General features: G+C 37.4%; 2 long non-coding RNA genes and 1 pseudogene across 2 annotated transcripts; all 3 read left to right on the plus strand.

Moving 5' to 3' along the window:
- The first annotated feature begins 16,552 nt into the window (after positions 1-16,552).
- LOC125184321 (U5 spliceosomal RNA) lies at positions 16,553-16,614 on the plus strand (annotated as a pseudogene).
- Positions 16,615-28,578: 11,964 nt separating this feature from the next.
- On the plus strand, positions 28,579-63,549 carry LOC106032382 (uncharacterized). Its single transcript, XR_007168140.2, has 3 exons — positions 28,579-28,739; positions 39,724-39,809; positions 63,285-63,549. It is a non-coding gene; the product is annotated as an uncharacterized lncRNA (long non-coding RNA).
- Positions 63,550-64,356: 807 nt separating this feature from the next.
- Positions 64,357-102,723, plus strand: LOC106032381 (uncharacterized). Its single transcript, XR_001204828.3, has 7 exons — positions 64,357-64,662; positions 66,710-66,800; positions 71,488-71,554; positions 73,184-73,335; positions 94,825-94,944; positions 99,203-99,294; positions 102,116-102,723. It is a non-coding gene; the product is annotated as an uncharacterized lncRNA (long non-coding RNA).
- The last annotated feature ends 41,456 nt before the right edge of the window (positions 102,724-144,179 follow it).

A 144,179-nucleotide genomic window follows, 5' to 3' on the forward strand; every position in this document is an offset into this window, starting at 1 on the left:
TAGAAACTTATGGATTTGCTTCAGTAATAACGGGTTGCCTTCTGTGAAGCGTGCTATTTAGAAGCGTGTTTCAAGCTGCTTTATTATCATATCAGAACTGGAAAGCCAAAATCTGGGCACTGGAACTTTTTGGAAAAAACACGCACCAAATGCTGTGAGCCTTGTTTAGAAAAACAAAATGATGAAAGCTGACAGCAGGTGGCTGTTTTCAATGTGATTCCGCAACAAGTGTGGCGCTGAATGTTTCTTGGCGGTCAGCAGGCCATCTTGGATGAGAGCTGGTATGCAGACTTTTGGCAAACAGGCCAATGTTCCCACTAGCTTTGCTCCCAAGCTGGTGTTCCACTTGAGTACTCAGTCACTGCCTTTAGAAGAAAAAAACTTAATTTGCAAATACTTTCCAATGGTGGAAGACGCACATTAACATCAACCTGGTAAGTGTTGCCAATAGCAAGGCAAAAAATACATTGCTCTGGAAGGGACCAGCAGCTATGGCTAAACAGGAAACTTCAAAATCTGACCAAAAAAAAAAAAAAAAAGTAGCTGTAAAGATCTCAAGTGTAAATGCTGCTCAGCCAAATGGCTTATGCAATACCTAGAGAATTCAGCTAATGAAGGATTTAAAGAAAAACTTGCCTCACCAGATAATTAGAACTGCTTGCATTTACACTCAGTCGAACATAGATCTGCCTCCAAGTTTCTTCTTGACATTTGGAGTGTTGTTTCATAGCTATGCTTGCCAATTCCTTCTGAATGATGTTTAGCCTTGCCTGTGAGCATGTTTCTGTCTCCTAAAAGTATGCAGTACTTGCAAAGCATAGTTTGTCTAAGTGTACACAGAGTCACAGAATGGCTGGGGTTGGCTCAGACCTCTGGAGGCCACCTGGTCCAACCCCAGCTCACACAGGACCACCCAGAGCAGGGTGCCCAGGACCACATCCAAGTGGCTTTTGAAGATCTCCGAGGAGGAGACTCCACCACCTCTCTGGGCAGCCTCTGCCAGTGCTCCATCACCCACACAGTACAGACGTGCTGCCTGGTGTTCAGAGGGAACCTCTTCCATTCCAGTTTGTGCCCAGTGCCTCTCGTTCTGGTGCTGGGCACCACTGAAAAGGGCCTGGCTCTGTCCTCTTTACAGCCACCTTTCAAGTATTTGTACACATGGATGAGATTCCCCTTGAGCTTTCTTTTCTCCAGGATGAAGAGTTCCAGATCAGCTTCAGCCTTTCCTGATAGGAGCTGCTCCAGTCCCAACACTATCTTTGTGGCCCATCTCTCCTGTACTTGTGAGCTTGGAACTGGACACAGCACTCCAGGTATGGCCTCACCAGTGCTGAGCAGAGGGGAAGCATATCTTCCCTTGACTTGCTGGCAGCACTCCTCCTTGTGTAGTCCAGGACACCATTAGCTTTTTTTGCTGGATCATGCTGAAACTGATGTTCACCAGGACCCTCAGGTCCTTTTCTGCCAAGCTGCTTTCCAGCTGGGTACAGCATATACTGGTGCACGGGGTTGTTCCTCCCTAGGGGAAGGACTTTGCACTTCTCCTTTTTGATCTTCATGAGGTTCCTGTCAGCCAGTTTTGCAACCTGTTGAGGTCCCTCTGGATGGCACCATGACTCTCTCTCTGTCATTTCAGCCACTTCTTCGAGTTTTGTGTCATCAGCAAACCTGCTGAGGGTGCCCTCTGCCCATCATCTGGAACATTAATGAAGATGTTAAGCAGGATTGGAGCCAGTATTGACCCCTTGGGTACACCATTAATTACTGGTCTTCCACTGGACTTTTAACCACTGATTTCCGCCCCCTGATCCTGGCTGCTCAGCCAGTTTTCAGTGCACTCACATCCAGCTCATGCTCCAACAGTTTCTCTGTGAGGATCTTAAGGGAGACAATGTCAAAGGCCTTACTGAAGTCCAGGTGGACAGCATCCACTGCTCTCCCGTCATCTAGAAGTTCATCAAGAAGTTTGTCATAGAAGTTTATCAAGTTGATCAAGCTTGACTTCCCCTTGGTGAAGCCATGCTGACTACTCCTGATGACTTTTGTGTCCTTCACATGCCTGGAAATGGTTTCCAGGATTAACTGCTCCATCACCTTTCTTCCCAAGGATGGAGGGTGAGGCTGACTGGCCTGTGGTCACCTGGATCATCCTTCTTCCTGTTATTGAAAATAGGATTGACACGTGCTTTCCTCCAATCTTCAGGCACTTCTCCCAAATGGCATGATTGGTCAAAGATCATCAAAAGTGGCCTTGGAATGACATCTGCCAGCTTCCTCGGCACTTATGTCTGCATCCCATCAGGGCACATGCACTTATAAATGTCCAGTGTGCACAAGTATTCCCTAACCTGATCCTTTTCCACCAAGAATGTCTCCTTGTTCCAGATCTTTCACTTGTTTTTTTGAGACCTGGGGCTCCTGCAGACTGTTCTTGCTGGTAAACACCGAGGCAAAGCAGCCATTCAGTACGTCAGCCTTCCCTATCCTGTGTCCCCAGGGCCACCGCTTTATTCAGCCGTTCACGGCCCACATTTTCACATATTTGCATGTGTAATTAAACTCCTAAAAATGTTCACAGGCAATATTTTCAGAGGTTTTACCTTTGAAATAATTTACTGTATTAACATAAGGGCCTTGCCACAAGCGCTGTGTACAAGCAAAACTCTCTCTTCTGTTCGTGTATTAGCATAAGGGCCTTATTACAAGTGAACCCATCTCTTCTGTTTCACAATCTGTTACGTTATAATCATGCTCTACATGCTGTTATTGCTGTTGGGGATAGATCCAGCTGGTACTTATTATCTCAACAGATTCAGTGTATAATAGGAAACTTCATGTACTTGTATCAGTTGTCTATAACCTACTTTAAGAGTAGAAAAACAGCCTATTTAGTGGGATAGCCAACCTCTAAAAGAAAAGAATAAAAAATGTTCTGAGAAAATGAGGTTTATCTGGGTTTTTCTCCTCATTGGTATTCCTAGGATTTATTCAAGAATATTGTTTTTATACAAATTCTTTGTGTTGTGAACTGGTAATTATTCAAATATCCAAGGAATAGATTTGTGGAATAACATCAGCCAAGTTCAAGTGCCTTCAGTGCATGTTGTATGTCTCCATGTGCACAGCTTGTGATGTATGTGTGGAAGCTGAATGTGTGCAGCTGCAAATCTATGGATAGGTTTAAAAAAAGCTGCACTCTGTTTCAAAGTAGCATGCATCAGCAGGTTCACTTGCAAGCCTGAGAAAATTTCTGCCTTCAAGCAATATTTCTCATATTGTCATCATGTAAATGCTGGATAACGTAATAATACATTTTCAACCCTCAAATATGGTGTTAAATAAAAAAGAAACAGCTCTATTTTAAGAAAGTGTTTGTTTTTTTTTTTTGAAGGCAAGTTTCACACATCAAAAATAGTGCTTAAAGCAGTGTGTTCTTTCTGCACAGAGGTATTAGATGTTTTAAATGGAAAATATTATTGAGTTTTTCTTTCATTAGCAGTATCATCTTTCTCTGACTCTGTTTCTCTCTGCTTCTTCCCCCTCCTTCCCTCCCACCTGCAATGTGCAGCTTCACAGTGGTTCTTAGGCCAATCCAAGCACCAGCTGCCTTGGAAATGGGCAGACCCATATCTGGCAAGATGTTCCCACTCCGTGTTAGCACAGACACGTGATATGCCAGACACAGAAACTGATACGGCTGGAAGCAACTTCAGGGAAAAAAATATCTGGATCTCTTTCCTATAATGAGTGGTGCTGCAGAAGAAGAGAAGGCAACACATGGCTAGGAAGGGGAATGGAGCAGAGCAGTGACCCCATTTTGGCAACCGAGGAGCTGGTCTTCACTTGCCCTTTAATTCCTTATCGTCGCAACTTTTGTTAGCTTTGTGTGATGCTGGCTGACTCCTTGGTTGCATGGAAATGTGCTTAACTTCACTGGTCCTGCCATCCTGTGCAGTTTTCTTCCTTGTCCCCATGTCCCCAGGCAGTCAGTGCAGCTAGCAGTCAGGTTTACAGGAGAGCACAGGATTCCCATCCGTACTACAGTCTGCTTGCTCCCGAGTCCTGTAAAATGCTGCTTTACGTGATGCCACACTCATGCTGCAGCTAAGCCACTTACTACAATAGTCTTTTTTATAGATGATGTGACACTGCAAGTGGATCTTCAAAGAAGAGGGAGAGGAAAATTTAGTGCTGGAGGCTTCAGAAGATTAAAATGTGATGTTGACTTTCTCCATTTAGACATTTAATGCAAATTTGGTGAGATATGCTAAGAGTCAACCTCTTTTCCTTATGTTTTACTTGTGCTTTTTCCTTGTATTTTAGTTGTCCCTGTATGCACATGTGGCAGAAGATATTTGTGCTCTGTGTATGTGCTCAACAAAATTTGTGCTCCGCTCATCTGTGGTTCCAATGGTGGTGTTTGTTCTAGGAGTAAACTGGAGCAGCGTTGTTGATAGAAGGACAAGTGGCTCAGCTTCCTTTCAGCGGAGGGGAATTCCTGATGCCACTTACGTAAGTATCTGAAGGGGGTTAGCAAATGGCTAATAAGTGACTCTCAGCTCATTAAAATATGTTTCAGCACCAATGCAGATAGAGGGGGATGAACACACACTTCCATTTTTTCTTCTCTCACTTTAGTTTCATCTTCACTTCTTATACTATTTTTCCTCATATTCCTCATACACAGAGGCCAAAGTTAATTACACCCCCCCCTCCCAAACAAACAAAAACCCAAAGCCAAACCACAGTGATTCCTGAGTCTATCACACACAGTTTTTGTCTAAATAAGGTTTTGTTTAAATTATGTGATCTGTGTATTAAAATGATCGGTTTTATCTTTAAACACAGGAAATGCATTGTAAAATACTTCTGTTTCTCCCTTGATTTACAGATACTGAGGTGTGCTGATCAGAAAGTGTAAGGACTGCTTTCAACTCTGAACCACTTACAGCATAGTTCAGCTCTTAGTTTTGGGTAGCTAGTTTCACGATGGTTAACTTCACTTAAGCTCTCAACTTCTAGGAGTTACTCCCTGGGTTTCAAGAAGGTAAAGAATGTAGGCAAACACATCTCATATCATGTCAAACCCCCAAGTTTTATTCCTCAAAATATTTTGAGGTAATGCAAAGAATTGAGGCACAATCTAAGGAAATGGGGATTTGCAAAGAACATGCAGGTTACCTTTAGTGAATGCTTCAAGTGGATGTGAGAATGTTGGTGTTCAAGCTTGTTCATTGCTCTCCATCTCCATCAGACCTTCTAATCTTCTTGACGTTGCAGCCTCCTGAAATGACAATTTTCACCCAAATGGGCACATTAACCAAATATACCAGTACAAATGAGTACTACTTATCTTTACTGAACAGTTTGTAGAGAGGGTCTGCCTAGGGCCTGCAATGCCCGGTAGGGTACAACAGCCATACCACCTACTTTTTGCCCCTAGTTTAGAAGATGTGCATTCGGGCAGACTCAGCAGGTACTGCTCTGTAGGTACCTGGTGATGGGGTCTTTACAATGCCTGTCTGGAAGTGAGTGTTTATTAGGCTAGTTGCAAAGGCAACTTCATACCCCCTGAGGTCGTGGGGCCTGCGTGTTACAGATGGCACTAAAAACATTTCTGCAAAGAGGTTGGATATAAATGCAGCAGTTCTTAGTGCCTGTCTAACCCTGTGCAGAAAGTTGTGGCAGCAACAGCCAGCTATGTGCCTTTAAGTCGCAGGTGGAGGATCTGTGTTTTCCTCTGTTGGACCAAAGGAGACTGCCCTGGAGGATGGTGTTACAGTTAGCTGTGCTAGAGAGAGGCAGATGACTGGTTTTAGCACCTCACAGAAGTGCTGCTGTGAGAACAGACTACACGTGACATAGTGGTTGCCTGAACGTGGAAGGGTGAAATAGAATTTAACACTTTTGGGCTGGGTTTGTGTACAGATGAAATTTATTCTTCTTCACTAGGGCCTGGAGTTTTCAAAAGGTGAAGAAACAATTGCTTATTTATGTCTCTACAGGCACATGTAGCACCATGCATACTTATGAGTTCCAAATTTGATCTTACCACGCTTTCCCTAACATTACAGATAACTCTCTTCAGCCCTAAGATGCTTGTCTTTTATCTTTAAATATCTATATTTTCAGGCAGAATGAGACTTTGTTTTACTGCAACACAAATGAGCCACAGCACACAAGCTAACTGTTAAGACAAGTTAATAGAGTGTTAACCATTCTTCTTAGAACATGGAGCTTAGTAATGCTGGTAGTGTAAACACAGAGCTAGAATTCAAGTCTGAATTTTTGGGGTAAATTTTATTTGGTAACCGTTCTGGCTCATTCTTTTCTGTTGTATTTGATAATTCCAAGGTTACGGGGATTACTTTTACTTTGAAACAATATTTGAAACATAATGGTGTGTCATAGGGATGTGATGAAAATTTTGAGAGCTTGTTTTTTTTTTTTTTTTTTTCTTCTTTTAGGCTTTATTTTTTACATATATGTGTATTTTCTCTCTAGTTGGTCTGCTGTTAACAGCTGCTTTGTCTTCAGCTTGTCGGTGGTTAACAGTCTCCCCAGAGTGGTGACTTGCAGTAACTGCAGACTAGCTACTTGCATAAACTCTTCCTCTGGTACACATGAGAAATTCAAATGTAAAGTATACAGCTATAGTGATCCAGCTATATTTTAAGGATGCATGGTCAGGAACACGCTGTTTTATCGATTACCACTTATGCAGTCTAAACTTTACCTTTTCTGTGAGACTTCAAGTGCATAATTAGTCATGGATAAGTCACGTATTAAAAAGCTTACACCTGTAAACTACTTTAGATAACATGGAACATATGGTATGACAGCTACTACCATCTCTAGCTACTTCTGCATTTAGGTCAAAACTAATCTCATACCTTTGGATTATCTGTGATCTATATTCTCTAACGAGGTGATAGTATTACAGGTCCACATCCCACACATGGGTGAGCTCTATGTATTATGCTGTTTTACTACAAAATAATGATAGAGCAGTACTCAGAATACTTTCCTGGTGAGATTAGGTTATTTGATACTAACATTATTGTTTAGTGAATAATTGCATGGAGCTGCTCCCCATTCAGACAGCTGGATCAAGCCACTGCTTTCTGTGATGTAAGCTAAGACAAGTAACTTTCAGATACCTACGTTTAGGATCTCTGTCTGGAAGCGATCTTGCTCCTGAAGCCCAGTTCTGCTGTTCTCACAAGGGCGTTTACTGGAGGTGCCATAGGGTATCATCCCATCTGGTCTCCTAATGAGATTCCAAAAGAGCACGGATCTGTTACTGGTACCTGGCTCTGTGGTGAGCATGTGTGGGCCATCCTTGGACACAAGGTAGGGGCAACTAACTGAGTCCTAAGCATATTCCATCCAAAATAAATATCTTGATTACTGCCTGTTCTGTGACATAATCATCTTTCTTCCTTTTTCTAGTCTTGCCTGAAATTCTTCCTAGCAGTTGAGAAAACTTTTCTGACTGAATTTGTTATATTTGATCTAATATTCTAAATCAAATTTTGATTTCAGCTACTGAATTCTAATTTTCTGTTCAAACATATCTTCAGCTATTGCTGAAATGTCACATATCAGTTACATACTTTAAGTTTAGTAAAAAATTTAAAAAAAGGCTAAAGTTTCAAAGGTCATTTTATTCTTTAAAATAGAACATTCAAAATATCTGGGACATAGGTTTTTTTTTTGTGTGTGTGTGTATTATACTTTTAGTACCTTGGAAGTCTGAAAGAGAAATGTGAAGACTGATAAGAGTAAAATCTGAAAAGAAACAGGTGAGTGTGGGAGTATCAGAAGGAATGATTGAAGGAGAAATGAGAGTGGCAGGCCTTGATGGCATTCAGTCAGAAGCTTATCAGTGTCACAGCTCATGTTGAACACAATTTCTCAGGACAACCAGACTGTAGGGGTTTAAAAAAAAAAGTCTGAAATGGACTATACTTAGGCTAATATGAGGGGTTGTCTGAAGCTATTGATCGCAAGGCTGGAGCCATACAAAACCCAGAGAGAGATATGAAAATTAGTGGTCAAACCAGCTCTGTCTATTATTGACTCTAAAAAGTAGGACAGAGAATGGAGAGACAAAAGGTCAAAATCCCTGCAGCTCCTAATGCACACACCCAAGACCTGCATGCTGTTACCAACCCAAAGCCCAGGAGACTTGAGGAAGACTGTGTACCTGGTGCCCCTTGTCCTTTGTGTCACTATAAGCTGTCAGGGTCAGACCACTAGGACACACATATCTTGGGGCTTGTACACGTGTGGATAGGAGAGAATGAAAATTTCCCTACAAAAGATAAAATGGGCATTGCTACCTTAGCTGAGCTTTGTTGCTGTGATATTGCAGCATTTCAAGTTCCTTGTTTCCACAGGCTTTACTGCTCAAATGTGCCCAAGGTGACCTATAAGCCTCTGATAACTGAGCACGCTGATCTGAAGAGCTCAGGACTTGCTGTGTTGGAAGAAATGACTGACTGCAGGGATCTAGCATTTCTGTAGACAGAGACTGGGTTGACTGCATATGCAGGCATAATATAGTGACACGTTTTTCTGAGTTATCCAAGCATAACATTCCACTGGAAAATGCATTTGCAATATAGAATGGTATATGTACCCTTATGCTGTCATGAATCAGCATTGAATGTCGATAATTTAACTTACATTTTTCTTTTGAAAAAGGATCTCTGGCATGGAACTGTCAAATGATTATTATCTAGTATTTATTGTGTGACAGCATCCAAAAGATCTGATTCAGAATGGATTACTTTGCAGCTTATGTTGTTATTAAAAACACGTATATAAAATGGCAATGCCTGCCTGAAAGGGGGTCTAATGCTAAGTTCTTGATTTAAACAAAAGTTCAGCAGAAGTATAAATGCATTTGAGTGGGGAAGAGTTCAGTGTTCAAGTGCTAAGCTGACATTAGTGTATTAGAGAGTACGGGGGTGAGCTTTTAAAATTGACCTGCTGACTGTTCCCCCATACCATGCTTCAGTTTTTGTTCCTGGAGCAGCCTCAGAGTGAAAGAACTGGATTCTCACTGGGAGAAATGCGCCAGGAGCCACCTGATGGTCACCAGCCACAGATGGGTGTTCAGTTCACAGGGGGAGATGAGAGCTAGTCCAAAGTAAATAAGCAGACGGACTCTAGCCATGTCTAGTGTGAATGGCAGGTCCTCAGGACCAAGAGGTTTTCCTTATAAATGTTCCCCTATCTGTCCACAGTACCTCCTGGTGGTCTACAATGCCACGCTGCCACATGCTGCCATGCTCCATAGGTGGTGTGCCACTCCATAAAATGTTTTCATGGCTGATAAGAGAACGGCTGCAGTGCTTGGAAAGACATGAAATTTCTTTCTGGTAAGTAGCCTGAAGCTTGAAGTTGGAGCTGAAGTTAGGGAGGTATAGTGCATGGGAGAGTGGAACCTTTTCAAATACTCTTTTCTAATTTAGTAGTACCTCCCATTTCCAAATGAATGCAGTGTCATGGGTTCAAAGCAGTGTATACACAAAGTTGGACAGACCCTTTCCCTCAGGAGCTTATGACTGCTAATATGAGCTTATAAATAACTGAAGGAGTGCCTTCAAGAAAAAAAATCTTCCTCCTGAGCTAGAGAAATGTACTTTCAAGAAAGAAGGGTCTGTAGTTAGTAGCCTCTGCTGTTTCCACAAGAAAATTAGACATTGACTTTTTTGAGAGAGACCTTATATATACATTTAACATCAAATTAGTGACATTCTAACTGTAAATATACTTTTACTGGACTCAAGCAAATTGATCTGTGCATGAATGTAATTGTGTCACAGAACATCAATATATTAATAGTATCTTCTGTGTTACTTGCAAGAATGTCATTATTGTAATAGGAAATTGTAGATAGGACTGAATCATATGTCTATTATGGGTTTAGTTATACTAAAAATGAATGTCTGAGAGATGTTTTTATTAAAGTTTAATCTAGTATCAAAAATAGCAATAATATCACAAGAGACCTCACGGCCCTGCAGTGTAAATTTTCTGCTCACAAAACAATTTTTAAAAGGCATATGACTATTCTTTTCTGTTTCTTCTTGGCTAGTAGATGTTGTTCACATAAAACAACAACGTTAAGGATACATGCCCCTGCAGTATGATAAAGTTTTCTGCAGTGTTTCTATACCTCATATAACACTTATTTCCACAGATGCGTAAAATAAATGTCCAACATGCTGCAATTCTAGAAAAATAAGGATGAAAGTGTGTACAGTAGTGACTGCTGTCAAATTCTGTTAAAATGATGACAACGAGATCAAATGTGTCTGTATTTGCTGTGAAATTTGGCTGTCAGACCTCAAGGTATGTGACAGGGAGTAGCAATACTATGTTGGCATGTGGGTAGGCAAGTCAATGGTTAATTGCTGTACCTAAATGCTGCTGCTAGTCTCTGGTCCCAGGGCCTACCTGAAACACACCTGGAGTCATTATCAACCTTTCAGTGCTTGGAAAATCAGTAGAGAGTGGGCATATGCATTTTGGTTCTCCCACATAATGTGAAAATAGTCATGGTAGTGACTGTTCCCTGTATGTGCCACCAACGAGGCTGGTGGTGTGGAATAGGCTGTACTTTTACAGATGTGTAAAAAAATTTGTACAGATTTTTCTGTTTATTTCCTTCCTCTGCACAGAGAGATCATTTCTCTAAAATTACTAAAGGAAGGTGATCTCCACTAACCAGGCTCTCAATGATGCTGGAACATGAAGAAAAACTAGGAAAGCCCTAGGATGGGAAAATGAGGCAGCTAAAACTTCTGCTGTCACTGAGATGCTCTAGAATTTGGTGGACAAGGGGAGAAAGAGTTAGAAAGCACTTGATTCTAATTGTAGGCAGTTGTGGCTACAAAAAAAAAAAAGCTTAATTTTTACAACAGTTGATTTTAGGCCTTTCCAACAATAGATAACAATCAAACTTCATCAGAAGAAGCTGTGAATAACAGAGGCTACAAAGTCCTGTTTGTTACTTAAAATGAAGGAAATAAGAAAGGTTTAAGGTGTGAGTAACATTTACCTCCTCCAAGGTAGAGAAGTTATTCTTTTTCCAGGGCAGGCATGTGATTCCTAAGGGGGAACTCGAGCCTTAGAGAAAACAGATAGTTGAAAGGAATTAATGAAAGGTCACAAGCTTCAGAGCTAGATTATGTACCCAATAATGTGACAAATAAAAAACATATGTCTTTAGGCACAATGCATCCTGTGGTTGTTAACACAATAGCTGAGAAATTACACAAAGTGATTAAGAAAACATAAGAAGGTGTGTATTTATAACTGTATTTTCGTACCAAGCAATGCTGAAAGTACATGTTCCTTCTTGCATGTTTGGCGTGAGGCAGCCGTGCATCTGTACAGACTGCCCGCCCCTGCCAAGGACAGTGTATTTCCCTTCTCTGTGGTGACTGCCACAGAAAGGTTATTTTGAGACAACTCTTAATTGAAAGGTGGGAATTTTCTTATATTAAACTCCAGCTAATAATGACATTGCAAAAATTCTTAAGGCTTTGAGACTAAATGAAGTACTAAAATCAAACAAAATGTCGTGATATTCTATAGCATATTTGGTGCTGTGAGAAAAAATGTTACCAGCAAGATGGTAGATTTTTTTTTTTATGGCAGAAAAAAAAGACCACAAATAACTTACACACTTACTTGTGATACTGTTCTAATATCGTTGAGATAAACTCACTAGGGATTGTTACAGCTAAATAAGTGTTCATGCTTAGTAAATATATATATTGCCATGTATTACATAGTTTTTCAGCAGTAGCAATCTATGACAATGGGACAGAGCATGCAGAATTTGAACATAGTAAGTTTGTGGAAGAGGGGAGGTTTAGACATGACATTGCTAGAGCCAATTATTCCCAATGTAACAGCATATTGGGAAGTGGTATCAATTAAGCACATGCTAGAAAAGACAACAGAATCCCTGTGATTCACATTTAACATTATTAAACTGCAGAGTGATGTTAATGAAGCATAAGTTGTTAATTGCTAAGAATTTTGTTGCTACTTAGAAGGACGTCTATTTTGTTTGAAAGTCAAGTTGGCATTGGCAGGTGTATGAAGACCTGTAAAAGGAAAAAAAAAAAAAACCCTGTAAATCTAACAAAGTTTGGCGTGATTTAGGGTGCAGAGAGTTCTCCACATTTCATGAAAATGATGGTGTGAATTTATCTGGATTGTGAATTGAAGCACTGTACAATTGTCAGGTCAGTTGTATAGAGGCAACCTCCTATGATCATGAAAGCTTGCATCTCCAGTTTAGCTATCTACCATGGACAAAGAAACAGTGTTTTTACTCACACTCCCAGAAAGGTGTAAGAATAAAGGTTATTAGTCTTCCGTTTTGCCTGAGAAAGGAGCAGTTACCGTAGCAGCTATGTCTGCAGCCAGACTGGATTTGGGAAGAGTTAAAGTAGATCTGAGTAAACTGGTATCTGAATACACAAAAACACACCTGTGTTTTAGTGGCTGTCTCTGTGCTACTTCGCTATCACTGCAAAGCTATTGGTCTGGGAGCATACTTGATAGATGTTGCTGTATCGCTTCTGATGCTGGGGCTGGTTCAGGGACGCAGGCACTGCTTTGTTTTGTGCAGTGTGGATGTGCCTTGTGTATAACTGCTGGGAAAGAAATGCCAGTGCTGTCAAAAGAAATAACCTTCAAAGCCTCATGACTTTGGTATCCCAAATAGCTACATATCTTGGAGAAATAAGCAACATTTATCGAACTTGAGATTGACTTGAGATAAGTAGGTCAAACTTGGGCATTTGCCTGAAAGAGCATCACCTTTGTCAGGTCAGTGCTGACAGGGATGGATTAAAGCCAGTTCAGTTACTGAGCCAGGGAATGCTGCAGCCAAGGTGTGGGGGAGCTGCCCCTGCTGTGACAGCCAAGACTGCTGTATGTTTGGGTTTATATGTGGTATGTTAATAGCACTTGGCTCTCTCAGATAATTTGAAAACTGCTGTGGAAGGACTGCTAAATGAAGCGTCACATTCACCAAGAATTAATTTAACCTCAAGCAATGATATGGCTATGATGTAGGTTTGTACCACTGAGGTTTGTCTATCAGCACTGCTACCTTTTAAACTGGTAGATGTGTTTAACCTCACAGTTATTTATCTTATATTGCTCTCTTTGGAACAGTTACACATTTCCATCTGCATATGAACATGCAATAATCTTAAACATATTAATATATTTTACTCTGGCTTTCTGGGCCATTTAATGAACTATGAAGTGGTACCGAAATGTAAGACAGTATTATAAAGAGAAAAGCCCAAAGTACAACCTGTAATGGATTTGTGTGTAGTATGAAATAGCTGTCTCTATGTTTGTAAGAGATGACTTTATCTTCAGTTTTGGGGTAAAAACACAGCTGTAATTTGAAGGTATTGTATTTTTAGCTCAGTGTCATACTTTCTAGAAATATATTAGAGAGGGCAATGAAGCTGCAGTGCAATTCCAAATAGAACCATTTTTTCCAATTCATTTCTGAGACATTGAAATAAATATTTGCAGTCTGGAATTTTCAGTTGTATAAGGTCTCCGTAAGAGTGCATATTATTGTAAGGTGGTATATAGAGCAAACAATATCTAGTGTCAATGTGCAGTACTGTGCACTAAATCAATGAGAGGTGCTTTTGCCTTCAGGTTTGCTCAGGTTCACAGATGAATTTGTTAACTTCAGTCTCAGAAGTTGGCTGTGAGATGTGCTAGCCTCCTCATGAATGTATTCACATTCCTTTGTTCTAGGACATGCAGGTGCCTTGCTAACAGAGGATGCAATTGATTAAAATAACTGCATTTTTTTTGTTTGTTTTCTTTCTTTTTAAGTACTGTAGAGTAACTTACTGGGTTGGTGTCCCCATGGAAAACATCCAAACAATTTCAGTGGGCTTTATGAAGAAATACAATTGATTCAATGAGTTACACTTCATTCCCTTATCTCGTGTTGTAATAAGAGGCCACCATTACTGATGACATCCATATTTTGGTGCTGAAAACTTGTAGCAGTTTTAGCATTTAAACCCAAGTTACCCTGGGCAGTATCATATTTGGTACTGTCTACCCCAAAGTCTCATTTCCTGTTAAAAATAAGTGTGAAATGTGGGGTGGAAAAAAACTCACAGGATACAAGATAAAAAAAAATAACCTGGATAGGAAACTTTAAAACTTTTTGCTCTGGAAGTCTACAAACAACATAAGTATTCCTACTCCCATGTCAAAGACATCTTTTAAGATCCTGAATCACTCTTGCCTCTTTTAACCTGCTGTGTTCCTGCTGCTTCTTTCATCCCATTTCCCAGACAAGTCTGTGGCTTTGCACCATCCCGGCTTTAAGTACTGCAGACAGACGGGGTGCAAACACCCCAGTGCCCTCCCTTCAGCGCAAGGTGGATGTCACCCTGAAGCCACCCCTGGCGCCACCTTGCTGCAGGGAGTTGACTGGAGGGCATCGCGCAGCGAGCAGCGCAGGGAGGAAATCAAGAAAGGAACTGGACGACTTTTGTGTCAGTGTGTTTGTTTTGTGTAAAGCATCTTCTCGAGCCTTAGCTGGTGGCCTGTGAGCTGCAGATTACATTTTGCCGTTGCTAGGTGGCAATGTGTCTTCAGGAAAGGAGGGCCGGGGAAGGGGGCTTTGCTGTGGCGCCTCAGAGGCCTCTGAGGTAGCAGGGCGAGGGGGAGAAGCTGCAGACTTCCCCTCTGTTTTATGGGGCAGGGGGGCATCTGGCTCATGTATATATGCTCACAACCTTTTATTATTGAATTGATGCGTGTTAGGCTGGGGGAGGGAACTAATCTGTGTTTTCCTTTAAACTATTTTAACACACAGGGCACAAGAGAGGGATATCAATGCCAGGTGCAGGCTGGGACTGGGGAGCAGTGGGTGCCTCTGGGCCAGGGTGCTGCAGGGCCACCCCGCTGCCGCCCCAGCCTGGGTGGTGGGCCTAGCTGTGCTGCTCCAGGGGGTGGCTGGGAGCTAACAGGGAAGGGGCTTGTTGACTACCTTAAAGGCTGATTAGTATTCTTGTTTTTTTATTATTACTATTATTGTTATTTTTCTCAGCTAGCAGCATGCTGCAAGATGTGAGCCAGAGATGTCTTGAAATCTGCCTGTTTGAGAGTCCATTACCTTCAGAGTACCTTTCCTTCTGGCTCTCCTCCTCTCTGTAAGAAGACCTCGTGTTACTTGACTAAACATAGATTAAATTACCCAGTGCTAATTTATTTGCTGGAGATAGCTTTTACTGGGAGCAAGACAGTCCCGTGTTCTGAAAGCTTTGATCTGTATAAACAAATGCCGTTTGTTATAGATGGTGTAATACGTTCCAGCTTTATTTGTTCTGAGCAAGATGTGCCAAGGATACATCCAATTTTTTTTTAATTATTTTTTTAATACTGGCAGTTGGGGGTGGAAGGGAGAATTCTTTTCATCCATCTGATCCTGGTTGCTATTTACTCAGAAATGACAATTATTTTAAAGAGAATTAATTATGAGCCACTCAGAGAACTCTAGTTCAGTGCAGCTGGTTGTCAATGATCTACTCAAAAGCTGTAATTATTACAGGTTTGGAAAGAGAGCTGAAATGACCCAGATGGTTAGTCTGATTAAACTGATCAAAAAGTCACCAGAAGTAGTACTAATACTCTGTTTCTACTGGGTACAACAGTGCATATAGACCTGCTATAGCAGGGGACAGGTGCTAGTGGACCAGGCTGAGGTGGCTGAGAGCTCTATCATAAAGACATCAAGCTGGACAGGCTTCTGAAGCAGAGTCCCTAGTGTTAAAAAACAAACACTGAATGAACTAGAATCCCTCTGCCAGCCTCTGAGTGGTTATTGACCCATACAGAGTAAAGGGATAAAACAAACTACGAAAATAATCTGAGAAGGAAAATGAAGGCAAGAAGAGCCCCATTCAGAGTAGAAGCTCTGGAAAATAATCAGGACAAAGTTTAAGCAGTGTTCTGTTTTCTATCATATCTGCAAGCACTATAATCCAACAAAAAATAAGTCTGTCAATAGTCTTACATGTGACTAGTTTTGGAGCACTTGATGTACTCTGGCAGTAATAGCTGTACAAATGTGCTAGTGGAAGCTGCTTCCCTATGATAAAAAGAAACACGTGACAGAAATGTTTAAAAGAAGCGAGGAAAAAGCAAAAAATGCATTGATGTGAAAATGTATTCATGACTGCTAAATCTGGTAATAGTAGGCGAAACGAGATGCTGGAAGGACCCTTGAGATTGAAAAATATAAGGGAAGGATCATAGATGCTATATGCTTTCCTCAGCTAAATGAACTTCAGTTCAGCTTGAGGAAGCTTTTAAAGCTTGGCAGGTTGTTTCCAAAAAATAGGGCCCTTCATGGGAAATAGCTGTAGTAATATCAGAGCATGCACCAGTCAGGTGGCTGTGGGGTTCCAGTGAAGCACTGGTGTAGCATATGTAATCTATGAGTTCATATGGAATGACTCTAGTTTCTTTTCAGATCATATAAATCTTTCGCCTTTTACTAAAGATTTCCGTGGAGAGGAACAAGCCTTTTTTTCCAGCATCGAGGCCACTTGAGGCAGCCCAGAGAGCCGCCTGGGCCCGGCAGCCCCTCCTGAGAGAGGCTGACGAGCCGTAGGCGGAGCCACCAGCGCCTCTTTCCCTGCCCTTCAAAGGCAGCCCCTAGGGAGCAGGCGGGCGACCAGGACGGGCAAACAGAGAATGGTGCGGCAGTTTGCGTGGGCACTGCGCGCTCAGAGAGGGCAGAGCATCCCTTCCTGCTCAGGAGAACAGCTCATCTATCGGCTGTCTACCTATAGCTAAACCGCTGTGGCCTGCACTAGGCAGAAAGCTCTTTCTAGAAAGTCTGTGGCGACCCAGACTGACTGCCCGCTCAAAAATGCGGCAGTTCAGGTCTCTGGATGCACGGAGTGCCTGAGCCTGTTGCTGCCACCCGAGGGCGGCAGAGACACTGTGTGTGAGGTGTGTGAGCAGGTGGATGACCTGGTCAGCCTGGTGGCAGAGCTCAAGGAGGTGGAGAGGTTGAGGTCCATGAGGGAGTGTGAGCAGAATATAGACTGGTGGAGCAACTCCCTGCAAGTCCTGAAGGAAAGGCACCGGGGTGAGACACCCCAAACAGTGGTGGACCCTTTGTCATGTTGCTGTCGGGCAGAGGAAGGGGACCTAGGAGATGAGGAGGAATGGAAACAGGTCCCTGCTCGGTGTCGCAGGGAGCCCTCCTCCCTACCAGCGTCACCTTTCCAGGTGCCCTTACACAACAGGTTTGAGGCCTTGGAGCTTGAGAGACTGGTGGGTGAGGATGAGGTGGAAAGGCTACCCAGGAGAATGCCTAGGGCAAGGAAGTCAACTCCACGCCTCAAGACTGCCTCCACTAAGAAAGAAAGACGGGTGACCATTGTAGGCAACTCCCTTCTCAGGGGAACAGAGGGCCCTATGTGTCAGCCTGACCCTACCCGTAGGGAAGTCTGCTGCCTCCCTGGGGCCTGGGTCAGGGACATTGCCAGAAACCTTCCCAACCAGGTTTGCCCCTCTGATTACGTTCCTCTATTGATAGTCCAGGCTGGCAGCGATGAAATTGCTGAGAGAAGCCTGAAGGCTATCAAATGGGACTTTAGGGGACTGGGACGATTAGTAGATGGAGCGGGAGTACAGGTGGTGTTTTCCTCCATCCCTACAGTGGCAGGGAGGGGTACAGAGAGTACCCGGAAAGCCCACCTGATAAACACATGGCTCAGAGGCTGGTGCCAACACAGAATTTTTTATTTTTATTTTTTGACCATGGGGTGCTTTACACGGCACCCAGCCTGATAGCTGCAGACAGGTCCCACCTGTCTCGAAGGGGAAAACGAATCCAAGCCCAGGAGCTGGCAGGGCTCATTGAGAGGGCTTTAAATTAGGTAAGAAGGGGGACGAGGTTGAAATAAGGCTCCTTAGAGGTGAGCCGGGGGGAACAATGTCAGGGCCGGGGGAAAAGGCAGTGGCCCAACTGAAGTGCATCTGCACTAGTACACGCATCATGGGCAACAAACAGGAGAAGATGGAAGCCATCGTGCAGTAGGCAAGCTATGACTTGGTTGCCATCACTGAAACCTGGTGGGACCACTCCCATGACTGGAGTGCTGCAATGATTGGCTATAGGCTCTTCAGAAGGGACAAGCAGCACAGAAGGGGTGTTGGTGTGGTTCCCTATATTAGTGTTTTGATGTTGTGGAACTCGAGGCTGGGAATGATAAGGTTGAGTCCCTATGGGTTACGATCAGCGGGAAGGCCAACAAGGCAGGCGTCCTGGTGGGGGTCTGATATAGACTGCCAAACCAGGATGAGGAGACGGATGAGGTGTTGTACAAGCAGCTGGCAGAAGTTGCACAATTGCCAGCACTGGTTCTCATGGGGAACTTCAACTTTCCAGACATATCCTGGAAATAAAATGCAGCTCAGAGGAAGCAGTCTAGGAGGTTTCTGGAGAGCGTGGAAGACAGCTTCCTGATGCAGTTGGTTAGTGAGCCTACTAGGGGAGGTGCCCTGCTTGACCTTGTTCACAAACAGAGAAGGACTGGTGGGAGATGTGGTGGTTGGGAGCTGTCTTGGGCAGAGTGACCATGAAATGGTGAAGTTCTTCATTCTTGGTGAAGTCAGGAGAGAGGGATCAGTAAAACTGCTATCTTGGACTTCCAGAGGGCAAACTTTGAGCTGTTCAGGACACTTGTTGGCAGAGTCCCTTGGGAGGCAGTCCTGAAGGGCAGAGGAGTCCAGGAAGGCTGGGCACTCTTCAAGAAGGAAATCTTAAAGGCTCAGGAGTGGTCTGTTGCCCATGTGCCCAAAGACAAGCCAGTGTGGAAGAAGACCAGTTTGGCTGAACAGAGAGCTGTGGCTAGAGCTTAGGAAAAAAAAAAAAAGAGGGTTTATGATCTTTGGAAAAGAAGGCGGGCCACTCAGGAGGACTATAAGGATGTTGTAAGGCTGTGCAGGGACAAAATTAGAAAGGCCAAAGATCGTCTGGAGCTCAATCTAGCTACCGCTGTTAAAGATAAGAAAAAATGTTTTTATAAATACATAAACACAGAAAGGAGGACTAAGAAGAATCTCCATCCTTTACTGGTTGCGGGGGGACAAGAGATGAGGAAAAGGCTGAGGTGCTCAATGCCTTTTTTGCCTCAGTCTTTAGTGGCAAGACCAGTTGTTCTCTGGATACCCAGTACCCTGAGCTGGTGGGAGGGGATGGGGAGTAGATTGTGGCCCTCACAATCCACAAGGAAATGGTTGGTGACCTGCTACAGCACTTAGATGTGTGCAAGTCGATGGGGTCGGATGGGATCCACCCGAGGGTACTGAGAGAACTGGCGGAAGAGCTAACCAAGGTGCTTTCCATCATTTATCAGCAGTCCTGGCTATCAGGGGAGGTCCCAGTCAACTGGCGGCTAGCAAATGTGATGCCCATCTACAAGAAGGGAAACTATAGGTCTGTTAGTTTGACCTTAGTGCCAGGGAAGCTCATGGAGCAGATTATCTTGAGTGTCATCACGCAGCACTTGCAGGGCAACCAGGCGATGAGGCCCAGTCAGCATGGGTTTATGAAAGGCAGGTCCTGCTTGATGAACCTGATCTCCTTCTATGACAAAGTAACACACTTAGTGGATGAGGGAAGGGCTGTGGATGTGGTCTACCTTGACTTCAGTAAGGCTTTTGACACCGTTTCCCACAACATTCTCCTCAAGAAACTGGCTGCTCATGGCTCGTACTGGTGTACACTTTGTTGGGTTAAAAATTGCCTGGGTAGCTGGGCCCAAGAGTTGTGGTAAATGGAGTTAAATCCAGTTGGAGGCCGGTCACTAGTGGAGTCCCCCAGGGCTCAGTACTGGGTCCAGTTCTCTTTAATATCTCTATCAATGATCTGGATGAGGGCATTGAGTGCACCCTCAGTAAGTTTGCAGATGACACCAAGTTAGGTGCATGTGTTGATCTGCTCGAGGGTAGGAAGGCTCTGCAGGAGGATCTGGATAGGCTGGACCGATGGGCTGAGGTCAGCTGTATGAAGTTCAACAAGGCCAAGTGCCGGGTCCTGAACCTGGGGCGCAACAACCCCAAGCAGAGCTACAGGCTGGGAGATGAGTGGCTGGAAAGCTGCCTGGCAGAGAAGGACCTGGGAGTATTGGTTGATAGTCAGCTGAATATGAGCCAGCAGTGTGCTCAGGTGGCCAAGAAGGCCAACAGTGTCCTGGCTTGTATAAGAAACAGCATGGCCAGCAGGTCTAGGGAAGTGATTGTCCCCCTGTACTCGGCTCTGGTGAGGTCGCACCTCAAGTATGGTGTTCAGTTTTGAGCCCCTCGCTACAAGAAGGACATAAAGGTGCTCAAGTGAGTCCAGAGAAGGGCAACGAAGCTGGTGAGGGGTCTGGAGAACAAGTCTTACGAGGAGAGGCTGAGGGAGCTGGGATTGTGTTCAGCGTGGAGAAGAGGAGGCTCAGGGGAGACCTTATCGCTCTCTATAGGTACCTTAAAGGAGGCTGTAGCAAGGTGGGAATTGGTCTATTCTCCCACGTACCTGGTGATAGGACAAGAGGGTTAAAGGCTAAAGTTGTGCCAGGGGAGGTTTAGGTTGGATATTAGGAAGAACTTCTTTACTGAAAGGGTTGTTAGGCATTGGAATGGGCTGCCCAGGGAGGTGGTTGAGTCGCCATCCCTGGAGGTCTTTAAAAGAAGTTTAGATGTAGAGCTTAGTGATATGGTTTAGTGGAGGACTTGTTAGTGTTAGGTCAGAGGTTGGACTAGATGATCTTGGAGGTCTCTTCCAACCTAGACGATTCTGTGATTCTATGACTTGGTGGAAGAGGAAAGGCAAAACAGCAGAGTGCCTACTGGAATATTTTGTAGGTTCAGAATGTGCTCTCTTTGTTTGACTAAATTACATAAATGAGACAGTGAACTCTGGTTTGTTACCATTGACGTTTTGTTCAAATGGGAATTGAAAACAACTAAAAAAAAAACTCTCCATAATTAAAAAGCACAAAAATAAAGCAACCAACCAACAAAGAAAAAAATCAAACCAAAACAGCAACAAACCCACATTTTCTCAGTCACATACAGTTGTGAATGCATATGGAGGCAATTAAGGCAAATCTAACCAAAACAGTATGCTTTGAGATCCTTGGAGCTATGCTCAATAACAATAAGACTGGAAGTACTGGCAATAGAAAACAAAAGCTGTAAACAGCAAGAGAGTCTTGAGAGGTGGCTGTGGGATTGGATGAGGTTGTCACGTATTCTAGAGTTACAGTTTCTACAGACTCCAGAAGGAAGCAAGACACGGTATCCAAATTAGCTGGCTTGACCAAGGGATAGGCAACATGCAGAGCAGTTTGTAAGATAAATTGTCACCTGATAACTATGATGCTCATGTGATGGAGAGGTCACAAGAAAATGACAGGATTCACAGAGATACCTTAAACATTGCTATTAAGTTTATGTGTGTGTGTGTGTATATACATATATATATATATATGTATAGATATACATATTTGTGTTGTTGAATTGCATATTAGCTGGCAATGAATTACTATATTTGCATGGAAAGTTAAGACATGATGAACTGTCCCCTTAAAAGTTTCTGGAATTAGCTGCTGACTGTTGTGTGACTACTTGCATTGAATAATGTTGATGTGTTAGAAGTCTGACACCAAATGCAGCTGATCTCTGCTTCCCTTGGATTTCTAAAATCTACTGTGTGCATAACACAGATGCGTATGCAACTAATAGATATATTATGCCAGTTAGTCCTCTTTAGGGAAGACGAAATTCCAACATAATAATGATTCTATATAAAGGCTTAATGTGATTTAGATGAGGCTGTCCAATAACTTGCAATATACTTACTATATTTTAAACAATGCAATTGGACAGTCTTCTTTCAAATAAACTAATCTCATTGTTCTGTATACTTATTGGTATAGACCTAGAGAAAATCAGTATCTGCACTGTGCTGTTAATTCCATTTATTTCTCTATATATTTTACATTATAGTTATTCAAGTTGGGTAATTACCTGAAGAGTCAAAGCTAACTGATCTTTGTTGACAGGCTGTAATGACTTAAACCAGCATCTTCTTTGCAGCGCTCCTGTTAAAATGAAAGCAGTTATAAGAGCATATTCATAAGTTTGCCTAGCCACTGTACAAATATTTTAGAAAATAAGCTTCCAGAAATATCAGTAAACAGATACTGAGCCAGCAAAGACACCAAATCAAACAGAAGAGATAGGGAAGGCCATTAAGAGAAAGGATTAAGTTATTCATCTCTGAATGGCGTTTCCATTACTGTGAAACTACTTGGAATGAAATGGGCAAATAACTTTGAAGAAAAAATAGTGACATTGTGGTGGTATCATTTGCGTAGGTTATTATGTGATGACTTTGATTTGGAGGAAGAGTGAAGAACTGGAAGGGGATTTTAATCAGAGTTGTTAGCAGCAAAAAAAGGAAGGGCAAAATGTGATTCATGCAGTGGAGCATACTCTGGGCAGTAGGCACTTGCACAGGTGGAAAGACTGTAATTTCATTTTAGTGGGTGATGCTCTCTTCCTCTTTCTAATTAGGCTGTAAATATAACAGTCAATGTTTGCACGGTGCCACATGCAGCCTTCTTAGACCTCCCTCTCTTCTGGCTAGTGAGAACAGCAGCACACTGTGCTGTTCTGAATTGAGCATGGCAGAAAGAGGAGTTTCTGGAAATTCAAAGTAGGGCAGTCAGAGGCAGGCAAGACCACCACAAGACTGCTGCATTTTGTCTCATGGATTGCATTATCACTGGTGACCGAAGCAACGATTTGCACATGTTGGTTCAGAGATTGTAGTGAATGTTACTGGTAGTGGAAGAACCAGACACCAGTAAGTGAACTTGACTAGAGTTGTGTGGGGAGATAGCAAAGCACCAATTTTGCTATTCTTTTCTCTTCCCTGAGCCATCAGTAAAAGAAGGTAGCCTGGCTTCAATTTCCATAATGAGGTTTTCATAAAAATGAATCACAAAATGGTTTTGGAAAGACCTGGAAGCTTCCCAGTCTGATAAAGGTGTACCATGTTGTCTTCTGCTGTTGCGTTGAAAGAACTATACTCTGTAGGGACAGAGGGAGGGCTTACTTGTGAATTACTTCAGAAACCTCAGCATTCTTGGAATTGGGAAAGATGACCCGATTGCTATTTTCAGTGCTTTGGAAAAGTGGGAGAGCTTGTTTGTTTGTTTACTTATTTAGAGTGGTAGGGATTTAGTTAAAACAGAGGATGGAAATGTACTTGATTTCCCTAGTAGTTCATGTTTCCTGACTTTTTAATCTCTCCAGGGCCTTTATTCTATATAAGTGTGCATACCTGTCAAACGTGTTGAGAGAGAAATACATCAATTTCTTACTGAGAAACGGGTATCCTGGAACCAAATTGTCACAGTAGTCTCAGGACACCATGGAAGCAGCTTAGAAACAGAGATGCAATTTCATCCCCTTCCACCTTCCCCCACAATATTAACAGTGTCTGAGGAAACTCAGAAAATTGCTCAGTGTGGTTTATTGCTCCTCTATAGTATTTCCAGATTGGTTTATTCCTCCTCTAGAGTATTTCAGAACACTCCAGTTCTGTGAAGTTCTGATACCTTCAGAGACATTGCTGTCTTGAGCCAAAGCTAATTAATTTTTCTTATTATTTTAAGAATGGATGGCGTACACTGAGTCTCACTGCTGTCAAGTAAAATGTTCTGCAGATCTGGCTGGCTCTGTAAGCAAGGTGGGAGAGGCAGGTCACCACACGTATGGCAAAGGTGGAGGAGAAGGGTGGGAAATGGTTTGCTGTATGACTTTGAGAGGACAGAGAGGGACTGAATTTCAGAAATATTTGAAAGAATATTTGTTATGCTCTACAAAAAAAAAAAAAGGAAAAAATTATCTTTATCATAGTCCAAATATGCACAATTGCAATCAGAGCCTCTTATTATCCTACTATTCAATTTATAGAGAATGTGTGGTAAGCTCTGGTTGCTTCCTTAGCACTTGGACCCAGAGTGCTCTGGTGGCTTGCCATTATGCTCACCATTATACTAGCAGTTGTTCAACTTTGATTCTAAACTTTCACTCTTTTTTTTTTTCATCTAGCTGTTATCTTTCCTGAACAGCCTGATGTACTAAGTTCAAAATAGTTTTGTAACACCTTGTGACTTTATACAACCCTACTAAACAGAAACAATACTGAAAGAAGCACACAGTAAAATTAGTAACACACATCATTACTTACAAATTTCTGTGAGCTTCCATTTGGCACTGATTTCACCCAATATGTGTCTCTAAAAATAAATATACACATACAGTTGTTCAGTTTGCCTCCCAACCAGCCAAGCAGGACTACAAAGTGGCTTTCCTTCCCACAATTGTGCTGTACTAGTTAGATAGTCCCTTGAAGTTTGTTTCAGCCTACAAGTCAGTGTAATTTCTTACATTTTCAGATTCTAGCTACTGTTTTTGTGCAGCAAACAGCCTGCTCTATGATACTATCTTTACTAAAGTTAATCTAAAACTTAAATCCAGACGTTGCAGCAGACTTTTATACCTCAGACATCCAAGACTGTGTTTCAGTACTGTTTGCAGCATTTGCTCCGGGTGTTATTTATGTACTTCAACCAGGTAGCCACATGTCCGATTTTGCAGCCTAGAGAAAGAGAGAATTAATAATCCCAAACATAACAGACAGAAATGTCAAATTGATATTTATACTGTTGGGAGGGAACAGAATGCCTCTTTATTTACTTATTAGTAGGCCAACTTTATGAAACTTACACATATGTATTCAAAACAGGTGTCCCAAGGTAGTGTGCGAAACTTGAAAGATGTCTTTCTAGTTTATACAGCCTCATTCACCTTCAGAAGGGACAGGTAATAGTTGTGTATGTTGTGTTGGTCGATGTAGTTTAAGAAATTTAGTTAAAGTAAGTTATTTCAAAGGCAGCGTCTATCTCACCATCTGCAGAAGCCCTAAATTTCAGCCATCACGGTGCTAAAAGGTGACTTGTCAAAAACAGAAGTATCTGTATTGCAGGCGAAACTGTGACTAGAAGATGAGAATGTCAAGCATGTGCTTGGTGTTGTGTTCTTTTTTTAAATATTGCTTTTTTCAGATCTTTATTGTTCTCCAGTGTTCAAAAATGTGCACATACTGTGCTTGATAAACTTGGATAGCAGCATTTAGTCTCCAAGCATCAGGTCACTGTGACTTTCATTTCTGTTACTGCTCAAAGAATGATTCACTTCAAATTTCCTATTAAAAATATTTCCCTTTAGCTCCATCTTGCTGCTCTGTCCAGTTTAACTATCTGCTACTAAAGACCCATTAATACTAAACTGAAAATCTCTCCTTTTCCTTGCTTGCCTTCTTTGGAAGTTCTATACCTATACAATGGACTGAGACATCTACATAATGTTTATTCCTGTTTTCAAGCAAATTCTAGGACTCCATTTTCAATTTTCAATATGTGTTACTTATGTATGTATGCTGCAAAGTCTTTTCGTTTCCTGTGTTCCTGCTGATCTGTTACCAGGTTGCTTTGATTTTTTTTCTGTTATGACACCATAACAGAATATTATGGTTGTGTAGTGTCATGCATAATGTCATGAAAACATGCAAAACCTGGAACTTAACTAAAGCAATATTCTCATATCTCTAAACCCAAACTGGATTTCTTTTCAGATGCCTGCTTCAATGGTTAAAACATTTTGAATGCTTCCATAAGAAAATATAAATGATTTTTTTAAAAGCAGACTTTTCAAGAGAATCACACCTTTTTGAATGAGACATTTTGCACTCTGGAACTATTTATGAATAAATTTGATTCTTAGTAGAAATTATTTAATAGGTTAGACTGGAAAGCACAGAATCTGGCAGCATTTTAAAAGTGTAATTTAAGTCAGCATAGTGTCTTCTATGTCAAGTTGTCTGTTTTCTTCCTCTATCTCTTCTCTGTTCCAAGTTAAAATCTCTAAACTCACTAAATCTCAGATGTAGAGAATAATTTTAATGTTGTAGTGGATCTCAAGACTGTGACAAGGGCTGAGCCTGAATGAATCTTGTATTTGCCTAACAGTTTCTTTACTTTCTCACAGGGTGTGCTCTGCTAATTAATCATTCTTTGAGTTGTGGTAAAAGCATAGGCATAAACATATATGTATGTGAAAGAAGACAATAATTTTACAGTTAAGGGTTTGTTTGAAAGCTATATTTTTTATGGTTTTTACATGCCAGAAAAAGCCCCTATTACCTACCATATATTCAAAAAAAGTTAATCTTTGCAAGTTCTCTCAGAGCAGATTTACGTTGTATGGAATCCTCTTGCATACCTTGAAAAAATAATCCCTATATCTTTTTTCCAGTGTAGGTTTTACCTATTTGCAGCCATTCTGTGACAGCTGTTATGGTTCCCCAGAGATTCATTCTTGGATTTCTTTTTATTTTGCTCTGCTATCACTAACTATTTATACTGCCTGCCGTTGACTATTTTTTCCAAACCTCGAAAAAGGATGTGTCTTCATATGGTCAGAAAAACCTGGCAGAACGCTGTAAAGAGTATCCAAAGTGGCTCTCCCTCACATATATGTGCATAGATATGTATGTATAATATATTTAAGTGCATGCCCAAATTTTAAAGTTAGGCAAACATGGCCTCATTGATAATACATTTATGATAAATCAAACAAACCTGACAAAAAGGTTTTTGGAAAGAAGCTGCTGGGAAACAAATAAACAAAAAACCCGTGACCTTATTTAACCTTAGCCTTGATGACTACGACAAAAATAAATCTTGCATGAGGCTATGCAGAGCACCAGCCCTCTGAAATGAGACAAATACTTCAGAAGCTGCAGTGGCAAAACACTGCAGGTGGCAGGCAAGAGTAACGCCAGGCAAAGCTGGATGTCAGATGAAAGCAGGCTTCTCAACATTGGAGGCTGTTCAGGCTTTTGCATGTGTCTTGTGTAGGAATGGCATCATTTTCTACAGAAATCTTGGGGAAGATCTCCCGTTAAATGGTTCAGAGAATAAACCAACAGTTGTGGGATTGAGAAAACTTTTTTTTTTTTTTTTAGCTATTGTAATAGTAGTAATAAAATAAAAAAAAATGTGTATGGGTCAAAAAGAACTCAAAACCAAATTTTTTCCCCTTGGCAAAAAAAAAAAAAAAAGTAGATCCAAAACAATTTATTTAACTCTAAAGAGAATGACTTACTTTCTCCTAGAAAATTATTCTGACTGTTCTGATTGAATGTGACCGATCTTCAAAAGGGAAACTGGCATTTTTTGCAGCCTTAAAACACAGACTTTTTATGGCATTAAATACTTCTTAGCTATAAATATATACCAGACTTGATGTGAATTCACAAGGGCAAAGAGCTGAAACTCGTCAGTTTTGTTGCACAAATGTGTAACTATCAAGTTTCGATCGTTGCTTTTCAAAGCAATAACAACATACCAGATGCCAGTCAAAAGAAACTGGAAGAAATTATAGGATCTGAAAAAGACTGTTGAAAAACAACTTTTTTGGTGTGCCTACTGTTGTCATGGCAAGTCCTCAGATACTTCAGTAAACTCCGCTTGGATGGCTGTGTGCACTCATGTGAAATGCCCATTAAAAGCAAGAGGGATTCTGTAGAGGCTCAGAAGTTTTCAAGTATAGAATTTACTGCAGCATTATTGACTAAACTGCTCCTCTAAGTAGGTATGGCAAAAAAATAGATTGGTCTCTGAAAGCACCAGAAGCAATAGGTCTCAGTTCATGCTTTCATCTTAAGTAGGGCATATAATCCAGAATGAGAAACAGCAGAAAAAATAGTCGTCATGAAAAGTCAAAATGCTATTTCGTGCTTCCTATTAGTTAGCTCTTTTGAGAACTTAAGTTGTACTCTTAATTTCTGATGCATCCTTTTTCTGCTTTAAACAAAAAGAGGTCCCAAATCTGTGTGACATTGTGACGTAAATGACTGATGCTCCTTTGAAATAAGTAAGGTGTTCAAAAGGATGGATTTTAATGCTGTAAAAATAATACTGAAGTGTTTGCTCTTCTGACAGGTGAGAGTATGTTTTCATTCAGCAGCAAAACCAGGGTGGGCAAATGGTTAACTTTAACGGGATGGGAAAGCTATGCATCTAAGGAGAGGTCTGGACAAAATGGCTGCCTGCAGCCTTTACTGTTAATTAGCTGCAATCCTGGTTCAGCAGCCACAGCCGTGTTTCGTGTGACCTCACTGGTGTGGCATCTGGGCAATTATCTTTGGGATAATGAGCCCTTTCATCCATAGCAGAACAACAACATCTCGCTTGGCTTGCGAAAGATCAGAGCCAATCTGCTGCTCATCAGGGTGCCTGCCATCCCCTTTGTATCACACCTTATTTCAAACCTAACCTTTCACATCCTGCATTAATTGTTTTTAGATTAAATATTAATGAATCCATTTTAGCAGCGGGTGGGGTGGGGGTGGGGGGCTAATAAACACCAAGTATCATCCAAGTGGTAATTTGGATCTTAAATATTCCTGTCTGAGTCTTTGAAAAGAAAGAGAAGCAACATTCCAGATCACTGGTTACAAATGATCATAATCTTTTTCATCTATGGAGAACTGTAATTAACAGCAGGTATCATATTTTTTTCCTCAATTGTACAGTTCTATGAAACTAATTCTTCCTAACTATTCACTTAATGTACAAAAATTATAGAAACACCCACCTAAAGACTGTACCTTTTTTCTTGACCTTTTTAGTTTCCTCACCATGCTGTAGAGCAAGGCTTTTCAAACATTTGACCCTTCACAGAGGTTTTCCCCTTATTTTACTTCATTCTTAAAGGGTAATGTGAAGACTTGCTTTTGATTCCACTGAAATAATTGAATGTGTTGTGGCTAAATTTCTGTAAGACTACTCTTTCATGTTTATTGATGAGCTATGAAGCTTTTTCTCTTGCTTTGAAGAGTACTCATGAAGATAAGTTGCAATTTAACAAGGTGTGGCAATCAGTGCAGGAACATGATATGAATTGTTAGTGCTTTGAATCTTTGTTTCAGCAACATGTAAATAGGAAACACAGAAGCTGGGTGTTGCCTGGTTGTTGCTGAGTTTTTGTGTTTTCACCGTTCCTCCCCTACTTGTACAGTACAGTTAGGCTTCTTCTGCAGACTTTGATTAAACTGAAAGACAGAGAATTATGGTTTAATTTTCCTCATGGTCTGAGGCAAGGGCACTTCTTCCAGCTAAGAGAAGTTATTGAGTTTCCTTGAAATGTCAGCTAGAAAGGTACCCATTGACTAATATAAAGCAGCAACATCAACGTTTGTTCTGTTGTCCTTTTTTTTTTTTTTTAATATAAGCTAACACTAATAAATCATAATGTTGTGAGACCTACAGGACATGTTTTTGATGTCTCTGAAAATCTTTCTCATTTCTATTCACATGGCAATCTCTAATTTGCTTTTATGCTCATTCAGCTGTAACTCTCTCTACTATTTTCTATGTCTTCAAACTATTAGTTTCATAACTCTTGTTTTTCGTACCTTTGGATCAAACTAATCAAATGCAAGTCATTAATTTACATTACATCTAACCTGCAGATGTTTCATTATCATGCTGAGAAGGTGAGAAACTAAAGATTAACGTTTGTAGGAGATTTGCTTAAGAAAGTCAGGAAGAGATATTTTAGGCTTTGTACATAAAAGATATATAAAATTTTAAGTTGTTCAGTCATCATCCTCTGCACAGCTTAAACATTACTTTGAATTTCAGTTGTTCGATCTGTGAGAGCAGTAAGTTGAAAAGTCAGTCTTAAATATTTTATGGAGTTTACACAAGTAATTCAAAGGCAGCAAAGGCTGTTTACCCTCAAAAGTTAGCTCTGTCAGAGTCATTCTGCAGCTCAGCTTTCTGACTCTGGTTTCTGTGGTGTCTTTGGAGTGGTAATGGGAATGTTTTGGGGAAGAAATGTGTTGCACTGGACTGCCCCTGCCTCACCAGCTAGTGCTGATGCTATCTGATGGCTGTTTCTCTCAGAACCTGTCTCCTTATTTTGAATACCTAGTGGATGCATCTTCTGTAGCCATTTCCCTGTATTAGTTATCCTCTGTGAAGTTCCTCTATTGATCCAGTCCTCTGTTCTGTTTGCCCTCTCAACTGCTGCCACTGCTTTGATGAGAGGAAAAATAAAAAAGTCTGTCACCTACAAAGGTTCTTTCTTTTCAGTGGACAGGCAATTTAGTGTATAGGCTCTGTTGCCATTAAAATTCCCCTTATGAATCTCTGAGACATCACAAATGTGCAAAGTGCAAATATGATGGAACACAGTTCGCTCAACAAAGGTTAATGAAGGCAGCCTATTAGTATCCTGCTGAGTTTGTTGTCGGATGCACTGTAGTAGTGCCTAGAGGCTTTGCTCTCAGTGGAGCCTCAGTACAATGAGGCAGGGCATGCACCATATGCGGACAGACAAATAGAGAATAAGTTCATAGACAAGGCTGACAAAAGAAACACAACTGAGGTGACTGACTTGCTTAAAAATAATTTCAAGTGTGTGAGAACCATTCACATGTGGCGCTATCTCCTACTTTTCTAAGGTGGCAATGGAAATGGGTAAGTTGTTGAGGACATGGCTTGAGGAGGGAGACAGAGGAAATCCTACATTCCAGTCAAAATGTGGTCCAAAAGGATGTCTCGTACCTTTTCTGAAGATGGTGGGGTACTTTGCACTGCGACTGTCCCAGTCAAGCCAGTATTATTCCAACTTCACAGGGAGAGATGGATAAATGTGGATGAAATTTCTTCTAAAAGTGAATGGGAGTGACTGGGTAAGTCTTACACTCCAGGCTGAGTGGCAGAAGATATATATCTGAGTTATAAAATTAATCCCCCTCTCCTGCAACACACTTTCGCATCAAAAGTATGAGCTTTCCTTGCATTCTTTGTTAGTCTAAACCGAAGTATAGAGTCAAATGCAACAGGAAAATCTTAAGCACAGTTGTTTACCAGTTTTATACTTTTTCTGAAGTTTCAGGGCATTATCCATCTCTAATCAAATCCTTCCTCTTGCAAATTCAGGCTGGTTTTTGTACATTCAGGATTTGAGTAAAATCTCTTAAAGACATCGACTTACTGAGGGATCCCCAGATTTCCATTCAATTTTACTTGGAAAATGTTTTTTTGCTTCATTCCCAGTGTTCTTTGCATCTTTTATAACCAATAACCAGTATATGAATGTGTTTATTTATTTTTTATTTTCACACTGTATAGAAATATAGTTAGCAATTTCTTTTTTCTTCCTTTTATTTGCTAGTTCTTAGCCTGTAAAACTTTTTTTTTTTTAATCTGGATTATTTTACATGCATGGGTATCAATTGTAAGAGACATCTGTTAGCCTAGAGGTTCATATTTGTCTCTCACTTTAAGCAGCCTTATGTTCCTATGGTACTGCAGAAGCAGTGATGTCTAGTGCTTACAGGGAGACTTACAGAATGGGGGTGCCAGAAATGTTTCTGACTCTGCCTGCTTGCTTGTTCTGTGGCTTCTGTGATGCACTGTCATATTTCACAGAAGTTTTTGAACTTGGTCTCTAAAATTTACTTTCTCTAGATGACTGTGGGTAATTTACCAGACTGATTTTCAGAGTTGCTGAATACACACAATTTTCTCATGCTTTAAATAATTCTAGGCAGGCACCGCCTCCAGAAAATCAGGTTGTTTCCTCTGATAACAAGCTACGTGTGTAGACTGCTAAGGTAATACATAAATTGGGCTTCTTTCACCATATCTATGTCACTTAAACTGTCTCCCTCCTCCCTCTGATCAATGTTTTTTTTTTGTTTTTTTTTTTTTTTCCATTTCTTCCATTCCAGAGTTCATGACTTTGCCTCAGGACACTTGGGATATTATTAATGGTATGTCTTCCTTATATTGACAGCAGAGAAAAATGATGCTTTAGATGGTTCATACTGAAGCACTCCTCTCCCCTCTTCTGTGTTTATCAGAGGAAAGAACTCTTCTTCTGCTCTCAGGCCAAAGTCAGGAGTCTGGGGTTTGGTCAAGTCATCTGAAGGTCACTGAGCCCCAGGGCTGGCCTGGCTGCTTCATGTACCAGTCTGGTAAGGGAAGCTGGAGACCACAGCACAGAAGCAGGGGTTGCTCAAAATATTCCAGTCATTGCAGACATACACAGCTGAGGACAAAATCCTGCTTCTGACCTTAGGGGTTGTTTCTGATCTAGAAGAGAGAGGCTGTTTTGGGACTGAAGTTATTTCTGAGGGGTGAGCTAGAGAGTAAGCTGTTTGCTGGTAGCAGGATTACACCTGCATTGCCTGCTGGAGGCTTTCTGTCCAGGTTTTGAATGCCAGAGGCAGCTCTGTCCTTTCTCTTTTCAGAGCTGACAGGCAATTGGTGCTATTTTAAACAAGTCATTCTCTTTTCTGACTGCTGACAAGCACATGGTAAAATATTAGTATTTCATAACATTGTGAACTATTGCGAACTCAGGAGCTCCAGCCTCACAAATCAAACACCCAAGTTGTGAAATGCACATATTAGGTTTGTTAAATTTGCATTCTGTTAGTGGAACTTGAACATTTATGGTTTCCAGACTTCTCTGTGCTGTAACAAGGACTAGAAATGCACTGCTGAAAACCATGAAGGAGAGCCAGAGGTTCTTCAGTAGCTGATCCCTTTCAGCAGGAATGAGGAAGGTTCTCTCCATCTTGCACGTGGAGAGAACCTTTTGAAGCAAATCTTTTTCTATTGTGGTGCCGGCATTCTGGACAGAACACCTTCCCATGTTACAATAGTCTCCTGTCAAGATGTGTAAAATGGACAATCTGTGCCACATGCCTTAAATTTGGGGCATTACCAAATGCTGTGGCAGAATGACTGGTAGGAATAAATGTCTCCTCCCTCCTGAGACATTCCTTGAAGCAACAGCTGAGCTAAGAGGAGCAGGATTAGAAGTGTGTTTAATCTAGCAAAAAGTCCTGTAATTTGCAATATCTTTTTTTTTTTTTTTTGTGTCAGCATGAGAACAATGATTTTAAATGCTTGTGGCTATACAAGCTTTAACATGAGATTAGTGTTACTCTTGTTAGGTATTCTAGTTATGTCAGAATGTACTTAAAAAGCATCTTAAAACAATATAAACCATTCATGTTAATCTCTCTCTCCTGCGAATGACTTTAAACATAGAATTAAACATAGATATTTGGCAGGTAACAAATGCATTTATAAAGAAACTCCTCAATTCCGTGGTTTGTGAAGTATGTTAACATAAGTCAATGACATCTGGAAACCAACAGTTGCCAACCAAGATGGAGAAAATAAAAATTGGTGTGGCACAACTTTGAGATATTTGGCCATGACTAGAAATCTAAGTTGTATCCTCAGCTTACTGACAAGTCACTTAATTTAAATTTCAAATAAGTGAACAGACTATACGTTGTAAAATTCAGTAAAACATTTTTTTTACTTAAGAAGTCACACGGAACTTCATGAACTTAGCACACTTGAGAGCTAAATGCACTTCAAAAGAGATCACCTATATGGAACTATAGGTGTAATGATGGTTAAAGGTTTTCAGATAAGTTCCTTTTTTTGGTATCCTTTCCAGTCCTGTCAAAGACTGGAGATCTAGTTTTTCACTGCTCACTTTCCCTTGCAGTGGAAATCTGCAATTTTTCAGCTTTTATGACATATCAACACAGAGAAGTTTAAGAGCTTGTCTTTTCATACCTTGTCTCCTGGGTAACTCCTGTCCAGCTGATGCACTTCAGACTATACATATATAGATGAATATTTTTGTCTGTGGAGTGCTGACACTTAGAGGGCATTATGGTAGTTAGATGTGATATCATTTATGGTATAGTCGAGCTCCAACAAAGGAATTCCAGGTTTTACATACAATTCTGCTTGTTTGCAGAGACCAGGTAGGCTCAGGCTTGTGGCTGTGTAATTCACTGAGGGATTTTTCTAGTTTGACCTCATGTTCTCCAGTCAAGAATTTTGAAGTAATACTTTACAGAACAACTATAACAATCCACATGGTTCCTATAAATTTAACAGGATGCAATACAAAATAATGCATGTGGACAAGAACATGAGTTATGGTGCTTGTGGGGACCGTAACTTTGCATTTCCTGACTTTTGAGTGTTAAGGTGGGTTTTAAATTCTTCACCATATTAGCATTAATATAGTTTAGTACAGGAAATAACTTACCTGGCCCTCCCCTATTTCTCTTCTAGACCCCACCACTGATTTCACTGGGTTTTATTGGGATATAAATGAAACTCTTGCTGTATGTGTTAGATCAGCTGATTCTTGCTCTGCTTGACTTAACAAATCCAGGTCATACTTTAGATAAAATAACCCTCAGTATTTTGCTTAGTTTACACAGCAGGAATAAAGGAGAAGGTGAGAGAGCTGCTCAGTTGTGGCTGCTTGTTAAACAGCAGGGAATGCAGAAGCTTCTAAATAAAACAAATGCTTGCGGGCAGAGAACTTGAAAAAATTAGTTTAACTAGAGCACTACTACTTCTATTTAGCACAGAGGGAATTTTGCAGTACTGTAATAGCAATTTAAAGGTTAATACAGACCTGTAAATGAGGGGTTGTTTCAAACCTAACACAGTTTTCTCTTGGTGAATATGTTAGCAGCAATCTGAAGAGTAATTGTGTCAGCAGTGAGGAAGCAGTGTTGTTCTCAAAGGCTCTATCAGAAATAGGTTTCAAATTAAGACATCTGAAGAGAAAATGATGGGCCTAGGCTAGAATACTGCTTCTGGAAGAGTCTGCAGTTTTGATCTTAACACTGATGCACGTGTTTCCTTGTTTACTTCTTTGGGCTTAAATGAAAAATGTTAATGTTTGAAACCATGATGATGGGGAGAAAAAAATTCTTCATGAAGCCCTTAATAGTCTCTAAACCATTCATGCAGGGATATGAAAGGCAGACTTAAAGAATTAGCTGTTACTGCCTGACTCATTTACTTTCTGAAATACTGGCAGATGCAGCTGTAGAATTCCCCATTGAAATTTTCCTCTCAGCACTGCATCAAAAGAGTATGAAAATACTCAGCATTCTTGATAATTCCAAGGGCACTCAAATATCTTTTTTCTCTGTTTTGTACATCATCCTACTCATTTCAAGGTGGAAAGATTGCCTTTTGTTTTGTCCCGTAAATGCCTAATTTGGACATCTTAATCACAGGTGGTCACTGTGATTAGAAACATAAATTCTAGCGTACAATCATATACTGTGTTCTAGGTCAAAATATTTTTTGATGTGGATAGAGAATTGTAGTTACAGAAAGATAATGCAATGCATGGTACTCTGCTGTAGTATTTAGTAAGGTGAATAATAGGTTCAGTAATTCTGGTAACCATTTGTTCTGTTAAGTCCATTTCATTTTATTGCATCTTCCTAATTTTGCTGCTCCTAGCACTTGTGCTTACTGGACTGGTGCAGAATTGACAAAATACCTATTGCTCAGGTGGCTGATAATCACATTTTTTAGGATGCGTGATCATGCAGCGCAGATGTACAATTACACAGGAGATAATACCTTAATTCTAGGCACTTTAATTTTATTATGGGGCTACAGTTGCTACTCTACTAGTTCGCATTAACCTCCATTTTTCACTTTAATTCAGTCTATTAGCTTTGTGCAACTAAAACATCATATCTTACCTAGGTTCACAACACTTCTCTTCCTGTATAGATTCAATGTTTTTGATAATTTGAATTCCCATCTTCATTTTAGTTAAACTTAGAAATTCAGGAACCTCTGTAACTACTTCTGTTTTCTTTGCTGTATGAAGCTTCAGAGTTTTGTATTATTTCCTGGAGTTTCACTGATGAATAACTGAATGCACAAGTGTCAGCTCGGCTTCTTAAGAAATGAGGCTTACATGCTGTGCTGCTGTCAGTTTTTCACTAATCCTTTTTGAACTCATTGCCACATTGACGGACAATAGAGATCTCAAAGGTATGAAATGTCTTCAAGCTTCTCTAAATTGGTGGCTGGATAGGTGAGTGAGATCCAAATCAGTGTCAATTCTGCGGTGGCAGCAATGTCAATCAGCTGAGAGATGCAGGAGCCAGCCAGCCAGGTGTGTGTGCTGGTCACTCAGTGCAGGCGATGCTCTGAACTGCCCTTGGCACCTGGAGCCTGTGGCAGAGGCAGGAGGCTGGGGGAGCGAAGGGGATGCAGTGAAGAAATGAGGAGACGCAGCAGCTGGAGAGCAACACCACGTGTGTTCATAGAGAACTGGGCATTTTCTGGTCGGCTGCCTGTTGCACAGCCTGTTACAGAGGCTATGTTACATTTTCAAAATAAGAAGTCTTCCTTTTTTTTATTATTTTTTTAATCAAAATGCAGCTATTTAGAAAGATGTGGAAAATAATAAAAATGTAGAGTTGTGCAAAAACTCTACATTTTGTTTTGCCTTTTCTCTCTATCCTTCCCATTTTAATAAGTTCTCAGAATGTAGCAATCCCTCAACATGAAGAAAATCAAAAATATTATTTGATTCTAAATTCACATAGCTAAGAAAAATAAATGAATACTACAAATCCTTTACTCATCTGGCTCTAATGCAATCACTGCTATTCTACATTCTACATAAATCCTCTTTCTCACTCCCAGGAGTTTGCTGACCAATTTCAGTCATCGCATTAGTAGGTTGCAATTTTCTGTGGAAAGAGAAAGTGAGAGGGGATGAAAGAGACAAGTAACTGTGTGTGATGATTGAAATAATTGTCTCAGAGCATGACCTCTCTTTCCTGTTCTCCTTGGTCTGGTAGAACACAACTCTTTCCTTGTTGCTGGTGATAACATTACTCATTGGTGAAGCAAGCATTTTTTTCAATGAAAAGGAATCCACTTTAAAAATAGAAAACACTTTTTAATTGCATCCCAGTGAAGTATGTCACAGAGGGTTGTTTTTTTTTTTTTTAATGTACTGTGATTTAATCTCAATGTCTCTGTAGTGTCTGTAGTGTGGTGGAGATACCAAAACAGTCACAATAAAAGGGAAAGGAGCTAGGAATATACCCCTAATTGTTTTCTAAATCTGACAACCATACCTTACTTAGTAGTAACATTCTTGGTCAGCTAAATTACCCTAAGTGAATCGTACTGCCAAGGTATAAATAAAAACATAAATCAAATGTATTTGCTTAGTAGTTATTCCCATCAGAATATGACCAGAATTTCTTACTGAGACCAAAATTTGTTTACAGCTGTCAATATTTTGACTTATAGTATTTTTGCTAGCAGAAACTGCTCATTCATGAAGGGAAATTGGTTAACGAGAATATTGATTACAGCTTTTAAATACAACATGATAAAATGTTGAACTGATATTAACAGAAGAATAATGAATAAATACTTTGCTAAATTGATTTAATAGTCTCGACTGATTTTTAACCATATGAATGAAGGAGTTTAAAATAACCTTGGATTTATATATTTTTTCTCTAAAATAATTAGAATGGTGGGGACCTGATTTTTATGGAATCTCACTGTGAGACTGACCCTTAAGCTTGTACAGGTGGATATCCAATCCTTAGTCACTGTGTGTGATGATTTTTCAAGCCAAGTCAATCAATATTTCAAAATTGATCTTACTGGTGTCTCTTTCTATGTGATCTATCAAGGATGGTCTGAAGTAAGCAGCACTGTCTGCCATTTTTGCACCAACCATGTCAAGCATGATGTTGATATATACTCTAATTAAATTCTTGTTGAGTGGCCTTAAACCATTTTAAATTTGTTCTTCACCTTACTTTTTTTTTTTTTTTTTTTTACTTCGCTTGTCTCTTGTTTCTTACTTAAGCTGATATGTGGTATCTAGAGATCTGAAGCTTGAGGAAAAAATATAGGGAGCATTGATCTTGCAGTTTACACTTCTTCAGAAGAAGTAGCACAGCAATAGCAGAGAAGAACACAGCTAGAAAGGAAGCGTTTAGAACATCAGGAAATAGTCTGAAGAAAAAGGGGAAGGTGGAGGAAAAAAAAAAGAGTAGAAAGAGTTGACCTCTTTGGGTGATATATGTAAGAACAGTGGAAGCTACTTTTGAAAAGAAAAAAAACCACACAACACAAAAAAAACAACAAAACAAACCACCAGTCCTAGAGAACAAAATAAAACTTCCCTGAAGTTTCTGGTAAAATGTTGGCAAACATTGGAGTTTATAGATAATCTCAGAGCATTTAATTTGGGCATCAGATTTTAGTCCTATTGTAGGTACAAATGCTACCATAGATTTAAGGAAAGTAGATTTAGAAAAAAAATATCCATCCTGTGTTTGCAGGGGGATCATCCAGTGCTATCTAATTAAATAAAATTGGGAGTTCTGTACATCCAACAATTAAAAGAAAAAAAAAATGGAATTCTGACCAAAGCCATTTCCTGTCATCATATGTACAATTGCCTTGTCATGATGCAAGGAAAATGGAAATATTTTGAAATGCACTTTGAATTTTATTTGGCAGAAATAGATGTAGATGAAGGTAAGGGTATCACTCCCTGGTATGTGCTCTAGAAAAGAATTTACTGAATATTTACAATCAGCGTATGAAGACTGAAAAATGATGTCAAAAAATGAACATAATGAACAATTCTCAAGAACATTGCCACTTGAGGAAATGTCACATGAAAGTTGCAGATTCTTCATGTAGAGGAAAAAAAACAAACAAACAAACAAAAAAACCCACAGAGAAACAGTTGATCATGATGTGCTAAAATAGAGAGGAAAAGAAAGTCCCGGGGCTTGAGGAATCTGTTGGATTTGCTGACATAGGGGAGGAGAATCTGCTAAATTCCAAAGGGTGTGTTGAGTAAGAGACTGACCTCTCAATGAAGGCTGGTAATGGAGAAGAAAGGAGAACTGGGACAGCAAAGGAGAAAAGATATTGATCAAAGTATGTGGAATTGCACGTGAAGCTAAAACTAAAGTAATCTCTTCATCTATGCAAAAGACAACTAATATTTTTAATAAAGAACAGCGGACTATGAAAGCCAGAGGCTATTTTGAATGTTGGATTTTGCATTAATATTGGTGGGATTCAGGGAAATCAAGATAAGGAAAGGTTTATGTGATGACTGAATAGTGTCATTGTTTGTCATATTCAATGACAATAGAATGGAAAATATAGTATTGTGACAGTTTCTGTATTGTTCTTTTTCATTTATCTCTCTCTCAGCTGTGCATTTCTCTTCTGTTCTATCTCCATTCATATATTTCAAAGCAACTCCTTCTCATCCCATAGCATAACAAATAAAGATAGTTATTATTATTATTAGGTTTGGTGTTAATTAATGGAAGTTCAGAGAGAGGTGCATAATGTGTACTTGGATGTTTTTAGTCTCAGTACATAGATCTAAATAAGACCAAATAAAGGCATTACTCTTTCCCTGGTGCATGCTGTAGTGATTCGTTTCTAGCTTATGTTTGTAGTACATCATTAGTGTAGGAATGAGTTTCCCATTCTTAAAAAGAAATGATACAGCACTGAATCAGATTAATCCACACAGGTCTGATGAATTAATTAGATTAGGTGAATGTTCAGTAATGCTCTTCAAATGTTTACCCTCTTTCAGGAATATTTGCAGAAGTGGAAGAAAAATTGTTTTCTATTCAAGAGTATTGTGGGTCAAGGATCAGTGAAGAGGAGTACACTTGCAAGGTAAAGAAAGTGAATTTGAAGAACTTGATAATAGTATGATACAAAATGCCTGACTGTGAATGAGGTATGTTGTCTTTTAAACTTGATTTGTTAACTGTCCTTTCGGAGCAAGGTCTGACACTATAAAGAATACAAAACTAGAGGCATCAAAGATGAAACTAAGGGTGTACAGAGGAACTCATATAACAGGGACAGGAAAACATGGTTCTAATTTAACCTCAAAGGCAATGTTGTTATTTGGTGTTAGAAAGAAGGTCATACCTCTTGAATGTCCCCAAAGTGTAGAAAAGTAACAAGGAGCTGAACTCAATGGTCTGAGCTCAGTGTCACTCATTACAGTACAGAAAGGAATGAACAGAGTCAGAACTATGGCTTGTATTTGACTCTGCTTCAAACTTTTCTTTGCATGATACCAGGTTTCATTTTATTGGTGTAGCTGCTTACTTGATGACTAAAGAAGCAGAGTACTTCTGAACAGGAATAATATGGCGCAAATCTAAGGTGACTTATGCAAACATTTATCATTAGTTGCTTCTCTACTACTAGTGGAATAACACCCATATAAAATTAGTACTGGGAAGACAGTCCAGGTAACTACTTGCTCTTTGGGACATATTAGAAGTTGTCTATTTCTTCCCATTACCCTGAGTATACATGAGCAGCTAACAGGTACGTTTTTATTTACTGGGAGCCAAAAGAATGCTGAGCTGCAAATACACTTATGCTCCAGAGACACTTAACAGGGCTATAAAAAGAGAACTTTTCAAACTTGCAATCAGAAAGATGCAATGGGCTCCTTGCAGTTAATAAGTTGTTTAAGAATTAGATGCTTCCTCAGTGTTTTGGTAATTTGAACTGACAGAAACATAGTCTACTGCTCAGTAATGGCAGGTGAAAACTAGGCCTTGTGGGAGTCGATAGGAATTCTGCCATCAGCATCAAGGGAGACAGGTTTTGCATATTCGTTTCTGGATGCGTGAGCATTATATTCACGAATAGCTAGAGTGAAACTCCCTGCATATATCCATAAATCTCGATTTCATATTTCTACATACAAAATAGGTATAAAATTGCATATACTATACTCTGGGGCCTATAGTCTTGAATATGAAAAAATTGGGTCCTAAATATGCCTGCTGAGAAATATACAGATTCCCTGAGAAAAGCCTTAGATGCAGAAATTTACTGCTGGCTATATACAGTATGTATGCGTATCAGTTGCAATGACACAAAGAATGATATAGATTTTCTGAAGAGTAGTGTGGTATCAAGTTTAAAAGGTGCTTGAGGAATATAAACTGCTGATGAAAACTGTAGGGGAAAAAAAATAAACTGCCTGTGCATTAGAAAAATGGTGTTAAGAGTATTAAACCTGATGGACAAAAAAACTAGCTACATTAATGTAAACATTTTATAATGTACATAATACAGCTCCATTTTTAGGAACAATGAGTAACTTGTTGAAAAAATCCAAATTTTCCTGTAAGGACATGAATTCTGAGAGATCATGGATCATTAAAGTTTTTGGTAAGCAGCAGAGCTGGATGACTTTTCACATTTCTAAATTACATTGTATTTTTCGGTGTTCCTTTTGTGTTCACTTTCCATGGACAATTGTGTGATTAAGTTTTATTGGCATGGCAGTTTGCAAAAAGTGAGTTTCAAAGTTATGTGCATGAAGACGAAAGGAAAATGGATTTTAAATTTGTGTGTGCAAATTAATCTCTCCAGCTGTGTTTGTGCACTCATCTACTCTGGGAAACAGGTTTAATGGTAACGTTTGTTTGTGTATGCTCACAGTAAATGAGGTGCACAATAACTTGTGAACTCTTTAAGATTGTCCAGAGAACCAAGGCATTGTTTCTGAGGGTTTTAACAGTAGTGTTTCTGTATTGAGTGATTGCAAAGATCTTGCCATTCCTTATAAAATCATCAGAAGTTTCCAGTAAGCAGATGAGCTGCAGAACTTTTTGTTGCAGCTTTAAGGTGGATTTTATTTTCACTGACATTTAAAATACATTTATTATTATTTGTCACATTTTCTAAACTGCCTTCTCCCAGCTCCCTACAACCCACCTCAGAGTCACTGGGTACTATTTAAAATAATACATTTTCTGTCTAAAAGGATAAAGAATAAAAACCACTTAAGGTTTTTCAGAATAGCCTATCTTTTATACAAGTTAGTTTCAAAGAGTAAAATTGTGCTGCAGTTCTACAAAGCCATTGAGACCTGTGCATAGTGATGCTGATTTACTGTATTCATACGCCTTCCATGTTAATCTGTTGAACGGAATTTAATTCAGGCATCTATTTGAATATCTTGATCTGATGGGGATGAGTTTTATTGAATCAAGACCAGACAGGGAGAAACTGTCCTTTTTGGGTAATCTTGTCTATTCCTTTCTGAACGGGAATTAATTTCCTCTTATTCATGCTCCTCTCTGGAGCTTTGTTCAGGCTGTTTTTAAAAAGCATCGAGTGATAGAGCTTCCTAGTGCAAACCTACAAGAACTTTTACAAAAGGCCACTACTGCTACTGATGTATGAGGGAATGGAATGTGAATTAATGTACACCCTTAATCAGAAGTTTTAGGATACAGTCTAAGTTCTAATGGCTGGATCACTTTATTTCTCAGCAAAAGCCAGAACAATGCTTTGTTTACATATTGAGCTTTTAAAGAATGGAAATTGGCTGAGCGCAGAAGGTGTTTCTTCCATTAATCAAGTTACAGTTCCCTCTGTGCCACTGAAATCCAAAGTTAAACTTATAAGTAATCTGATTTAAACATTAAAATATGCTCTCTCTGACTTGCCAGATGGTAATCAGTAGCCTGCAGTAATCCAAGCTATATTTCCCTTCTTTAATTGTCCCCCATTTTTTTAAAGGGCTTTTTTAGTTTTCTCTGATATTCAGTGAAAACCAGATAAAATACAGCAATTCCACTGGGTCAGTGTGCAGAGATTTCATTTTCAGTCTTTAATACCGAATTTATATTCTCTTTCTAGATTGCTCTATAACTTCTTCCTTTTTTATCTATGTAGAAATTAAATGCTGTGGCACAAATTCATGTTGCAGAGAAAAGTCTTTACAATTGAAGGCGGATTGCATCCTTTCTCTTTGCTAGAGGTTTCTTTTATTTCCCTAATGAAAAAGTTAGTTGTTGAATTATGAAGTTAAACTACTAGAGTGCTTAATTTCAAACTTTGTCCGTTGCAGTATATTAACGTAGCTTCTTTTTCTCCAGTTTTGGCATTTTCACATATGGAGTCATTATATTGTGCCTAGGTGCAGATACAGTCCTAGAGTCAAAATATTTCATGTGTCTTTGGCTTGCAGATTAGCTTTGCTTGTGTGTTTTTTATTTTTATTTTTTATTTTTTTTTATTTCAAGTCTTTGTAAAACCTATGTTTTGAAATTGTGGAAGAAGCCTAAATGGTATAATAGCATTTAACTATGTTCAGCCTGAACATTGTTGACAGCACAACTCTGCAGTGCCTACGTGAGCTTAGAAGGCAGTGGTTCACAGGAGAAAACCCTTTGTCCTTTGACAGTGTGAGCCTGCTGATCAAAGACTTAAATGCACCTAAAGTGTGACTGAGCATTACACGTACTCTGGCAGAGAAGAGAGTATGTGAACCCCACTAGCTTTTGTTCTTGATTTCATGCTGCATTTTGTCTTCTGTTGATACAAGTATTTCTAAATTCATATTTCAAGCCGATCATGGAAATGATAGAGGTGAAGAAAACAAACCTGTCAACCTGCCTGTTTCAACCTCAGATCACGTCACTGGTCCAGCTCACAGGGTTAACTTCTCAAATGATTTCTTTGACACATCTGATGGGAGACTGGTCTGGGAATGTGAATGCTCACCTTGGAGGAGAGGTTGTCTTAAACTTTCTTTGCTATTAAGGAAAACTTAAATTTTGAATTACATCTTAGTTGTGTTGAGGAAATTTTCACTTCTACAAGGGAAAAGCTTTAAGAAAGATGGGGTATTTTATTTTGCCTAATATTTAACCTTTTTCTGTTCTGTGTAATAGAAAACAAATGGAATGAAATGGATATATTGTTGTATGGTAGCTAGATAACATTCTGAATGTAGCTTACTTGATAAAACCTATCCTTAGGTGTCTTCAATTATCTTTATCATATTGGGAATTTTAGGGTTGTAATAATTAACATAATTATGCTTGTTGAGATACAGAAGCTATCCCCTGTTCAGGGGTTAAGTAGTGATTCTCTTTGTAGGTCAAAAGCAGAAACATTTTTTACTGTTAGAATGCTTGGGTTGCTTACGAAAATTATTTTTGTTTGTAGCAAAATGCAAAGGTAAGCTGCAAAAGTACACTAATACGATAAGTGTTGCACTTTGAAAACTAAATGAATAAGTAGTGTAACCAAGAAGAATCTAATCTGTTAATGTAGTTAAATAAGTCTGGAAAAAAAAATAGCTTTGTAGATAGGGTATAAAAAACAGCCTTGTGATGTGGTTCTTAAAAAATTTTCTTCAGAACAATGTTTGGTACAACTTGTGATATGAATATAAAAACAGGCACCAGGCTGGAACTAGTCTTATTCTAGTATGCTGCACTGAGCTTACGGGAGGGGTGGGTGATTCGTTATTTTGTCTAATAAGGAATGTTAATGCGGTATCTTGCTTGGATTCCTTGTGAAGTTTGAGAGACCATTCAGTGGGATAAATCTAACAAACTAATAATTGTCTCTTTGGCTCTTTGTTGTAGTCCTATGTGCTGTAGGTCCCATTGAAGGAACTTGGGTTCAGGAGGGGAAGTGAAATCTCAGACCATTGTACTGTTTTAACCTGATATTTCGGTCAGACTGCTTGGAGTACCAAACCCCCTCACCATCTCTGTCCTACCTCCCCTCAAGAACTGGCATCTCAGACTGCCTCAGGAAGTTTTCTCCCAATTAAAAAAACAAACAAAAAAAAACAACAAAAAAATACAGCTCTAATATTTCATCCAGTTCTTCATATATTAATAAGACTCTGTCTTACATTGTGGGCAGAAAGATATACAGCAGGTATCTCCCAAGTTAAAGAGTCAGGAGAAACTATATGGCCTCCTCCTTGGCCAAAAGCTTGCTAGATATGGTGACATTCTTGCATCACTTTGTAATTAAAAGTTGTAAAATTGTGTTTTCTTTAACAATTATACTTTGTCCATGTCTTCAGAAAGCCACAGCCCATGTGGTGATACATGTCCTCCATCTGATGGTAGAAAAGGTAGAAGTTGGAGTGGGATAGGGATTTCCTTTACATAGAATCTAAGTTCCTGCAAAATGGCTTGCAAGTTGCATGTAATATCAAAATTATACATTCAGGTCCATAGCTTGGGTCCTCATAATGTTTCTTGGGGATTGAGAAAAAAGATCTTTATATGACAGGATAGCAAAACATCAGTGTTAAGCACTTCCCTTCGGTCTGGTCAATAAAACGAATTTAACTTTAATAAACTCAGAGTGACATCACTGTACGCGTTACTGGCAGATGAAAAGTGTATAAGCAAACTGCTGTCTTTTTTTCCTTCATTCGGACCATTTTTGTTCTCCTTCAGGAGTTATTTCTGTGATATGAAAAGAAGCATTTCTGCTAAATAACAGAGGCTATTTCACTTGACTCACGTTTGCTGGGTTGAAGGACATGACAACCACAAGAAAACTAATATGAAGCACATTGGTTAAAGCAAAGCAAAATGCCTTTTCTTATTGTGTATTGTGTTTTTTTCCCTAAGTATATTTTTCTTCTGTCCTTGTTTATATATTCCAGGTTACCATAAACTCCAATTCGCTCTTTAGCTGTTCTTTTAAAAAAAGTCAATTCACCAAACTACTTATATATGTGGGTTAAATTTCACTGTGTTCTGTTGTAGTGGTATCAATATTTAGTAACATTATTTATATAGGATTTTATTCTTTACTGATCCTATTCAGATAGGATCAGGCATAATGAATTCCAGAGGTGTCTTAAAACTAAGAGGATTTCTTTATTACAAGACTTTCCAAGCATGTATTACCTGTCTCTAAATACATAACATTGTTTTTTCCAACAGCCCTACCCAGCTTTTTTTTGAAATTCAACCTTTTAGTAAATATTTTTTCTCTGAAAGTCGCTATTGTTTCAGAGAAAGTGGTTAACTCAGGACAATGAAATTATGTTCACTGAAATAAAAATATGAAATAAGATATTTGGGACTTCATGTGTACCAGTGGATGAATTACCCTTTTGATTCTTTTCTTCTTCTTTACTATCCTTGAAGATGAGTTATATTTACGATCCAAAAATATAGTTATCAGTGCTTTGCTGTGATTATCTAGGGTTTGAAGCATTATATTATAAACATTATCCTATCTAAGAGTAATAATTCTAATTTCAAAAGTATGTGATAGAACCCTTAATTTGCTGTGAAGGAAGGAAGTTAATATTCAGTCACTGAATACACGAAGTTTTCAGAATTTCTTTTTCTTGCATGGCCTTTTGTAATCTTATTTACAAAAGTAAGGTAATAATATATCATCTAATGAAGCAAGATCTTAAACATTAAACCACATAGATCGCTTTTGTTAAGGCATGTAATTCCGTGCAGATGCAAGAAAATAAATGGAAAAGAATAATGAATTATAAATCTTGGCTTCAGTTAAAACAAACAAACAAAAGTCTTTCAGTGTATATTCTAATTCGCTGTTTTTTTTTTTTTTTGATTGGCTGATTCAGTCTTTCTCATTAGACAAGAAGATGAACGTCTTTAAGCATTTAAGAGAAAACCTTTAATGCAAGGTGGCCACCCCCAGTGGTCTTCACAACCAGCAGCATACATTCCTTTCAAAATCAAGGAAGTTGAAATCAGCTAAGGTAAATTGCACTGTTTGCTTCAGGCTAAGAGAGGCCCAATATACTGCTGGGACCATACAAATGAAAGATTTTTTTTTTTTTCCCACATTTTAGTAAGTGTTTCCTAAATAGTAAGCTGATTCCAAACCATCTCCTGTTTGCAGTAAGCCATGTGGTAAGAATTATGGATATTTGCTTTCTTTTTATTGTTCAATGATTTTTTTTACCACAAAACTGCCCTTTTTTTTTTTTTTTTTTTTTTTTTTAACCTGGAGAAGGATAGGCAAAGCATAGGATCTACTTTCTGTCTTCAACTCCTTGAAGGAGGCTTAGAGTGGAGAGATGCAGACTCTTCTTAGAGGTCTGTAGTGAAATGTTGAGAGCCAAAGAACAGAAGTTTCAGCACAGGAAGCTATGATTAGATATAAAGAAATGGAGGTAGTCAAATGCTGAAACAGGTTGTCCAGAGCGATGGTGTTCTGTCCATCCTTGGAGATATTCAGCATTCACCAGGACAAGGTCCTGAGTGACCTTATCTGCCTTTGGAGTTGGCCCTTCTTTGAGTGTGTGTTTGTATACATTGAATTACATGACCTCCAGATGTCTCTTCTAGTTTAAATAATTCTATTATTCTATGATCAAGCTGAAGTGGGAAATTTGTAGCAAAATGCCAGTGCCAGATAATTTTTAATTTAGATTGCAATAATGGCTATCCATACTGAGCTACCTGAATGCCAAATGGCCTACAGGGTTCCAATGGGATAGTTTGCAAAGCAATGTTCATCATGTTTTGAGTAAGCATTGCAGAAAGAATGGGTATTTACTTTGGAATCTTTCCAGTGGGAGCAAAAAAAAAGTAAAATTTGATTCCAGAAATCTGGAGACTAGTATAAAGCTTAATATCTATGTAACCATGTGCATGTAACCTAAGTGAATTTGGCCAAACAAAAATAGCATTTTCAGACTGATACATATTTACAAGGTCTGCAAGTAAATACATTCCAAAATGATATGAAGTCTGTCTGAGTGCTCTTCTGATAAGCAATCCAATTTTGAAAACACCTGTTATCTCTTCTGTGGATGATCCATACAAGAAGAAAAATCTTGGATGCAAAAGTGTGTCTGAAAGCTCCTTTTCCTGGAGCTTGAACTGAGGATGCACCTCTGCTAGCTTAATGGGAAATGTAGAGGATTTAAAAAAAAAATCTTTAAATGTTTGTACGGTATATATTACTAGACAAAGCTGTAGCTTTTTCAGTCCACAACACCTGTTTCCCTCATACAATTTTCTCCTTCAACCACAGAATACTTCCTCTTCCTCACCCACCCAATCAGGCTCTTTCCAGCTAGCCAGATAAGCTCTTTGGTTCTCACTGGGGACTTGGTCTCTCTTTCTTGGTCATATCAACAGTTACTTTCACCAGAAGTGAGCCCTATTTATCCCTTTTGCTGTACCTTTTCATCTTACTCAGCGTTATTGCTCTTTGATAGAGTTTTATATAACCAAAACACTTTAGCAAGCTTTTGTTCAGACGTTCAGCAGGTTTCCATCAAGAATTCGCAAAAGTTACTGGTAGACTCTATTCTGTATTAGTATTTGAGAATTTTACTTTATTTTTCATTGGAGCAACAAGCTTATCTATTAACATCTGAGGAAGTTAGTGTTATCCTACATTAGCTTACCAAACATAATAAACCATTGCAAGTTTGGTTCTTAAACAAATCAAAAAAGCAGAAAAAGTTTGTATGCATGAGTCTTGATCAGCGTGATTGAAATAGTGATGTTAAGCAAAAGCCAGATCCTTTAGCTGGTCAATGCTTATGTGCAGCCTGATGGCTAAAGAAGAAGAAATTACATGAGTTTTAGAACAAGAATAATTTAATGTTCAATTTAGCCAAAGAACAAGAGAGCAACTGGATTAGTCCTCCAGACACTATGGCAGGGAACCTATAAAACAACCTCAATTTTCCAACAATCTTATGATAAATGACCAATGTGTGGGAGTTGTTCTTAGTTGTAGCCTTAGTATATGGGGTACAGGTAAGAATTAAATCCTCCATCTCTCTCCTCTCTCTCTCTCTTTTTCTCTCTCTCTTTTTTTTTTTTAAACAAAGATCAAAATAAATATTAATGGCAAAAATCCCATTGACTTCCAAAAGGCTGAGATTTTATATGCTTTGTCTTCTACAAAGACACCCTGGGAACAAATATGAACAAAACAATGTTTAAAAAAATAAGCAAAACTGGTATTGATGTGAATGAATGTGCTATTAGAACGAGGTAATCTAGTAGAATATATATATATATAAATGTGTTCATTTGCTTGCTTACAAGTTACAAAATGCAGTCTAAGAAAAAATTGATATTTCATTTTTGCTTAATAAAACTGAATTAAAATAAGTGACTCTCAAGCTGAGTCCTGCATGGTACGTTGATTTTTTCCAATTGCAGAACAAATTAGTGGTCCAAATTTGTTTTGGAAAAAACAAACAAAACCTGTTGTCTAAACAATGAAGCTGTCTTAATCTCTTGTTCAAGTCAACACTAAAATAAGAAGTCATTCTTTAAAACAGCTCATCAGAGAGCTGAACTGTAAATAACTATTTTTTTTCCAGATCTCTGGAGGAAAATGCATCTAGTTTAGGCATTGATTCAGCCCTGAAAATGATTTGATTGTACTTATAAATGATGTTCTGACAAAAAAAAAGAAAAAAAGAAAAGGAATGGAGGAATTCATCTGACTGCAACTTATCAGTGTCAGTATAATGAGAACTAAATTAGAGGGTCAGAGGATTTAAACTATAGCCTGTCCTGAGGGAAATGAGGCTTTGACATGAAAAGGCTTTTGCTAATGTTAACATCATAAAGAACAGCCTACAAGAGCCACGCATTGTGGAGGGAGAAGCATGTAAACGAATATACAAGCATTGCCAAGCTACCCATCATAGAATCAGAAAGATTCAAACAGAAGAACTGTGCTGGTGCTAACATCTTCTGACTGCCTTAGCCGGAAAAGAAAAAGTAGTTTTATCAGCATTTTGGATTTTGCTTTCTTTTATAGGAAAGGATCTTGCCTGATACTTTCAGTATTAAAAATATTTTTTTCTGGAAAAAACAGTGAACAGAGAATTGGTGACTTCTACTGAACCATCGCAGAATGGGCTGTGTTAGTGAAAAGCCAGGAGGACTGATGGCCAGATTAGTTCAGCACATAAATGTTTAAGTCCGTTGATCAGTGCAGCTACACTTGGAAGCAGCAAATTCATTTATCTGAAACCACAGAAGCAGTAAACACTGCTCTGAGACACTTAACAGAGCTTTCTGTACAGCTGATCTCTGATAACCTTCATCAAGGCCTCTAAGAGGCCGGTAATCCTGTGTTAGGCTCTGGTTGTGGTTTCACATACAGGTGACACCACCACAGCTGCTGAAGAGAGCTGCCCTTGCTGCTCTGTGGTCCTGTCTCTGTACAGAGTCCCTGCTCAGCCAGCTGAAGGACTGCACCTCAGTCACACAGTCCTAACACCTTTCTCTCTTCTTCTGTACAGGAAATGGTGAAATGATGACTGGAGCTTCATGGTGCTTTTAGGAATTGATGTTGAAGCGAGTCGTTGCTGATATGTAGTTGTTGCAGTTTGAAGACCTTTCCTTTTGCTCTTCTGCTGAAATCTCAGGTCACTTTTTCAGGATCAGCAGACTTGGCAAGGAACAGCTTCAAGCTTTGTCTATCTCAGATCCATTTCTTCTCCCTCCTCTTCTCCTTCCTCTCCTTCCATGTGTAAATCATTTTATGTATGTCTGGATAGTATTTAAACACGTTATTCAATTGATAATTTATTGAATAATATTTGTTTTGTATTTGCTTGATTTTCCAGCTGAAATAACATAGTGTGAATACAGTAAATAATAGGTTTGAATAGAGCTAGCTGCTGGAGGGCTGGATTCTACCTCTCATGGAGCATTTATAGCCTCCCTCTCTGCAAAAAGGTCCTCACAAAAATGAAAGAATACGAATGGTGAATCAGGATGGCGGAATGGAGACTGAATAACTGCCTTCTTTTCTCAGCGCTGTTCCAGAAGTGCTGAATTACTGACCTTGGCATATGACTGGTCAGAATGCAAGAAGTCATATTACTGTGGAGGAAATAGATGGTCACTGTGTTTTTATTGGAAAGATGTGCATCTCTCTTTATCCGCTCAGTTTTGTATTATGATCTACTGAAGGAGTTAATTTGTTTTCTGGGACAAATGAGTAAACATGTCAGCTGCACTGGGAGAAGGACATACTTTGCTGAACCTGCCTGTCTGTCAGAGATAATTCTGTCATGCTGGTTAAACAGCTAGTATGAGTACTTGCATACCTGTTTCAACTAAAATTAGCCAGGCTTATGTATGCTTTTAAAATAGTTGATCCTTGATAGCTTGGCTCAGGTTTTGACCATGGCCTTAGAGATATGACTGTTGTAGGGACTAATTTGCTACAAAATGCCAAGTGCTGTTAGTATCTGATTGCACATACGCTAGAACTACAGCAGCAGGACATACCTTTTAACTCTGGCAGCAAAGGCTGATGCAGAAAGGAGACCAGCACACAATAAAAAAAAAAAAAAAAAAAAAAGGCTGGAGAGAATGTGAAACAAAAAATGACAGCCACCCTACTGTGAGGAAAAACCTACCCTCCAGAAAACAATAGAAGAGAAGGTTTGATACCCTGTGCAAGAGAGGCAGGCAGGGTTGCCAGTGCATTGTAGCATTCTTTGCCTTTTTAATTCAAGAAATTTAAACATTGTGTGCTACTTGGTTATCAAAGATCATTCAACATAGCTCCTAAGAAAGATAAATCTCCTGGCTTCCTTTGGGACTGGATGGAGGATGATTGCTGTGAAACAGGGATGCTGAAGCTGGTGAGACAGACTTTGGCATTTTGGAGTTCTGTGGCCTTGCTTTGTATTTATAATATGCATTGTATCTAGAGCACATTACCCTCTTACCCAATTTGTATTTAAACTGTCAAAATCTCAAACCTGGGATCACACTGGATGCATTTTGAACTTGCTGATCCTCCAGGGTCAAGGGCATACCAATATTAGAACAGAAGTATTTTCTGGCGTCTTTAAATATCAGCCTTTTAATGCTTCTTCCAGGTGTCAGGGTTCTTCAGTCACTTCAGGTTGTTTCTTCTGTCAATTTTATTTGCTTCACTACCACAGTGCTTTACCAGTGCACAGTGCCTATTTCTGAACCAAATCTATGCTATTTTACAATTTCTCACATGGCCAAGCATTGACACTCAAATGTTAAAAATCCTAAATAATCCTTTTGCCTAATGACCGTCTGCTTGAAAGCTTGTCCTTTTTCTCTCAAACGTATCAGTATGACTACAAAAAAGGGAGTCAAAAGAAAACTTTATGATGGTTAACAAAGAAAGGCTAAAAACCTTGCCTTTTTCACTCAGTTTCTCACCTTTGTCACTACTGACTGCAACAGCATTGAGCTTTTGTAACCAGTCAGTAGTCCCCTAAGATGAGAGTTAGCAAAAAAGCAAGGTAGAAGAGCTGGGAAACACCACATTTCTGCTTCAAATGTTACAAAAAATTTTGTAACAAGTTGTGAACTGTGTTTGTTGGCAATTTATAAACGGTTGGCAGTAACTACCATGGTTTTGCTGCAGTTTTAATTTGTTTGAAGGAAGATGATCCAAAATGCAAATGCAACTTGGAACACAATACAGCTGTTTTACTTCCCTCTAACAAAGCTGCCTTCAGTGACCTGGTGCATACTTTTGAACTAATCAGCGTACCTGTATCATGTGTGATTTTAGCTCACTACCTGTATCCTGTGTGATTTTAGCTCACTATCTGAAATTAAGGGGTGATTTTTCCCCATTTTTTTTCCAGAATCCCTGAGGAAAGTGTTCTCTTTGAGCAAAGCATTAGAATCTTTGTATTAAGAAGGATGCACCTAAGTTACTTATGTTTTGTCACTCCTCTTCTTATTTTTTCAATATAGATTATGTCAACCTAGTAAACTATAGTGAGTTTTTTGCTTCATTGTTTTTTGGTTTGATCAAAAGAGGAAAAAAAGGAGGTAGGGATTATAATGGAAGGCATTTGCAATCTAAATTGTTGTGATGCTTATTTATATAAGAGTTATAAAACATGATGTAACTAGTGGCCTTATACTCACAGGTGAAATATAGATATTCCAAGGCCATAAAGCAGCTGATAGAACTTTGGTTTCAATCTGCTTATTTTGGATCTGACTGCTGTACTTCAGGTGTTTTAGAGGTTGAGTGTTGCTTAGTTTTTAAAAAGAAAAATGAGGTTCTCTGATCTTATATGCTCTAACTAGTGGTATTAGTTTAATGAATTGTTACCCACGTTGTTACAATGAAGTGTTTACAACAGTTGGAAAGCTTAGTTATGTTATAGGGTTTTTACCAGATGGATTTTGTTAAAATATGAACCAAGGATGGGGACTAAGAAGGCTTTGTTCATCAGAACACTATTCGTGATACTCCAGAGACCAGCCATAATTCAGGCAAGTGTACTGTTTGCTGTCCTGGGGATTTTTGGTCACTGGGTAGAACTATCATTGGCAAATGTCTGGGTTTCTCCAAAAAAGGCCTGCAGGACTGGAGTAAACAATAACACAAAACCCCAACGTGTTCTGTAGCTCCACAGAGATAAATGGAGAACTCACAATAATAAAAAGGTAGTCAGGCACGATTTGGAATAGAACAATGTTGATTGCTTGTAATGATGGCAAACTGTTCTTAAAGTGTACAGGCAGATCAGCAGGAATGGAAAGTTTTCCATACAAGATTTCTGCATGTTGTTCTGTCTCGTTCCTTTACCTGCCTTCAGCCACAGAGCTGTCTGTTTTGTGGAAGATGTTTACCAGCTGTCAGATAATCATACTGCTAGTTGAATGCAGGAGGGGAGAACAGTCAGAGCAGTTAAAGGAGCAGTTACTGAGGTATATCCTTAATACACTGTGAGCAGTTGATAGTGCTATTAGTCATTTTGTTTTTGTTTTCATGAAATATTGAGCTGAATCAGTCACGTGGCAAATAAACACTTAAGATCTTGAGACTTTTCTTCCCCTCAGTCTGTCTTTGTAGGCTCTACAACTTTATCCTTAGAGATGTTTTGGAAGCCTTATAAAGACAAGTCCTTCTAGTGACTTCATAAAAGGATTTAAATAGACCACAGGTTAAAAAGAACATAGGAAACATGCAAAACCTTTTGAAATTTTTTCATATGTGTTTAACAAGAGAAATGGTCACGGGCCTTAATAATTTAATTTAGTGAAGTGCTTCTTTTGTTCTAGTTTGGTTTCATTCATATTTGGATATAAGCAGAGACTGATTCTTTCATTTTAACTCTCTCACTCAAAAGGTAGAGAGGAGTAACTGTGGTATGCACTCAGTTAAAATATGTTGATGTAAAACCTCTAAGAGATTAGCCTTGTAGTTGGGATGATTTCATACTGAGAAAATTAGTGGTAAAATTTATTCCTGTATTTGCATGAGCTATGACATTCTCATATATATAATGTCTTTATTATTATGAAAGTACTAGATAATAGAAAAATTATACAGCAGATGAAAAACAGCATTCTGTCATTTTCCTGATCATGCTATGACTATTACATTGACCACACTGTCCAAACTTGATGAAGAGGACAGTGAACTAAGGACAATGAAAGAACAAAAGCAAAAAGATGCTTCTGGTTCTTTTGTTGTTAGCTCTACATCAGCTATAATAAAATATAGACTAGCAAAGCTACTAAGGTAGCTGCATTTGGCTAATGGGACAGAGAGCAGAGACCATTGAAAAGTGCTGGTGACTTACTTTTTTGTGTTTTTACCTGGTAATGAAGTGTGTTAGCAGCATGCAATTTTGTATTATTTATTGAAAGCATTCAATATGTGCCTGCATATTGAATATGTGCCTCACTGTTCATTCCTGTTGAACAGTACGTCAAGTCAAAGTTCTAGAAAAAAATGATTCATACTTTAGATGGGGAAAATAGATGAAAAAGACACATGCAGAGATTTTGTACACTTTGACCTTTCAGCTGCCCAGAGGGTTCAAATGCCAGTTACCACAGGAAATACATCAGTTCTGGTTTTCTTTGAGCTTTCTACTAGTACAGATCTTAGAATCAAAAGGGTTTGTCCGTCCGAGCTATTCCTAAAGAGTTTTGTTTTTGACACCAGTATCACATATTTGAGTTAAGTGGCTGCAGCATAAATTTTGTCATCAGCCTTCTTTACTTCTGTTGTGGAGCACTTGAAAAACCGACTCCTTGGCATTTTTGCCTTTCAGTATATGAAATTCATTACACTGCCATTTAATCAGTTCAGGATTGCTATCCCAATTTTTCTAATGCTAGTAGGCTGACATCATAAGTAGACTGACATCAGAGTACAGATACGTTCCACAATTTGGCTTACAAATGAAGTACTAGAAAGTCTGATGAATCAGAGTCCTTTAGCACAGAGTTAATTTGAGCTTATGTCCTATTGACTTCAGAAGGAGTACACCCTTTTCCTAACTGTTTGATCAGAGTGATAAAATCAGAACATCAAATGCTGGCCTTTTATGCATCTGTTTCTGATTAGAGCTTAGGAAGACAGATGACTGGTATGTGATTACCAAGTAACCTTCATGTCTATGATCTCCACTACTCCCACTTGTGCTTAGAACTGGAAATCTTTCAAGATCACATAAACTATTACAGACAGAATGTGAACGAGCTTTGGAAGAACCAAAGGGACAAAGTCAGGATCTGATCCACACGGGATATGGAATAAGAATCTTTTGCTAATAGGAACCTTGATAAGATGCTGAGGGAGAAATACACCCCTTAGTTTAGTTCTGTGTAATCATTCTAATAATCTTTCTTTGCAGTTACTGCTCATCGTCATTGAAACTACTTAACCAGAATGGTACACAATATTCCTAATTAGGCTTTTCAGTTCCTCTCACAAGAAATGTCTTTCCTGCTGTATTTGTGAATTTGTTAGCCCTTTCATAGCTTTAGCAATGACTATTTACTGTCATCTTCCAATAGACAAATATATCTACTTTTTTGTTGTTGCACTTTTTAACCTATGTAATCACCCATAATTAATGACCCAGGAAAAGACCCCAAATGAAAGAATCTGCTCTTTCCATCCTTATATCATTATCTCTCTTTTTTTTTTTTTTCAGTCAAATTAATATGGTAATGTTGTCTGTTAATTTCATTTGTATTTTTCCTTAAGATCTTTAAATAACTTACTAAACAGGACTCACTCATTATCAGACAGCTAGTAACATCTTCTCATATCATAGCTACCTAGCCAGTATTAGCTGTTGATCCCTCTAGCCTTAGCTGCTTTAGAAACCTTGTATTAACACCTGGATTCCCCACCTTTACCAAACCTTTTCTGTGGTGATACTGTATCAAGTGCCTTATTTAAATGTCTCTGATTAATAATGTTCTTCTGTCTAATAAATCAGATATCTTATGAAAGGGGAGATGAGAGAGATATGAGATGATCTACTGTTGATAAAGCCACATTATAATTTATACCACTTTCCATTTCTCCCTACCCTTAATTCATACTTCAAAAGTTATTCTAGGTATTTGCTTTGGATTAAGTCAGTTAATAAGTATAGTGGTTCCAAAATTGTTGTTTGTTTCCTTTCTGTTGAATATAGCTTCTGCATTTACTATTCTCCAGTGATAAGGTACTGCCTCCAAAAATTGTAGCAGTTAGACTTGTGATTTCATTTGCCAGTTTCATATATCTATATCCTAACATGAAGATAATCCAGCCCCTCTTATTTTTGCTTTATGAGGTATTAAAAATATTAACATTTATTTCTCTCTCAGGTATCATAATTTCTGATTCTCTGCCTTCATTTTTACTCCTTACTCCACTAATGTCCCCATCATTAACTTTTTAGAAAATGGAGGCAAAACACACATTAAATATGTGGATCAGAGAGATTAGTATTAATTTCTAATCTATATTTGCAGCCCTGCAACTTTTTTCTTCCCAATGCTTCTTTATTTTAAATGTTGTAAAGAGTTCTTACTGTTTGTTTTAATAGTAAATGTAAGGTCTAGTTGAAGAGAGATCTCAGCTATTTTCCTGATTTCTGCATCCTGTAATTTCTGAGGAATAGTGCTTTCTCTTTGTTCTTGGTAGAATTTGCATGTGTACAAAAGGAGCTGAGTCATTGAAGGAAGTCCATAAGCTTTTTCTATTAGCTTTCTTTCTTCCTTGCAATGCAGACTCTAAATAGTGTCTGCCCTTTGATTTAAAGTAATTCCTTACTTTCTGTGTCTTAAAAGCTTTGCATTCCTGAACTCATGCTGTATGGTTTCTTTAGTTCCTTTCTAAAAATCCCGAACATTAGTCATAGACAGACCTGTTGTTTGTTTTGCAGTTTGATAAAGACTGAATCAACTCATGATCACTCAGTCCAAGATTATTTTCTGTGAAAAGCTGTTCTGTAAGACTTTGCTTCTTGCTAAACCTGTGTCCAAAGCAGCATTAATTTTCATTGGTTCACTGGGCATTTATTAAAGAAATCTGTCTTACAGCAAGCTTGAGACTATCTAATCCTTTGGCTCTTAGTGATGGTGTTTGTATTCAATCAAAGTTTGGGACGTTAGTCTCCCCCATTCACACAATTTCTACTCTTTATTTCTCATAATCTCAGAAATTTCTTTTTGTATTCTATCCCAAGCTTAGTGATTCTATACCGGTACTCCAAAGCTATCTCTCATTGTTTTTTTTCAACATCTATTCTAAAGTGATTATGCTTTTTCTTTACAGAAATGAAATAGTTTTCAGCCTGTGGTCCGCATGCCCAGAGAAGTCCAATGGTTACTTCTTTAGGGTCAGTGGAATGTTAATTAAGGGAAGCGTGGTGTTAATAGGCCTAAATACTTATATTCTCTCTAAACAGCTTCGTGCTTCCCTATTAGTTGCCGTATACCATGTGAGCTGCTCAATCATCTTTAGTCTTATTTCCATTGTTCTTGAATAAGTGTAAGCTTCAGTTCTTTTAGTTAAAGTACAAATAACTTTTCTGCAGATTCATGCAGATTCATTTTATGTCTTGATGTTAGCCTAGCTAGAACTAGTTGAAAATGTTTTACTAAAAATGTAATTCAGTGGACAATGGATACTTTTTCTATTTAAAATCAAAATAGGCAATACTTTTTTTTTTTTAATGGATGTTTTCAACGTTTTGTACAATTCTCCAAAATACAGGTTGGAACCAAAATTTATAATACTAAAACTTGAATATTTTCTTATTTTTATATCTTTTTCAGCAGCATAAAAGATGTACATTTTTAAGAATAGAAGTAGTTTTTATAAAACACTTTGTGTTGGACAACTTATTTCTGAAGTAGCTCCTGACCAAACCCTCCTTCAGCAGTTGTTCATTGCTTCATTATCTTAACACTAGCTAGTAAACTGACATTAAATGCTTCTGACATTAATATGAGAAAGTCCTTTTCTGAGGAAAGGAAACTAAACAGAAATACAAAAGGCATCCAAGTCTTCTCTGTAACAGTTATGCTTTTAAAGTGTAGGGAACAATAGCAGAACTAGATGAGGGCAGAAAATTATGTTAATTAACAATAAATAAATAAATAAAAGAGAAGCAACAATCCCTCAAGCAGCCAGAACTAATTAGTGAAGACATTTCAAAGTCCTGTTATTGAAGAGGCTGGATTTAGAATAAACATCACCTCCTTTCCCCACAAGAAAGAAAATTTCACCTGTCGTGCTTTATTAGGATTATCAGGAGTATATTGCTGCTGAGGCATCAGGCAGGACTGCAATAACTCTCAGTACCCTGGTCAGCAATTACTGCCAGCATCCAAGTATGAAAAGCTGAGTAGAGAGAACTGCCTGTTTCACTGAATATTTTCTCTCCATATAATTTGCTACCCTAGGTACTATAAAGCACCTTCTTCTCAGAATTTCCCGTGGTGTTCCAAAGGCATCTTGTGGCACTCCTCAAGGGCAAACAAATCATGTCACCCCCAAATAAGCCAATGAATGGAACGGAGTGGAAAATACAGTTTTCTCCTGTGTAACGCAAACTACGTTAGATTTCTGGACATAAAAAAAAAATAAATAAAAATCAGCAGGATTCTCAGAAAATTTTTGAAGATCAATTGTTTCACGTTTTTTTTACAATTTTTTTTACTTTTTTTTTTTTTTTTACAATTACCCCTATTTAGCAAGTGACTTCACTACTACTGCTATTTTAAAGCTAACAATAAATATGCTAGTATTTTAGATGGATCGACTACTTTTGATTGAGCACTTGCTTTCTGTTGTAGGATCAAGTGTTTAATTTTCAGATCTTGACTGATGATAACTTTCTATATCATTCTTTTTCTATGTGGAACCATAATTGACTTGAGTGCATTTTGCGCAAAGAAATGAAAGATAATGGCCATGAGCCCAAGTGAGTTATTCCATATTTTCTTTGTTACAGATTTTAATCCTGATGTAATGTGTAGCTTGTACATTAGTGTTAGGTGCCTGATCAGCAGAAATACTAATGCATGACAGTAATACGTTGGCTTTATGAGCTTTTTCTATTCTAGAGAGCCAAAGATGAAAAAGATATTTGTATTTAGTCTTCTGTAAAACTGAAAATAGCATTCCTCATTTAAAGGTGGGAGAATGATGTGCAAAAAAATTTACAAATTGGCAAACCTTATATTTTAATCTTACTTAAAAATAGAATGTTCTGGCCTGCACTTGTGAACAAGAGATTGTCTTTCCTTTTCTGTCCTGACTAGCAATTTTGATGTTATGTTTCTACAAAATCTTGTGTAAGTGTTCTAAAAAATATGTTTTCACAAGGAATTCATGAATTGATATCAAGATAAGAATCTATGAAAACAGGACCACGTTTAAAATTTTTCTTTAAGAATAAAAGTGAATATCTGCCTTCAAAGCAATAATTAGAACATTGGGGTGAAATTTTCAAAAGTGCTTTATGACTGTTCTCATTCAAAATAATTTTAGCTATTAGCTATTGTGTTAGTTTTAGCTATTAACTATGTTCATCAGTATAAGAGACTTATTCTGAAATTGCTTACATGTTTTAAGGAATCTCATCTATTGTGATTTGTCAGTTGAATTCCTCTGCTACAAAAAGGATCCTATGACTAAAAGCTGAGCTGATCCACAGTAGTCATTATTTATTAGAAAATACTTATAGATTTTGAAAGTTTCACACATTGACATTATGGTAGATGAAACAATTTAACATGGCTGGTTGGCTTGCAGAATACTATTTTTTGGGTTCATTTATATTGGTTGGTTTAATCAAGAGTAGCAGGAGACCTAATGTTAATAAGATCACTGTTTGCTGTAGGTACGTTTTTACTGTTTGTACAGCCAAGGTTATGTGCTGATGTGCTCATGGCTCATAGCTGGAACAACTGTATCCAGGATGAGGAATACAGTCCACTAACCTCTTTTCTAAAGAACCCATTTTTTAAGAACTGGCATTCAGAATAAAGTTCAGCTCAGGTCTCAAAAGTGACCAAAAATAGATCCGTCATTCCAGATCCTAATAAGTACTTGACAGAGTGACAGGAAGGGTATTGCTTGTATAGGAGATTTTATAGGCCTTTTGAGATGATCTCTTAAACGACACTGAAATATGTTAATGAGAGAGCTTATGTTTCTCTTGAATTTATTTTAGAGGGGAGGAGGGAACAGTGCCTTTCCAGCATTTTTGTTTCTATTCTAGTTTTCCTTTTAGCAACCGCTGTCTCTTCCTAGATATCCCATGATGATAGCTTTATGCCTGTGCGTGTTGAAAGAGATTAGATATCCCCAGCATGCTCACGTGCAAAATGTGTCCTTTGGAGTCAATTATAATTGGGGCTGGGGTAAATACTTCTTTTCATCTCCCCTTGCTCTCCAGAGAGTTTGACAATCCCAGATATTCACAGAATGCAAACTCCGAGGTTTCATGCGCTGTGGGAAAGAGCTGCAGTTTACTTTCAGTTACTCAAAGCTGTTAGATATGCTTGTAAGCTCATGCAGTCAGGAGAGCATGCAAATATCCTGCAACATATCTGACCAGCTGCAAATGAACACAGCTTGGATTTTGACTATTTCAGTTAAGCAGCAAGATCAGTATTTTATTATTAATATGAATCAAATCTGAGTATTGAATTCACACAAATAGTAGCCTTCTGGCAGTCTGTCTTGAGCACCCACTGCATCAGTATGACTGAACAAATTGTTCTGTGAGAATAATTCAGTGAGCTCTCTTTGCAATGTACAGGAACGTTCAAAGTTTTCCTGCACTTGACTGATTCAGGATAGCCTAACTTTCTGACTTCATATGATGTTGCTCCACAGTTAGTGTGATGCAGTTGATGGCAAATCTTAGACATAGATATCTCTGAAGTTATTGTAAGCCCGTATTGCAGCACTTGTGTATTCCAGAGGCTTCAGACCAACTCCAGAGAAAGGATTTGTGAACCCTTTGAGGAAGTAGTTTTTGTAAATCACTGCTGGATCCTACTGGAGTGTGTGACAGCCTCAAAATAACTTTTGCACTGCTGAGAACTGCTTGCTTTTTGGTTCAGCTGGAGCTTCTCCAGAATGTATACTACCTCTATGGCAACTGGGAACCACACTTGGAAAATATTCAGCAAACTGCAGGTTGTTGGTTTTTTCTGCCAAAAAAAGTCAAGATCTGTTGAAACCTTGACACCTGTACCTTGTCATGGAGAAAATCCTCTGAAGAAAAAACAATTGACCATTAATCCTGATAGTACATTACCGTCTAATGACTAGTTACATTTTGTACATCAGTTTTTACCACCCAGATACTGCTGTCATAGTTTCCCTGAGCAACTACTGGAAGGGAGTTAATTTCTCTTTGCAAATCAGTCCTGAAGCTTCATATCCTGTTTGGTTTTTCTTTTTTTTCATTTAGTAAAAAAAATCACAGTAGGATATTATAGGAATCCAAGGGAGATTTGTCTGAATAACAGAAATATTGAGAATCATATTGAAAATAAGATTGGACCTGAAACAACCAGGAAAATGGCTGATAGCAATCACCTGATTGACTATGATGAAAAGCACCTTGCAGTGAGTAGCAGTTGTATTTCAATGTTTCTGTTACTGTTCACATATTCCTAGGGTGTCTGAGAGCAAAGTATTTGAATAACTTTTGGAGTTACCATTACAAAATATTGTCCATTTCTGTAAAAGCTTATTGGGAAATTTCTCTGTGACATGGTAGCTTCATCATACATAGGTTAGCTTGACTGATTTTTCTGCAGATATACAAATTAGACCAATTTCATGATCTATATTGATGATAAACGGAATATATATTATCTTCCTGCTTCTCTGAAGTGCTCTGAGTCATACAGAAAGTGTTACTCTGAAATACTTGCATGTCTGTGGAGTGAATGCCAGAAATAGGAGCAAAAACTTCCATGCCAAGTAACTGTATCTGCTTGTCAGATGTGTAAGGATGAGGTAATGTGACACTATTGCAATTACTGCTGGATTGGGAAAAAGTGTTGTAGGAAATGGGTCATGTGGGCCCTATAGATTTAAGGTCTGGATCTAGCAAGGCTCTTAACCATTGTCTTATTTGAAAGATAGTTTTTCCATTCTGCTTCACTCCTGCTTTCTTTTCACTTGGCTCTGCAGTTCCATCCTTCCTTCATGCCAGCTTTGATGCCTGCCAGACACTTCTGGGAGTCAGATAAGCATGCAGAAAGCAAACCCCCTTTTGTGGAGCTAATTTTTTTTTGCTAGATTAATGCTTTGAAATCTTTTATGGGGAAGGCCTAACAAATGGCAGGTCTGGTACAAGGCTGATGCACGTGCATAGTAGTGGTGCAGAGGGAGAAAGCAGGGAAATTGGTTCCTACTGAAGACAGTGAGCTGCTGGGTATTAGCACCACCCAGTCCTGTTGTTTCTTTGAGGAGCAGGAGAGTGAGAAACGGCCTCCTTAAGTGCTTCCAGTAGCCCAAGAACAGCTAACTATCTCTAGTGGCTGGCAACAGCTCAGTTCCTCCAAATCAGGGACAAAGTATAAATACTTTAAAACAGAAATTTTGGTTAGTTCTCACTCCTCAGCTCTAGAGGCATTGAACAGTTGCCAACTCAGGGTGCCAACAAAGCAAAAGAGCTAAAAGCACCTAACACTCAATGAATCTGAGAAACACTTTTGCAGAGTAACTTTGACAGTGACTGTCTGCTACGTACCTATTCTGACACTACAGGTGAATCAGTTTCAGTTGGGCTGAGTCTTTAAAATTGTGTGTAATATGGTGCTGCGCAATTAGGTCTGTTAACTTTGATGTAGATGGTAAACCCCAGGGGGAAAAGTCAATGATAATACCTAGTATTAAGATGTATTGGTAAACAGATAATCCTGCAATTGAAATTCCTCTTTGTGATACCAGTACTGTCTGTGTGATAGAGTATAATAACCTCATGCTTTTGACCCAAACAGTCAATTTTAGGGAGGCTTATGAGTTCATCCCAAGAGGGGAATAAACTGATAATGGAATCGTATTTCTTCCATCTAACAGTGATCATTTCAAAGAAAGAAGAAAAACTCTGTTCCCCTGAACAGAGTGTGAACCAAACAGTGAGAAGTAATGTCCATTTTCGCAGTTCAGAGCATCTTTCTGGCTGGTAATTTATCCAAAACTTTTCCTAGCTGCTTGGTATTTGAATGTCATGGTTTTCTTGTTGCTTTTTTCTCTGTAGCTATCTGGTTAATCATCTATGTCTCATATCTTAACAGGTCCCTGAGCACTCCTTTGTTTCTAAGCTGCTCATCCAGCAAGTTATTGTCAGATGACTTGCCTTCTGCAGACAGAAAGTGAAACTGGTAGGAGTTTTTCAGTTCAGTTGCTAAAAACCTGCCAGGAGGTGCAGTTGGTGTCAGTTCCTCTCCATTCATTTTTGGAGATGGTAAGGAGGTGAGCAAGGCCTTGGCCCCAGTTTCACTGGTGGCTTAGGCACATATGAATACTAGGTATCTGATAAGGAAAGAAGAGGTGGAAAGTCCTCAGCAGCCTGCATGAAGGCACTAAGTAAATCTGAATATTCTCCTGACAGCAGTGAGGTGTCTGTCATTTCAAGTTCACAGTGGAAAAATGTCAATTTCTCAGGTATTTTTAATGCTGTGAAAAACACAGATTTCATGAGGAGAATATATTTTTTATCAGAATATCATGCAGATTGCATATTTCTAGCCAGCGATAAAGTTGGATAGTGCTCAAGAATGGCTGCAGTTCAGTCACAGCCATCATTCCTGCCTTGTGCTCATCCTCCTTTTCATGGAGGCGCTTCTCCTCCATGTTCAATCTGCTTTGTATTTCTTGTCCTCTCTAGGACAGAAAGTCCTAGTTGGGCAACAACGTCTTCCATTTTTTTCATGTGCACTAAAAAGAGGCAAACAGAGTGGCTAATTAAAAAGCATAATGCCATGTGTAGAATGGATGCAGTTCCTGTGTTATAAGAATGCTGAGCTCTCTTATACTTGTCCCTCTATAACAATTGCATCCTGGAAAAAACAACTTGATCTCTGAAAATTGCTGCAATTTCTTGCCTATTCCCAACATCATGTTGATGATTAAAATATTGAAGAGAACCTCTCTTGACTGTCTTGGGAGTTTATAAGCAGGAAAAAGAGGTTGAGGATGAATGGAGCAGTTGAGATACATCATAATGTCCTTCCTAGTAATTCTGCTCTTGATCAGTTTGCAGTATCTTCTGAATAGCCTCTGTGACAGTTTTAGGATAAATCCTGCATTGGTGGGAGTATATCTAATGAGAATGATGCATTAATACAGTCCTTTGTCTTTTTGGTTTGTAGGAGCTATGAGGATCACTCTCATTCAAGACAGATTCTTTAGAGAACTCAGCTACTAGCTCTTTGAAAATTTCTGCAGGACATGTGTAAGTGACATTTTTTTGTGTGTAGCTATAGAACCTGGCCAAATATGGATGAACCTGTCTTTCAAAAGATAGATGGTGACAAATGGTGACTCTCTAGTAAATCTGAAGATCCCTAGCAAATTTTAAGTGGTACTAGAATGTATTAGTGCAACAACCTAATTAATACTTTTTTAGCTGTGCTCTCCCCTCCCCTTTCAATCTCTCTAAAGTGTTTACAAAAGTTGTTTGTTTAACTGTATTTAAACAGGATTGCTGGATTTTAGCACCCCTACACACTCACACACACCCCTTAAATCCAGCAGTCTTTGCAGACATCCAGGGTGGAAACTTTCAGCCAAAATGATAATATCAGTGAAAGTTATGAAAATAAATGAAGACAGGGAATTTTACCAACCAAATGCCTCCTGTGCCACCTGTAAAGAGCTTAATGTTGCAGAAGCCAATACAAATTGGAACAGAAGCGTACAGATGGTAGAAAGAACGGCTTTCAGTCAGGCCCTTCTCCTGTCACAACTCTCAGCAAGCTCTGTTATCCTTATACTGCCAAATCATTTTCTTTTGATACACGCAAAACAAAAAACCCAGGAGCTAAAACCTACGTAATCTAGAGACTGAACATTTTTCTTTCCAAATGCATGCAACTTTCAAATAGTTTCAAGAGTACAGCATTTATTATAGGGTCTTTTTATAACAGATGGCAGAGAACTGGGGGAAGATTTTAATCCAGATACTCCTTCCTGTTGAAATAACTCAGTTTCTCTCCCTTACCTTTGGTCATCATTGAATAAACTTGATAAGATCCAACTCTTTAATGCTGGAGATCCCAAGCTCTACCTGTTTGCTCAAGCACCGCAAGAAGTGGCAGCAAAAGCTGTGGGGATTTTGGCAGCGTTAGTAGCTCTGTACCCCAGGCCAAGAGTAAGAGACTACCAGGATCCACTCCCTTTCCCCCTCACCTAGGTCTAAAAGCAAGTTTCTAAACATTTCTTCTCCCTCATTGCCACACTGTCCTAAACCTAAAGCCTCAATTTTGTGACCATAAATGTCCTTCATGCCAGAAATCCTGTCATCCTTACTCCCATTCCTTTTACCCTCTGTCTATGCAGTTTAGCTTAACTGTGTGAGTAAGCTCTGCTTACAGATGGTTCCCGATGTGCAGAGGCATCACCCCCTACAACTAGGGTGACTCACCCCAGAGGGACACTAGGTACTGCTGCCATCAAGCACTTGGAAGTGCTTTGTATTGGTGGTATGCACATGCATTTTGGGACTGTCTTCTGCAAGTAACACTCTCAGCTGTGATTATTTTACATTGATGTATTTAACTTAGCCTGTGTGAAATTTCATAGGCATAGATGGGAAATACTTGTTGCATGGAGTCTGAATGGTAATGACAGAAACAAATACTAAATGTCTAGGGCTGTTTCATAGCTCTGTGTGTTTAAATTGTTTTCTCAATGCAACATTTCACTCAGAAAATCAGCAAGATTTTAAGTGGAGCAACAGTTGGTAAAAAATAAAAAAATCTGGAGACCTAGAAATATTTTGATTTTTTTTAAAATGATTAGAAACAAAGATGAGGGGTTGAGAGTTGTATATATTCTATTTTTCTACTGTCTGAAGTACATTGTAGATGTAGTTTAATTATAGTTCTATTGTCAACTTTGTTTCATCAAGTTTTTCCTCATAGATTAATCTACTGCTCATAATAACTAAGTGTAGACTATCTGCATTTTAAGCCAGTGAATGAGGAAAGGTTTTATATGAGGCTAGGAAAGGGACTATCTGAATTGCCTCTAGGTGGCAGTGAGTCATTATTTCTTGGCATCCACTAAACGCTCTTTCACTGTCCCTGCAAAGAGAGGCCTTCTTACAGTCTGAGTGTTGTTCAGTTTTAAAGCCATTTTGGATACATCTTGAAATCCTAAAAGCACTGTATTGCAGTAGTATATATATGGTTGCAAATCAGTTAGTCCTGGAAATATGGACAAATAATCCATGCAGCATGTGTGTTGTGAATCAGCAGGTCTCTGGTGTGTGCTTTCAGGTGGCCAGAGGATGTGCAGCCAACCCAGCTTGTTCCCAGTGCCTGTTGCACACACATACACACAGATGAAGGGGTCTGTAGCATACACATGGTAAGTTTAAGCACTCTGGATATACACCGTGGTGGACCGCAAATTGTGTGCTGTGCTTGGATAAAACTTGCTGGTAGACAATAAGACTGTGCCCAGAAAAATGTAAAGCTGGTGGGCTTCCTTTGGCCAGATCCCATTCTCCCCCCTGATACCAGGAAGTGAAGTGGGTAGTTGTTTCTTAGCTGTGATCACTGCTAACACTGGTGGATCTGCATGGATCTTTCTTTCCCCAGAAAACAAAGATTTCAAACTGTTTTCTTTAAATTTTTACATATTTTGCATGTTGATGTGACTGCATGCTAGAACAAATTGCTTACAGGCTGATTGTACAGCTGTTTGGGCTTGGTGCGATGGTGGTATGTGTGATATTCTGATCACGGCAATAACCGGTTCTGTCACTTGAGTGTGAGCAATGGACTGCACTAAATGCTCCTAATAAAAGGATTGCAGGCCCTCTGGTAGGTCCTTGCTGGCTGACAGTATTAATTGTAATGTTTAGAAGATGGAGATTGGCTTTGTAATTGTAATTCAGGCTCTGATTTCACAGTGTGCTTAAATCCATTACTTTTTTCATGTGGTTATGTTGACTGCATTTTAGCAGAGTACTCACTAACTTCCTTCCACCTCACCTGGAGAATGTTTTCACTTTCATGAGCATCTTTAATTCCAGCCCAGGCTTTTTATTCATAAATGAAGAAAAACATGTGCTTAAATGCTTTACAAATTGGGGTATATGTCATCAGCTCTGATACTGTGGGTTAAGAGCAGGAAGAACAATTTTATGAGCTGTGTGGGTTCCATGATATTCACTAAAAGCAAGTTTTTAAAAAAAAGTCCTTGTCATGAGCAAAGTGCATGTCCTTCAGAATACCATCAGTTTTCTATTCTAGATAAAAACATAAAGGACTTTTTCTTTAAAACATGCAGAACTTTTTAACTGTGTTGTTCTTCATGGCAAGGATTAACAAATACCACTAATACCTTTTCAGTAAAAGGATAGTATCAGAATCATGAAGGGTCTAAATAGCCTGAGAATTGAATGTGGCAACAAAAATGTTTTGTGGATTGTGTCAAACAATGTCAAATGTGGAATAAGTAAACAGTTTTAAACTGAGTGAGAAGTAAATGATTTATTTGGTAGAGGTTTTTGATAGAATACATTTTGGCATTAAATTTTAAAATGACTCTGAATACAACTCTTTTAGAAAACATTGTTGTGATGAAAGACTTAGCAGCTTGATGGATGTGAATGAATAAGTCTCATAAATTGCGATACCACAGCTGGGATTCTGCATTAATAGGAATGAGATTATCATAGTGTTAAATCATACAGCTATACATTTAAAAGTATGTACTGGGAATAAATGCATATTGTATAATATTTCTTTTGTCTTCTGCTCTCAGCCCAGCACTATCGCACTACATCACAAATATGAGCATCAGTAGATTCTGACAGTCTCACACAAGAAGCAGTTTTCAGAGGCAAGTTTAATAAATGATTACATAGTTGCTATTACTTAATGAAATACAATGATTCTTGCTCCTGATACTAATGGAAAAAATAGGAGCTGATGCAGAATTTTGTTAGCAAAGATGATGTAGGAAATAATATCAATGAAACATTTTTATGAAGCTTCAGTAAAACAGTGGCTTCTGCTATGAAAAAAGAATTTTTCCATCTTTAAGGTAGTTGCCATTTTCAGGACATATTCCAATTTCATGTTCACACTCTGATTTCATAAGGTTGTCTCTGGCTAGACAGAATTTTCCTATGAAAATTCTGAATTCTGAAAATGAACTGAGCAAACACTATTAAAGATGTATCCTAAATGCTGTCCTCTCTCAATGTAAAATTTGTAAATTAAGCTCTCTGAAATTACCAACAGAAACAGGTGTAGCTATCTCCTTTACCCTTTTCTCACATACACATCTGCATGAAAAATGAGAAAAGTAAGCAGATACTGATAGATCATCAATCTGATAGATGTACAAAGACAATAGTTTCAGAAAAGCTCAGGTCCAGGTTCTATTGTAAATCTACCATGATTTTCCAATGTTCCACCTTTTGCTATAAAGGGCATCATATTGAGCTAGATATGATTCTATAATCAATGTTATAAATTCTGCAAGAAGTTTCAATAAAGCCTGTTTGTTTTAATTAGTATTAGATTATTTTGCAGCATTCTGAGTAGGTTACATTTCTGTCTCAAACTATGAGGTATAGTTCTTGTTTGCTTTGTGGGAAATTTTCAGAGAAGGAATGAGAATGGCTTTGTGAACCTTCCAGGGAGGCTCTCATCATGCTACTAGTAAATATTTCTGTGAGAAACAGTCCTGCAAGTCGGCCTACATGGAGCTCAGTTACGGGCCAAAGCCATAGTTTCCTTATGGAAATGCAGTTTATGAGTCTAATGTCACCTAAAACTGTTCATTAGCTTATGTTCATGGGTGTTCTTTTAACTCCAATGTATTCTGGAGTTTGCTGTGTCTGTTAAAACCTATTAAACCTGTTAAAAATGTTGTGTGCTCAAAAACTTGGACCTTCTTTATGTTGTCCCCTAGTTAGATAAATGATAAACAGTATTAACGTATTATTATATGCTTCTTTTAAGGATAGGTGAACTGATTTAAATTAAGGAAAAAATCACCTGTACATTTAGGCTGAGGCTTGTGAGAAGGATTTAAATAAGAACCCTGTCAGAAATCACTTTCCACTCAATGGGATTGTCAACAAAAGTTAACAAAGTTCTTCTTCATGCTGTTTTAGTTTAAGTGTGTGCTAATCTCCTTAGTTATTTTGATCTTTTCTCACATGCATTCGTACCATCAACAGGTAGGTAGTAGTGAAAAATTAAGATATTGGAGCGCCGATTTAAATGTTTTCAATTACACTTATTGTCTTCAAAATATGCTGTTTCAAGGGTATGGGTTAATCCTGATTACATTTGAGTACTTCTGAGGTTTTGAGTCTCTTTTTCTACTTTTAACCAAACAAAAAGAAAGTGGGAGAGAGAGAAATACTAAATCAAAACAACCCCTAAATCTGAATTCTTCTATTTGGACTGTAGAGCCCAGGACATATTGCAATAATATTTGAAAGTCTTTAGTTTTATCCCAATAAAGGACAAAAATATATTTTTACCCTTAAGTTGACATGTACTTGAGTTATTTACTTAAAACTAGCTTTAGATATTTTACTTGAGTTTGAGTCTGCATTTTGATATTATTCTCCCAATGTCTGGCGCTGTGTGCTTAATGCTTGTGTCAAGAAGTAATTCTCTTTGTCTCTTTTTTTTTTTTTTTCCTTCCTTTCCTTCCTTTTCTTCCTTTTTTTTTTTTTCCCCTTCCATTTAAACAGTTCTACTGGGGCTCTGTGTTCCTGCTCCCTTATTCCTTCATTGTTTGTTGCTCTTTACTGGTTAGAAAGGCTTCGATACATGAGCAAAATTGATTGCTGCTTGTTAGTTTTCTTTTTGATTTGGTAATTCTCAGACTGTCAAATGTTTATTCAAAAAAAATATACAGAAGATAATGAATTAGGTAAATTAAAAAACCCTTTGGTTTCTGAGGATGAGCAATGTGGTTCTAACATCCCATTTTTCCAGACAAAATACATTCTTCATATTTTCTTTCCGACTATAAGGATATAAGGAGCCCACATTCAGCTTTCACCGAAGAAGCGTCCATTTTTCCAAATTAATCAAAATGGAGCAGACCTTATGAGACCATTTGAAGTCATAAAATTTTGATGTCCATTTCTTCTAAATCAGGATATCCGGTCTTGCCTCAAGTCCTATGTAGTCTAAAACCAATGTTGTTATAAGAGCAGTCCTTCCATCTTTTTTTTTTCTATTTATTATAAACAGTATACAGTAGTGGTGAAATAGCCTAATTATATATGTAATTCTCCATTTTATCCTCTATCATGTTAATATGAGGAGACAAAAGATATTTCATAGTACGTGATAAACAAATGATAATATTCCCTAGTTCATTCAACTTTATTGTGTCTGTATTATGTGAGCTTGCTGGTAGCCAGACACTACAGCACACCCAGACAATTAACAGATTTGCATCTGGTTACTGCCTTGCCGTATGTATCCCACTTTGTATTACAGCTGAGACACAAATGGGTCCCTTCTGGGTTTGTGAAAGAGAACAGCTTTACTACATAAACCAAACCTATCTTCCTATCTTCTTACTAACAGCTAACAAAGGAGGGGCTCCGCAAAGAGTGTCTCAAGTGGATGTTGCATTTTGATTTCACTGTTTGAATTTCTCAGTAATGTTCGTTCAAAAGTGTCTGTGCATGTTAACTTCCTAGCTACCACCCTGGGCATTCAGCTATGCTACAGCTTAGCTACAGGCAAAATGAAGCGTTACTGCAAAATGAATGCATATCTTGAATGTGTCCTCCTGTTATGATAAATAGTTTGGTTTGGCAATTGTGATATCCAAAAACAGTGCAACTGAAAGCATCTGGTTATTTGTAAAGAAATTCTAAAATGAATAAATTACCAGAAATAATATTATTATGGAAAGGAAAATACAACCCTTATATTCTCCTTCCACATTTGTATTCTGCTTAGAGTGTTGAAATTGCCATACTAAAATCAGGATGAGAGTATGGATAAGAGTCTGGGGTGAGACACAAGTCAGCTTAATTAGCAATATTTTCCTTCTACAGTTACAAAGAATCCAACTGACAGTGTGGATATGCAAAAGTGCAGAAAAGGCTCTGGAATCTGTCTGTTGTAAGTTGATATTAAAAAGATTAAATGTTTTATGCCATTGATTTTTTTTTTTCCTTTTTTTTTTTTTGTATCTAGATCTATGACAACTGGACATATACGATTTTGGCCTATAACCTCATGGTGGTGTGGTTTAGAAGTCTGTCAAGCTTGATTTAAACCATGTCATATCTCACATTTAATTGAAATATATTTAATGTTGTGTGTGTTCATGCCTTTCAGGTATGTCTACTATCATAGAGGCTGAGAAGCAGGGTAGATTAGTCCTTATTGAGCACAGTGCTGACAAGCTAGACTGATCACTTAAAAATTAGTTTAGGCATTTCTATATTGCAGGGAAGATGCCAAAGCTTACTGTAAAGGAATTAAAGCTTGTCTTTCCCCCTTCCTCCTCCTCCTCCTCTTCATCAGCAATGGCTGCTTCAGAACCTCTGACTCGGTCTTGTGACTTGTGACGTGGAAGTGTTGCACGTCCAGCTTTCATTGTACCCATACAGCTTCCTTTAAAAACTCCACCTGGAGTGGAGTTGTGCACTTGTCTAGTTTACTGTAGTCAACCAGTCCCCTGAGGACTGTTTCTCACCGCCCATATCAACCCATATCAGACTTCTCTGGTGGTGAACAATCACCACCTTTGCTGCCTTAGTTCAATGGTCCCTTAACCTTGCTGCTGTGATTCTTTGTGGAGTCATGCTCCAGAGCAACCTGATTTAAACAATAACAAGCCCCTCACCGCATTAAGTTGTGTCATTGCGTAGCGGCGGGTGTGTGACTTGGACCTAGAGAGAGCAGGTGCTTTCTTACAATTCCTTTGGTGTTGAAGAAATTACAATGTAGGACCATAACTTATGATGTTTCTGAGCATGAAAGGGCTGCCTGTGATTGCTGTAGAGAAAAATGTTAGGAATAAGTTAAATATTAAACCCACAATACAGAAATGTAATATTTTTTCAGGAGAAACTTTTGGGGCCTTTTAATTTGAATTATGCCAGAACACCCTGGCCTGGTGGACGTTTTTTATTAATATATTTCTGCCTTTTTTTTAAAGTAAAATCAGATTACCTAAATATTTTTCTGTTTGCTAGATCTGGCTAGAATGATGATAGCACAGACTGTATGCAAGAAACATTGTGCTGATGACATAATATATGTCTGAAATGATCTAGTGTTTTCACAAATCACAGAATGAAGGGATAGCTTATCTTCAGATTTTAGCACTTGCTACTGCAGTATGAATTATTCTGTATAATCTTTACTTCCATTCTGAAAATTGTCTGCAGTAGCATATATTCAATTTAGGGGAAAAGCACATAAAGTAAATTAGGTTGAAAGAGCTCCCAACTGTCTGCATTGTGTAATGCTGATTTAATAGAAAGCAGCCAAAAAAGAATACAGTAATGATAGGACATAAATATTAGCATTATGTATAAATAAATGTCAGGCATAAGTTTACTTCTAAATTTGCCTTAACAACTGCATTAGGATTGATGTCCCTAGTGGCTATAAATACAGTATATCTGGCAAAGGCCTGCCAAACAAGAAGTTTATCAGTAAGCAGATGATGGAAAATCATGTAACATTTAACACATCTTTTTTGAATAATCTTTTTTTTTTTTCTTCTGCTTTGTGCAGTTGAGATTGATTGCAATGATGAACACCTTAGGTTGGCCTGGAGACAGAGGGATGGAAGCTGGAGAAAAGCTACATCTGTGGAGTTTCTGAAGAGCTTGGGGAGAGGTCAGGAAATAAACTCCGGGGAAAGGAAAGAGCAGATGGTGCATAAGGTAAGTCACAGGACCTGTGATTAACCTGACTAACAGATTCAGAAATTGAAGATATCTCTGTTCAAGCAAGGGGTTCATTTTTTATCCTAATAAGATACATGAAGAAGTTAGAGGTTACAGTTACTTGATACAACCCAGAGAAACCTCTTACACGTTAATTTTCTGTCTCTTTCCTTTATCATTGGAATTTCAGTGTGGTAATGTTTTTGAGATGTTTGTGATATAAAACCATGAAGAAGAACTCATTTAACAATTAAATAAGAGAGACTGGTAAGCTGTGGTACACTATGGTTTTCTGATTGAATGATGGTAATGAATCAGGGAGAGTTTTGACTGGTAAACAGAAGTATGTATTATATTATTTTTCACTGTCTCATGAGTTGAAGGTATTCATTAACTGTAGTTCACATTTTCTATTTAAATTAATGTTTGGTTAGACTTGACCAAATATATGTTCTGCTTAGAGCTATTGTATTAAGCAAAGAATAAATTTTGCTTTTAAATTGCAGTAAACTAAGATGAATAGAAAGATCAATAATTTAATTTTCAGAAATCTTAAAGATGTCTGTGAAATATATGTTCTGGCATCTCCTGCATTCTGATTTGTATTTTTGTGCAGTTTTAGAGAAGAGAGGATTGCATAGTGGTACCAATTGCCCCATGGAGATCTGTTTTTGGAAATGGTGGCTGCTTTTGTATTTGTAGAAACAAAACTCAGATCATTTTATCTATAGCGAATACAATGCTTTAGGTTTGCAGTCAAAGCCGTTAGCAAAAATTGTACTGGTTATTTTATTTAGTGATGTCTTCTGCTGCAGATTTCATCTTGAAAGCAGGAGGAGAAAGTTGTCCCTGTTCCCCTGGGGAGAGGAGCCAGGGTGATGGTCAGCACCATGGGTGCAGCCAGAACTGTTGAAAGCACTGATTTTGGCAATTGGCCACAAGGACCCTGAGATCAGCTCTGGGAACTGTGGCCTCTCCCCTGCCCTGCTGATTTTGCGCAGTATTTCTAGCTGTAGATGGCATTAATAAACCAAAAAAAGAAAAAGGTTATAAGGGAATATTTGTCCAAGTTCAAAACTGCCATGTTTTCATGGACATGCAGCTTGGTTTTCATAAAAAACAAATCAAAAAACAAACAAACAAACAAAAAAATGTTGAAGGGTGGGTAGATGTGGAGCAGTAGACACAACGAATGGTTGGTTGAAAGCTTGAGGAAAACCTATTAAAATGTCTGCTCATGACTGTTGTTCACATCTGTGAAATTTTTGGAAAGTATTCCAGGTTAGCTGAGTGTGAAATATGGTTCTAAACTCACCTGAGTTTTGTGGACCACAGTAAAAATGGTCAATGAAATGGTAATAGTAGTAAGAAAGTAAGTAACTAAATGGTTGTTAAAAGCATAACTCAACCCAAAAAGTAGTCCTTACAAAACATAATTCTTATACATAATTTTCAACCTTAATATTTCAGAATATTTTTTAATAGGCTAAAATAAATTAATTATTTAATTATCTTAAAAACCTATGGCTGTTATTAGACTAATGGAATAAAAATTGAGATTTTGTAGTTTGCTACACATTGTTCCATTTTCGCTACTGACTACCAAACATTAATCAAATGGAGTTTTGATAGCCGCTTGGACTTTAGGTACTTATTGAACCAGGCATGTATGAGTTCTAATCTGTTAATTTTCATATGGAAGACTTGGTACATTTGATATATATATTTTAATTTGTACTTGCTATGCTTTCTTATACAGAATGAAGAGATAGCATGACAAGTTTCTTTTTTTCATAATTTCTAACAGCAGATCTTGTAGGGAATATTGATAACAAGAAATTTGTATAAAATACTACAGTTCCCGCTCATGTAGATTTGCCTGGTAGATTTAAGACATCCCTTACATATGAAATGCAATTACCTGGAATGTAAGAGCTCACCTGCCTTTAGCTCCCATGGGATGTTTTTAAATTTCATTGAGTTAGTATATTTTTATCTTTCTCAGGCTAAAAATCCAGGAAGCTCTTTCTAAATCCTCCAACAGCTGCTACATTGAATTAGTTGAAGTTGTGAACAATATTTGATTAGCACACCCTATTGTTAAAAAAAAAATAAAATTGTACACTTTTGGAGCAATTTTGTTAGGCACATTCAGCAGGAGCAAAGGCACCTAAATTTGTAAGATTACTGATATTTTGGTTGTGTTTTAGATCTTGGCAAGCCAATGCTAGTGTCTGCCACTTGGGCCAACAGATCAGGTAGTTTAAAGAATGCTTACACATAAGAAAAAGTCGCATTTATTTCTAAATATTCAGCTGTAATTGCTGCAAATATGAGGCTTTTTATTACTATTAACAAGTATTATATAAAAGGGCATAATGTTTCCTAGTTCACCCTTTGGTAATGCAAACAGTTTTCCAATGGGCAGATCTGTCACACAGTGATAACCAAGTGAAAAATTCTCCTTGATTAGAAAATATGATTACAAAGTCAGAAAAAAAATGGCAGGCGCAGTTGTAACACCTGAAAGTATTTTCTTTTAAGCTGCTCTCGGAGTGGGGGACAAACACAACTTCAGATTCTTTATATTTCAAGTTGGCAGCATCCTGTTAAATTGCTTTGTGAGAGATGAGTGTGCTGGCTGATGAATGCATACTCTGTAGTGTGTGATACCATGCATATAAAACGGTTTATTGAACAAAATAAACAATTCTTTGCCGTCTCTGACAGACAATTCTACATTTCTCTGCAGTCTCATAAATGACAGCTATGACCAGTCAAAATAAAATCTACCTGTGCATTTGCAATGTCTTCTCTCTGTTTCATATAACTTAACCCTAAATACCTCTTCAGTAGTGTACACCCGTCACTTGTTTTTTCATTTGGAATATCTTAAAATTCTTACTTTTAATAATGTGATATTTTTCATTTTCAGAAAAAAAAAGATTTCTTTCACATTGAACTTATTATAAGGCATAAAGCTTATTTTAAAATAGTATTTAACTGGAAAACTTAGGCTTTCATAGATGTTCAACTTATCTTTCTAATATCTCAAGTGAAGCAGTTGTTTCTTCCTGATTTGAATACATCTAATTTTTCATCCCATTATTTTCAGCTAGCATACAGGAGAAGCCAGGCAGCATGTGCTATTTAGTTGTTGCTTTTCAAGAAACTAAATTTGTGCCATTTATTTTGAGCATCCATTTTTCTTATTTTCTACATGGAAAAGTGGCACATAGAGCAGCACAGAGACTCTAACTTTTTTTTTTTAATTTATTATCATTTAAGAATATATTTTATATCTACTACAGTACATAGTTTTATTCTGTCCTTGCCACTGATTTTGTGTCTTTGATTTACCTGTGCCAAAATGCATTGGAAGAAAGAGTAGAGATAGCACGGCCATTATAACTTCATCCAATATGTCAAGCAGAGTTCTAAAATTTAAAATGTCTTGTTTTTCTGGTGCACAGTCCTTAGCATGATAAGAATTTTGATCTGTTAGAAACTCTCCCAGCATCCTTCATTAGGACTAAGCATACTGAAAATAAAATGAACAGAATCTGTACCTCACTGATAACTAAGCAGTTCTGTGCTCATTATTTTTGACATCTGAACAGAGTCAATATTTAGCTAAAGATAAGAAGTTGATAAAAACCAAGCTAGTCTTTTTAAAGTATCCAATATAAACAGTATATGGTCTGTTGACAGTTGTTTGGGAATTTTGTGTTAATAAAGAAAAATCAGAAGTTAAAAAATAGGTGCACAAGGCTAAGCCTGTTCAAGCTGTTGCATTGTTCCTGTTGGGGCTGACCACCTTCGGCACTGCTGAAAGGAGAAAACTCCTCAGAAGGCTGATTTTATGACTGGTAGATTTCAAAACACTTTGTAGAAGGGAAAAGTGAGCATTTTCCCAATCTACAGCAAAATTGTTCATATTCAGGCAAGTTTGCTGCTTTGGAAATGACCTCTTTCCAGAAGCCCCTGGAAAAGATCTCTGAGTTAAAGAAAAACCCAGAGTCTGTGCTGACAGAAGAACCTTGTGCAGAAATGCAGCCAAGGCAATGTGTTTTGCCCAGTTGTCTTTGAGGTAGCTGTGTAATGATGTCCTGGGTTAGTGTCAACAGCAAAATGCCAGCAGGAGACTGGGTCACTGCTCTATTTTCAATCTCTCTCTCTCTCTTTTTTTTTTTTTTTTTTAATGGTGTAATGGTGTTAAGAAGAATAGGCTTCATACTGCAAATATTAAGTGAGAGAGACACATTATTTTCTGTTATGCTTTCAATGCAGTGTTTTTCCACAAGTGAGACATTAAAGTTTTATCATTTCTATTCGACAACCTCCTCAGCACCCTTGTGCTTTAAAATCCAAATCTAGTTCTGTAATAAAACTGTTAATTTATGACCGGTGTGAACTTCTATAGCATGGATCAATATTGATTTTCTGAACCTGTTTCTCACAGACCTGTTAAAATAAGAAATCTGATTTAAAAAAAAAAAATCTTTAAATTGAGAAAGAATGTGCTCTAGTCTTATTGCTGTATTCTGAGAGCTTGAAGACTCCCGTGAAGACTTAAACAGACTTGAGCTTGCCTAAGGCAACACATAATAGTTTTTATGGTTTTCAGTCAAAGAATTCAACATGAGGAGTAAAACAGTTTAACTTATCCCAGTCAATAGTAGAACAATTAACTGTTTGAGCAGTTAACAATTCTTGGCTCTCAAGGGCAGATTATTTAGACCCATTTGGGTCACCTCGGTGCATAAGCCACATATGTAGTATCAGGCTGTCTCATTATGGCACTGCAGAATTTGACATACGGTCTGCAATTCCTTGTGTCTGGGGGAAGTGTCTGGTGCTATCTGGGATGTCCTTAGGGTATCCAAGACATCCGTGTGGAACTGGCAGATATGACAGAAGATCAAGGGGAGATCCATGCTCTTCTGGCATACTGATTGGAGGCTAAGCTAAAAGTCCTACCACCTCTGAAAGTTCACTAGGTGCCTATGTATGGTTGAGTGTATTGACACCACCAGACAGAGCTGGACAATAAACAGTGTTTGTATTGAATCCTTGAGAAGATATGGTGATTTGAAACTTTTGCTTTTACTCTTCTTCCCACACCTGTCCCCTCCTAAATTTTTTAGTCATTATTGATCTGAATGCTTTCTGGTCTGGTATTTTGGCTTGGCAGAGGTAAAGATACATATTTGGTTTGGTCTAAAACTTATCTTTTATCTTCTCATGTTTGTAAAAATTCCCCAAATTCTGAAAGATATGTTGGCTATTTATCTATTCATTAAAGATGAGCCTTGTCCATGATCATAACTGGGGAGAATGTTTTGTGTTGTATGATTTGATGGCAGTAAGTTAGACAATCTCTATGATGCAGCTGTTGGGTGTAGAAATGATCAAATGATTAGAAATACATGATGGATTTATTGAGGGGGAGAGTCACTAAGGGAAATTTTGACAGTAGCTGGTACAGTGCAAGGTACCCTGCTTTATGGTACAGTAAGGGATAAGGCCAGATAGGTTTCATGTCTTCCCTGGAATGCCCACGGGGCAAACCTAAGTATTCAAGGAAGAGCTGATGACTGTCTCCCTAATCTAATGGTTATTTCTGATCATAACCTACTATTTTAATAAATTTCCATAAGAGAACATACAGTTTAATCAGAAGCAAGCTGTGATGAAAATATTTGGAAAGGAAATACTTTCGCCTTTCTGTTTTGGAGAATTTCTCCTGACCATCATTAAAAGAAATTCCCCAGTGCTCATAACACAGAACTGGGGTTACATATCTGCAAGCAGAATTTGAAAACAGCTGGCTGGCCTGGGTAAGAACCTCACTTGAGAGTTCCACATGAGCTGCTGCTTATTAGAGAATTCCTGAATCTCGTGTAGCTTTATGGTGCCAAAATACAGCTGAAGAAATGTTGATTAATGCAAACTTTGTGGCTTAATCTGTATGAGAACCAGTACCTCAGAGACTCAGAAATGCACGCGAACTCTGCTGTTCCTGCGCCCACAAATCACAGGTATCTCGATTGAAATAGTCGTGTTTGTTTCCTCTGAATAACTAAGTAGTAAGTGAGAGAGTGTTGCAGAAATAAAAGCGGTTTATTTTTGGTGACAACGAAAGTGGGGAAGGAGGCCATAGGGACTGTTCTAATCACTCCACCATGGTTATAGTGAATGTATCCTTTCTCTCTCTCTCTCTCTCTCTCTCTCTCTCTCTCTCTCTCTCTCTCTCTCGCTATCTCTCTTTTTGTACACCTGAAAAAAAAAGTGCTCTATCTCTTGTCCTGTAGTTTCCTGAATTAAGGATGTCTCCTGTGGACATCTTGCAGACAGATTCAATTAAAAAAGATTTCCTAATGGGAATCATCTTGTTTTCACTTGATTTTGATTTTTTAAGTGAAGGATGTAGCACTAATCAATGCAAAATAAGGAAAATGCTAATGTGATATCTAATAATCTGCAGGTGGAGCAGATTTGTCTGAAATTTACTGCGTTGTCTGTTTTCTGCTGTTCAAGAGCTATATAAAACCAACATAATAACCCTGCAGTTAAGTTGTGTTTGCTTCTTTTTAACCTCATCAGGGAAACCTGTGGATTCTGGAATGTATAAAGGGCTTCCTTTGGCTTTGCTATCCTTGTACATTTCCCATGCACCCGCTGTTACCTGTTGCTTCCTACCATCTCTGGAGACTAGATCTGATAGAAAGAATAGCTTAAACAAAAAATATTTATGATTAATGATTCCTTTTGCTTCTGTTCTTCAAAACTGAAAGCTTTGGTCTCAGTCAGCAGAAGGAATATGATTATCTCCTTAGAAACTTGTTGAGTGTTGGCCATTTTTCAGCGTGGACATCACTTCCTGTTTGTCTCAGTGGGAAGAAACAGTACAGAAGCTATCCTACTCCAAGGTAATGAGGAATAGACAGAGACAGTAAATAGAATAGAATTATAGAACCATAGAACGGCTTGGGTTGGAAGGGACTGTAAAGTCCATCCAGTTCCAAACCCCTGCCATGAGCAGGGACACCTCCCACTAGACCAGGTTGCTCAAAGCCCCATCCAGCCTGGCCTTGAACACCTCCAGGGATGGGGCATCCACAGCTTCTCTGGGCAGCCTGTGCCAGTGCTTCACCACCTTCTGAGTAAAGAATTTCTTCCTAATATCTCATCTAAACCTCTTTTAGTTTAAACCGTTACCCCTTGTCCTAACACTACTCTCCCTGGCAAAAAGTCCCTCTCTTGCTTTCCTGTAGGTACGAGAAGGCTGCTATAAAGTCTCCCTGGAGCCTTCTCTTCTCTAGGCTGAACAACCCCAACTCCCTCAACCTGTCGTCATAGGAGAGGTGCTCCAGCCCTTTGAACATCTTCATGGCATTCCTCTGGACTTTTCTAATAATTCCATGTCCTTTCTGTGCTGGGGGCCCAGAGTTGAATGCAGGACTCCAGATGGGGTCTCACAAGAGCAGAGCAGAGGGGGAAATCAGCTCCCTCACCCTGCTGGCTGCACTACTTTTGGTGCAGTCCAGGACACAGTTGGCTTTCTGGGCTGCAAGCGCACATTGCCAGCTCATGTTGAGCTTCTCATCCACCAGCACCCCCAGGTCCTTCTGCTCAGGGCTGCTCTCAGTCCATTCTCTGCCCAGCCTGTATCTGTGCTTGGCATTGCCCCATCCCAGGTGCAGGACCTTGCACTAGGACTTGTTGAACCTCATGAGCTCCATAAAACATTAAATCCTACTGTTGAACAAGAAGCACACTCTTGGTGTGGTGGAGGTGTGTTGTGTGGCCACTGTTGGTGCTGAGGTGTTGTGTTGCAGGAGCACGTAGAGCCACAGGTGAGCTCCAGGTCTCTTTGTGCTGGATGTAGTACAGATATCTAAGAAAAAGGACAGTTCCTGAATGAAGTGTTCAGGTGTGCTGAGTGTTGAATTTGTGTCACTGGGACTAAAAATCTCTTAAGCTGTATGCTCGTTTGCCTGTATTATCTGATGCTGTGCAGAAGAGTCATCAAGTGACTTGCTGTCTGACTGACTGCCCCTTGAACATTGCTGAGGACTAGATGCTATTTGGATCTTGGATCTTTGTTTTCGTGTCTTTAGACTCTCTCAAAATCTCCCCATTAAGAGAGTACACACAGAGTATTACATACCATAATCTACTCAAAATGTGGCTTTAAACAGGACCATACATCTTTATCCTGTCCAGGGGAAATATTTTGGTATGATCATCATTCTTTTCATTTAAGGAAAAAAAAAATCGGTAAAAATATCTTTGATGATGATGCTTAATGGCTTTATACTGTATAAGAGAGAGAAAACGAGGCCACCTCAGGAACCACAGCGTTAGCAGCAGAACTACAGCTTTGGTAGAGTTTGCACTTTGTATTTGCATGGTGCCTTTGGTGATAATCTTTAAAAATTCATTTTCAGCTGTTTTTGTCAGCCGTATTTTGCTAGGGGCTGCAAACTAAGGGTTGGAGTAATGACTTCTATTCTGTATTTATTCTCTGATCAGCCCTGTAAAGTAAGAGCTTTGTCATTCAGTTGTAAAAAATCATGGTGTTGGTACAGTTTTGATTACCATTATTACAGCACTTTCATTTTTTTTTTGTTTTTCTTGGTATAACTATTTTTTTTTTAAATTCACCTCAAATTTTATCTTAATAGAACTTATTATAGCTTGCGTGTGACATATGCTTGTGTTGTTGAGACTTTTGATATGACTGAGATGAATTCCTGCTTGAATCAGTTAGTCATTCAATTTGTCTGGGAATACAGTGCAGACAGAATATCAGATCTACCAGAATTTGAGACACTGGCCAGATTTTGATCTCAATTAAAGATACGCGTTTGAAACAGATGTCAGTGGAACTTAGGTCAGATTTATATCCATGTAATTGAGACTAGTATCTAAGCCTCCTTGGCTAGTCTGTTCCCTGAGATTTTTTCTTCCCTTGTGCATTACACAGATTGGTCCTGTTTTGTCTTTTATATAACCGGTTATATGTCTCCTTTTGATCACATTCTGTATGCCATTTTTGCGTGTCTTAACTGGGTGTACCCAGTTCATTATCGCAATTTATCCTAAAACTTTTTGAATGACCGGCAATCATAGCAAGTAAAAGAAACATCAGGATATCTTCACCTAACTCATTCAGATATGAGCATCTAAGTTCATCAAATGACATTATGGATGGGTTGAATATTTATTGTCGTTACCATGTTCAAAAATATGCTGAACAGAAGTCACAAGTCTGTACAAGCAGGGTGAAATGAGTTGCTTAATGATGAGTGCCCTGGATTAGCATTTGTTTGCTATCTGAGGGATTGGCAAACTGTGAAGGTAAGGCTGCTTGGCAGACTAATCCTGACTGCAACTGTCTTCTGCTCTGCATGTTTGTTGTGGTTTAACCCGGCTGGCAGCTAAACACCACACAGCCGTTCGCTCACCCTCCCCCCTCCCTCTCTGGGATGGGGGAGAGAAATGGGAAAGTGAAGCCTGTGAGTTGAGATAAAGACAGTTTATTAAGACAAGAAATAATAATAACAATAGTAATATTAATAATAATGATAATAGTATTACTAATAATAATGTGTAAGAAACAAGTGATGCACAATGCAATTGCTCACCACCCGCTGACCGATGCCCAGCCTATCCCCGAGCAGCCGGCCCCCCACCCCGGCCAGCCACCCCTATATATTTTTTAGCATGACGTCAGATGGGATGGAATACCCCTTTGGCCAGTTTGGGTCAGCTGTCCTGGGTCTGTCCCCTCCCAGCTCCTGCTGCACCCCTAGCCTGCTCGCTGGCAGGACAGAGCGAGAAGCTGAAAAGTCCTTGGCTTGGTGTAATCACTGCTCTGCAACAATTAAAACGTCAGCATGTTATCAGCGCTCTTCTCATCCTAATCCAAAACATAGCACCCTACCAGCTACTAGGAGGAAAATTAACTCTGTCCTAACTAAAACCAGGACAATGCTTTACTGAACGATTCAGTGAAGCTGGGAGGGATTATCAAAAGAGGTATAATTGACCACCTCTGTTGATGTTTTTGTAAAGGTCATCTTTGGCCTATGACAAGTCTTGAAAGATGCTGACCCCTCTTTTCCTTTTTTACCAAACATATTCTGTTGTACTGTGATCTTAAACACTTAACCTAAGTACCCAAGCTACCATGGGTTTCTGCTAAAATCACCAGAGGGTGATAGCACTTCTAGAATACAACTCAGTAAACTGAAGATGTGAACTGTCTTTTGGTCTGTCCTTTTTTTCTTAATTTTGAACAGGCAGAAAAGACTGACTTGGTTCCTGATTTGAAGTGGGTTGAATCCTCGACATTGTGTCTCAGCGTTTTGCAGTAAAAACAGACTAATCCCTTCCTTACACATAATGTGAAGCCAACACTTTAAAAGTTGTGGATTTCTGGAGGCATACATATATCTAGGATAGATAGGGCTATTTTCTTCGATTTTAAATCAAGTGCTGGAAATACATGCTTTCTAACTGTAAAGGATTTTGTGAAGATTAATGCTTGTAGAATATTTGAAGACATAAAGCACTGAATAAATGATACTTTCCATTATGTTATTTTTTGTAACTTTTGTTTGATGGAAAAAGAGAATTTCCTATACAGTGGACCAAGTGAAATAAATACAAGAGACTTCTCCAGTACGGTGATTGTGCTTTGTGATTAAGGAAGTGCCAAATGGTTCAGCGCTCCTAGGTGTACAGGAGTCACACTTCTGTTCATCTCATTTTGAAGTGAAATGCTCTGGAAATTGAATATATGAGCAATGTTAGATAGTCAGGAAGATACTGGTAGAATAAAGTAAGTTGCTTGAAATTAATTATTTGGGAAGTGCTTTGCAAAGCAGAACTGTAAAGAGGTAAAATTTTCAGCTGGCTCATTAAAATATGAGCATGTTATATTCATCAGTGAATTAGTGATTAATGTCCCATTTTATTTTCATGTAAAGTATAATATCTGAAACAATGATGTATGCTTATCTCCAAGATACATAGCTTCCAAGTGGTTCATTTGTGAAGGTGTAGTTTAGTTAATCATTTATTATACATTTTGTCTGATTTTATGCCTTGAACATTGATATTACTGTTTTGAGCTAGTTGTGTGTTTTCCAGCTAAACTTAGATCTGAATCCAACAAATTTGTCATCTGTATTTGATTCTTCTTCAGATGGATTTGAACAGAATAATTTTCATTTCTGAGATAATTTATGCCATTTTTCACTTTTCTGTATGTCTGAATCCAAGGCTGAAAATTTAATAAGTGCACAGGGAAAAGACCTCTAATAACATTAAAAACCTGTACTTTTAGATAGGTTCCTACTGTGTTGTTTTATAGAGAATAGAGTCACCTCCCTTCCTTACTGATTTCAGGCACTGAATATCAAAGCACAAAGCCAACCAACCAAAACCCTTATCTCCCTGTCCTTATTATGTAGGCACCAAATTCCATTTTAAAAAGTGCTTTGGCTTTAAAGTCATGGGCATTTATTCTACTCCAAATGCCTATGTAACTTCTAAAGTTCAATGTGTATTAAATGTATATATGTTATACATAGTACATGCATTTTTTGTGGAAGGTTTCCGCTGGAAGAAGACTCAAATATGTTAGGATGGAGCTGTGGTGTACTCTCATAGGAATCTTACTGTTGACATTAAAGAAAACTGCCTCATGGTGGTGTACTGAGTAGCATGTTTGTGCCATATTATTCAAACTCTCAGTCATTGTGAGCTGGGTGATGAATGTGTTGGGCTCTGTCAAAAGCAGAGTGTTTCTAGATATTGAGCAAACCTCCAGTGGCAAGCAAGCAACCAAATGGGAGTTCTCAGCATTGTGACTTTGAATTTGATCACTTGTATTCTACCTTTTATACCAAAGAACTGAAGAAATTACACCCCCCCTTCCCCCCCCCCCCTTTTTTTTTTTTTTTCTGGGGGGGGGGTAGGTACTGGAACAGGTTGAAAAGAGCAGTTCTGCAGTATTTGTGCTAGGAAGGGCATCACAAGTCAGGGGACCAAACAGTTTGAGAGTACAAGTAGTCAGCACTGCTTAATGCATTATCCCATAAAATGCAGCAGCTGCAATGCTGTGCTGCAGGGGGTCATGCTGGTGTACTGTGCTTTGTTCAACTCTGTCTTCAGAACCCTACGGTCCATTTGCTATAAATAGTGCTCTTCATGGTACATTGTTCAGTGTGGAGCAGATATCTTCAGCAGAAATCATTCCACTCTGAGTCAAAGTCAAATTTCAATGTTAGTGACTACAGGGGAAACTGTGAGTTCAATCAATAATCTCCTTGTCCCCCTGTTTCCATATAGACGTTGATTCATTATGTACCCGGATACTCTCTGTTTCTTAATTAAGAAGCAATGAATTGATAAGTGGCATTGACTTTTCAGAATACTGCCAAGGCTAGATCCCCTTGGGTTTCTGTCCCTCCTGCAACTGAACACTTCAGCCTTCAAAAAATTTGTTTTGGCTTCTGAAGTAGGGATGTCATATCATTTTACAGTAGTGAGTGTTTCTTCCCACTTGCAGCAATGTGGAAATCACCACAGGGACCAAGATTGTTCAAGTGTTCAGCAAGAAAAGCTATATCCTGTTCATAAATCTCTAAGTCAAGTCTGAAATAAAAGTCATGCAGCTAACCAGAAAATGAATTTTATTTTAAATCGAAACAGGGATCAGCAGATATACCTTGGGATTTGGAAATGATTAAGTGTAAGATTCAGTTAAGAAGTTTCACCTCTCAAGAAAATATAAAGCAAACATTCTTATACCTGACCTATAGATCTTTACTGTGTTCAGCATAATAAAATGACTGATCCAATCATGTATTGATGCAGAAGATCTTGGAGCATTTTTGCTGAGAAGTGAGTCAATAATACATTTTGCGGTTTGGGCTTTTCTTTTCTGGTTAAATTGTGTTTTAGCTTCAGCTCCTCTCCCTCTGAATTGTAAGTCCTACTGGTAGCTGTCAAAATGTGCTAAAGGCTGTGCTTCATCTAATCTTTGCTAATATTAACGAGAATCTCAGTGTAAATTGAGATTCCAATCCTAAAGACTCAAGCTTGCTCACTCTATTTATTGTCCTGTAGAGACATATCCAGCAGAGAAATGGAGAATCTGAAGGAAAAGTATTGGGTAAAGTATGTAAATCCAATATCCTAAGTGGATAAAATTAGAAAACTAAATTAATGGTGTGTCTAATTGATTCAATGTGTGCTTGCAGTTTTCGGTGTTGAATCTTAGAATGATTTTCAAAGCCTGGTTAATTCTGCCTTTGAGGGATTCCTTCCTGCACCAGTTATTAACCAGACTTTTGCTTCATTCTTCTTGACTGTCCATGTTGGTTTTTAGGGTTTGGATCGTGCTTTCCCCTACTGCAGCTAAGATGATGTCTTCCTGATCTTGCTTTTCCAAATGTATAAGCCACACTGCTGGTACTGTTGTTGTATCTTGACTTATGGTAAAGACAATTTTGTCACATTTGGCTCCTGTTTACTTAATTTGCTCAGCTAAGGAAAGGACTCATATCAAGATTTAGCATAGTTTGTGTGGTATGTGGAAAAGGTATTCAGTCTGTGCTGCTGATGCATCACCAACAAAAACCCCTCAGATAACCCCATGCTTCTGTGTATAAATTATGCATCAGCATAAATTCCAGTAGCCAATTTCAATGAATATGGAAAAATACATGATGGAGAGTGGCTTTTTCCATTTCAAGAGGGGCTATGCTCATACTTCTGTTGTGAAAACAGCCTTTGTGTCTTCCACACCATAACAGAATCTGGTCTATTGGAGCACTCCTTAGTCTGTTACCCAATATATGAAAGCATGACCCATTAGTCGCAATCTTGGGCTATTGTGGGCTAGCCCCTTCTCAGAAACAGAATGATAAGGCTTTGAGTTTGGGTTTCTAGGCATGTACACACAGACCATGTGTTTACAGTGCCTGGACTCTCACGGGGTAGCTTTTCCCAAGGGGAGAATCGAGAGGGCAAACCCTGCCAGACAGTTTTGGGAACGATATCAAGATCGAGCATTTTGACATTTGGGAATAGGAAATGAGACCTTTCTGTGTTTAGGCTTCATATGCTTTTTTGAATTTTCCCCATGCTCTCTCCTGCCTTTACTTTTCCTCTTATGATAAATTCCTGTGAGTGAAAAAATATATTTTATCAGTTTCTGAATCACTCTGTGCCCCACCAAAGAGAAGCGGAGGAGAGTTTTTAGTTCCTATTTCTCCTAGATTCTTGGCAGGCAAAATTCTCCTTGCTTTTGGCATATTCCTGTGAACTGGAGCAAGGGATGCTATTTTTATTTGATATTATCTCCATTTAGCTTTGTCTGACTTGAGACAGGACCACTGGAGCAGTGACCTCTGACTCTGAAGGAAGCTTGCTCAAGTCAGAGCTCTCCCTGCATAGACTAGCAGATCTGTCAAAACTGACTTTAATCCATCACTGATCTTCCTAAAATTCACCTGTGTTATTTACCTTTCATTAGTCTATTAGCAGAAAATTGCTGCTAGAATCTGAGACTGAATGCTTTGCTTATATGTGTTGAAATTCATTTAAAGTAAAATACTTTTGTAAATGGGATTAAAAAAAAAAAAGAAACAGGTACTTTTTTAGCTTAAGGTCAAAAGTAATAATACTAAAATATGCTGCTGCATCAAATCGGTAGCTAAGAGGCTTAAGCATCTGGAAATGGAGAGGTGCTAGTACTAAGCTTTTTTAATAGAATTGGGATCATAGAGCTGGGAAGACTGAAAAAATGTGCTTAGCTTAGCTTCAGGACGGATGAAGCATTTTTTATTAATTAATGCTTGGGAAGATCATGTTATAATAATGGCTTGAAAAGATCAAAGGGTATAAATCTTCCAGGTTTCAATTCACAAAGTTTTTAGTCATGATGAAATTTATCTGGAGAAGTAGTGCCATGAAATTATATTAAGGTTGGATAGGGAATTCTGAAAGTAATTCTGGGGATAATATTTAAGATCAGCTATTGTTTGGATTAAAATGAAATATGAATATTATGATAATCTTCGTTGCAATGCCCTTCATCAAATCATCTCATTATTACTTCTGCTGCAGGCTGTTTCTTCTTTCATCTATACCTAGACTTCTCAAGGAGAACTCTGCTGAAATCAGATTGAGCAACCTGGTCTGAAATCAGTTTTGACTCTGTGTTCTGAGTGGCAGGTTGGACTAGAGGACCTCCTGAAGTCCTGTCCAACCTGAATTATTCTGTGCTTCTGTATTATGTTGATGAGAGACCAGACCAAGGCCAATGTATTTGAAATTTCAGGTACATTGGGAAGGCAGACAGCTGCCACAACACAGAAGTGTAATTGTAGCTTTTAGCATTAACTGACTGGAATGTAAAACTCTGCTTTGCTAAAATCAAAAGAGGAGAAACAGACTGGGGTGAGCAAGGAAGGGAAAAATATCTTGATGAGATGCTTTAATCCACTGAATTTTGTGGTCCTGCAACTGTAGCAATAAATGTTCAGGGACTTTATTTTAGGAGGGATCAGAGATTAGGTACAGGCATATGTTTTGTAAGGGGTACACTGGACAGGAGAAAAGCAGCAGGACAGTCAGCAGTGAGGGGCTTCTGCATGTTGTGTCAATAATGCTGTATGCTGTAGAATATGTCAAGGTGGGAGAAATGTGTTTTCATGCCTATGAATTAGGCTGCTTTCTCTAGGAGGCAGGTGGCAGGTACACTACAGCTGTAATTTCACCTCTAATCCTTCTTTCTTTCTTTCTTTTTTTTTTTTTTTTTTTTTTTTTTTCCCTTCTTTCCTCTTAGCTCATACTGATGCCATTGTTTTTTAAAAGGTAATTCCAATATTTTCTTTGCTCACCCTGACTGACTCAATCCTCAGTTGGTAGTCATCAGCACCTGTGTTTTGTGCACTGAACTGAATGACCTTTTCTACCCACTCAGGACATTTTTTTTCCACCTCATCTGAGATGGATACTTTCTTCATCAACAGTGAGCATGTCAATTTAAAGCTAAGTGGGAAAACTGAACTCTGGCATGCTAGTTCCAGCAGGCAGCCTTAATTTATATGCCAGTAAGTTGCATGGATTTACAACATTCTTTTTATTCAGAACAAAAACGAATAGTTGCCATGGTTACCACGAAATCACAAGATACTATACAAAACTGGGAGATAAAAAGCATTATCATTAAAGGACACATTTGCCAATGACTAAGAACAGTCCTTTCCTTTCGACAATGTTTTTAACCAACAGAAGGGTGACATCATGCCAGTTGCTTTTATACGCAAGGACAGAGTACCGAACCCTTCACAGAGTGACTATAAAGATGGTGCATTTCCAAATTTGTCTCAGATGTATCACTGGAATGTTTCTAGAAACAGTCATATTGAAAGAAACTGGTGCCTTTACTCATTTTCATATAAGAACACGTTTTCTTTGCATGGGGGAAATATGGCTGTTTTCCATTGCTTATTTTTAAAGCATTAAAAAGACATGCTTTCATACTTGTGGTAGACAAATTTTGGCTTCTTAACCTCTCTTTGTACTCTACATAAATGTATTAACTGTGGTGAGAGTTGCACTGCTGCTGAAATTAGTGAATCCTGAATATATCAACACTTTGGCAATCTAGATAAAAAAGAAATGGGCGTGCTTTTGCTGACTTGTGTGGCAGGAATCAGGTATCCATACATTTCAGGCCCTCTGTGCCAGTATAACCTCTTGCCACAGAGCGTAAGTGACCTGGATTTAATTGGTTAAGACTCATTGGAGAGCTTTGCCACAGTATTTTCAAGACTGGGGAGAGCACTCAAAGAAAGGGAAGATGTTGACAAAGCTGCTGAGAGGATTAAGCACAGAGGAAATTTCATAGACTACCGAGGGAGGAAGTATGCAGCCCAAGTCTGTTGGAATGTACAGCTAGCTTTGAGAAAGGTCAGGCTAAATAAACACATTTTAATGTTGCTTAACTCTTTCCTTTCCTGGACCTTATTTTGTGCAGTGAGCTCTCTGTCAGGAAATAGCAGGACCAAGTTCACCTTTATGTCCTTATTTAAGGTAAACATGTAACTGGCGGGTGTTTTTTCCTGCTTTGAAATGTCTGTCCTTTTTGAGAGCAGTCAGGCTCTTCTCTGCTATTTATTTATATAGGTATCCTTGATAAGGTCATCAAAGGACAATATCTTTTTGAGTGACTTCATTATAAAATAAAGGTCATGATCCTGTGTTAGAACAAAAATACTGAAGCATGTTCATATATCAAGAAAAAAGATAAGGTGTAGAAATGTACCTTTCTGAGGCCAAAATTACATAGAATGGTGATTGGTTACCTTGAAAACTCTAATTAAATTTAATTAAAGAAAATGGATATTTATTTTATCTGGAATCACTAAAGGCAAAGTCCAACAATCAGTGAATAAGCTACATACTTAATATAGTTCTGTAAGATGGATGAAAACATATGAATATGTTGCTTCCTTAAAAGTCTAGATGTCATTTTGTTATAATGCTTATTACAAGTTCATATCATAAACCCTCTAAGAGTAAACCAGCAGCAATTGTTTTTATTTCTTATTAAAACATTGAACCTGCTTCATTTCTTAAAAAGGTGACCGGTCTATTTGTTACACATATTGTACTGTTAGATATACTCTTAGTTACAGTAGAGTAATATAAACCGAGCAAAAGCAGAGGAATATTGTGAAAACTTACTCAGGACTTTATATTCCATGGATGTTTTTTGTAGTGTAATTATTTATATTTATACTCCAAATTCTTTATTTTCTGTGACAATTATGGAAATAAGAATTTTCCTCATAGTGCTAAAAAACATGTGCACAAAAAAGCCTTGACTGTCACAGCATGAATTGAATTTATACAATATATGAAGCACTTTTGTTGCATGCCAAGCATGCATGAACTGCCAGTCTTGAACAAATTTCTATCCTGACTATGTATCATAGCCTTATTTATAAATACCATGTATATTCCTGGAGCAAATGGGAAGGATACAGGATGTACATGTCTTATTGCAAATGTGCCTGTGATGTATGAAGCTCTTTGCGCCAGTCCAATGGAAAAGGATCCAATAGAAAGGGCTTAGCACAGGATATCTGAAAATAAACTAGGTGGAGAAGAAGCTGCGGTATGAGATAGAGGGAACCTCCAGAAAGAAAAGGATGAAGCAGCATATTTATTGATGTTGTTAGACACCCTTTGAAACAACCTTGGTATCCAGAGGCAGGAGACTGGCAACTCTTAACATCCTAAATAAATAAAATGGTTGGGAGCAGTGTGGGGAAGTGCAGGCTGGCCAGTCTGACTCCTGTACCAGGTATATCAGCAGAAGATCTGCTGAGAGGCAGAGTCTGACAGCCTGCAGGGTGGTGTTCAGCAGAGCTCCAGTGACAGAGGTCTTGTCTTTGTAAGGCTTCTTGGAATCCTTTCAAGGTGCCAGCAGGCTTATCGATGGGATGATCCCAGTGCAATGAAGTTTTCAAAAGGCAAACTTAAAGAGTTTATAATTCATCTGAAGGGAGGAGAGAAAATATCTTGGCATGGATTAATAGTTGGCTGAAAGGTATACAGGTGAATGTCTTGGTTAGAGACAAACACTTTTGAAGGTCATAAATTTTACAGATGGTAATGTAATTCAAGGTAGTAAGCATAGGCAGTGTAGACTCACAGAAGTCTTACAAAGGTTTACAAAAGGTTTACAAAAGGTTTACAAAACCCAGGCAACAATAGAATGATAGGCAAAATGTGATACAGATAAATGTGAAGTGATCCAGTGGGGAAAATGGACTGGGCTTTACATACACAGTGATGGTCTCTGAACAAGACGTCTCCCAGTGTTTTCCATGATGACTATCTCAGGTTGTGGCAGATTTAAGTGGGACCCATACAGGTTTGTAAGGGATAATGCAAAGTAAATCACTCTGCGTGCATTGCAGGAAGAAGAAATCTTTTTCTCAAAGTCAGCCCACAGTCATTTCTGAATGACAGAGGAAGGTCTTGAATCACGCTGTAACCCATTCCATTAACTGAGTAGCATTGTAGTTTCCATTTTTAGATCACTTCACAGGGTGCAGCAAGGGAGCAATTTCATTGCCTTCCCAATACAATCTGGGCTTGACTGTGTATACGGGCTTTTTAATTACTCGTGTCCTCCCCACCTCCCCCCAGTATTTATGCAGGGAAATTTACTCAAGAAGATGCATTTTTGGGCACATATCCAACTTTTATGAGTAAAATAGCATTAGATGTGAGAGACAGCAGAACCATTTCAAATGACTATGTCAGTCAGGCAGGGAAAGAAAACAATGTGATGCGAAAAAATATACGGTTGAATATTCATGAGAATCAAACCTATTTAAACCAATGTTGTTCCAATCAGCCATTTATAAGTAATCCACAGATTGAAATTTGTGTACTAGAGATTGTGTAGAGATTTGTGTAGAGATTCCATAAACAACTGGAAACTGCAAACAATGAAGTTAAAGTCAGTCAAATGGACAATCCAACAGTAGTGAAAAGGGCAACATTTAACTTTTTTTTCTTTTTTTTCTTTTTTTTTTTTTCTGAAATTGTCTGTGCTGTTTTAATATATCATGCAGCTAGAACACGACCTGCAACAAAGCCTTATTTAGTGAATATGGGATCCAGTTCTGGAATCCAAATTTTGGATGTCTATGGGAGTTGATGCTGTTGGCAGGTAGCTGTATCTCTGATTTATTACAGCACAGAAGAGTATGTCCTGGCAGTTGGGGCTCGGGACAGGTGTGATTCACTTGAAGACACAGTCCGGCACTGTAAATGCTTCTGAAGAATTCCTTGCTTGGCATTGCAGATATATCTGAATGCATTTTTTTGGCTTATCTAGCAAATTATTAAGGAATACTGACTGTTTCCTACAGCAATACCCATGACCTAGGGAGAAAAACAGTATACATAGAAAGAAGCTGTGATTGTCCAAGCTCACCTAGCAAAACCAAGACTAGAATAGAAACTAATTGCTTTAATTTGCAAAATAGTCTTCTGTCTAGCTCTTAGCCCATGTAAACTGCTTATATCTTTTGATCTGGCTCAGGGTCTTGCATTGTTCGTTATCGTGCTTCACATTTCAACAATCTTGAAAAAATTCAGTCCTGATGACAGGGACTTGAAGCAAGAGTCTCTCTTCTACTGGAACTGGTTTAAATGGCATCATTGATGTGGTCTCTGCTGTTTGTATGTGGATATACATATATTTGTATATACATACATATATGCATGCATGTGTAAGGCAAACTTTAAGCATCCCTATGGATCAGTCCCTTCTAAGGTCTACAGGTGGACCTGAAGTGCTGCACACCTGACAGCTGGATCACAGCACTGTTTAGTCAGAACATATCTGCCTAGCTGTTTTGCATGAGAGATGAATTCCTACAGAAAACCAACTGTATGAAAGGCTAAAGAAATTGAAGGGATTTTTTTTTTTCCTCCTCACAATGCTGATGTCAGGTGAGTTCAGGTGTGAAATATGTTCAGTGGTGTCCACAGCACTGTATTTCTGAATTCCTTAAATTCTGTTTTAGGCACATAAACTACCCTGGATCATGCTGTTAGCCTTTCTGAGGCTTAGAACACTATCTACAAAGTAGTGATAAAACTATAATGGGGGTAATAATGGTAATATCAAAAAAATGTGGCAATATAAAGAGGGATATAATGGCAGTAAATGCCAGGTACTTGCAGAAATTGGACGTTCTTCTTATTCTGAATTCTTTGACTGGAATCATAACTATGATTTCACATCAACTTAGGCTTGCTTGGAAGAGTTAAAATCTTTAACAGAGAGGAGTAAATAATATAGATGCGCTAGTCAGATGTTGCTTTAAGCTGTCCTCCTTACAAATATAACATTATCTACTCAGTCAGGAAGCAGAGACAATGCAGTATAACCCTTGTGTAGCTAAGAGTCTGAAGAAGTGGAAGTCAAATGCTTAGAATGGTAAACTGCCTAAGCTAAAGCCATACTGGAAAAAATGGCTGTTGAATTAAAAATACATGTAAACATATTAGTTTGTTTGGTACAATATTTTGAAAATGCAAGAGGGACACATTTGTCAGATTATGCATTATTTGAAGGTATATTATATCCACCTCTTCCCCCACATGTGTAATATTGTTGTAAAGTGACTAGATGTCTTGCTAGCTAATAATTGTAATGCTATTATAACCTCCTAACAGTGAAGTTTCTTAGATAAAGGGCACTGTGCATCCAAAAGGTGCAAAAGTAATCTTTTGTGTGTATTATTTTCAGTGAAAATAATATTTTTCCAGATCTATTTACAAGATAAGAGTATCGTGATCATGAGGACTAACTGTAGATGCCAAACTAATATAACAATAATAATTACAATCTTGCACCTTTTTCAGAGCTCAGAAGGAACAAATCCTAGCTATTTCCAGCACAGAGCATCTTGGAATCAACAGCTGAAGAAATGAAATAGCACACCTCTTCCCTGCGCCTGAAATTCATTACTTTTCCTTAATAAGGTATTTCTTCTTATAACTATTTCCCTCTTTCAGAATAATAATGAATTTCCTAAAGTCAAAAAAAAAAAAAGAAGAAAAAAAAAAGCTCTATATTGCTGTGTAGAAACGATACATTAAAGACCTTGTGACAGAGAGATACTATCTGTCTAAAGAACAGAAAGAACCTCAGGCTTATTGGATCTCAAGATTGCCTTAGGAAGAAGGAACAAATGGACTTGGTGCAGATGTTTCAAAATAGAGATAAAAAGCTGAGTTTATATCAGAAGAAAGTTAAAAGCTATACTGAGGTTCCAGAGAATGCACTTGCTGTTGATGGTTATATGTTGATATACTCAGGAAAATTGTAGAACACCAAAAGTGTTTAAAAAAATGCATCTTATTACAAGTACAATGCATCTTATTTTACACTAAAGTAAGATACTATTTTACAGTAAAATAACATAAAAAATAAACTTCAGTGAGAAACATCTCACATATCATGGATTTTTTAGTGTCTTTTTTCATCATCTATGTGAGTGAACTGTCTAATGTGTGTTCTTTATCTAGCTTTAAAACCGTATTTTCACCTGAATATTTTTATTTTCATTTTGTGTAACTCTAATTAAATTCCTTGATGGAAAAGAGAAGACTGAGGGGAGATCTCATTAATGTATACAAATATCTGAGGGGAGGGTGTAGAGAGGATGTAGCCGGTCTCTTTTCAGTTGTGCCCAGTGACAGGACGAGAGGCAGTGGGCACAAGCTGAAGCACAGGAAATTTTGGCTGAATATGAGGGGTGGGTACTTCTTTACTGTGAGGGTGACAGAGCACTGTAACAGGTTGCCCGGAGAGGTTGTGGAGTCTCCTTCTCTGGAGATATTCAGAACCCGCCTGGATGTCATGCTGCGCAATGTGCTCTAGGTGATCCTGCTCAGCAGGGGGTTGGACCAGATGATTTTCAGAGGTCCCTGCTAACCTTGGCCATTATGTGGTTCTGTGATGAGGGGTGTACAGTATCGGATGATGTTTCTTCTGTTGTCAGCCTCTTCATTGCTGACTGTTTTGTTTGTAGAGATGTTCTGCTTTTTAAGAGTCATCAGATGTTTCCTTTCTTTTGCACTGAGGAGAAACCTAAATTAGTGACATACAAGTAGCTTTTGCATTGGGAATTAGTGTCCTTAGGAATAATCCGTACTAATACAAATCAATCAGTTTCATGAAACCTGTACTAGAAAAAAAACAAGCACTGGTAATTCTTTTAAAAGTCTTTTTGAAAAAGACTTATAAAGTTAATATAACTTTTACCCCTTGGCTACTAAACAGCTTGAAACACAATAAGCTTAACTTCACAGTTAATTGCTTTTATGTTTAGGTGCACCAGCAAATCCATCAATATAAAGATAGTAGACTCTGCATTCTTCAAAGGTCTTCTCTTTTGTCTCAATTAAAATGCAATCAATATGGTCTCAATTTCACCAGCTTGCATGCAAGCTACCAGGCAATTGTGTGCATCTCTATTTGCCACTGTGCTCCACTAGAATAATTCAAGAATCCATCTTGTGACAACCTAGAGACGTTTTGTCACCTGTAGATTTTTATAAAATAGTAGAGGTTTTTCTTTACCAGTAAGTACCAGGTGTCAAGAGCTCTTGGGATTAAGGATAAGGTTGGATTATTTCCAGAAACACAAAAGAAAAAGGTGAACGAATGATTTTCATGGTGGTTAGAAAGGAAACATCAGCATTATGAAAATCTAGGAACACTAAATTGCAATTAATAAAATCAATGACTGTTACTTATCTTACTGACTGATAAGCATCTACTTTCCTGTTGGCTCCCTGCTAGTCCAACTGAGGGCTGTCTTGCTGCAGCAACAGGTTTTATTCCTTTGGAGAAAGATTTCATTATCCTTTCTCTTGTTTTTATGTCACCCTGCTGCATGTCCCAACAAAAAGAAATCCCATGAGAAGGACATGAGAATATGCGTCTTAGTAATATGCTTCATACACAGTTTAACTTTTAAAAGGATGATTTATAAAAAATAAAGTTATAATTTTGTCTATGATTCTTGGGATATTTCCAAGCTGAAAAACACTGGAGAGACAGTTTTTTGAATACTGACAGTACTTTTGGCTACTATACAGCAAACATCCGGTGGTCTGTGATTTAATCTGTGGCATTTATTGCCAGCTTGCCAGAAGCTGCATTGCAACTTTCAAAATATACATTTTTCTTTCTGTAAAATGGATTTCACAGGAATGCATTTACTATTTTAAACTATTTTTAATAGCAGATATAGCTAGTCAATTATAATAATAGAAGAAAAGGTAAATATGTAGTAGCCTGTTTTATTCATTCATGGTAATATATTACAAGTTACAATATGTATTCTGGGTTTTTTGCAGGTATGTTTTCTGCTGACACTTTATTCCCTTAAATCAAAACATTCTAAATAAGGAGAGTCAATTTCCAATTCATTGTATTTATGAAAGTATTTTTAATCTAGTCATGAATAATGTGCTGAACATATTTTGTAAATGTTTCATGAATTTCTTTTCTGCAATGGTTGTGAAGTACATAATTAGATATAATGTATACTAACAGGCAAGCTGCAACTTCTGAATGTTAAATAATTTCTCATTTTTTAGTTATACTTTTGACATTTAATTGACCTTTCCAAAAAGAAACAGTGCATACATAAATGTACTGAAGTCTACTTGTTGAAGTAATCATTTTTCTCAGCCTTGATTGAAATGATACGCTAGAAATGCACGATAGCAGATTTTTGTTTCCTTTTATATTTGTGCTAATTAGTAATAGGATATTTTTTAAAGTACTACATTTATTTATTACTTAAAATGGTGAGAGGAAGAAAACTTGTGAGAGAAGCCAGGTTCTGACTTTTAAGTTGCTCCCACTGCTGTGCTGTGCTTGGGTCTTTCATGGAGATCTGGGCAGGTGCATGGGCTGTGAATTCACATATATTCCAGAGAAATCAGGTCTTCCTAAAATCAATCTCTTGTATACTTTTTCAACTCTCCCTCAAAGATATAATTATCTGGGGTTTGGGCAGAAGGCATACTGATGCAGTCAGATGAGCTGACTACGTACTGATTTTGCACGTCAGTACAACTGAGACTGCAGTGTCTCCTGGTTTGTAGGGGCACACTATTGTCTAAGGCATTTTTGGAAGTTCTCTTGTCCAGATTAATCATCTGAATCTTATATATCTGTCCTTGGATGAATTACGTGTTTATATTCTTATTGTCATGCAAAGTTTTTGCCTTTGTAGGGACATCGAACAATGAGTATCTGAGTATTGTTCCTACTTCTCACATGCTGCATGGGAATAATTCGTGTCTATTTGGTGGATTTTACACTAAGTGTCACAATTACGTAGGAAAATGTTTTCTAGACATGGAATTCAATAATTGATTCTCAGTCTAGTTTGTAGTCCCAAGCCTTGCCTTTTCTTAATTTCTTGCTCTTATCTATCTTCAGGATTATCATGCCAGAGAGCTATATAGTTCTCTGTAAATTTCACCTATAAAACTAGTTCAGACAGTTCTTTACTTTTCTTTAGAAAAAGTAGTTTTTTAGACTGTTCTTTACAGACAGTTCTTTACTAGTGATTTTTCTGGTTTTGTCTCTGTTGCTGTTTCATTGTCTACATGGAACACAAGCCTTATTTGAAATACAAACTACTGAAGCTAGAAAACAATCATGTGAGAGGTACTATATTATATTGGTGAAAAATGAATAGAGAAACTGAAATCTTGAACTTTTCTGTTGAAGAAAAGAGAGCATGAGAACATGTGAACAAACTGTTGAACTGTTTTCAATATTAGTTCCATTCTTGAAATTGCCGAATTATGCCCTGTTGACACTGTCTTATTTCCAGGTGGGTAGCTGTAACTGGGAAAATGTTTCAGTAAAACATCTTTGGAACTCTTTGTGCCTAATACAAGCTTTTCTGTAGTGCATTTTAACTTTTCAGGTCATTCACATGTAGGCATTTAAAGTAAAAATATGTATAATTTTGTTTTCTTGCATATATTTTGTTAATCTTCCATCACTTAGAAATTCTTAAAAGTTCTTTGAGTGAAATAAAAGGTCTGTTGCATACTGTTATAACTGTGAAACAAGTGCACATTTTTTAGCTAGGCAGTTATATCTGGACTACAGATTTAAACTTGCCATTAGTACATATTGGATGACTCATTCTACAAGCTTCATCTCATTTATGTCCTTCAACATGTGTTTCATTTCTGCTCACAGGAAATTGATATTCCAGAGAAAATTGGCCACTGAAAGCAGAAGACTGTCTAGAACCAATGGCTACTTTAGCTGGGGAAAGCTAATCATTCAAGGTACTCTCTATTTTATACCAATTATAGAGAGGGCAACCTACGGCTGGGCTCTTAAGCAGCTCAAAATCTCTCTGTCTTGTGAATATGAGAGAGAGAGGAAGACTAGCTTCTGCAAGGTTAAAAACACATATTATGAAAAAAGTATTTTTTTTAAAGTGAAGTTTAGAGGGGTTTTCCAAATGATTTATTTTCAAATGAATTGGGCTGAGATATAAAAGGCGTTTTGTGTGAAGCCTAGTTGCCTTTTTCACTCCTGTACATTACACTCAAAATGCATTAATGAAGATACTGTCTTCTTGTTACTGATGTATACTTAAGAATTATGCTAACTTGCTTTAAAAAGATAAATCTACTTATTTGAGTGTAATTATTATTAATCTTTGTCTCTTTAGAGAGTGATGCAAGACCAAAAACATCACTTTCACTATAATGTCATATGACAAGGTACAGGGATGCTCCAGAATGTGAAGATCTGCTTTCTCAATAGATTCTATGAAAGTTCTGCCTTAATGTGAAGCTTGTTAACATAGGACATTGAGAATCTGTAAGATGTTCTAGAAGTAACTGTATATTCTAAGTATTGTGAGTAAGACTGCATGATATTGAAAAGTATCAAAATAACAAGTCTTTGCCTTGTCTCACACGTGATGGATGTTTTAAAGCTTTCATTCAGCAAATAACTGGGATTGTAATTCTAACAGGTATCCAAAGGAATAGTGAAGTATGATTTTCTGAACATTCTTATCAAATATTTGTTTAAAATGTAGCTGTGCCTATAAAGCCATGTTTACATTATATCACAGAAGATGTTGGGTCACTGTCTCTGGAGGTTTTCAAAAGATGTGTAGGTGTGGTGCTTAAGGACGTGGTTTAGTGGTAGACTTGGCAGTGCTAGGTTAATGGTTGGACTTGGTGATCTTGGAGGTCTGTTCCAACCTAAATGATTCTGTGATTCTGGGAAGATGACCAGAATTATAGATGTATTCTTCTTGCCTGTCAAGTTTTCTTAAAAATTAAATCAAATTAATCATTTTCAGTTCTTTCTAAAAATGATAAATAGCATTTTAGGGCATGAAATTGTACACCTGGTTACTTATAATTTTTATCTACACCTCAGATAATTAGAAAGCCATTGTACTTAGAAAAATACGGCCTCTCTGAGCTGGAAAGTGAGACATGGAGAACAAACTACCCCGAACAGTTTAGAGCAAATGATAACAGTGGAATGAACAGTGCTTACAAAACAACAACAAAACAAATCAGAAAAAGCAACAAAAGCACACTGGTATTATTATATATAGACTTTGTTGGTATACAGAACACTATATTTCCTGAACTCTTTTCCTCACTAAAATAATAATAATTAAAAAAAAAGGCAAGCTTTTGAATATCTGGATGCTTTGCAATTTAGTTGCCTTTCACTTTCCCTGAAAAGGGGAGAGCTCCTCCCCAGTCCATTTGTAGGGCATTTGTAACAACTATCATATATTTCTCCAGTTTCCAATCAAGTGACTTCCAATGTGCAGGAAGGGAACAGTCTTCACTCCTTGACAGAAAAATTTTCTCCCTACCTGTTATTCTGGTGTTCACTGTACTGAAGCTGTGCTTTCACGCTCCTGTGGGTTAGATTTAAAAAAAATATTTTTTAAAGCCCCAAGTCCTATGTCTGTATTAGCCTTATCAGTGAACTATTTCAGGGACAATGTTCAGAGTACCTCCCTTAATCAAAAGCACAGGGAGAAACAGCTCGCCTAAAAATCCACCTTTGGGCTCAATGCAGATAGCAAGGAGCAGTCAGTCAAAGCACAAGAAACCAAGCTCAGTCATTGTTGCCCTGTCCTTCAGTAGTTTCCCTGTGGTCTTTACCTACTATTACTGAGCTTGGAGCTTCTAGCAATTACTGTGATTAACTTTTGGTCGTGTGGACCCTGGTTTACCACCCTCTTGCCCTTTGGCTGTCAGAGATTTCCAGCAAAAGCATCCGTAGTTAGCCATGGCAATGGTAAGATGCATGTCCATGGCTCCCAATGAACACAGCAGCTCAGCTGGAGAGCTAGCAAGCTCCTATTTGGGTTACTGGGATCCAGTCCCAGTTTAAGATTGCCTTTTCCAAGCCAAGCACTCTAATTTACTGTATGACAACACCTCCCCACACACTAGCTGAAGTAAACTTACTTGTCAGGTGTAAGCTATAACAACAGCATAAAGCTTGACTGTTCTTTTATCTTAGTATGAAAATCAAATTGCCAGAGTCTTTCCCCTAAAGAAAGGGTAACAGACAGCTAGGCAGCCAGACTGAAAATTTTCCCACAGCTTATACAACTTTACAAGTTTCCGTCATTTCTCTGAATGCCAGCTGTCCAGTTTGTTGAATTTAAAGCACAATAAGGACAAACAATTGCCTAGATATTTCTCCTTATATGGGTTATTTTAGCTAAGTAATAGAAGGCAGATATGCAGGGGAATTGTGCAGGCAGTTCTGTGAAAAATTTATATGCTTAATGTTTGTGTCATTTAATTTTTTTTTCCTAGATACACATCTATTTCACTGTGTGTGCCTGGGATTTCAGACATTTAGTGAATTCAACAATTCTCTTCATTCATAGAAATATACCTCAGAATGGCACAGCAATTAATTTATACAAGGGGGTAGGTTGATTAGGCACAAACTTGCCAAATGACAAGGAAAATGTAGGTCCTTGGTTAAAAGCTGCACAGCAAAATGAAAGCATTCAGGTCTGCAACGTAATTACTGTCCTGAAATTTTAGAATACTGCTCTGGTTATAGATCACTGCTGGTAATATCTTTTCTCCTTTCTAGGTCCAAACCACTTCAGTTTTGTCACGTGAATTTCTGTATCATATCTGTTTGAAGTCTGACTCTGCACATGATAAAAATTTTGTAGCTTCTTTGTGACACGTCTTTGGGTGAGTCTACATCTTTATTTTTTTGCTTGGGTTGTGATGTTCCTATAAGAAAGAAGCTGAAATGTGACTCCTCAGCAAATTGTGCCCTCGCTTGTAAAGCAATCTGGTACAAAATTAATCTAAATTTTATTTTATTCACTAATTATATGTAGCAGCCTGGTGGCTGGTTGGAATGAAATTAATTCCCTAGACAAAAATCCCATCAGTCTGAGTGATGGCAATGTACTGGTGGTTGTCATTGTTTATATCCCTTTACCCTTAATGAATGCTAGGAAGAACTTTAAAGTCGTGTTCGAATCAAGTAGTAGCCACAACATAAGTGAGTGATAACAACAAAAAAGGAGAAGAAAGGAGAAAAAAAATGCTTTCATCAACACTATTCAAGAATGTCAAGGTGTTTCTCATTCGAAATGACAGGTTGGCATTCTGTAGTTCATTGCTGACAAGCAGAATTGCAAGTGTTTTAAAACTATGGGCAGGTTTTGAAATAGTTGATTCTGTCTAAAACTCACTCTGGTTTGTCTGTAGCACTGAATAAATTCATTATTTACTGTAAAAACCATGCAGACTGACAGTTATCCTTATCCAAGAAAACTACATCACAGGAAGTGAGTGTTACCCTTACCATCTGGCTTTTTAAATAATGAAGAGAAAAGAAAGTTAGAGTTACAATAAATGCCCTGAAGGCAAAACCAGGGAGTTTTTTTTAATGGTTTAGGGGATGGCAGGTGTAACCTGAACTGTAGTGTGTAGCAAGAGAGCAGAATTGAAGGCTGCAGGTTAGCAACAGTGTTTTGTGACAGCGCCTGTCTGACAGATGCTTAGGGCAAGAGAAAAGAGGGTCATTGATCTAAAGGTCAGTCTAAATAGGAATGCCAGTGTTTTCCTATCACTTGCTTGTGTGAGATTTGGCATTTTAATTCTTCAGTAAATACCTTTCTTCTAATCCAGCAAAAGTTAATACTTGAACATTTCCTATTTTTTTACATATATTTAATAAATGTTTATAAATGTACCTTTGACAAAATATAGATTTAAGTATAAAGGCAAATCATCATTAATTTAAATACAGCTTTATAGAGGACGTCATAAAGATATGATTGATGTGCATGCATAGTATTTAGAGGGCAAACATATATTCTTTAATTTGCTTAAATTAGTTAGAAGACAATGGAAATGGCCACATAGGTTCCTCTGAAATAGCATATGCATTAATTTATTGTTGTTACACTAATACTTACATAATAACATTGGATTTAATGTTCTTGGTACAATCATAGAATGGCTTGGGTTGGAAGAGATCTTAAAGATATCTAACTCCAACCCCACTGCCATAGGCAGGGATGCCACCCACTAGATCAGGTTGGCCAAGGCTCCATCCAACCTGGCCTTGAACACCTCCAGGGATGGGGCATCCACACCTTCTCTGGGATGATGACACAAAGATTTTTCTCTCTGCCTCCCACTGTGTTTTTAGATTAGAAGCAAGAGGATAATGAAATTACGTGAAAGGCAGCTGGTGGGACAGCTTCTCACAAAATTTACATGTTGTTATTTGTTAGTTCATAGAAGTGGGATGGATAAAATTTATGATCTTCAGGTTTAAAACCTTAGGGCTGATGAGAATGGTTAAATTAAGGAAAAAAAGGAAAAGGATAAAATGTTTTAAATTTTCCTTTTGGATATTTAGAAATTTACCTCAAAATAAGTGGCAACAAATTTAAAACTTCTGAAAAAAATACAATGAAAGATTTAAATGTATTCTTTCTGGCTCAAAATTGATGTATTTCTTTTGTTTTGTTTATTTTTTATGATCTTTTTTGGTTTGGCCAACAAATTTCACAGCAATAACTAGTACATATTCAAGTTTCTCAGCCTGTGGTTAGCTGGGAGCTTGCCACTCCATTCTTTCAGGTCTTGCAGTTAGCACTCACCTTTTCTCTAGTTGCATCTTACTGGGGTAACTCTTGAATTATATGGTAGCTGGAAAACTTCTTCCTAAGCACTGTCCATTTTGTCCTGTACTATCTCCCCATAATATTAGACATGTTTTCTGGGATGAGCAAAGGCAAATGACTTGTTTCTGTCCTTATTTACATCTTTTTGTTTCAGGAATACAACTTCCTGGAAAGAAGGAATTTTCAAGGAGAAATTTTCTGCTCTGGAACTGAAAATTTCCTATTTTAAGCAAAGGAGGTAGTTTTTCAGGGAAATTAATACTTTTTGTTAGCTGTGGTTCAGAAAGTCTTTTAAGTGGACATAGCATTACAGCTTGGTAGTAAAATTGGCTCATTGTTTTAGGAAAGTAGACAACATATGATCCATTAGGAAGAATACTGAAAGCTTGTAGAATCATCCCCATTCTCTATTTACTCCATTGATTTTTATGGTCTTTTAAATTACTTCTACTCTAACTGTGTTTGGATATCATTCTCCCAGTCCAGAGTATGAATGTCAAAGACACAGTCACATCACCCTCCATTTTTATCTCCCTTTCTTTCATTCACATTCATCATTGGATGGCAATACCACACACTTAATTTTTTGATCATACCTTTTACCTGAAACTTGATGGGAGAGGGAATTTTGGTAGGTCATACGAGCTTCTCTTCATATGTACTGCAACTGAACTGATAGAGTGCTTTTGTTCCTTCTACCTAGTAAATACATGCTGTGAAGTTCCCATGGCTCTGGAATGAATGAAGGTTATGTACATTAAAACCTAGTGCCCTCCATATTTTTGCACTGTCACTTAAATTCTTTTCCTAGTTCAATAGGTGGCTTATCTAGTTAAGTGCTTTCAAGCTCTCCATATTAAATTGCAATAAAAAATATTGCCTAATCAAAATGATATTGCTTGATCAGAACTTATTACCTTAAAAACTCAAAAAGTACTCTTATTTACCCCAAATCTGTAACTGGTAGCACAGCTTGAATAACAGTGGAAAGAAAGTAGATCATGCTGTAAACTCCTGTTGTTTCTCTAGTAAGAGTGCTCAGTGCCTCTTTAACATGAGTGCTTGTTGTCTGATGCTATTTCTAATTGTGTGTAGTGACTCAAAACTTCCTATCTCTGGGCTATAGAAGCAGTTAAAGCCCATTCTTGATGCTGAATCTGAGACCACACCCCTCTGACAGATTACTTTCAAATTGGCCAATAGGTTAAATCATTATTTTGAGAAGAGCTAAGAGCCAGACATACATGCAGAGGCAGAAGAGACAGACATGCCTGTGGAGAGTGTTGACTACGTAAGCCTTTCTACCCTAGGATATCAAGCTAAAACTGAATTCTATTCATAAATATATTATGAATGACTATTGTTGAACTCTCAGCATACAGTACTGTTTTTATCCCATGAGCAACAGCAGCAAGCCAGGTTCTGAAGTGTTCAGAAAAATGCTCCACTGAAAGAATGGATTGAATTTCACTGTTCAGTGGATCAGCAAAAACAAAAACAAACAAAAAACCCACAACTGAATGATCTTTTTAGGTGACTTGCTTCTTCCTGAGATGCATTTTTGTAGGAACTCCCCTTCAGTCTTACTGTACTGGATAAAAAAACAGTGAGATGTGCAGGTGATCCTGACTGCTGGGACAGGAATCTGTTAGCAGCCTCTTGTCATGTCTGAAGAAGCCTCTCTGTACCTTCTTGTCACCTAGCTGGGCAGCTGCTGTGCTGTGTTGTGGAGCATATAGTTCCTGGAGCCCTACTGCGGAGGCTTCAGTAGCAGCCTAAGCTTAGCTTCCCTGAAGTGTTGGCTTTGCTGCTCATACTCACCTCTTTTCTTGGTTTGGCAAAGAAGTAGTCCAGTGTAGACGTTCTACCAACATCATACCTAGGAGGTGACTTTAAATTCAGGTCAATGAAGGGATTGGTGGAACTTTATTTCATTTTTTTCATGTAACTTGTTCTAATACTTTTATTAGGACAAAGAAAAATCCAGTGTCAACTCCGTTTTTTCTTTGGTAGTATGACTGCAACACCTGTGGCTAGCTTGTATGATTGTTTAAGCACAGACAATAGCAGTAGTAAAGCTGTGGTGTGTCAGTGCTGACTTAATAGGCCATGTGAAGTGTATAACTTCCCTTAAATCTTCCTATAGCTTCCTGCAAGAGCAATTGGTTGGGTAGAGAAATCGAGGTAGCGTGACTGATATTTGCAGAACCTGGGCGACTCTGGTTGCTATAGCATTGTGCTGTCGCTGTTGCCCTGTTAATCAACCTATAAGCAGCTTCTGAGATCCAGACCCCACAACTAAAGTGCTTTTGCTTGCACAAAGGAGAACCAATGTAATCTAAGTTCTATATGTAGTGCAATGTAATCTAACCTCTATATAGCTCAGTCGTTGCCTCAGAATATGTGATCAGCTCAGTTTTCAGTATGGTGTTTCCCATGTATATTGATGACAGCAATGTTCTCTTTGCCCTTATCTTCTTTGTCCTTCAGTGATCTCAGTGATCTTGAGAGGTTTTCCAGATGTTTCTCTCCTCCTCCAGACTCTCCCAATGACTTCAGCAGACATCTAGGTCTGAGTGTTATGTTGAAGGTGTGTCTTTTATTAATTTTCTCTGCAGAGATTTACAGCAAGACTTGACCTCCAATAAGTCCTTTTTTTGCAGATAGCACAATGTGGCAGATTGAGACAAACAGATGATTATATGGAGTGATTTTTCTGGGGAGAGAGGGAATAAAACATTCTTCACTTAGCCTGGAAAAGGTTGCCCTCTTCTCAGGAAGGTCTGACATTTTATTTTATTTTATTTTATTTTTTTTTTTTCCTTAAGTAAATAAGAAGTCTGAAATTTTGCTGGAAAGACATGAATTGTGGAAGGTGGGGAGCGTAAATCAGGCTCTGGAACTCAGGAAAAAATAATTTGTTTAAAAAAAAATTGTTAAAAGATAGTGCCTTTCTGCAAACAGTGCAGTTTGCTGTGTGGAGACAAATAGCAGAGCTGTACCTCTAGAAAAGAAAGTAAAGCTTGCTATGTAGAGGCAGTTGATTACCTCTTGCACTTCTGCACCTTTTCAACCACCGTAAGGCATTTCTGATGACTAAATGAAACCTTTTTTTTCTTTTTTCCCTGCATATTGCTCTCAAACACAACATAAAGTAAAACTTTTCATTTAAATTCCCTTTAAGGTTGAGCTAAAAAAAAAGAATTACATTAAAGCACTTAAGTAGATCTTGTCTTTATTAGCCTCATACATGGTATGAATCTATATAGAAATACCCATATCTTTGTTTGCTTGTGCAGTCATGAACAATTTTATCAAAGCCACTGAAGTGTAAATCTTTATGCCACTGATGGGAAAACTTGTTCGGAGGAATCATTATTAATGATTTGTTTCACTCGTGAAGAAAAGGGCAATGGAAGTAAATAGGATTCAAAATAAAAAAGAGCTTTCTGGAATCATTTGAACATTATATTCACCACAAAGAAAAACCTGCTAAGGGGCTTATCTAAGAGGATGGCAATAAGTAATCTAGATTGTTGTTGCTATCTGTATTATTTTTATATTTTACTCAGTGAACCAGATGCTATAGAAAAGGTGAATAATGTCAACAAGTCATGGATCTCAGCCCAACCGTATAATTAAAAAATCTGGTGAATCAAAAAGAACCTATCTTGATTTGTTTCTTACTCCAATGTTAGAATAATGAGTGCCTCGCAGAAGGAACTACAGTGAAACTACAAGAGTATATATATTTCTTAGATTTGTGGAAGAATGACATTTCCTACAGCTATATAATACAGGAAAATTCAATATTATTCAAAAATGTTAGCCTACTGTGGAACTAGTACCATCAATGCCAAATGATAAAAACAAAAAGGAAATCAAAATGACCCCCTCCCTCAAAACCCAACAACCTCCACACAAATCTAAACCTCTCAGTTGTGATGCTGCAATAAATATTCTAAGCTTTAAGACAAATACGTAGAAGGTTGCTTTTATTTCATAAATATCATACTTTTTTTTTTTTTTCCTATTTTCAAGATTTACTTCATACAAAAAAAAGAAAGAAAAGGAAAAGAAGAAAGGTGAGTCTGGTATGATGGTATGATTTCAGAAGCATAGGTTTCAAGAATTTGTGATGAGATAAAGAAGTATAGAGAAATACTGATGCAGCTTTACCAATAGACCATGAGTGTAATGCAGATTCTAAAATGATGATGAAGGAACAGCAACAGTATAAAAGCAAAATTTTAGTGATAATCTGAAAAGAATTAACAGCCTACCAATTAGTGGAATATTTGAGTACCTATTTTTAAGAGCATGTTGTATTTGGTGGAGTAGTCTGGCTTTCTGCAAAAGATTCAATGGATAATGAAATGTCTTGAGGTCTTGAAAGTACAAACAACAAAAGGTAACATTAAGATGTAAGACAGTAAATGTGTTTACAATTCAAGAAAACAGGCCCCTTCCTAACAATAGATTTCGGACTTTATCCTATGAAAGATGAATACTGCCTTTGCATATTTGTTATTCTTTAAATCCAAGTTATGAAAATGAATGTGCAAGTACAGATAGCTATCCTTCTGCAGAACCCTTTTGAAAGTCAAGTTACATTGAGATATCTGTTGTCATAGTGTATTGTTACAACAATGACAGAACAGACGTGTTTCTTCTGAGACACTTGCAAATGTTAACATTTTTGTTACTTAAATTATCATATGAATAATTGTACATTGAATTCAGCTAGCTCTATAGAATGATCCAAAATTAATTGAATTTGGCTGATGGTTAAATTATGTACTTATAGTCTTTGCAAGGAATGCCTTCAGAATTAATTAGTGAAAAACAAAACAACAACAAAAGTCAAAGTCTGGTAATACTAATGGAATAGATTATGTGTTATTCACACTTGTAAAGCAGAAGAGAAATCACATTTCAGCTTCCATGAACACAGCTTTCTACAAGTTATTATTATTATTAACACTAATACATATTTTGCAATCAGAATGTTTTGGCAGCCTATAAGCAACTTATTCCAAGTCATTAACACATGCTTTTTTGCTACGGTAAGAAATATTGCAGAATTTTCTTCTGAAGTTGTGTACATTATGTGAACATATCAGAATGTGTTATTGTAAAGCCAGGACATGGAATCCTGCAAATAAAAGCATAAATATCACTTACTGCATTTCAGACGTATCTCATTAAAGAGTGCACGTGGCACGATATATACTACTTTTTTGATGAAAAGATCTGTAGCTGTTTCTCACCTTTATTTTCTTTCTTTCTTTCTCTTTTCTTTTTTTTTTTCTTTGCCTGTGAGTGAGATTTTTCTCCCATGAATTTTATAGCAGAAAGGTAATCAATTAAAAAAAAGACTGATCTAAAAATAGCTTTTAATCTGATTTTTATTCTAGGAGCTTAAATCTGATGTTGTTAAAAATGTAGGAACCTACATTTTTGTGTGTGTGTATTGCTTACGTATTTACAGGAGTGTTTAATAATACTTTTATTTTGGTGTTACTGCAGCAACACCAGAGAGTGTACTGATTTCCCTTCCCTTTCCCTTTCCCCTTCCCCCCCCCCCTTTTTTTTAAGACTGAAAACAAAGTAATTACACTGGTATTCTTTCTGCACTAATTTACCAACATTGCAAGCCTGAAATTGTTCAAATAACTATCTTAGGTTCTCTTTTGTAAATATGGGAGCAGTGATGTTGCTGGCCATATCGGATATATTCATTCTACTTGGTGATACAGTCTTATTATAGACTAATTTAAAGAAACTGTTAGTAGATTGAACTAGATATTTATGTATCTTTCTATACTTTACAAGTGCAGAAATATATCTTACCGTGCTATAAAATTATCTTTGTTTCCAATGCCTCCAGTAAATATTCCAGACATTTTGTGTTATTTCTGCAGTTTCATCTGCATTTTTTATTGGATTGTTTATGTGACAGGACATTATTACTTAACATAAATATTTTTGTCACATAGTTTCACTAATTGGGTAGACAATATTATTCTTAGCATTAAACAGTGGCAACTTGGAAGCATTCTCAGTGGTGCTGCATACTTTTCTGACGTATTTGTGTATGTATTTCTCACAGATAAATTACATTAAGGATGCTTTGACTAAGAAAACTTATTCAAAGTAGTTTCTTGCTTTTCGTATATCTGTAGATATTGAGAGTCCTATTTCAGGAAAGAAAAAATGATAGTGGTAACAAGAATTAATAGTGAGAAAAATGAAGAATTTGTTAATAATTTGTACACTTTTTTTTTTTTCTGAGATTAACCTACGGTAGTAAATGAGACTATTTTACCTTAAATAGTAGTTTTGAATTGGAGAGAATTCCAAATTTTTGAATTAATTTTAAACTAAATTGTCTTTAATACACGAAGGTATCCTATTAAAGAAGCAGGATTCTTTCCATTGCCATATTGAACACAAGTCTGAGACAAAAATGTTTCTAGTGTACTTATGAGGGTTTTGTATGGTCTCAGCATATCTATTTCCACTTTGAGATGATGCATTTCAGTTTTACACAGGGGCATAAGAATGGGCACTTGATAACACAACTAGAAGAAAGATCTTGGGTTTAAGGCAACAAGACTAAAGGCAATCCTAGGGATTGTGTTAAAGGCACTTAAGAAGTAAGTGATTTCATTTTCAAAGAGAACACTGTAGAACACAGGAATAACTTTTTTTTTTTTTTTTGAGGGGGGGTTGGGGGACAGCTATTTTTAGTTTTATTAATATGTTCTGGAGTTGTGAAGAGCCTCTGTTACCATATTTAGGTTTCTTCCCTCTATTTTTATTTTTATTTTTTTACAGTGATTTGGAAGGAAGTTCTGCATTAGGTTGTCAGATATTCTCATAATTTACATGCATCACAGATAAATGGAAATGATAGTTTTTCCTTTTAATTACTTGGGATTCTCAGTTGCATAGAGTCAATCTTGCTTTGATTAACTTTATAGGCTGAAAATTTTCCAGCTCAATCTCAAGAACTAATTCCTTCAAGCATAACAAACATGTTAGACACAGGAAAAATGCTGTATTAGTAAAAAAAAAAAAAAAATAAATAAATAAATCTCAGCATTTTTTCTTTTTCTGTATCATTGGTGGTCCCACCACCTTTTGTTCCAAAAATAGTAATGTTCTGTTTATCCCTGTGAGCCCAAAACTTTGGCAAAAATTAAGGAATATGTCTATTCTAGCTCTCATTTACTATGACACACAGTAGCATGCTTTGCTTTGCCTCAATCAGATGCTGTTTTACAGTCTGAGACTTTTCTGTGCAAAGCTTCCATTGTTTTCTATGTGTGGGACATACCTTGAATGCATTGTGTTTTAGGCATTGGACAAGCATTGCAATATCAGAATATAAAATAGACCCTCTGATTCAGTTACACATGGCCATCTTTTGCACTATTGCAGTTTGGAGACTTCGTTTTGTTCGTGTATGTGCGAAAGGATGGGAGATCAAAGTAGTTCTGGGACTGTTACTGTTGGGACTGTACTGTACAAACTTGCACGAGCAGCACAAGTCAGCAGACAAGGCAGTGGGGAGTTCGGTCTCTTTGGTGCAGGCTGCCAGGCCTCTGTCTGTGCTCTGGTGACGTGTGGGATATGTAAGTGTTCTCATTCCCTCTCTGAAATGCCAACCTAAATTACAGAAAACAGTCTTGCCAAAGTTGCACCTCCAATCACTTTTCAGTTTTTCTGTTTACTGTCACATTTCCACTACAAATGCCAAAGCAATGCTTAGCAGTCACTTTTTAATGTGATAAATCCCAGCTTTTGGAAGCAGGAAGAGAATGCTTCACTCAACTATTGATTGTGAATTTAGGTGCCTCCTGAAATAGTAGGGAAATACGGAAACCATAAGAAAAATAAAAGCCACTGTCATGGACTTGACCTGGATACTCTATTCAGTTCTAGTCATCTAGAGGATGCCTAGAGAAAGTCTGCTGGAGTGATCAGAAAAGTAGGGAGCTCACTTTACCATAAAATGCTAAAAGAGCCTGTTTTTTCTATCTAGCAAAACAAAGGCTGATAGATTATATAATTGCTGGCTAGAATTTATCAAAGGAATAAATGCCACAGAGAAACAATGCTGGCCAAAGAGCAAATGCACGAGACAAAGTGTCAAGGACAATAAAAACAAATATGGCCAACATTAGAATAATAGACATAATTATCTTGTATATTACTATACTTATATTAATATAATAGAAGAACGAGTTTTTGATGTAGCCTTTGTTTACAACTACTTTGATGAGAACATCTAACCAATTTGCTGAGGAGCATTTACAAAAGGAATGGGGCCATACAATTTAGATTGTCCCAGGTAACAAGGGGTTAGATCTGATGACAATGAAAGCTGTTTCCAGTATAGTACACCTAAAATAATGTCTTAAGGCACCTTGTATCATGTCCGGTTGCTATTATTTGTAGATGACTGCTCTGATTCTCTTTCAGCTCAGATGTACGGGATACCTTATATACGATAAAATTCTAGATGTTGTCAGTGAGGCTGCATTACATTACTTCAGGGCTAATCTTGCTCCAATAACTTGTAATTCATTCAAGCTCATATGCTCAGAGAGTTTATTGGAGTTAGGTGTCTAAATCACACTGATGTTGCACATAAATAAACATCAATAGTTAGATATATTGGTTTGAAGTCTGCATTCCTTAGCTGTGACTAATTTGTGATTTAATGGTGTGGTTTTGGCTTTTGAAAAATGGCTTTCCAGTCTTAATTCTATATTTCACTTATTTCAATGCATTGATTAGCATAGTGGATTAAGTACCATAATTAATTAACTCACAATCCCACTGATCTTATTATTTTTCCTGTAAACTAAGTTCATTTATGAACGTGTTACATTTCAACAAGGGAGAACAAAATTTCCTCTGAATTTTCATATTTCAGCTAATTGGCATGAAAGGGTCAGGATTCACAACGTTAGTTGTTTGTAATTTTCATTAGCTTTCATGATGCTGTTTTTTCCATTTCCTGACCAAAAAATTTTGTTTCATTTTAAAAAGATTTGAATTTTAGATGCTGCCTCTGGTGTAAAGCATACAAAACTTAGACATATGTATATACTAAAATTAGATTCTTCAGTTTTTCTTGTTTATTAACAAAAATAGTCTATTTGACTTGAATAAGACTATTTGTTTGAACAACTGCAATTTAGCATCAGTAACATGGATCAATTTAATTTTCCAGGGGAATGTGGTTTACCATGGAATGTTGCTATGGTCATATAAAGAAATTATTTTGCAACTCCTTGTAAAAACTTCTCTCATATTCACATAGAGAAATAACAGTTTGAAGGAAGGTCTGACAACTAGATTAAGAAAGAGTGTGTTGGAATACCATAAAATCCTTTCCAAGGAGATCTCTCCTTAAGGTATCAATTAACTTTAATTTTAGTACCAATTTATCTAAGTGTTTTATTTTCTAATGTCAAAAGGGGTTAATGAAAAGTAATTTCACTGAAGTTAATCACTTTTCCATACAGTTTTTCAAATACTTTAATAGAAGAGGATTCAGGATGAGGCCATGCACTTTGTAGATAAAAGGGCAGAGATCCCAATCGTCATAATTTTAATTCTTGTAAGTTCATTTATGTTGAAGAGTTTCTTTTTGGGCAGTATTTAGGCTGAAGCCAATTATGAGAGCTTCCTGTGTGGACAAGTAGTCTACTATTGAAAAATTACATTTTTAAAGTAAAAATGACTTTTTCCTCTCTGCTTCCAAAAGAAAAGTACATGTTTAGGCACCTGTTGTTCTGGGACTGTCAGTGCCAGTGTCTTTGTGCTCACATACAAGATCAATTTCTGCTACTTTTTCTGTGGATACTGATCTGCAGCTGGTTTACTTGCTGTTGTGCCAGCGTTCCTTGGATTTTAGTAGTCCAAAACAATGAGTGAAGAATATGATATTATTTTAGTATTACTTTACTGATTCTACTTCTAAATGGTACTGATCCCAATTTTGAACTGAGATTCTTTTTCCTTGGCAAACAGCACTGATATTAAAGGATCTATAAAAAGTCATCTCCTTTCCATTCTGTGTAAATAAAATGTAATTGTGTATGAACACCTTTTTCTAAAGCATTGAGAATTCTCAATTGAAAGAACGTGATATAAACCAAAGTCTAGTAACATCATTGCAATTGAGACAGTGGTAAAAAGATCTGAAATTGGCAAAAAATGAAATGCTTATCAAGCTGCATATGTGTTCTATTATTTTTGGCAATGTCTGTGTATATTTGTGTCTGTGTATATAGATAATTTTATAGATCTTTCTGTGCATATGCATCAAATATCCTAGAATCCATAATCCTCATTCTTAATTTTTTAACTTTTTTCTTATCCAAGACACTTTCATATTATTTTAACCTATTATTATTATTATTATTAACTGAGTCACCTGCTTCTTCATCCCACAAATCTTTCAAAGATCAGTATCTTTCCATTTAATTCTCATGAGTCCTTGAAGACCTAAACTTTGTCTAGAATGTCTAAGTACGTTGAAATAATTTAAAGGGAAAAAAAAAAGAATTCAGAATAACTTTTAAATAGCATAACAGAAGTATCCAAATTGTTGTAAATGTATTCCTCAGATAGGGAATAATTCTCTTATTATTAGCACTAGATGATCTATGTCTACAAGTTTGATCTAGATCAACTAAAGCCCATTCACATATTTGTTAGTGTAGCCAGAAATCAGGTGTCCTGCTTTCAACTTGGGTAGAGTTAATTTTCTTCATAGTGGCTGGATTCAGGAGGAAAATAATGTTAACACACTGTTGTTTTAGTTGTTTTTGAGTAGCGCTTACACTGAGTCAAGGACTTTTCTGCTTCTTGTACTGCCCTGACAGCAAGTTCTGGGGATGCACAAGGAAATGGGAAAGGATGCAGCCAAGAAAACTGACCCAAAGTGTCCAGAGAGATATTCCATACCATATCACCATATGGAATAATTATGGTAATAATAATTATTTATCAATTAATTATTAAATAAATTCAAGTCTAGGCAACACTTGTTTGCTTTGGTAATGTATGATTTTGCAATTAATATACAAAATATGAAAGGTTTGTAAGGTATTGTCTTAAATAAAGTCTTTCTAGAAAGTATTTTGTAACCTGATACAAAAAAAGTTTACAAAAGCTATGTGAAATTTTTTGAACTGCATTTGTATTTAAAAGCTTTAAGAAACAAAATATTTTACTAAGTCTGTGAAATAGTATTTTTCTGCTTCTGGTTCATAGCAATCAATTATACAGACAGAACACTAAGTCCGAACCTCAAGATCCATTTTTAGTTTTTATTTATCATCATGAAAGATGATGAAAATGTTATTTGTAAACCTAAAAAAATAATATCTGATGAGTGAAATTCTTTTCAGATGAATAATTGGTTTGTCCAACTATATATGCTATAGCAAAAAATCAAAAGAAGATAAATCTGTCATTTTAGATTGTGCATATTGGACCAGAGTTTTCTAAGATTACACTGAGTTTTCTAAGACTACATTTTACTTCCTTCTCATCCAAAGGTTTTCTATGATCTACAAACAGAATTTATCATTTATCCATTATTTTTGAGAGTGAAAAATCTTTATGCTTATTTTCAAATCCCTGGAATGTGATGGATTGAAAAGCTTGATTTGTACAGGACTGAGTTTTTCTTTCCTTCTTAAATGAGGTCATGAAATCAGAACTGACAGATAAAAATAAATTCTAACATTAAATACTTCATAGTGGATTTCAAAAAGTGGCTTAAGCTAATAAATTATACTTTAAAGATTGGTAGATGAACAAATACAAAGGGGCACACCTCTAAAGTGGAATGAAAATGATTAGAAATATCAAAAGGTCTTGGTAAGAAGGTGGCAATGTGAGATCTTTAAAAGAGCATAGGATGTTCCTGGTTTGTTAACAGTGAGTGCTACAGACAATATAAATTTGGCAAAATATTTAGTCAGTTGCTTAGGAACAACAACAAATCTTCGTCTGTAGCTCCAGAAATGTTCTTTATTCTTAACAAATTATTAGAATATGGAATTAAGTGCCATATGATATTAGTAAAACTACAATCTTACTTTAGGAGAAGAGATTAAACACATGTCTTTATGTGGTAAGGTTAAGCACAGTTATATGGATAGAATGGAAATATCTCCCAGTGATTCAAGACAGTTAAGTCAAATATTTTTGAAGAAATATCCTCTGAATAAGTTGTTATGATCTTATCCATTGTAATAATTCCTATATCTTCTTTTGGTGTATTGAGTACTGGTCCCTGCTGGAGTCAGAATAGTGAGCTAGGAAGTCAATGTGGCAAATCCTGCCTTAATGTGCTCGTTATACAGCTATTTTCCACAAACACATTATCATTGTTACACAGCAGCCAGTCTTGACAATATTCTAGAAAATGGGTCAAAAAAACCCACAAACAACACAGAAACAAACAACCATCCCAAACCTTCTCTTTATGTGATTCTACAAACAATGTATGACTATTGATTAGCTATACAAGTTGCTACTTCAAAGAGGAATGTAAAAGAAATTGCTTCAGTATTTTTGGGTAATTTATTTATAGTGATCCTGGCAAGGTCTATTGGATACTAGAAAAAAATCAAGCTGATGCATTAGATTAAATTTCTGTAAATGTAATTAAATCCTGTCCTGGGTTTGTTCATGTATCAGTAAACTAATTGCATTTAGTCAAACATTTGCTTTGAGACTGGACAAAATTAAATTAATTTCCCTAGCTGTAAACTATAGGAAAGCAACATAGAGTAAATTGCTGAAGCATCTGGACTATTGACTCAGAAGGCAAAGTTACAACAGAAGTGTTGATACATTCAGTAAAAAAAAAAGCCACTAGAACAATTATATCTTACTTTAAGAACAATTAATTTGTGGTAATAGTATTATAAATAATGATTAAAATAGATAAATAAAAGTATTAGTAGGGAAAGTTTATTTTCTTCTGCCTCTTGGAGATCAGTTTTAAGAACATGAAATTTCTCCTCAGATTCCGCAGTATGGTTGACACAGGTGACACAAAGCTAAGTCGAACCAGAATTTGACTGAACAGCTCACAAAGATGCCCCTGCTTAGAAAGAAAAGAGGTGGAAAAATTTATGAAAGGGAGCTGAGAGGAGCAGGACAAGCACCATTCCCTGCATAGGAGAAAGGGTTCAAATAATTGTCACCTGCACACGTATTGAACTGAAGAAGATCTCAGCTCTCAGCAGGGTTGTGCATAGAGAAAAATGAAAAGATTTGGAAAGAATATTAGTAAGAGTATAGATAAAACCCCTGCACCTCTCTCCTTATCTCACAGATCCTGGAGATGCTTTAGGCATTAGGCACCACTCATTTAGACCTGAGGCTTCTCTAACAGCTCTTCATCTTCTGTGTGTGCTCAAAGTTACAATTCACTGGGCCCCTGCCAGTAAGTGGAGTTTCTTGCCTTTACTCAGAGTGGAAATTTCAACAAATGTCTTGCACTTTCTATTTAATCTTTTGAGAAGGAGTCCAAGCACTTTAGAAGGAAATCTTTTTAATTATTGGGATAATGTCATACGAAGAGACTAAGAACATCAGTTTCCTCTGTGTCCTATAATTAAGGAGGCTTGAACTCAGATACTTTCCCTCTGCATGAATATCTTGAGGTTCTGGGACAACTGTTCTACTTCCAGCAACTTTGTGAATCTTATCCCTCTTTTCCTTTGTATACAGGTGAATTAGAAACTAAGCAAAAATTTCAGAGAAAGATTGAAAAAAACCTCCTGATTTGGTCTGAAGTGATTTTTTTTTTTAAAACTGCTCCACCCCCCCCCCCCCCCCCCCCCCCCCAAAAAAAAAAAGATTTTTTCATACAGCCATGGTTTAGTTAAGTGCAAATAATATCTGGCTAAGTTTCTGAACTAGAAGAATATTTATCCTCCCTGAGTCTGTGACCTGAATTCTTTCAAGTTCATTCATTTATTTCCTATTATTTTGAATAAAAGGAACAGAAGTATGAATGCTAGAGATGAATAGAGGATTTTGAAAATGTAAGTCCAACATTCTTACTCAATTTATCTTTAAACTACGTCATTGACTGTATACTCTGTCTGGCTCTTTCACACTTATTCTCTTTTATGTATTGGAGTTTACTGGTTAGAGAATCTACTACACTGAATGCAATCACTGCTCAGTTCTGTGCGCATTTAGCTGCACTGAATCATAGACAGACTAAAGTATAGAATGCTACTTCTCTAAGAAAATCTGTATGCATAATATTTAAAGGAAATCTAGTAAACAAAGGAAGTAAACCCACAGAACAATGTCTAGACCTGAACATCATATAAATCAGCAAAAAAGCTTGTAAAGATCCGGGTGATGTTCTGGAATCACAGTCTCTGGCAGATTAAGCAGCACTGGAAAGAAAAAGGCATGTTTATCACAGCACTAAGTTTTGCTGTCTCTTGATTTAGAACATACTTAGCTCACAAATACTCTAAATCATTCCTTGAAGTGGTAAAGCAAAGGCTGGAACAAATTTTAACTTACCAAATCCACCAGTATTAGTAGCTAAAAGTTCTAACATATTACAAAGCACAGTAAATCATACTTGTAGAATTTATACAATCTTTAGTCTGCCAGTTTGATTTTATTGTATCATGTACTTCAGCAAGGTGTCAGTAATTTTCTTATATAGTGAATAAAATAAGCAAGCTAATTTGCATCTGTTCAGGTGTACTCCTACTCATTTAAGCTTTATACTTTGTGATGCATAAAATAAATAATTGACTCATTCCTGGATGAAAAAAAATAAAAGTAAAATTATCAGGAAAATTATTTCATTTGCTTTTATGTGGTTCAATTTCCATTGTTCAGTTTTATTTTCTACAGAAAATTTCACTGTTGTGCACTACAATATCAATTCATAAGAATAAAAAGCCTTCTGATCATCAGAACTAGACCATCCACTTCAGTCTGTAAGTAGATTTTATTTTGACCACACTGTCCTGTTTTTACTCCCTTCAGATCACAGATCTCTCGAAACTGAACTCTTGAGAAGCTGTGTTTCCTTGCAGTTTTTGGTTTAATTTTCTCACAGGCTTAAAACTGGTGGTTTGAGTGCTAAAAGACTTTATCTATATTAGCTAAAATTACTTTGTTATCAATGGTATGGAATAAAAGAGTTTGTCACAGTAAGAATAATGGTATGAGGAACAAAAAGCTCCTAGAAAGAAAGCATGGGTCATCTAACAATTTAAATAATTTATATTTTATATTTATGTATATTTAGTTAAGCAATTTTAGTGTACCAACTATTCTTGTTCTGAAAGAAGGAAAACTTGTGGTAAGACTTGAAAAGCCACAAGAAAGACAGAAACCAAACCAGAAAGTACAAGAGACTGTTAGACAAAACAAAGCCGAACTTAGAAGATGGAAAACAGAATGTGTGAATGAGGCTATAGGGTGAAAGACGTAGCTGAGGCTGTGAGTACTGCAAATAAGTCAACTGTGGTTAACTTGCTCTGCAAAATCTATACAGCAAAATATAATGTGGAAAAAAAACAACTAGCTGAGAAAAAGGTCATCTTAGAATCTGTTTAGTAAAATCTGGGACCCATTATCTCTAAGCGAAAGCAGTGTTAAAGTAATTCTGAAGAGAGAAATATAAGACATGTCATGCAAAAACAATCCAGCCCTCCATGTACTCTATTATTCTGTTTTTAGAAGTGGCATAAAATGTTTCAAAGAAAACTGCAAGAAGACATGTGGTAAGCAATTATAAAATTTGCCTTAAGGAAAAAGTTTCTTCCTGCACCCCATCGGTTACAGGTTTGTTTATGCCCTTAGGCATGAGGATTAATATTCTCTCCAAATACTTTTGTTTTATAAAACTTTATTTTTTTCTTAACAGTATTCATTTTTATTATCATTATTTCTAATCCCACTGACCCTCTGGAAGCCAGGGGTGTGTGCTACAGTAAATTCCACCACATATTTAGTTACTTATGTGTCAGAAATATACTTTTACATCTTTAAAGGGCAGCTGAAATTACTAAGTGTTTGCTGTGTAAGATTTTCTGAGATCATCACTGACCAAAAGCAAAGATTAGGTGAATTTCATCAAGCTGTATGGTGAAGAAATGAGAGAGATGGGCTTTAGAGAGAACAGATAACAGCAGTTTCACCAGGCAGTTGCCATTTGTGTGGTCCTTGCAACTGCCACATACAGAACATAAATGTGACAAACATTAAGTATAACCAGTTGTGCATAATAATCTGTTTAGATTGCATAAAACATTGCTCTCTAATTTTCATTTAAGATGACTTCACTAAAAGCAGAACTCTGAACCCCACCCCAGTCAGAGTAGCTGCAGAAATTATAGGAAAAGAGAAGAGGCTTACAACTCCTATCTGGACAGACCAATTTCTTACATTCATGAAGCTTAGTCAATGTGTATATTGTAAATAAACAAATTGAAAATATATTCTTTTTTTTTTTTTTAGGGATATATGTTCTCAAGCTGCTGCCTTACAATAGAAGACTGGATACTGAAAACATGTGGGCATGCGCATAACTCAATAAATATAGTTCAGTAAGACAGCTTATGCACTTATGTTTCTTTATACGTTCAAAAGTTTGTAAACTGCAATGATACACGATGAAAATGCCCTCATAAAGAGCCAGTTATGAAGACTCTTTTCTTTACTTTTATCATTTTATGTCTTCAAAAGACAGTGCAAAACAGGGGCTGCAGAAGCTAAGCTAAACTGGCTAAGCATTAGAAACTAAAATCCTCTCACATTCTCAATTTTTAAAGATTGCAGCATGCAAGTACTTTCCTTTCAATATCTGAGATCTTAAGAGTTACTTTTTATTATTGTTCCATTTCTGGTAGACAGGTATGAACAATATGATAAACATAACGTATAAAATTATATATGTAAAAATCAGGAAACTTATGATAAATACCAAACCTCACAAGAATTCTAAAAAAAAAAAAATAAATAAATCAAAAGACCTAGTAATTCTATGGCAATCCATGCCTATCTAATGCATTCTGAAATGCATACTGGCTAGAGGAATCTCTACCAGCCCAGATGTTTCACATCTATGAAAAGCAGAGAAAGGATGGATCAGAAGTGGATGGATATTACAGAACGATAGGAAGAAACGGGAATGCAATGACAAATAAAGGGCTTATCTCTGGTGTTTAACCACAGAGCTATAGTGGAGGTAATGAAAAGCTCTCTTGCTTCTGGTGATGCTTAGGGAGCAATTAGAGAAAGATAACCTTCTTGAGTTCCTGATGCCAAAGAGCTCTGCTGCTGATGTCAGTCTTTTAAATGGCCTGTGTGGCCTCCAAGCTAGTGACCTACCCAAAAAACTGCTATTTTGCCTGCTGTCTGGTTTCTGCAGCAATGCGTGTCCCATGTCTATACAAAGAGAAAACCCTTCCTTTATTCTCAGTACCATGTTCATGATATAAATAACTATTAGGCAAGATGCTCAGAGGAAGAAAGGCTACTGATAAATTAGTATTTTAGGTAACTCCTCGCTCCCCAGCTCCCACCTCATGCTATATTTTAAAATAAGAGATATTTGCAATTTGTTTTGCAATTCTCTTTTTATTGCTATGCCTATGCCAAAATCAGGCCTTGAGATTCTGGCTGATAAGATCTTTTAGTTTAGGTTGCTCTGAAGTCATAGAGACTCATTTTGTTTGCAAACTGATCCTAATTCCATTTTTATTTATCTACCCTTGTAACAGGTAACACTGAAAGTTGTATAATGTGGATTCTTTTGTGCCTTTTAAATTTTTCCTTTTTTTTTTTTCTTTCTATTTTTCTATCTAATGACTTGTGCAGAATTTTTGTGCTCATTACATGAGAGCCACATTTTCATTCAGGCTAGGGGAAGTTGCCATTTTGTGTGTGTATGTGTGTGTGTGTTAAAAATTTCAAAGAACTTTAATAAGCGGGTAATTTTTTATTCCTTTAATCATAGTATTCATATAACTCTAATTATGTTAACAGATTCATTTATAATTGAGCTAAATAGAATTATCTAAGCCTTGAGAACTGATAGATTTAATGTTTTATCTCAAATTTTAATACAGCATCAGGTTTTATCAGGTTCAGTGAAGCAGGTTTGTTAAAAAAGCTGTAACTTTATAAACACAGAAATTGAACAGGACTCTGATTTTATCATAAGTCTGATTGGTAGGTGCATAATGATGAGCTATTGCTTATTAACTACACTGTGCATTTAAGTAAGTCTGTTCCTAATCAGGAGAGCCCTTTGGCACCTGTGTCTCTTTAATTATTCCTTTAAGACCCACTGGCTTAAATCTATGTACTGCTTTTGAGCAGGGTTATTTTCCTTATACACAGGGTTTGAATAAAAACTGTTTTTGTACCGAATGCTCATTTTTAGGCCTAATAAACAAAAGCCTCCTAGAACCCAATTATTTTAGAAATGGGTGTTGTTCATTGTCCCAATCCATGTTCATGTTGTGTGATTTATGTTCTTGTTTACAAACTACACATTGTCATTTAGGTCAAAAATCCATAGTTAAAAACTACCCAAAAGCAGATTTACTGTACAGATAGAGTGTAGCAGCTAGGAAGGAGCTCAATGAAGGATTAAAATCTATTGACAATTATCCATATTTTGCAAGAATAACTTTTATTTGAAATTCCCCAAAAGCACAAAACTACACCTTTTCTATTTTAACATAACTTCAACTGGCATTTGTTTAGAATTGTCTGTTGTGGGTAGGGTGGTATGAAAATATTGAATCTTCTCTTTTATTCCATCTGTTTCTCCATGAAATATCTGCACTCTCGTCACAGATTAAGAATCTGATATGTGTTTTAGCTTTGCATGTTTTGGACATAATCCACCAGATCATCTACATTTAAAGCAGAAAATTGCAATAAGAGAGGTGGTTGGATAGAATGAGAAGATATTGTTTAAGAGAGCAATAGATAAGTGACATGGACAACTGTTGGCAACAACAGTTCAACCTCTGTAAGAAGACTTCAAGACTCATTCTAAAGAAATCTTAATTAAAGATGTAGAGTTGAATGGAAAATGGCATAAAGACAATATGGATTTACAAAAGGTAATGCATATCACAATGACATGGTGTCTTTCCTTGGTAAAAGAATTGATTTTGTTGGCAAGAAAAATACAATACAGGTAATCTATCTTGAGTTCAGTGAAGCATTTGATTTAGTGTCTCAAGGACAATTATTACTTCAACTTGAGAAGATATAGCAACATAGTGGGATGGATAAAGGATTGGCTAAAAGGAGGGTGAAATAGGTAATGTTGAAGATGGAACAAACAGCTTGAAAGTTAGTTACCAGCAGAAATTCTGGAGGCCTAATCTTGAGAATAATTTTATCAAATGCTAATGCTAGTGGCCCTGGTATATGTGATTGGAGCATGTTGCTGGAAATTGTTATTAAAACTGCTTCTATGCTAGCGTAGATGCAGATTAAAATTTCCAGCAGGTAAAACACTGCAAGCTGGTAAAAAAAAATGCAGGATTTTATGAGGGTTCTGTGTAAATACAAGTGTGACAAGTGCAGTAATATTGGCTAATGAGGATTTACATTATTTCAGCTGAGATTTTTTTTTTGCTAGACTTTTTCACTAATACCATTCAAAGAACTTGTTTCTAGGAAATATAGAAAGAAGTATAGAAGACTATATTTTAAGATTCCAAGTGCTTGAGCTATCAAAAAGGTGCAGTTATTACCATTTCATATTTCACTAATGAGGTCTTTTTTTTTTTTTTTTTCCAGAAAAAATAAGGGGCTAAAGCTCATACCATCTAGAAGAATCAAAAAAGTTGGAAAGATACAAGAAAAGTAGAATGGATTTCTCAATGCACCACAATATTTTTTTTTCCCCCAGGTAGATTTCCTTCATTTTGAAAACATGCACTTGCATTCTGAATACAAGTGAGTAAAATTTCAAGTTTGCTCTTAAATGTCAGAGAAAGTTAAGTAAATTGGGGGCATTTAAACCACACTTAAGCTTTCCATGTATTGCAGCTTCAGAGCTGAGGCTTGGGAACTGATTTCTTGCTCACTGGTTGTAACTCAGCCATGCAATGTAATAATGCAGTATCTTTATGACTTAAATTTAATTTCAGATATGCAGGCTAGTTCTGTGTTTTTGGTAATCTTAGAATTTGTTAAAGGCATTTATTTAATATATTTCCAGCCAGGAATTCTCCCTGTAAGTGACCAAGGAGTTTTCATGTGTCAGTGGCACATAAGAATAGTCTGATCTAAAGCAAGGATGTAGAGAAGAAAGACTTGAATATGAAGAAAGACTTCTTGGATATGAATGTAATTAAGCTGCATATTGAACTGAGACATAGGAAGGTTCCAAAAGTGCTCAAAATTTACCCAAACTATTTTCCAAAGTAAGCACTGTATATATTGTAGCCTTCCCCTCTTTTGTCTTTGGACAGTGCACTGAGGTGGTGAGGCAATGTAACTTCTTTTTTGCAAAATTTACCAGGGCATTTTGGTATCTAACGTACTTTATATGTAAGAGCACTTTCTAGTCCTTGACTCTCTAGTCTCTTTGGGCTCATTCCAGCCATCATTGCCTCTGCTGTGGACATGCAGTTCTTCCCCTTAGTCAGTAGCAGTGATGAAGTAGCAGCAATTGTGGTGGCTGTAGCAGTCCTGAAAGAAAAAGATATTACTCTCACTCCATTCATGTTAAGCATTTGACTAGTTATGAAAACGATTAACAAGCTTTTTCCTGTATTTTCCTGCATAGAGTTTTATTGCTGCTCCTATTCCCAACCTATACATCAGACATTGCTTTAGGTGATTACAAGAAATCTAGCTGTATCACAACAACCAGTGTTTTTGTTTCCAAAATGGCAGCCTGTTACACTTGTAAATTGTCAGTTATCTTAGAAATTAATTTACTTACAAGCTTGTTAAGAAGAGCTTTTTAGAGGTTAACTAAGTTTCCACATATTTTTCAACAAATCTAAGACTGTGAAATGCCAGAGAGTTTTAAATAGTGGTAAGTACTGTACGTTCTGGCAATAAACTGGACAGCTTTGACTTGGCAGTGCTATAGGTTCACGATTGGCCTTGATGATCTTGAAGGCCTTTTCCAACCTAAGTGATTCTATGATTCTAAAAGTATACATCTTCCTAGCAGCAGAAATCAGCCTTCCTTTACTGTTTTGGAGAACATGGGAGAGAGATATTGCACTTGCAGGAAAAACAGAATTCTCCTGTTTGGTTTTAAGGCCATGTCAATAGTAATGTAATCCATAATATTTGTAAAGTTCTGTTTATGATGCCACCATAAGCTGCCAATTTGCAGAATACCATTAGACAGTGATATTTACTATAAAAATGTTCTTAAAAAGCAAAGTCAGCTACAAAACAAAATAAATGATAAGGTTTTATTTAGATGACTTCAGTTTTGAGATGCAATTGTATCTATTTCACTGGAATTAGTTGCAGATGGGGACTCTGGTTTAGGATATTGTATAACAAAATACAGTGAAGCTGGAACTAATACTAGTTTGAGAATACTGGTCCAAATCTTAAAACAGCATCTACAGATCTGTTGCTTAGGTGCTGTTTCATTCTAAGCAGCGAAGTCATTTTTGGCCACTAGATGGGACTATACAGCTTCACGCAATAGTATTAACAGCAATTTTTGAGCGTTTGTTTTACGTGCAATTTATATATATATATATATTTATATTATATATATATAATTATATATATTTAATATATATATAATATATATACATATATTTCTGAGACTTTACTGACAGTTGTGTACCCCTTCTTTGCAAAGTGTGAAAACAGAAAACAGTAGAGACTCTTACAATCTCTTTAATGCTAGTGAGAATGTGAAAAAAGTAACAAACGTTACAGTCTGTCCCAATAAAAGAGCCAGAAAGCATATAAACCAGTTTTAGAGTTGTAGCAAATGAGATTTTCTTCTGCGGAGACTAACATTGCAATCATGCTGCTTGACAATACCCTACCACTACATTTTTCATCTTCATCATCTTTTTCCTTGGAGTGCAATTATCTTAGTTGCTAACAGCTGAGTCTGACTTTCTAAACTATACATTGTATATGTTTCTTTCTAATCTTAGTCTCAGCCAGGGTTCTGTGATATTTTATGCATATTAAGATGCTATAAGAAGTAAAAGAAATGAAAACCAGTTATCCCTTTTCCAGCTAATTCACTGCATTCTTTAGTTTTCTTGTGATTAGATTCAGAGTTATGTGGAGCTACTGATGTAGCAGTAAAATATTTTCCACTTTGATGAACTCAGCAGGTTTTATTTCATTGTGAGACAATGTTTTTCAGATGGAAAACTGATCTTGGTTGGTTAATGTGATTCTAATGCTTTTCTTTTTTTTTCATTTTCTTGTTCTTGATCTTAGTGTAATAATTGCAGTATGGTTCTTTTTGTCTGAAGTATAAGGATATTAAATTTAATCAGCATAGGAGAACACATTTAAATCCCAAGGCTATTTTAATCTGATATATGCAGGAAAGGTCTTGACCCTGTGATATGGTTGTTGCTGAATTTATTTTTGTTTCTTGGTGGAAATGTGAATTTCAAGCTCTTTGACCATCTGCTTAAAAACTAAATAAAAGGAAACAAAGCAGAACTTGATTTTATTTATTTATTTTTTGCAATATTTGATAAGAACATGTGGAGCATACTTACAGCTTCAGGGCCAACTCTAATGAGATAGTGATTTTACTTACCCTTTTTATGGAATATACTACATAATTTGCTGGTATATCTACACAAACCTGGGTTTTACTATCAAAGCTGAGGCACCGAAAGCCATCTAGTTTTTGGTTTATTGTACCCCACTGAGAATTTATACTCTAAAACAAGAAGCCAGGGGATTAATAGATTATTATTCCACTTTAGCCAGGCAGCGCAGAATAGAGACAATACCGTTAACACATTGAAATACCACAGGTCTTCCAGCTGCATATACATTGAAGTGGGATGAAAAACTAAATTCCAGTGGTGTCTCACAGGAACGAGGTTTTGGTTGATGAGTGCTAGCCCATTATGGTCTTTCAAATACTCTCAGCAAGACAGAGGTGGACTCCCAGGTACCAGTAAATGCCCCCTCTGTATAGGGTTCAGAGTTGTCTGAGAAATGCCTTACAGTTATTAACACAGACAGCCAGGACACAGAGCAGAATAATCAGTTTATCTCTTACCATTTCCAGAAAGATGTTACCAACCAACACAATCAACCTGGATTCTAGTTCTTATGGCTGGTCTATATGGTGTGTACATGCCTGTATTCAACAGGTATCTAGATAGATACATATAAACACATTTTGTTTATATAATGACAAATGAAGAATGGTTAGGATATATTCATTTGTATTTAAAGCTAATAGTTTTAACATTGACTGATACTCAAGTTTCATTGTGGCTGAGGAAATCTTACTGATATGGTTTTTTTTCAATAACATACAAATACTTCTGGACCAGTGTTATATAAAACTCTAGTTTTATAAAAAACTAGTCTGTGTGAGTAAAGAAAAAGATGGTCTGTTCTGTATATATTACAGAAAGAGAGAACAGCTAAGTACATTTTTATGTGTAAATACATTTACATGTGTGTGTATGCTTCCGCAAGTTGTGTTAAAGGCTACATCTCCAGACACTGTCCTGGATGCTTTAAAAAGTTCTTAGTGTCAAAGGTAGTTTGAAAAACTGATAGAACTGTTCCAGCAGTAGCACACATTATTGGTCGGCTTGCTTTGAAAATGAAAATTAGATTCCGCTCTGCGTGTCCCACTTCACAATCAGCTTCAAGTGCTTGGTTTCCAGCTATATCCTACAAATTCAAATGCACCATAGAAGAGAAAGTGTATACAGCAGCTGCAATCTCTCAGCAAGTATTTTCCCAAGCAGAGATTCCTGGCATTGCAATACAGGCTTACCTATTTCTCATTTTCTTGTCACTAACTAACAGGGAGTGGAAGAAGGTTGTACATGTATGTACAAAGAGAAGAGCACAGGGCGCAGTTTCATGTCTGAATGGAGGAGATTGGATCAGATCTATATGATCTCCTAAGATCCAGGATGACAGACCAGTCTTAATATTCTTCACTCCTTTCATGAGCTTCACAAAGCAGGTATGTGAAAAAAAATCAAACTTTTTTTTTTTTTCCTCTTAAGACACTTATCCTTTTTACGTAAATTTTGCTATTTTCTTCCAGCAATAACTTAGACTTTTACAATTCCCTCCACTGAGGGAATTACTGCTGCTCCTGTTGTTCAGCTAAAGTAGAAGCCAAGTGCTGCTGCTGATCTAAAGTGAGAGAGATCCTTTTCCTTCCTTATTCCTGATGCTTACAAGTGCCTGGTCATTTTAATTAGCCTGGCTACTAGGGAGTAAATTTAATCTTGGGGCAGACATGCTTTTGCATTAGAATTCCTGATTTTCAGAAAATACATGATTACTGTTACTTTTTAGAAATCACACACATTTATGGGTAAAACTAAAGCATTGTTGGTTTGCATACAAGCTTGAGGTTGCACAAGATTTTGTGCAAACCTTGTTGACTTTTGTGGAGATCTGTTTTGGGTAAGACAAAAGCTGTGTTTTGGGAAAAATCCCAGAGTGTAATGTGGAAGTAACTTTCACAATATGAACTTGGCTGTTCCTGCTATTCAAGAGGTTTATGCACTGTCAAGAGGTTTAGCAAGGAAACTTGTGTAGCAGGACATGAGACGCACTGATGGCATCCAGACTTGTCTCCACTGAGGTGACTGAACAGGCTACTTAGCCCATCAGTGATATGGGGTACGAGTAAGTGCTGCCTTCAAACACCATTACTGAAGTCTGAAGGTGTCAACAGCTCCCCCGAGGGAGGGGACAGTTCATCGTATCTTAGCCAGAACAAGCTGATGAACAAAAGTGTTTAATATGTTAATAATTGAGATGAAATTAACTGGTTTAATGAGGTTGGCTCTCCTTTGTGTTGTTTTATACTTTCAAACTTGCTCTGACTCTAAGGGTTAAATAAGTGTCTAGAGATGTTGATGCTGGACTTGGAAAAAGGAAGGAAGAAATTCAAGATTTGCTTGTATTGTAAGTGGATTAACTGTGGCTTCCCTTCATTTTTATCACATCAGAACCTATAATCCTATAAACCCTATCTAACAGTATGGATTTAGCAGAGAATTACTTACCTGGCTTGAGTTACAGGCTAAGTGAATCAATGTGCCCTGTTCCCTGGGGTGTTGGTAATCATTATAAATTTGGTACTAGTCTACTCATACAGAGTCCAAAGCACTAACGTGTTTCCTCAGAATGTAAAAGGGTTCATCTTCCCATTAGCTTATGTGAAAGTTTGCAGTAAAAGGTTAAAAAAAAAAAAAAAAAAAAAAGGTTTCTAATCACCCACATCAGCCAGGAACACCTTTTGGAGTCCAGAGTCCTGAAGGGTTTTGTAACATTATCATTTTGTAATAGTATCAGTGCTAAAACTATAAGACACATTTTTATAAGTGTCAGGGCAGAGAATAAGAAAACCAAACTTGTTGAGGACATCTCCTAGTAGACAAGGAAGGTCTAAATTATGTGTAGCACAGATTGGAAAAAGTTAAGTTGGGCTGTGAATCATGTCCCTAAGAAAGATGTTTTTTTGGGGGTGGGGGGTTGGTTTTTTTTTGTTTTTGATCTTTATGCAGAGATTAAAACAACAACAACAACAACAAAAACAAAACAAAACCCACTAATAGCTCTGGGAATAATGCATACAATTTACAGAAAGATGTGCCGTTTGTGTCTCTAGGAAAAAATGCAATATTTTTGTATTGAATATATACTTAAGAATTAGATACATGGGACATCCTCAGGGTTCCAGCAGGTGCCTTCAGAAAAAAACAGAGCATAAATATTCCCATATATACAGTCATTTAACGTGTACTTTAGGAGACACTATGCCCTTAAGCTACCACTGGTCATGCCAAGGCTTACAAACAAGGTTTCAAAATGTACACAGGTGATGTTTGAATATGGTGTAAGAATGGTAGAAAAGCATGGCGAGAGTCTCAAAGAAGCTGCTGAAGAGCTGGGAATGCTAAATTAAATAAAACAAAGGAAATTGAAATGAAGAAATGAAATGAAGATCATGTACACGGGGGAAAAACCTGACACAGAAACATGAGCAGGCAGGTCACATTAAAGCTGAGATCCTCATAAGGTATTTTACCTGTAAGATACAGTCCTTTTCTCTTAAGATACTTAGACCTGGAGATGTGTGGCTTATGCATCACTGTCACTAAGGAAAGTTAAATAGAAAAAAAAAAGTCTTTGGTCTTGGAGTACAAAAATTTTGATTTCATTATTAATGGAAGGTCAGTGTTAGCTGAAACTGACTATAAGCCACTTACTGCCATCTCTGAAAGGAGCCTGGCAAAAAACCTCTAATGACTAAAAACATAATTTTCATCAGCAAATGGATGCTTTTCAGAAAATATGAGATGAGGAGCAATATGGAGGTTGGAGATGCATATTCCTACACTGCTTGACTAAAGTATGTGGATAGTACTCCAGAACTAGGTTATATACCCAACACTCTGATACAAAGTAAGCAAACAGACCTGTCCTGTAAAGGCAAAATTCCTAGAACCGACACCACCATCTTCCAAGTGGTAACACAGACTATTATCCCTAGGCAAGCAAGTATTATAAGAAAGAGCATTTTGTTTAAAGATACTTGAAAAGGCACAGGAAAATATAACAGGGGGATAACAAGGTGATGCAGAAGTGGAAAAATCTAAAAAATTTAAGAAATTAAAAAAATCTAAGAAAATTATATTTTTTATGCCAATGAAGATTGACATTAAGGGCTTCATAAAGATTTGTTTCATACATCAAGTATAGGGGATAGTTTAAGTAGTTTAAGAACAATATTTATCATAGCTCAAGAAAGTATGGCTTCTGGAGTAATGTGGGCATAGAGTGGGCACTTTAAAAAAACATCAAAAAACCCTCTCCACCTTACAGTCATTGTGAGCTGCAGCTTTCTCTTCCATTATTAGAACTATTTATTTACAGATAAGTATATACTGTGCACATCAAATGCATCTTCATCAGACATTAAATATCATCTAATAGTTCACAATGGAATTCAGTTTTAGGGTATATGAGGTGAACCACTTCGTACGTAGCCTATTATAAGCTGTTCATACCTTGTCCTTTAATCTTTTCCTTGGCACTCGCAAACACTAGAACAGCAGAGATGTAGTGTGTATTGTTACTTTCTGCCAATTTTATCAATTTAAATCTACAAAGTAGTTGTGATCCCAAACATGAATACAGGGTGGACAATAAACGAATAGAGAGCAGCCCTGCAGAAAAGGACTTGGGAGTAGTGGTGGATGAAAACACTGACATGGGCTGGCAATGTGTTCTTGCAGCTCAGAAAGCCAACCGTACCCAACCGTATCACAATTGTGTGTCTGGCAGGTTGAGGGAGTTGACTCTCCCCCTTTACTCTGCTCTCATGAGACGCCACCCGGAGTACTGCTTTCAGCTCTAGAGCCCTCAACACAAGAAAGACATAGGCCTTTTAGAGTGGGTCCAGAGGAGGGCCATGAAGATGATTAGGGGCCTGGAGCACCTCTCCTATGAAGACAGGCTGAGAAAGTTGGGGTTATTTAGCCTTGAGAAGAGAAGGCTCCAGGGAGACCTTATAGTGGACTTCACTTAAAGGGGGCCTACAGAAAAGCTGGAGAGAGACTCTTTTTTTCAGGGAGAGTAGTGATAGGACAAGGGGTAATGGTTTTAAGTGGAGAGAGCGTGGTTTTAGATTAGATACAAGGAAGACATTCTTTGGTCAGAGAGGGGTGAGGCACTGGAAAAGTTTGCCCAGAGAAGCTGTGGATGCCCCATCCCTCAAAGTGCTTAAGGCCAGGTTGGATGGGGCTTTGGGCAACCTCGTCTGGTGGAAGGTGTCCCTGCCCATAGCAGGAGTTTGAAACAAGGTGATCTTTAAGGTCCCTTCCAACCCAAACCATGCTATGATTCTGAGTAGAACACCTTCCCTGTTGAAAACTGGTATCAGTGCAGATAAAGCAGATGTAACTTTGTATAATCTGCTGTCTGTAATAACATTTCTATGGTGATATGAAAGCTGCTACTATGTCATGAAAATGCTGCTGAACCAATCTCTCATGGTGGGGCTTATTAATCTAGAAATAAATGTACTATTAAACACTTTGTTTCCTGACAGGGTATCTTTGGAAGAACCAGGCCAACCAGGCACAGACAAGAAGTTTTTTTTTTTCTAAGTTAAATGGGGGTCTGAGTGATGTTGAGTATTTGCTATTCTATAAGCCTTTTGGGGTGGCCCGCATGGTCACTAATTCTGAAAGAAGGGCTAGCAGTCTTTTGGAGGAGTAGGAAGGTGTGGAGAGTTGACCATGTTTGGGACAAAGCTAGGGTTGGGGTAAGCCAAATGCTTAAAAAATACCAGTCCTTTATGGAGACTTGTCTTCAGTTTTTCATTCCCCCATAACCATAAGATTCATATTTTAACTCCTTGGGTCCTAAGAAAAAATGTGATGGGGCTCACTATAGAAGCAGGAAGTTTTCCAGCAGGTCATCAGCAAACCCTCTGTAAAGGTTATTTCGTTATAACCCGTCTTCAAATCCTTGCTTTTACCCGTGGCAATGTTAATTTTCAGGTTTGCTTCCTGCTTCTTCTGAAATGTCAGGCTCAGGCTGGTAAACTGTTGATGAGCTCTTGCAAATATCTCTGCAGAGGAACAGGGAAACATCTGCAAGGCAATGGATACTCTATTTTAGGATTGCCAGCCTGCAGGGAGTGTCTCCAAGGAAGCCTTGCAAAATGCTGTACTGTCAGGCAGTGTGAGTCTGCCTATGACTGTCATTCCCTGGTGATGGTAGATAGCTGGACCAACCTTCCCAGGGGAAGCCAATTCTCTCCTCTGGTGAGAATGTGCACCTGCAAATCAAACACCTCTCTCTAAGGAATCCCTCACAGCAAGACAATTTTGCACTGCATACCAAAACCTTACCGAAAAATGGATTTTGCAGACGTTGATTGACATGTATAAATAAAGCTGGGAGGTGGGAGTGACAGTGAAAACAAAGGGATGTAATGGGGGCAGTCTGCAGGCTCCTGCATTATACATTCTGGAGCTATAGAAGTCCTGGGATAATCCAAATCACCTTGCTACGTGTTTTTCTGTTCTCAGGGCCTGTGTCACACAGCCCTAACCTGCAGGAGCATTAGGCAGGGGGATAAACTAGGCCAAACTCTTCTTGTTGATGTCTCAGGTACACAGGCATGTGGCTAAGGAGAGCAGTAGCCACAACTACATGGCTGCAGAAAGAGATCACACACATGTATGGGTGTGGCTAGAAACATTGACTGGGTATTGTTATCTCAAATTCTGACTGAGTTGCAGGTTTTCAGCTGGATTTCAGTAACGGGAGTCTCAGTTTGTGTCTGAGAGTTCAGTTTGAGACCTAAACAAGGGGGAAATGTCGTCTGCAGGTTTCAAAGAGCACAAACATGTGGCTCCATCCCTCAGACAGCTTTTGGTTTTGGGTGAGAAGCAGGATCTTGCTGCAATCATTTCTTCAAAAAATGAGGAAAAAATGAGCAAAAATTACACTTACTGTCTAAAATTGCTGGAAAAGATTTTATTTTATTATTTTTTTTTTCCAAGAAGACAGCTGAAGTTTGTGTTGACTTGATTTATGTTAAATGCAGCTCATAACATACTATCTCACTTCAGCCGGTGACTGATCTATTTTGAAATAGATCAAAAAAATAAAATTGAAAATCAGTTATAAAAATAAAAGTCTATTCCAAGTTGAAAAGATTAATTTGGAAATGCTAGCACAAAAATTTCTGAGCTCTTAAATGTTTTTATTTCAGTTTTTGTGGGGGAGGGGTTTGAAAATTTATTCAATTGGGGAACAATTTGAGAATTATTTCAATTCCTTCAAATCTGCATATTTTAATGAAAGGAAGAAACCAAATATTGTCACTTAGCTGTACATTTGATCCTAAGAGATGTGTATTTTGGAAATGTTTAATATCTTGCCTCAACTGTGAAAAATTTGTTAGAACTCCTGTGCAGTTAAGAACTAACAGGAGAGCCAGACAGTCCCATATCATGGGACGTTTCAAGAATATATCTGACAAAGAAATAATGATTATGCTGGAAAGAAAAAAGGATTATTTATTTGTTATACTTTGGTCATCTTGCTTGCTGAAGACAAGTTATATTTATTCTGTTCTGACCTAAAGCAATTTCTTTGGTAATCAGCACTGAAGAAAGACCATATTGCAACCATGAGCCAGGCTTCATGTGGTAGCACAGATGCCATTCCCAGCAGGCTTTCACTGAGTGAGAATTGTGTTCATCTTTTATATTCAAGAGCAATCTTCTCTAGCTTTGTTATTCACATATTTGCTCTTCTAGTGTCTTCTATAACAAAATGGTGACTATGATGCTTAAGAAATGTAATCACAAATTCTCTGCATCGGCAAAGTTACCTTTTGCAGGAGCTTATACATTTTCTATTCAATAATGGAACTGTAATAACTATCTTTTAAATAAGTCAATTCTCACTAAGAAAAAAAAAACAATCTTCTTTACAGTGTTTTATGTGTTCTTAATCAAAGTTCAGATCTTAGATTTGATTAAAAAAATACAGAAACCTGTGTTCAGTAATGAAGGTAAATGGCACATAAAAATCATATTTTTGAGTTCGCAGAGTTCAATTCTGAAGTCAAGATTTTTCTTTTTATGGCTTGATTATAACCTACTAAGACTCCTGGGATAGAATTCTAACATAAGTAGGTTTGTCCTTAATATATTCAAACCTCATCGATTTTGCTTAAATGATATTCAAGCATGAATGTTAACTACTAGAAGTATAGGCTTTGGATTGTTGTAATCGCAGTGGAATCACTGTGGAATAAGGAAGATGAGATTCTTTTATGGTTCTTACTTCACTGTTCAACAGGGACATTGTGCAAATCACTTGATTTAATACAGACCAATTCTAAGATAAGTAAAAACAAGAGAAAAAGTCTCCCAAAGAGCCTTTTCAGCATATAGTTTAGGGGAAGGTAGTTTTCTTGCTATGATACTGTTCTAACTCTTCAGAATTTTCATTAGAAATATTGTCTCCTCCCTGCCTCTTGCTGCAACATTACCCAGCATTTGAGGAAAGGTATGTGTTCATAGCAAGTGGTATAGCTTTATACTGTCATACAAGGAACTATATCAGGATCAACCCAGAGAACTGGGCCACCTGGAACTCGGTGGGCTGCTTTCCACGTAGGAAAACTATCTTCTGTTCTGATGAATACTTCTGTACTCACATTGCAAATATATTCACATATATTGGGAGAAATTTACAACATGCAACTAACTATGCTTTGTGCTGTGTATTGTTGTGTGATTTATGTAAGGCGGTGCCCTCTCTGAAGTATGCATAGGAAGAACTCAGTGGTGTAAGCTGGGAATGTCATGATCTCTGATGCATCCTCTGACATGATCTTTCTCTTTTGCTCTTTTTGTTCAATGATCCTTCCCCCCCCACCCCCCCCTCCACTGTTGATAAGTTGTTCATGTTGCAGTCAGTATTTTTATCAGGCTTTCCTTGACTTTTTCAACAGCTTGACCTTGTTGTTTAGATTTTAGTTCTAGACACTTTTACAACAGCTGAGTTCAGAGTGTTCATCTGCATTCCTGCAGCTCTCCAGAGACGTGGTCTAGCACATGAGTCAGCCAACAGCTTCATTTCCCTTCTTTGTATGTTATGTAGGGTGCCAAATCTGAGGAGTTTTCTAGCTCAGAGACTTGCCTGTTATAAGGAAAAGAAGTATATTTGATCAAAAAGGATAATTTCTGAACTATTTATATTTTAGTTGAAGTTATATGATCCATGGATAGTTTAAAAATACAGAACACTTGCTTTCCCTGCAGCATTTTAACATCTCATTCGAAATATTTTGCCGCCATTAATTAATGACTAGAAGACAATACATTGATTGTGTTGATACTGTGGTATGAAGACGTCCCCTTTTTCATTGTACTCCAGCCTAAATAGCCTTTATCATTTGCTAACAGATGATGGAAGCCGGCAGGGCAGTTGGAGTTGGGATTTCTGACTAGGAGATAAATAATGATAAAATAAAATTCTACAGAGCACAACATGACATAATAATTTACATTGTCATATTGATGACATAATGATAGTGAATATGCAATGGAGAGTAATATAACAGTAGAAGCTGAGAATACAAAGAGACTATATAGAAAGGAGAATCCTGTGAGAAAGGGAGGCAAATTTGAAGAGAGAGTGAAGGAGAGGCCGTGTCTCACATGGCCAAGTGAAGAAGCTTATGTGAAAAAGGCAGAAGGAAGCTCCAGGAAGTAGGGAGGAGATTGACAAGTTCTATATAGAACTTGTTGGTCAAGAGTTTTAAATTTGGAATAACTAGAAAATAGTAAAACTATGACTTGCACACAGGCATATTTGAAAAGCCACTCTACCACCGTGTCACTCTGTATTTGGGTATATCTTCAAACTTTATAATTTTAAAATGCCATTGGCTAAGCTGTGTTCTACTGCAACTGTGCACCTCTAGCAAAAGCACTTGAAGTTGATGAAATTACACCAGCTACTAATCTGAGCAAAAGCCTTCTGGCTTAAGATCAACATGATAAAAGAAGCTGAAATAAAATAACTGGCAGTTCAGAATACAGGGAGGCACTGAAAGTGAAATCCTAGCTGCCAGTTTGAAATTACTAACGAGGACTTATGAAACCTCTTCTCATGGTCATTAAATGAGAAAGAAGTACTTATAAGAGAATATCATTCTATTTTGGGTATACAAAAATCTTTGACCTTGCTGCATTATTCACTCTTTGAAATTGAGAAACTCAAAAGTGTTATATTATATATAGGCCACTCTTTAAATTTTTTATCAGTACTTTTCTCCCAATGTTATTTTAAAGTCAAAACAGCTAACAAAGCCATTTGTTACTAATGATCAGGATCATTTATATTGAGTATTTGTACTGTAACTGAATGCTGTTAGAGATGTCAATTGAATGGCTGTTTTTAATTGTGCTTTTTTTCAGATTTGCTATTAGTCCTTTTCCATAGGGGAAAAATAGTTAGTAAAAGTTAAGTTTTAGCTATGCACAGTGAGAGAATAAAATAGAAGGTATGGTGTGAAAGCAGAGTGCCATTGGTCATGTCAGAATTAGTTGTTATGAGTGAGTAGTTGCAATGTTACAACATGGTCAGAAGCAGTGTTTTTAAGGAACACTGGGCACAGGTCATCTCTTGGAGCAATGTAAACCAGAATTACTTTTTAGATGCATGCACAGCTAGGATTCAGAATTAAGGACAAGATTCCCTTAATTCTTGCATCTAGTGTTAGAAAAAGAATGAATGTCATGATTGAAAGTACTTATGTTCAGGACTCGAAAAAGAAGTGTGTATTTTTCTAAATTTATTAAAAAAAAAAAAAGAAAAGAAAAAATAAGAAGAGTATTGTTCATTAATGATAAAAGAAAAATACTGCCACTGCGTCCAGTTTTATTGTTTGTTACCTGAACATTATTGAAAGCAAAACAAAATAAAAATTGCATATTGTATTTTCATTGTTTTACTGTTTGAGAAATGAGTTCAGAAATGGAATCAGCTCCCATATATATAATAAAGTAACTGTCATAGACTTTGAAAATATAAACAATATTTGGTATTTCATCCTTTATTTGAGTAAGGGCTGATATTAGCTTTGGATTACTAACTTTTCCGCATAAGCCAAAGCTGTTCTTTTGAGTTATAAATTTCTTTGCAGCCTTACATTGCTGTGAAATCTTGTTGACAATCTCAAATCCTCTCCTATCTTTCAGAATAGTCACACGAAAGTGAATAGAAACTGTGACCAGTGGAAGAAAGTAGCTAGTGACAGGGAAACAGTGAGCAAAACTTGTGTTAGAGTCCAAAAAATATCATGTTATCATTTAAGATGCAAGCTATTGTCTACTGCCAGTAAGTTCAGTAGAGTTTTATGAGCAATTCTTCAAATTTGGACTGTAAGCAGCCTTCTTCCCCCTCAGAAATAGCAAATTTAATCCTCAATTGTCCAATTCAAGGGACACAATCTTTCTTCAAGTTGTTAACATCCTCATTATATAGGACTTCTCTTACACATGATGTCAAATGAAATATTAAGTGCATACTTCAAAAAGTAAACCAAGGAGGACTAAATATGCAATTTGTCTTATAGTAAGTGGCAAATTTGACTTATTTTGCTTTCTCATATATTTAAGAAAGTCAAGTAATTGGATAATTTCTTAAGGGGCTCAATCACAAAAGTATTAACTACAATACAGATACTTCTAATGACTGAATGATAAGCTAGAATAATTGTTCAAACTAGTAAATTTTACTGAAGGCTCTGTGAATATTACTTCAAAATTTCCAGAGCAGAATTCTGGTCTGGATAACTCTGAAAAAGTGGCATAGATTCACTTAATATTCACTAATTTTATGGGGTCTAATACACAGAGAATCTGATCTTTAATGGAGCCTCTGTTTCTGTGCAAAACAGCAACTACTAATGGGCCACCAAAATTGCTTTAGATATTTTTACAGTAATTAAAAGCAGGTGGTCAATAACATTTTCCACAGTGTAACAAATTCAGCATATACTCAATATGTAATCAAATGCTGATTTATTTAGTTATGATTTTGAGATTGGATAAGGATGACAGAAAAAAAATGGTGGAGGAGATTTCTGATCTCAGTGCTACTCAGTTGAAGCCAATAGCTAGTCTGGATTTACAACAGGATGAAATACAACATTTAGGCCATGATTCCTAGCTCTGGTTTCTAAAAATTTATGAAGACAATTAATGTCTCAGTCCTGAAGCTTGAAAACCTGTTATAAATATTTTCCAGCATAATTTAAATTCATAATTAATAATTTACATAATTAATAATTTACATTCATAATCAGCTTCTTTTCCTCCCCCCCCCCCCATTTACTAACAGCTTAGATTAAGATACTTCTACATTTCAATAGCTATAGCTGTGCTCCTCAGTTACAGTCAATACACCTCCTATTCAAGTTGATGTGTGTCAGCCCTGACTGAACAATTTTAGAGCTTTTGTTATCTTTGGTAGTCTCATGTACTATGATACGACAGGTTGTATGTGCTCCAAATTCATGCAGCTGTGAGGCTATGTCTGCAATGTGACTTCAGTGCAGCAATGCTCAGTTTTGAGGAACTTAATCTTTAGTATTTTGTCTGTGAGAGAATCTACATTCTCAGTTTGGTGTAAAACTGTTCAATTCAACAATATAAGTGCCTATATAAGTAAGGAGTTCAAATGCTCAGACTATCCCTAAAAATGCCTGAATAGTATAATGTATAGAAGAGATTTTTAATTTTTTAATTTTTATTATTATTTATTATTTTTAATTTTTATTATTTATTTATTTTAATGCCTGCTTTTACACACAGATAGACTTTTTTTTTTTCTTCTAGAAGCTAATGCCGCTTTTTCTTCATTTGCAGAAAATTCTGATTATATTGTAAAGGTGCAGCTCTGTACCTGCTTACAAAATTTGAGAGACAGTGCAAGAGAACAGGAAAGTCTCTATTTATGCCTGAGAGACGTTACTCCCACATCTATTATCTATTTAATATTGTTTAATGATTAGCAAAGGGTTTGTTAAGGTGAAGCACACATTGTTGGGGTTTCCTTCATATGGTATTCCACTTTTCATGAAATAGTTCAAGGGTCAGTGGTAAGGGAGGAAAAGACACTACACACAAGAGGGGACATAAATCTCCGAATACTAAACAGGCGCATGGATATGAGGAGAGACCTCAGTTCCATGTGATTTGGGATGATTACTGTAGGAGAGCTTGAAAGGCCCTGCAAGCAAGATACACAGAAGAATTCCTCATTTCTTTATCCTGGCAGAACTCAGTGAAAATTTACAGTCAGCTTTTCATTAGATATGTAGCTCCCTGTTCTGGACATACAGACCTGAAACACCTGAAGCACTTCATTAAGGAATTTTGAATTAGAAGGTAATGGTTTTTGTTACAGATTTCTTAAGGAGAATTTTGTGTCTGTTTTTTCATGGTCCTACTCCTGAATCTTCACTTTCTGGGACATAGCCTTTCAGAGGCCATCCAACAAGCCAGTTTCTGGAGATGAATTAGTAGCTGTAGCTTGTTTAGCAGTTAGTAAGCAAAGCTGAAAACTACACTTTCAAAGTAGGCAGTACATATGGAAGGAAACAGAGGATTACCATGGTCCTGTAACCCAGGAGAGTTGTGATTTTCTTCATTTCTTCCTCTAGGGAGATTTTGGACAAAGGGTAAGGAGGATTAAAATGCTTTGGTTTCCATTTTGAGTTCATATCAGCATCTTCAAGTAAAAATGAGTCAAAATAGTATTATAAGGAAGTATTGCTTTTTGTGTATGTGTCCTCATCCTCTTGCCACTTTCAATATTTAGAACAGTTCTTGGCTGAATGTGGTGTCTCAGGTAAATACAACACAAAATGTCTACCATGAAATGCTCTGGATAACTTTACAGTCTTACTAAAACTTGAGTAGCTAATGGCCTTCAATCCATCAGAAGGCTGGAGTGGTGCTAATGGCAACCTCAGTGAGTAATTACATCCAGGGGGTTAAAATCTATTTCAGTGATGCCTTCTGGTTAATGGAATTGATCTTGACCATTCTCTTGTAGATAACCCTACACAGAATTGTGTATAAGGTCGATGCATTTCTTCTAGGTGTATGCTTTGCTTAATTCTCCAACAGAACGTACACCTCAGCTGATATACTTGACTCAGTATGATACATGTAAAGATAAGCACTTCTAATACAATAAGATGCAGAAAGACAAACATAAATTATTTTCCTGTGTGTGTGCATAAACATCTGCCTTCTTTTCTCCCAGTAAAATCTTTGGATCAAAACCTGAGCACACAAATCTGTCCACCTTCATGGAAGACATGTCTGATTTACAGCTTGTCCTTATTGGATAACTCCTCATTTTGCCTGTCACTTGGCTGATTTGTGTGTGGAAGACCTAAGGCATGTAAATACTACAGGCAAATGTAACTCCCAAGTTGTACTTAACAGCTGTGCTATGTGCTGTGTGCTGGATGCAAGTTCTTATTGAATATTCCATTAATTTCCCTGGGCATGTAATAAATGTGTACAAAAAATGGTGATTTTCTCTTGGATCTGGTTGTTGACAAAAGATACTGTTTTGTTAAAGAAAACTCTGAGACATCGTATAGGCTTTACCTTCTTCTATACTGACTTGTTTTTGCTTTCAAGCTGTATCTCTCTGATTCAAGCCACTTTTAATTGAGTACAGCTAAACAACTATTGCTAAACATGTCATACTTTAGAGGAAAAAATTCAGTAAAGTGGTGTCTTATGAAACTAGCAGAGCAGGGTAAGTTAAATGTCTTTACATTGTACACTAATAGAGCTAATACAAAGGAAAATACACATACTCATATTTTTTTCCTGTAATGGTACATTATACTATCGTTCATTTTCTTTTAAACTACTTGAGATAATCTGAAAGAAATTTTGTTTCAATTATGTTAGGCCTAGATTCATTTCAATGCCCAATCATATTCCTAAACTAGTTTCCTAGTATTAAAAAAAAAAAAAAAAGAAAACCTTTGTGACATATATGTCAGGTTTTAAGGACCATTTGCAGAAAATGAATTCTTATGTCAATTAATTTTTTTTTCTGTGAATATAATTGGAAAAGGAATAACAAGTGGCAGAAACTATGAATTATGATTCCAGTAAAAAATATTTCCCTAAATTTCTCAGGACAGTTTAACTTTGGAGCCTAGGGAGGTTTAAGGTCATCCTGCAGCCTTTCTCTAAGGAAGGGTACTTACAAGATCTCCTCCTCTACCTGGCTGATTATTTTCATGAAACTTGTAGAAAAACAATTATTTATTTAAGACTGTGTCACGTCTGTCAAATTCTTCTGAAATTGTTTGGTACATAGAGACGTGATTGAAGACACATTCAGACAGACTGTGGCACAGGGAAAGTTACTGAATCAATTTTGTTTCCATGATAATTCATGATGAACGATCAGCACTGGAGCTCAGAGGTGAGGTAGCCTCCCCAGACCTGCAAGATGAATTTAGTGCATCAGATGTTCTTATTTATATTAGACACATTAGTTTATATTTTAAATGCACTATGTAGCTTATCAGCTGGCTTCAGTGATGACATTTTGTTTCCTTCCTTGAGACCTGTTACCATTCTTGTTAGTGCTCTTGCTTTTCCAAGAATGAGAATTGATGTTACTATCATTACATTGAATCTAGAGGTCATTCTTTTCAGACTGAGACTTGTTGAAATCAATTTCCAGTTTCTGCTTGATAACAGAAGCAAGAATATCAGGAGAAGGAAATAAACATAATCTGACCTGCATCATGTTAGAGTTCTCTGAGGTATCTCAGACATTATTCTGCAATCACTTTTAAAAGAGCTTGCAAACGGTGTGAGATTTGCAACAGACTCTTATCTCCAAAAACTCAGCCAATAGGCCACCCTCAATTTAGAAAATATTTTTTATTTTTTATTTTATTGTTGTTGTGCAAAATAGTAACCTTTCATTGACACTGTTTGATTACTTTTATTGTAGCCTATGAAAAACATCCTTAAAAATAAATATGCTAATGTACTACTATTATTATAAGAAAAGGAAAGATTCTGTATCACTGTGAGCTTTCACTTAACGAATATATGTGTTGTTAGATGCTTTAGTATAACCAAGACATAAACAGTTTTAGAGCCGCAGAGAGTTCAAGTGAAAGAATGGTAGAACAATTCATGCAGTTATAAGTTACAGTTCTGCATGGGAGTTTCTAGCTAGTGAGCTGGAAAAAAAAATTACAATTGATTAAATAAATAATGAGCCTGAGATCTGTCCATCCATTGCTATATTTTGCAATTAAAGTTTTCTAATAAATAGGCATATGTGTTGCCTCAGAACTCTTCCCAAAATTCCTTCAGATATCCAATTATTCAGAATAGTGTTTATTCAGACACAACAAAATTCAAATGAGTTTGTTTTGAATCTGTAGAATACAGTAGTTCTCTTACCCCTCTTATGATTTTTACTTCATTTATTTAGCAGCTTCTGCAGTCATGCTAAAAAAGAGCAACAATGGTTATCTAAAGTCATTGTGATTACAGATAATTCAAATGTCATAATCAGAGAAACAGTTCTTAGTAGCCAATAGCATTGAAGTACTAAACTAAAACTGAGCCTTTTCATGATTCAGTTCCAACAGAAAGGAAAACAAAACAAATCATATTGTTTGAAAAAAAAATCCAAAAGTTTTTTTTTTTCTTTCAGAAATCCCTGCAGAGCTCTTTTAAAAAGAGTTGTGATAGTAATCTACACCTTATATACTAGAGATGCATCAAAGCAAGGGTTTCTGCCCACTGCTTTCCCATCCCTATTCTCTTGTCTTCTGGCCAATGGAATGTGAGGGGAGGGTAGAAACTTGAAGTCAGGCTTCAAACTGTATTCTTTACAGCACAGTTAATAGAATTTTTGCCATAATTAGTTGATAGTCTCTGCATTGACCTGACAGAACTTGGGCTTGAGCTGATTTAAGCTTCTTTTTTAAATTTTCTAGTGGCGGACTCATTCTTATCTGTTTAAATCCAAGCTCTGTGTATACCATATATCACAAAAGTCTGACGTATCTGTGGAGTAGATCATTAGGTCTAGCATACCAGGTAAAACGGCAGTCTAGCAACCAACAGCCCTTTGTGCCACCTGATATGGTGG

Source organism: Anser cygnoides, chromosome 4, assembly GCF_040182565.1.
Source record: "Anser cygnoides isolate HZ-2024a breed goose chromosome 4, Taihu_goose_T2T_genome, whole genome shotgun sequence".
Taxonomy (NCBI): Eukaryota; Metazoa; Chordata; class Aves; order Anseriformes; family Anatidae; genus Anser; species Anser cygnoides.